Here is a 144,179-nt window from a genome sequence, read left to right as displayed (position 1 = left end):
ATAAGGGCGCGAAACAGACCGGATATTGACCTCGTAACCTGCAATATTCCGGGTCAGGTATGGGAGGTTCATTTTTCCAAACTGTATTCCTGCCATGACGATATGAATGGAAGAGGGTCTGTCCATTCCTCTCCTCATGTTGACTACTCCCTTTTCCCTGGCGATCCCGATTTTACACTGAAGGAAGTAGAATATGCTATTAACTCCATCACTCCACAAAAAGCTGCAGGACCAGATGGCATCCCTGGGGATCTGCTAAAAGCTGATGGTGCTAATTGGGGTAAATTAATCCACTCCCTCCTCCTTGCCATCTGTAGGGGTGCCCCCATTCCTGTCTCTTGGAAGGGAGCAGAGGTGGTTCCCATCCACAAGAAAGGCCCTAGGGATGATCCGTCCAATTATAGGCCGATTAGCTTACTGGATGTAAGCCAAAAAGTTGTCGGTAAAGTCATTCTACTCAGGATACTCAACTGGGTGGATGAAAACAAAATACTTACCGATTTTCAGGCCGGCTTTAGAGTAGGCACTGGAACGAAAGAGCAGGCCTTTAGGCTTATGATGATCCACTGGAAGGTGGTAGTGATAGGCAAGGGCAGTCTTTATCTCACATTTATCGATTTAAAGACTGCCTTTGACCTCGTCCCCAGGGACTCGCTATGGAGGGTTCTGGCCAACATGGGGCTCCCACAGTACTTATTGTCCCTATTAGTTAGGCTCCATCAAGACAGCTTTGCCCAAATCAGGTGGGGTTCCGGAGGGGAGAAAACAGGCTGTATTCCGGTCGAGAGAGGGGTCCGCCAGGGATGTGTTCTGGCTCCCACCCTTTTCTCCCTGTACATTAATGGGGTGGTGGAGCACTTACTTAAATCTCCATCTGACGAACCATCCCTGGGGGGGGTACGTATACCGACCCTCCTCTTCGCGGACGACACGCTCCTAATCTCCAAAACCCCTATGGGACTACAGAAACTCTTGGATAACTTCCAATCCTTTTGTACCGACCGAGGCTTGGTCATAAACACCAATAAAACAAAATACCTCGTCCTTAATCCCCCTAAACAGAAAGTGCGCCCCCCTACTTTAAACACCGAATCCCTGGAAAGGGTGAAAGAATTTGATTATTTAGGGATACGCATTTCTGACAAAATGGATTGGACTCCCCATCTAGATAAGATGCTGCTGAATCATAAAAGGATCACAGGTGCCCTATTAAGGGAGCAACGTTCCAGTTCGCTCAAACCAATAGGAACAGTCCTAGAGATCTATGCCGCCAAAGGTGTCAGCTCTGCGCTTTATGGAGCTGAACTTTGGGGCTTCGCATCTTCTCAAGCACTGCAAAAATCTGAGAATAAATTCTGTAGGCAAATAATGTCCCTCCCTCAAAGTACCCCCCTTTTGCCCTTATTTATGGACCTTGGCTGTACCCAGATCGGCGAAATTGCGAAATTTCGCCCTCTCCTATTATGGGCCCGCATTTGGCGGGTAGAGGAACTTAGTGCCTACGCCAGAAGTTTGGAAGAAATAATGGAGTCACCACACTGGGCCAGAGTCAAATGGTTAACTGATATGAAAAATCTATTGTCAAATTTGGGCCTATCAGACTCTTGGTCCAGCAGAACCTCTCCTCCAAAACAAGTTCTTAAAAACCTCTTTCGGGATTGGGCTTGCTCCCAAAGGCATTCTAGTCCATCCATTGGCAGACTCACAGAGGATTTTTTGATGTTTAAAGACTGTCCCAGGCGAGAACCCTATCTAGACACAATCGGGAAACCTTTTGCCCGGTCTTTGTATTTTAAATTCAGAACGGGTACTCTTCCACTGAACACTTTTACCAAAACATGGAAATCCTGTACAGACAAAACTGACCTGTGTCCATCATGTTCAGCCCACCCAGAGACATTAGCTCATTTTTTATTTGTCTGCAAGGAATATGCCAATCCAAGAAGGGTGTGGCTGAAGAACTTGTGTCGGCAACTTGGAACTAGGAGCCATGTTGAGGCAACCAGGATACTTGTTTCGGATAGTTATGTACCCTATGCTTGTGCCCTAGCAAAATTTCTATTTTGGGCTTGGGCTATTCGAGCCAGAAAGCTTAAATACTCTGTTTAATTTTTTCTTAAACAATATTTATTCTAGTAAATGCTGTACTTCTTGTTATCAACTGGACATGTATCATTAATTTTATTATTACTTTTAAACTGCTTTTATGATAATGACATTTTATCGAAATAAAGCTTTTTGACTTTGACTTATATATATGTATTAAAAAATAAAAATGCATGTTTATTTTTATTTTTAAATTACATTAATTATTTATTAATTTTAAGGTTATTTAAGTATTTTTAAGTACGTTTTACTTAACTATATTCATTATTTCATTAATTTTACATTACTTTAAAGACATTTAAAAAATTCTATATTTTAACAAACTATTGGCCAGATGTAGGTAGCCTAATACTGGTCGGTAACGGCCAAAATTACAGAATTTCGGCCGTTACCGACCGGTATTAGGCTTTTCAGATGTAAGTGGCATAATTGTAGGATTCAGTATTTTACCGAATCGGTAAATTAAGGAATCGGTAAATTACCAAATTCTTAATATACCGATTCAGTAAATTACCGAATCCGTAATGTAGGGAGCACTCAAATGAGTGCTTTTACCATTTTAGGATTCATTATTTACCACCAGGTACAAGTTGGTGGTAAATATAGGAAACTCTAAAAGAAGCAATTTTTTTCAATTTAAAACAGTGACATGTGGCAGACATACATGCCCTAAAGGCATGTATGTGTGCCACAGGTGCACCCATGCACTATTGAGGGGTGCAACAGGGTGTCAAAGTAACACCCTGCCACCCTTCAATGTGTTCCCCCTTTTACCGAATCGGTATTTACCGATTCTGTAATCCCCATTCATTCCTATGGGCCTCCAGGTCCATAGGAATGAATGGGAATTACCGAATCGGTAAATACTGATTCGGTAAATACCGAATCATACCAAATTTTTACCTACATTGCATTTACCGATTCTAAAATACTGAATCAGTAAAATTCGGTATTTTAGAACCGTTAAATGTAGTTTACCTACATATGGCGCTATATTATTTACAACAATATTTTGGATTCGATATTTTTGTACTTACCTGTTTGTAGATAGGAATTCGATTTTCTGGTCATCGATATTTTGTCATCGATATTTTTGTAGGTCGATATTTAGTGCCTCGATATTCTGTCAGTGACTCGGCTTGCCAGACTACTTGTCCTCTCTTGTTCTTATGGGCCTGGGTTGTTCTTCTGGATTCCAGGTTCCCTTGGCTTCTCTGAAGGGCTGCTTGTGCTCTGGTTGTCTCACACACAAACACACACACATGCACACACATTTCATACCTGTCATTATTAGGATCGCTTATTAACTATAATTGAGTGTGTAATTACTATCATAACTCCATGCACACTTTGATTTTGGGGTAGGTTATAAAGCGGTCCAATGCACACTCACATACACACACTCTTGGAGTTCCAGCATTGCTGCATGATCCCTCCTTTCCACGCCTGTCCAAGCAGAAGCTTCCAGGTCATTTCAACTCCACTGGGATGGCAGTGGATACAGCTACCTACTTGAGGGCGAGTAAACCCTCCCTATTCAAAGTACACCATAGATGAGGAATGAAACTCGAAATAATTTTTAGAGTTTACTATCTGGTCTACCTAATTTGGAATGATTTGGTCTGGGGCAACCAGCTTGTTCATGACCATGATTATGCTGGCATTTCTATCCCTCTGAGCCTTGACTTCAATCCCATTGATTTTTTGGCCACTGCCTGTACTTTTCCATACTAGGAGGTCTGGTAGCCAATAGTTTAACTCCCACCCCACCCGCTGATACTAGAGTGACCTCAGTGTACCCTGTAGAATCCCAAGGGACAACTTCCAACCCAATCCCTTCACTGGCAATGCCCATGGGAGGACCACCAGTAGGTGTTTTTTTTCGTATATTAACTCATTCCAATTGTGGGTGTACCAATCAGACATATACTTTTAAATGTCATAGCAATGTCTCTGAGGTCTGGTGAGCTAGCAGGCCTTGGTGCACTTCCAGAGTCGAAAAACCAGACGCATCTGTTTGAAAACTTGGGGATTTTCATGCAAAAAAAGTTTTTTTCCTAGCAAACACACAAAACACACCATATCTCACACTGCATGCCAGGGTTTGCCATTGGTAGTTAGGCTTTTATTTCTGTGTCGTGTGCAAAGTTCATTGCATTTTATAACTAGCAAATTTCAGCTAACTTTCAGGTTTGGGCTCGCTGAACAATAACTACCCTGTAACTGTGTTTTTCATCGAATTATTATGGGTGATTTTTGTTCTGACGGATTTTCCCTCTTGTATGCATTCTTTGCTGATCACAGCTATTGGCAGTATGCAGAGGTGGTTGTATGTAAGTTACCCTTTGGCAAGGTCCTGCTCCATGATGGCAGAACACCAGCAGTTGTTGGTCAGGCCGTGCAGCCACCTACCTGTGCACCCTACTAGTGCCTTCCTAATCTTGTCTCTTTGACAATTTTTTATTAAAATTGTGGCTTTTATGATTATCACAATTGTTAGCAAATACTTTTGAATAGAAAATGGCAGCCACATGATTGCCTTTTCATAACATCGTGAATTACATGTCGTTAAAAGCATTAGTTTTTCCTTGTTTTAATGCCATTTTCCACACCTCTAAGTGCTCCCAAGAATTCTCCTGGGGTTTTGCACTTCTTATACTTCTTATTCCCCTTGTTATAGGAAGTGATTTTGAAGGTAGTGGGAAACATGATTTGATCCACTTCGTTAGCCTTGAACTAAACATTTTGGGAATTGCATTTAAAAAACAGAAAAAGTGTACAAAAGTGTTAACCCTGTTGAAGCCATTCTGCATCTTTTTTAAATGGCAATATTTTATAGAACAGGTTTACACCAAATCACGAATAGCATGCTTTCAAAGTAAAGTTCAATTGTCGTGCCAATTTTGGAGTTCATTTTTTCAGTATCTTTTGATGTAGCTGAAAGAAACAAAATCAGACAGGAGCTAAAATGAAAAACAAATCTTTTTGTCTCCCCTTTAGAAATATTTCACCTTGATGAAACTTCATCAATATTGCCTTGCTAAAACTGAACTCGAAACACTAAGCAAGTGCCACATTTTCTGCAAATCTGTCCATATTGATAAAATATATGCTATAGATAAAACCATTGGGCATTTCCACGGTTCCTCACGGGTCTATTGATGACATCTCAGTCAGTAGTTCTGTGCCTTCTCCCTAGAGAATACACACTATTTTCCACTGATAACAGGAACATACCATCCACTTATGTAGAAAGCACTATCCATGCTCCTAACCAAGGCACATAACAACACAATATTCCCTGTCTCAAATAATCCATTCAAATAGCTTTTCTGCAAAGCTCCAGAGATACAAGTCATTTCCCTCATGCAAACAATGTTAATACACTTAACCTTTATCCTCCTTCACATAATTTACAGCTAACTTATTTTCGTAACTTAATTCAAATGTTTTCAAAGATGTTTCTGTGCCCTTCTGACCATAGTAAAGAAAGAATTCAATGTAATCAAATCCAGAGCTTTCAGCAGCTTATCTACAAATCATGATTGTTCCTTTGCTGAAGCCAGTGCACAAAGGGAGGCTTTTCTGGAGAACCACTTCCTGTTAAGTAATTTTAACATTCTGTCACATGTAAGCTACTGTGAAATAGACTGAAAAAAAGCGTATAAACACACAGTTTTATCATTCATTGTCCGTGGTGAAAATGAAAGGGCATTTGACTTCCATGTAAAATACATTCAGTAAAATGTTTACTCTTATTTGTATTTCTTCATACAGATTTATAACTATAATGCAACAATTACCAATCACTTTTCACTCCTCATTTATCGTTCATAAAGTCCATTTATTTTCACCCTTATTACCTATTGTATCATGGGATGTGCTGTACTTTTCTTGTAAAAAATCCAACACTTTTGGTTTTTGCATATGAAATGTGGATAGACTTTTTGAGCATATAGTGTTCCACTACAAAGCTCGTGTGCTTAGATAACCCTGAGTCTGCCAGCTTTGGTCTATATGAACTATGTGGCCTCTCTCGAGGGACACTAGATACATCAATTGCATTCTGTATGTCTCTTATCGATAAATACACACAAGCACACGCATATATCTATATATCTATCTACATATTACTCAGTGGCGGCCGTCATTGGTTAGTTATAGTTAGGTCTGCTTTTCCACAGACAGCAAGCTTTTTTATTGCCAATAACTTTGGTGCAGTTTGACAAATCTTCAGAAAAATTTCCAAAAAGGAGTTAATCTGCTACAGCTCCTTTCTGAAAAGTTGGGGACTGAAAAAAAAGAGCGTCCCAAAAGCAAATGTTCCCATACATTTTCCATAGACTTCTCTAGGCAGCTCTACTGCAAAAACTGCTGAATGGAATTGCACCTAATTTAGCAGGAAGCTAGATCTGGGTTTTCAGATTGTGCTTTGTGTGATTTGGTGTAAATCTGTTTAGTAGTTTTTTTTAGATATTAAGGTTTACAAATATTTGTATATCTGGACAGTTGGGTTCTAGGGACTCTTGTGTGATTTACTCAAACCCAGTTTAAAAAAAATATAGAGTACTCATTGGTCCAGGGTGCTTTTTCCCCAGGGCCAATTTGGAGTCAGAGGGAGGGGACCAAAATAATTTTCAAAAATTGTGATTTTTGGTGCAATCTCGTGCGACTCCTGCATGATTGAAGCAAAAAGAAAAAGAAAATACAGCCACCATTTTTTTAAATTAAATGTATGTGGCGTGAAAACCCACTTTAGGCAACCAGGGTATATTAATTGAGGGGAAGTGGGAAGGCAACACTCCTATCCGAGCCTTGTTAGACCCCGGGAACCACATCCCTGGGACCAAAATCATATGAAGGATGAGGGGGCAGTACGGCCCCCTCTCTGAGCCTTGAAAGACTCTCTTTAAAAATAAGGATACCATTAGAGGCCCAGGAGACCCCATCCCCCGAGGCAAAAGAAATGTTTGAAGAGAGGAACAGTACATGTCCCCCTCCCTTAAGCTTTACAGGTTATAGGGACAAAATACACTGGAGTTGGCTCACTTATTGTGTCCCATGGATCCTACACACCATTACCTATGCACTCAGCGGGACACACCCTCGACCCCCTCTTCACAACAGGAAACTCCATCACTTTCATCCACACCACCGAACTCCCGTGGACAGACCATTAATGCATCCACTTCACCTTCAGAACACCTACCATCTACAGACACCAGCACCGGATACCATGAAAAAACTGGACCGAAATCATAGACGACCAGCTCACCTCCTCACTAAGCAACTCATCCCCACCTCCACAGAAGACGACACCCCCAACACAGCTGCCCAACTCTACACAGATGGATCACCGACAGCTTCAACACTATATCCCCCTCAAGAAGAACAACAATGCACACAACAGGAAGGCCGATGGTTCACCCCCTAAATCCAAGAGTCCAGGCGCACCTGTTGCCACCTCAAGAAGACCTGGAGGTCCTCCAAATCCACAGATGCCCAGAACAACTTCAAGGCCGCCACCACCGCCCACAACCAGCTCATCAGAAACAGGAGGAAAGCGTCAAATAAATACATAATCTCCACACACACACACAACAGCAAAGATCCCCTTTGCTACTGCGGAACATCGGGTTGATCCTCTTCTCCATCTTCAAAGCTCATACAAATTTTCCAGACAGTTCCCACCAAACATGGAGGACGTCCCTGGCTTGAGCTTTGATGAAGACGCTATTGCCGAAGCATTGAGACAGGCTCCCCCACTCTTTGGGGCGGGTGGAGCTTCTTCCTCAAGCACAACTAATAATGACGATTGGACTAGCTTGACAGTATTAAAAAAGGAATGGCTAAGGATCACTGTTCATGGACTGATGATGACCGAATACCTAAGAGCAAACATCGCTCCACAGGGACTCATAGTCAACATCATGCCCAGACTCTTTTTAGAGGATGGGCAATTCAAGATCGATTGGTGCCATGTTTCATGGAAATGCACCAAGGACCTGCTTTTCCTGATAGTCAAAACTGCCAAGAGATTGGCAGATGCCTTACAGGTTAAAATCACAGCCATGGAGGTAGCTATCAGAGGTAGACTCACCAAAACACCTTTTACAACCAAATTAGCAGAAATAAATCAAGAAATTGAAGATAGTCAAGATTTTCTACTCAAGCAAAAAATGACAAAGCTTCAAAAAGAGGTGGATAGATTCGACAAAGAAAAAATCTACCCTTACCTTAAAAACGGATACTCCAACGAAAGATCAACCTACTCCTCTGACGAGAACTCAGATACTGGCAGCCGTAGGGGTTCATCTAGCAGTGACTCTAGCGGGGGTTTCCCCGCTAAGAATAACCGCAATCAACGACGTGGCAATTGGAATCAGGGCTACCAGAACGCACCACAGTTCCATGGTCCACCACAGATGTTGCCTCCTTGGCAATATCCCTTCTATCCCCAGGCACCACCACAATTCTATCCCATGAACCCTCCTTTTTTAGGCAGAGGTTGGGGCAGAGGAAGAGGGCGCAACAGAGGAGGTACGCAGAAAGGAGTACAGTGGCAGGACCAGCAAACCACGACCCCCTCAGTGGAGACAAGGAGCACGACCAGGGGAAGGAGAGTCTGATTGTTAATCTTTCCGAAAGGTCGCTCACCCCCATTGAAAGCAGGGTCCTGGAGAAGGGCCTAGGGTTTGTACCGACACCTATCCCCGATAGCTTTACGGAAATGTGTGAACTGCAACAAATGTTCAGAAAGATACGCTTACGAGCTTTTTTCCATGATAAACCAACCGCAGACAGCACTGATACTGGTTTAGGCAAACCATCTACTTTTACCCCCAACGATAGCATGGTTCCCCCTGAGGTCCTAGCCTTTGAAAAGGCTGTTCTCAAAGGTTTGGAAACCATGCCTGTAACTAGCAATTTCAACAATCTGAGTAAGATTGAAAGACAAGCAGTCCAGGATCTATCTAATGACACCTCCATCGTCATTAAACAGGCGGACAAGGGTGGGGCCACTGTGATCCAAAACAGTGGTGATTACGACACGGAGTGCAAACGTCAGTTGGCTAATACGACCCACTACAGACCTCTTAAAACAGACCCTACTAAAAGACTCGCCACATCGATCTCCAGCCTTGTCTTGGAAGGAGAAACTAACGGGTGGATCTCCAAGAACGAAGCAGAATTCTTAATAACCACCGACCCTGTGATTCCGTACTTCTACACCCTTCCCAAGATCCACAAAGGGCAGAGTCCAGTCCCTGGGAGACCTATTGTCTCGGGGATTGGCTCTCTTCTCGAACCACTGTCCAAGTTTTGTGACTCCTTTTTACAACCGGTGGTGAGAAAGATACCCTCGTTTCTCCAGGACACGAGGGATGTGCTCCGTCTAATGGACAACATTAATGGGAGGGAGGGTGTTGACCTCCTACTGACATTAGACGTCGAAGCACTGTACACCAGTATCCCCCAACAGGCTACGCTAGACGCAGTCGAGTCCACTTTACTACAGGAAGAATGGCACTCGCCCACACCTATCTCTTTCATATTGGCTTGTGCCACCATAGCCCTAACTGAGAACTTCTTTCAGTACGGTACCCAGCTTTATCACCAAGTCAGCGGGACCTCGATGGGTTCGACATTTGCTCCCAGCTTAGCATGCATCTATATGTCTACCTTCGAAGAGAACATCATCAACTCTCCTAACAATCCCTTCAAAGACAATCTGACTATGTGGCGAAGGTATATAGATGATATTTTCGTACTATGGAAAGGCAACCGTACCACGTGTGAATCTTTCTGCACATGGATCAACCTGCAGAATCCCTTCCTTAGATTTACAAGTACCATATCAGACACCACCATTCCCTTCCTTGACCTCAACATCAGTCTCGACCTTGATGGGTTGAAGACCACTCTGTATCGCAAAGGGACGGATAGGAATAGTCTCCTTCTCTATGGGAGCCATCATCCGAGAGCCTTAAGGGACAACCTGCCTTTCGGGCAGTTCTTGCGAGTACGCAGGAACTGTACTGAGAGGACTGACTTCAACCATGAAGAAAATATCCTACAACACAAACTACAGGATAGAGGGTATCCAGCACGGCTGATACATAACTCTCGCAAACGAGCCTTTAACAACCCTAGAGAGGCACTGTTGGAGTCTATTCCTAAAGAACCTGATAATGTGAACACTTGTGTGACTTGCTTCACTGGACACTCCAGCCATATCAAGAAAATTATCAATAGACATTGGCACATCCTTAACTCCAGTGATCTTGATATTCCACCACCTCGTTTTGCATTTAAACGAACGTCCAATCTTAAGGATTCTCTCATACACACACGCCCGATGAAACACAACAGCAAGAGTCAAAGCACTTTATGGGGTCAACCCCCAGTGACAGGGCACTTCCCTTGCGGTGGCTGCGTGGTTTGTCCACAAACACGACCCACCAAGGAGATCACGCTCACAGAGACTTTCAAGTGGCATTTACGCAAACACACCAATTGCAACAGTACCAGATGCATTTATCTCATCACTTGCCCCTGCAATAAACATTACCTGGGGATGACTATGAGACCAGTCAAACTCCGCATCATGGAACACAAGAGCAACATCAGGTGTCTTAAAACACATACCAGGCTCTATGAGCATTACACACAGCAAGGTCATCTGGCAGACAGCATACGATGGCTAGTCTTAGAGTCCCATCCTCACATCTCACAGCAAGCACTGTTTAAAATTGAACAAAGATGGGTACATCGCCTTCGACTTGATATTGTTGGCCTCAACGATTCTGTGCCATGGTCGGCACTGTCACGGTAATACCCATCCCTATGGCCCACATTATGAAACTCTTTCTGTGTCAATTCGCCGATACTTTTAAGCCCCACATAGCGGACTTTTTTGTTTCTACTCCTAATATGGCTGCCACTTTGGGCTTATATATCCATACCCTTGTTTGACAATATGAAACATGGTCTCCTCCAGACCTCCAATACTTTTTAGCCCTATATAGCGGACCGTTTTTTACCCCCAAGATGGCCGCCACTTTGGACGTGCATCGACTGTACCGCATCTGTTTCAGTGGTCGCAAGCCTTACACTTTGACGCATGCGTGACTTCCCGCTGAGGCCCCGCCCCATGTGGACTCGGCGAGATATGGGCTACTTATACTACACACGAACACCGGGTCGTTGACCAGCTGCTCTGTCCTGACCAGACGGTGGGGGTAGGTGATAGCGGCGCTGACCGCACGCCATCCGGGTAAGTTTGCTTCGACCCGCTCGAAACGGTCTCTGGTTAGGCCGTGGACGGTTGTGCGGATGTTTTGGGAGTGTAACCCACATGCCCATTTGCTCGACGCCTCCAATTGGACACGTGTGTGGCTTCGTTCCCGGTTGCCTCGATGGGTGTTTGGGCCGTTGTTTTGGTGCTGTCTGACTTCTGCCCCCCTTTGGGTGCGCGGGGTCGGTCTTCGCCGATTCGGGGTCCGGGCGCTCACCTTGACCCCGGGGATTACTCTAGCACACTTGACTCACTTGGGCTACTATTGGCGCCCCAGTGGTCGGTCCGGTATATTCCCTTCTCATTGGCATTTTCCTTTCTACGAGTCCTGACCCCCAGAATGCCACCATTCAATTACGGTAGGGCTCGGACTGCTACTTGACACCAACGCTCTCTCCCTCTTCTCCCAGGTTCCTGACCTACACGTGCAGGTCCCACTGGAGCAGACTGCGGGGCATCTTATGATCTCCCTTAGGGTAAGATCGGTAATGATGAGTTTCCCCCCCTTTCGTCACGTGTCCTCTGTTCCTTGGCTATTCTTTACCATTTTTAATCCCTGCATGTTAGACTATTGTTGTCTCCGTTAAGTAGGCACTTACAATTATCATTGCAGGTTTTAATTCTCAAGTTTGAGTTAAATTTTTATTTCCATTCACGAGTATGTCATTTAAGCTAGTTATGTGTGTGGCCTCGCAATATCACGAACATATAAAGCCTTCACTATGTGTTGTTGTGTATTTCCTTTAGGTCACCCGTACTCAGCAGGACTTCTTTGCCTGCTCCTTTATGACCTCATGGCATAAGGTTGTATGATCATTTATTTATTTCTTCACTGTGTAGTACGTCCCACTAAGGTCCTGATGAATTGCCCTCCGGGCATGAAACATGTTGACCATACCAGGGGGTTGTAGGTATCTTGCACAACACTACCTGTAGCAGTTATCTCCCCTCCCACCATTTTAACCAAGGGCGCCAGCCACGCCAATAAAGTTCTTTGTGGACTGACCCACCTTTTTTAATTTTCACCACACTTCTCACGACTACACCTTTTTCTTCCCCGCACACCCGCATGCACCATATGGCAGGGATTAAAGATCTCCGTTAAAGAGCCCCTTTATGGGGGCCCGCCGGACATTGCAGCGCCAGTCCAGCGAGGAGCAAACCCATATGATGAAGCATGACATCTAGCTTGCTAGGTGTGTGAGGGTTTTAGTCCCAACTAGGGTATTCCCCTCTTTGGCTTTTGTCTATCTTTCTCTATGCACGCTTCATGTTGACATACTCTAACTTTTCATCACCCCACCTGGGGAACTTTGTACATTACTTTGTGGATAATCTCCACACACACACACAACAGCAAAGAACTCTTCAACATCATCAAGGAGTTAGCCCAAACCACCAGCTAGTCGACTGACATTCCCCCCCTCACAAGACCTCTGCAACAAACTCAGCACGTTCTTCCACCACAAAATCAAGAACATCTACGACAACTTTGACGAAGACACCCAACACACGGAACCCCCCAACAGACACCCCCGTCACCCAAAAATCTACGATTGAAAGCTAGACAGCCCTCACCACCAAAAACACACTGAAGACAATGAAGTCAATCCACTCCGGGGCCCCCACGGACCCCTGACCCCACCACATCTTCAACAGAGCTGCCAACACCATTGCACCTATTATTTGCCACACCATCAACCGCTCCCTGATGAACGCCTCCTTTCCCGGGGACTGGAAATACGCCGAGATCAACCCCCTTCTGAAGAAGCTCTCGGCAGACTCCAACAAACTCAAAAACTACAGACCCATCTCCCTGCTCCCATTCCCAGCGAAAGTCATCGAGAAAGCCGTCAACAGCCAATTCACCACTTTCATCGTAGCCTCGACCCCTCACAGTCTGGCTTCCGAGCGAACCACAGCACCGAGACCGCCCTCATCGCTGCCACCGATGACATACGAACTCTGATGGACAACGGAGAAACAGCGGCCCTCATCCTCCTGGACCTCTCCGCGGCTTTCGACACTGTCTGCCACCGCACCCTAGTACAGCGCCTCGGCAACATCGGAATCCAGGACAAGGCACTGGAATGGATCACCTCCTTCCTCGACGGAAGAACACAGAGAGTCCGCCTACCACCGTACAAGTCAGAGGCCACCAAAGTCATCTGCGGCGTCCCTCAAGGATCCTCACTGAGCCCCACCCTCTTCAACGTCTACATGAGCCCCCTCGCGGCTATCGCACGCCAACACAACCTCAACATAATCTCCTACGCCGACGACACCCAGCTGATCCTCTCCCTGACCAACGACCCCACCACCGCCAGAGCCAACCTGCACGAAGGGATGAGAGATGTAGCCGAATGGATGACGACCAGCCGCCTGAAACTGAACTCGGACAAGACGGAGGTCCTCATCCTGGGCTCCTCGCCCTCCGCCTGGGACGACTCCTGGTGGCCCCCCGCCCTGGGCACCGCACCCAAACCGACGGACCACGCACGCAACCTGGGCTTCATCCTGGACTCCTCCCTCTCCATGACCAGACAACTAAACGCCGTCTCCTCGTCTTGCTTCAACATCCTGCGCATGCTATGTAAGATCTTCCGGTGGATCCCCACCGAGACGAGGAAGACGGTCACCCAGGCCCTCGTCACCAGCCGACTGGACTACGGCAACGCCCTCTACGCCGGAACCACCGCCAAGCTCCAGAAGAGACTCCAGCGGATCCAGAACGCCTCGGCCAGACTCATCCTCGACATCCCCCGACGCAGCCACATCTCCGGACACCTGAGAGATCTGCATTGGCTCCCGGTCAACAAGAGAATCACCTTCCGTCTCCTCACCCACGCGCACAAAGCCCTACACGACCAAGGCCCGAGCTACCTCAACAACCGGATCAACTTCTACACTCCCAAGCGCCTCCTCAGATCAACCAGCCACGCCCTCGCCGCCGTCCCCCGCATCCGAAGAGCGACAACAGGAGGAAGGTCCTTCTCCTACCTGGCCGCCAAGACCTGGAACTCACTCCCGACCGACCTGCGCCTGACCCAAGACCACCTCTCCTTCAGGAAGAAGCTCAAGACCTGGCTATTCGAGCAGTAACGGCACCCCCCCCCATCCCAGCGCCTTGAGACCCTACGGGTGAGTAGTGCGCTCTATAAATGACTTGATTGATTGATTGATTGATAACAACATCCTCGACTCATCACAATATGGATTCATAAAAAACTACAGCACAGAAACCGTCCTCCTCACTGCAACAGACGACACCCGCTCCCTACTGGACAAAGGAGAAATGGTAGCCCTCATCCTCCTCCACCTCTCAGTGGCCTTTGACACAGTATGCCACCGCACACTAATACACAGACTTGAAGACGCAGGTATCCGGGATAAGGTACTAGACTGGATCCACTCCTACCTCTCCAGTAGAACACAGTGAGTCAGACACCCCTTTCCTCGCAGACCCCACACCAACCACCTGAGGAGTCCCCCAGGTGTCCTCCCTCAGCCCTACGCTCTTCAACATTTACATGGCTCCTCTCACCCCCATCATCAGAAACTACGGACTCAACATTGTTTCATACCAGATGACTCCCAACTCACCTTCTCCTTTTCCAACAAAGCAAATGCAGCCAAACACAACTTCCAAAAAGGCATGGAAGCTGTCACCAAGTTGATGCGCAGAAGCTGCCTACAACTCAACACTGACAAAACAGAAGTACTCATCATGGGCCCACACCCCAATGCCTGGAACAGCACCTGCTGGTCCCCCGCCCTTGGGATCCCTCCCTTCCCCACGAACCACGCACGCAACCTTGGAATCATCCTAGACTCTGAGCTCGAAATGGACCGCCAGATCAACGCCATCACATCTTCATGCATCCACATCCTCTGCCTTCTACGGAAGACATTCAAATGGATCCCCCTCAAGCACATAAAAATTGTTACCCACGCCCTCATCACCAGCAGACTCGACTACGGTGACACACACCACACCGTTCCTTCTCCTTCCTTGCAGCCAGAGCATGGAACGTCCTACCGCTCCAGCTCAGCTCGTCATGAGCACAGCGCCACTGTGCCTGAGAACCGAAGGTGTTAAAAAACCTTAGAAATTCACGGAAAAAACAAAGGTTACATGGACGTTATAGTTACGCTGACTTTTCACCCGTACAAAACCATAGAAATTCAGCTGTTATAGTTAGCTGAGCTAACTATAACTCGTGCCCCCACTGCTTGTGACCTCACATATTACATCACTCATGACATGGTCAGTGACATTACTGATGTCATCACTGATAACATCTTAAATGACCTCACTGATGACATCAGTGATTACATCATCCTGTGACTGTGAGGTTTTTTTTTAAAGTTGCAAGTGTTTTTTATGATTGTCAAATATATATATGCCAAAGTGTATTCTTGAATCAGTGGATGTATGCGTGACTGTATGGAAGACTCACTTGGTGTGTGAATGACTGTATACGTGAGTGATTAGGTGTCTCAGTGAATGTATGGGTGAGTGGTTATGTCAGTGTGTGTATCTGTCTGTCAATTGATGTCTAAGTGGGTATACGGCTGTGTTAGTGGGTACATGAATGGCTATATGGGTGATTGATTGGTCGTTTGACTACGTCTATGGTTGTCTGGGTGTCTGTGTTTGTGGGTAATGAGGTGTGTGACTGCCTGTATAGATCAGTGAGTGAGTGAGTCAGTGGCTGCTTGGGGTACTGTTGTGTGTGTGAGAAGTTGTATGGGTGAGTGAGTGTCTGAATGACTATACCGGTAATTGAGTGCATGTGTCAGTATGGGTGAGTAACTGAGTATGTGAGAGGCAGAATGCATGAGTAACAGGGTATATGAGTGACTGTATGTGTGAGTGTGTGAGTGAGCGAATGTGAGAGTGGCTATTTGGATGAGTGCATGCTTCTGCCAGTGACTGTATAGCTGAGTGAGCATGTGTTACTATTTGTATGAGTAAGTGGATGGGTGGGTGAGTAAGTAGCTTTATGATTGACTATATGGATGAGTGTCTAGGTGTGTGAGTAGCTCTATGGGTGACTCACTTGGTATGTGAGCACCTGTGTGGCTGTATGAGTGGTTATGTCAATGGCAGTATGAGTGAGTAAGTGGATGTGTGTGTAGACCAATTAATCAGTGAGTGAGTGTGAGTGTGAGTACTGGTATGGCTCTGTGAATGGGTTTGTGAATAGTTTTGTGGGAGTGGCACTGGATGTATAAAACATTACTGTTCATCAGTGATGTCATTTGAAATGTCATCAGTGATGTCAACAGTGATGTCACTGACCATGTCATGAAGAATGTATTATGTGGGGTCATAAGCAGCTCATTGCGGGGAGTGAGTTATAGTTAGCTCAGCTAACTATAACGACTGAATTTCTCAGGTTTTGTACAAGTAAAATGTCAGCCTAGCTATAACGTCCCTGTAACCGTCGTTTTTTTTTCTGTGAATTTCCTATAATATTTATTTTATTTTTATTTGTTTATTAGATTTTGAATAAACAGATTACAATACACAGTGATGCATCGATCAATGTACCAATCCCCAACGCACCTAATACCCCTCTGCCCCGCCCCCTAATGAGATTGCATAATTCAATAGAAGAGACATGAGCAGCACAAGAGAAATAGAGTGTTACACAATAAACCACGGCAATGAACACAGTTGTGGTAACAATAATTTGTCTGTCTTCGTACAGAGCAGTCCGTAAGTAATCACAGCATCACAGATCAGGGTGGCTTAACTGATATATAGTGAGTGGGGCCCAAAAATCTTTAGACCGGGAAGCCTCAGGTATTTCTTCAGTGTAGGCCTCCAACTGATCCCTGCAGTAGAGTAAATCATTAATCCATTTCTTAACAGTGGGAATAAATTTGGCACCCCAATTCAATGCCACAGCCCATTTGGCCAGCAGGCTCGGGACTGCAACAGTTCGCCAGTTGCAGCGCTTGAGACTCCCAACGCAGCCTAGAAGACACACATCCGGAGTCCAACGCACAGGCTCCATAACAACATCCGCTAATACCTTCACCACCTTAGTCCAAAAGTCAAATACACAGCAAACGTCCACGCCAAGTGCAGAAAATCAGTGTCTGCCTGTCCGTACCTCCACAATTAGCATTCTCATGCAGTCCAAACTTACTTAATTGCAATGGGGTATAATACAATTGGTGCAAAAACTTAAAGTCAATCATACGGAGGTTACAGTTTGATGTGAGGCGCCCAGTTAGTATGCAGCAGGTTTGCCACTGCTCAATCGTTTATGCGGATCCCAGCACCGCACTCCATTTCAGAAAAGAGGGGTGGTCCCTGGCTCATTTTCCCTTTGCAAAGCATTATATAGCCTGGTAATTAGGCCCTTTGTCTCTGCCACAGCCAGCACTGCCTGCTGTCCTCGCTTTGGCCAGGGCTCTGCCGGAAAAGCCGGGTATATATCCCTAACCGCTTGCCGCACCCGGACATATACATACCCTAACATAAAGCTGCAACGTCGATCCCCTTGAACGTTCTGTAGAGTACGAAACTGCCTTTGTTTATACAAGTCACCGAAAGAAGTAATGCCGGCAACAGCCAGCTCCCGTAACGCAATTTTCTCCTGTGCCACCGAAATATGTGGATACGCAGCCAGAGGCAGGGACGGGGCATACAGATAGGGAAGCTGGGACCTCTTAGCTAAGGCCCTTCAGCCCCATGCTGTGCAAAGAGCAGGGTTTATTTCGGTTCTAGGTTCCCAAGGCTTTTTAAATGCCGATTCCTAACTAATACATCTCTGAAACCTGTTTTTTTTCAGTGAATTTCTAAGGTTTTTTTTAAGTAGTAGTCTCATTTGCAGAGTGGTGGCAAAAGGGCGTGGCCTCCAACCACCTCTCAGCAATCTAGCTGTGTGGGGCTCACTGGAGGTAACAGGTGGGCTTGTTGGCTCCTAAGGACCCTCAGCTATGAAGAGGACTTTATCCCCTAACCAAGAGCGAAAAAGAAGGGGCATTTTCAGAGTAGTGGAGCATTTTCAATGCTGTCTCTTTTATGAAGCGGCCAGAGTTTGCTATGGCTTACCACAGCAAACTGCAGTGTCCCAGGATGGGCACCCCTAGAGATTGCTGGAACCTGCACTGGGGGTGGTGGTCCACAGGGCCATTTACAGATCCAAGAGGGAGCTGTGCAGCCCCTCCAACAATATTTAAGCCCTGGAGAGATGGTGGTCCCCCACACATCTTTTGAATTTATCCTCGGGAGGTGGAGGTCTCTGGGACTCCGTTGGGGGACTGGAGCCCCCAGGCATCTTTTAAATTTAGCCCCAGGGAGGTGGCTGTCCCTGGGGCAGTGGGTCTCTCTGTGGCTCTCCCCATTTAATATACATAGCCCCGGGGAGGTGGTGGTCCCCGTGGCTGCATGAGGGCAGAAGCCCCCATCCATTCTTTTTTGATAATATAGCCAGGGGTGAAGGATCCCAGAGCTGCGATGGGGCCTCGTAAGCCTCCCGAATTGAATTGAAAAGCGCTGAGGACGTGGCAGTCCCTGGGGATGCAGGAGCCTGCACGGACCCCGCATGTATTTTGATCATTACATCTGAGACCTGGCCCACCTGGAGACCTAATTAAACGTTTTATTTTTATTTTTGGCCGGATTCACGGATCCTACACAAATCCAGCCGAAAATGTAAAAAATATTATTTTTTTGGGCCATGTGGGGTCAGGGACCATCTAACGAGGCCTAGGGGGTCAAGGCGTTTCTACCATGCCCCCTTTTCTTGATTTGTAATGGTTTTTTGACCTTTTTTCTTGTGACTCGGTTCAACAGAGTCACAAGATGGCTGTCAACACTTCCTGGTAGGAAGTGTTGGCAGCCAATCAGATTGCTGGTACGAGATCGGGAGGGTTCACTGATCCTCCGCATCCCTATTTGTATATCTGAGAGATGTTTATATTTCTCAGGAACTACTGAACAGATTTACACCATGTAACAAGAAGAGTGACCTCTGGACCATGAGCTACGTTTCTGCTAAATTTGGTGCAATTCGGTTCAGCAGTTCGGGCTGTAGCTGCGCCAACAGTTTCCTACGGAAATTAACATGAAGAAAAGTGTTTTGGGACCCCCTTTTTCTCAGCCCCGCTTGACGGTTACCCAGACGACAGCAGTTAAAGTGAGTGGGCCATTAGTTGTGAAACTTTCGCAGTGATTCGTCAAATGGCGTCAAAGACATTGGCTAAAGAAGAAACACTTTTTGAATAGAAACAAGGTCCTAACTATGACTACCTACTGGCAACTGCAAGTAGGTAATATATTCACTGAAGAAAACAAAGGTTCCAGGGACTTTATAGTTAGGTCATAGAATTAACAAACCTTAGCAATTCACTGGAATTACAAAGCTTTACAGGGATGTTATAGTTAGCCCTCGATTTTATGGTTACCATATTATGACCCATCGATATTATGGGTTCAGTAATGACTACTATAATCATAGTCATGAAATGCTTGAAAACCAATGACTTGTCTAGTCTCTTGTCAATAGACTTTCTTACCATGCTTCACTTTCAGAAAGGCGCAATGTTTGTCTAACAAAATAAATCATGTACAGTGGAAAGGACACACTCAAGTAAAAATGGAAAACTGGTTGCTGGCTTTAACTTGCCACTCTGCAAAGGGTGGCATTTGTTGTTGCATTTATTTGGTATAAATTACATCTTCTCTCAAAGTACCTTCTGTAAAAAGTTTATAACATTTGTTCCCCTTGTTTACTTCCTGTTGTAGCATTACATAAATCTCTTTATTATGAACTATTGAACATATGTTGTTAAAATAAAAAGGTGAAGTAAAAAAGAAAAATCAATGGAGGGGCATCTCAAGGTAAATATTTTCTAAAAAACAAATTGGGCTGGCAGTAAAATACACCATGGGCCCATTTATCTATACAGTGAAGAAAGGGGTGATAAAATATACTCTACACTTTTCAGAGCACTGGCCATTTCATTGTCACACATTCCCCATCACAATGAGAGGAAGAAACAGTATCCGCAACCCTTCTGAATAAGTTATGTGTGCTTGTATGTAAACTTCCAGGGCGGTCCTGCATGCAGAGCCTTGTCAGCAGTCACATTTTTTCTAGTTTCGAGTCTGGGTCAGGGCACTGGGCATAGAAAAATACGAGCTATCATGACAGCTGGCTTGGAGTGAAAGAGCTAGGGGTGAAATTTCAGGCAGTTTACAGTACCAAAACATTACTGCTCATCAGTTTCTATCCTAACTTGTAACTGTTTATCAATGCACACTTTTATTATGTATTTGAACTGGGAACATTTGGGGTGAGAAATATTTTTGTTAGTAAGCTATGCCCAAACCACTGGCATATATTTCAGACTCAGGTAGTTGGTTTGTGTCTGCAATACCATTAAACTACCAAGAGAACCCTTTAACCGCTAGATGCAGCCACTCTTGTGCCTATTATGGTAAGCCATAAATATCATTTAATTGGTTGCTAAGCAGTCAAGTCGGAAATTAATGTTTTGCAAATCCATACTCTCTGTTATTCCTCGGAGACATTATAAAATCTGTTTTAGCTTCTTAAAGAAATGGTATCTATGAAAAACAGAAATATTACCTATGGTACACCTGAGCACTATTTACTCGTGTTTATTGTTATATTCCATCTGCCGAGTTGCCATTCACTAAAGCACTTCATCCGTAGAGAGAGGTTAGAAAAGTTTAGCCAGAAGAAAGCATTGTAATGGAGTTAAAGCTGCAAGGGGCCATTTTGACATCAAGACACAGCTACATGGGTCTGCTTTGGGCATTCACAACTACCCTTGTAGATGGGAGGGGTCCTATTTACAAATTTATGTTTCTGTGACAGGCTTCCTGTTTTGGTCAGCTGACACATTCCAGGCTATATCACCGGCTGGAAAGTGTCATCAGCTAACTGAATATTGCAGCACAGATACTCTTAACAACTTATTTTTCATTTGGGGTGCTGTAAAAGTAATTTGCATTGTCTTAATGTGCATTCTTGCATGTTGTGTTTGAAGTAGTCGCTGCCCTGTGTCCAGCCGGAACGTCTCGGAGGGGGCCCCCGTGTATTGTGATGCAGCTTGGTTATACTCTAGTACATTGTCCTCTCCTGTTTTTGAAGCCTCCACCCACTTGCCCTCCCTACATTTAGCCGATCAAATGATGCTGGTGAGTCATTACATCCTTGCTGCCTTAGTTCAGACATATGCGTGGCAGCTGCTCTGGTAATGGAGATAATGTGACACAATGTTCTGCATGTGGCGGTGTTACCTGTGTTTTGTGTGCGGGGCAGCTGCATGAGAGGTGAAGAAATCACTCTTGGCAGAGGTAGCACTGCTGGGTCCTCTAGTGTGCCTGGTAATGATGTGTAGTTGTCACTTGCATCATTGCATAGAGTGGTGGAAGTACCCACAGGACTGGCCACTGGCTGCTTCTCTTTTCAATTATTATTGGCATATGAATATAGTTCAGTGGAAACTTAGAATTTAGACCAGCACAGATGCGATCACTATCCCAATAATGATATCAGAAAGGCATTGGAATGACAAAACTGCACGCTGACCTCTAAGATAATTCCCTTATTGGTGCAGCTAAGGTGCCTTGGGTGATTGTAGTGTGCAATCTTGTGTTTCATGAGGTGGTTTTTATTCAGTGAAAAATGATGTCTTTAAAAGGAGGAGCTGCTATGCTTAGCTGCAGTATTAAATCACAGGAGAGCAAGCTGAATAGTTATTTGTTTACATAATTAACAAATAGTGCTGCCACATCACAGTCTTGCAAGTTACATCCCCTCAGTTTCCACAATCACTCTCGCCCTCTCCCGTGGAACTGCCCACAGAGTGTTCCTGTAATTTCAGCCACTCATCATGCTTCTTTGTAATCAAGTGCATTGATCTGCATAGAAAGAGATCCACAGAAAAGGGACTTTAGAGTAACTTACCAATCGGCCTGCCCCGGGGAGATGGCGGTCCCCAGGGCCAAGATTGACCAAATATGCCCACAGGAACTGGCACACCCAGGGGCTGAAATACAAAAAAGCACACGAGTCCATGCTTTTTGTTCAATTGTGTTAATCCACTCACGATTTTGCAGCAAAATTGAAAAAGAAATTATTAACTACTGATGGGGTCCCTCTGAGACCCCACTACCACACCTAGAGGGTCAGGGTATTCATACCCTGCCCCCTTTTTTATCTTAAATGTTTTTTGTGAGAGTTGGTTGAAGCCAAAACGTGCTGGTTAAAGTATTGACAGAGAATCAGATGTCAGTACAGAAACTGTTGGATCCATGAGGGATCTGTATCGCTAGATATACACATTTGGATTTTAGTTAAAATCTCTAAAACTACTGCATGGATTTATACAAAATCTCAAAAAGAGTGCTTTCGGGACCAACAGTTAGCTTTCTGCCAAATTAGATGTAATTCCGTTTAGCGGTTTGGGCTGCAGTCGTGTTCAAAATCTCTATGGGATTTAACATGGGGAAAATGCATTTTGGGATCCCTCCTTTGTCTCGGCCCCCCCTTGATGGATCACCGCAAAACTTCCAAAACAGTAGCTGAAGTGAGCATTGTATTAGCTTTGAAAATGTAGTGAAGATATTGGCAATAAGCGCTCTCCATGTGGAACTAGGACATAACAATAACTACCTATTTGGTGGTAATATCTAGGTAGTAGGTTTTTTCAGTGAATTTCTAAGGTTTTTTAAATGCTCATTTTTAACTATAACGTGTGTGAAACCTATGGTTTTTTTCAGTGAATTTCTAAGGTTTTTTAAATGCTAATTTTTAATTATAACACGGACGAAACCTATGCGTTTTTCAGTGAGTTTGAAAGGTTTTGTTAATGATAATTCTTAAATGTATTAATTATTTTAAAAAAATCAGTTTTTATTAAATGTCCTCATTTTTATAATAAATATTTACATATTATTTTATTTTATTTATATTTCATATTGTAATGTAAAATAATAACAAAACTAAAGAAAAAAATGTTATTATATATTTTTTTACAAATATAAAAAATTAATTTTATATATATATATATTTTTTGATAGTCGCACCGTACGCATACAGTAAACGCACCATCATTTGTACTGTAAATTATACACGCACACAACACAAGTACGTTTTGACGTTACGCGGCGCATCAGCGCTTCCGTGTGACGTCATCTACGTTTGTATGACCCCCCCATACGCGCACCTCCGAAAGTTTTATAATGTTAAAAACAATATATTTATGTATTTCTTGTAAATTGTAAAGGTAGACATTATCTGGGATAATGAAGAAAATGTTTGTTTTTTACTTTTAAGAACCGTATATTACTTTTTAAATTACAAACATCGCGATCGTACGTCCAGCGTACGCGCACCGTTAGAGCATCGTAAGCGCAACGTAAGCGCTCCGTAAGCGCACCGTAAGAGTACGTACAGTCATGTGACATTAAAAGAAGAGATTTCATTGGTTCATAATAATTCCAACTCCAAATATTGAAAGACCCCTCCCATTATGTTCATTCTACTTGGACTTTCAGACAAGCAGGATCTTTTCTTTCAAGGTGAAGTTCTGTGCAACTCTACTTTATTAATATGGCTGCTCGGTCTCCATCACCATCAGACCACTCTTCTGATGAGAACACTGATCTACCTGAGCCTCCTCAGAGGAAGAAGAAGGAGGCTTTCATCTGGAAATGTTTTACTTTTCCAGATGATCAGAAGAAAGTGAATGCTCCAAAGGTCACTTGCAATATATGCCAAGTGACACTGTCTCACGGTGACCTGACCAAAAAATACTCATTTGGGACTGCGAGCATGGACAGGCATATAAAGAATTTACACCCAAATAACTACGCGAGGGAGGCAACACGCAGCCGACAGGATGTTCCACCACCTGCAGTGGCGAGCACCTCCACTGCAACACCATCTGGAAGCACTCCAGCACATGTAATTGTTCCCCAGTTTGCAAATATAAAGTTCCTGTGCAAATATTGCAGCAAACTATTATGTTATGGGGAACAGTCAGTGGACCTGATTGAAAGGAGGCAGGAGCACCACCAATGCCCCAAAAAGTGATTTTGTTTTCAATTTCTAATACAGGTCCACAGTTTTTTGTTTGGAAAAGTTCAATTTTTCTAGTTTTTGTTTAAAAAAAAAAAAAAAAAAAACATTGTTGAAAAAACTACAAGAAAAATACAACACAACAAAGAAAAAACCCAGTTCTTTTTAGAACTACCTCTACTGGTCAAAAAAAAGAACTATATTTCTATGTTTGTCTGTAAAAGTTTGTCAGAAAGAATGTGTAGTTCATTAATGAATGAATGAATATGAAAGTGCAAAACTATAAGGATGTGCTACAGCATAAATCTATACGGTGTTTACCTATAGTATACTGTAGTACCTCCGAAGCACTTGAATGTAACATAAGCATATAAATATGTTACAAGTCTATGCTTCAGTTTGCACTATTGGTGAAACTGCGTGGATGAATTTGTATGTATTAAGGGCGGTTTTACAACCCCCTTGTGCCTCTTTTACACAACCGTTGCATCACATTTGTAATGCAACGGTGGTGAAAAAGATGTACCATGATGTATGCTATTTACAATCTGACGTAATTGGAAGGTGCGTCACATTGTAAAGCTGTGCGCCAAAAGGAGGCTTTCCTGCGTATATGGGGGATGTTCTGGTGCAGGATGGCCTCCTAAATGTGACTAAGTGAAATTTATAAGATTTCATTCAGTCACTTTTGGGCTTATACTGCGTCAAAACCCTGCACCTGTTTGAAGCAGGTGTAAGGATTGACACAGTATTATGAGCATAGGGCCCAAATAGCATTGCTGCAGCTGCATTTTGCTTGAAATGCAAATCAAGCAATGCGCCATCTTCACAGCACAGATACATCACATATCTGCGCCACTTTTGTCTCATAGTGCACCACATTGTAAATATGGTGCATCCACGGTGGTGATGTCACAGTGCGCAATAACTGTCATATCTCTGGGGATCTACCAGTTATTCTACATCTACTAATTACTGTTTTAATGTAGTGAATGCCTTACTACACACTCTTCAATGAATCACTAGAAAAGTATACCAAGAGGAACAGAGTGTTTACTGGAAGTGAAAAGATAGAAATTGCAAAATTCAACATAAAAAAGGCAAATTTGTAGGTGCATACAACAATGTATGCACAGTCTGTAGGGGTTTGAAGCACTCTATGCCCTTGGGCCTACTTTGCACCATGAATAATTGACTTCTCACATAGGCCTCATTTATGAGATTTTGCCGTAGTAAAGTGCAGCAGGCTTTCCTGCTATGCTTCCCTATGGCAAAAGAAAAAAACAGGAAAGTGCCATATCTATGAGATGCAGCATATTTCTATCCTTTACCCTTGCTCTAGTCCACAATGATCTGCCTGCACCAATGAACAAACCTTTGCACAATGGAGCAAAGGTGTCTGTGTTGCAAGAATGAATATTTTTTAAGAGATAAGAAAACCTTTCTGTACAAAAATAATCTCAAGATACTTTTCCTTTTTCTACGTGTGTTGCAGAAAACAGCACACATAGAGAAAAAAAAATGGGAAAATAGAACTATTTTTCCCCATTGCACCTTCTTTATGCCTCTCCTGGGGAGGCATAAGTTTTTCACAGTGCCTCAGATTTACAATTTCTTGTAAATGTAGAGCAGTGTCAAAAGGCCATGGGTGTTGCTGGAAACACCCCAAGCAACACCCATTGCACACCCCTTTAACACAGAATACTACATTAAAAGGTCTGATATTTATCAAGCAACAGTACACCAAAAAAAGTGCATTAGTCCTTCCTGATAAATATTACGCTGACAGTAGTGCCACAGAACATCACAAAAAGTGATTAGAAACCTTCCTCAGAAAATCATAAGTAAAATCATAAGTATATCTATAGAAGTTTATCGTACTCTATACTGTACTCTGTACAGTATGCGTACACTAGGCATACCTTCCCGAGCACAAGCTGCATGCTGATTGAATGTCAACTGTCTGGTTGAATATATAGCATCTTCACTTTTAGAATATAGCCTTATAGCTCACCATAAAGGGCTATACCCGCTATTAAAGGCTCTCTCTAGCATTAAAGGCCTGAGTTGAAGGTGAGGGCCTTTAACAAGGGAGAGGGCCTTTAATAGCCGGTATAGCCCAGCTGCAAAGGGCTATAAGGGTATTAGAACATTCTACCATTAGTAGGCAGAATGTTGTAAGAAAAAATAACAAAGCCTTCAGGGAGTGCGAGTCGATTGGAATCCCCTCAGGCTCCCTGAAGCCTTTATTCACAGCCAGAGCAGGGAGCAAAGTAACATTGGAATGTTGGAGCTCCAGGCTTATACCAGTCATTATAAGCCAAGAGCACTCCATTATTATCAGTGGAGCTCCCAACATTCCAATGTTCTAATAGTTTATAGATAAGCACATAGTGCTGTATGGCTTAATACAATACTGAAACAGTAGAGTGAGAGTGATTGATGAAAGTGTAATAATACAGACTGGAGAATTCAATATAGAAAACACTAGTTTGTAGGTACATAGAAGACTGTAAGGATAGTCTATGGAGGTTTAAAGCAGTCCACAGCCTAAGACGTACTGTCCTCCATGAATATTTGGATATTGACTAGATGATCACAGTTCTGCAAGCACACTGCCTACTGAATTTTAAGTAACTTCATTTTTAGCACAGTGCATACTGAAGGATATTCTGTTGAATAGCTCTGTACAATACGGAATCACCAATCACGGAGACTTTGCTGTAAGTCAAAGGATATACACCTGGAAATAAAAATTATAATACACAAGTTTGCTGGTGCATAGAACAGTGCATACATAATCTATAAAGGTTTGAAGAGGTCCATGTCCTAAGACCCAGTTTGTACCATGAGAACTTGGATACTAGCTGAATGATTACAATTCTGCAAGAAGAGTCTCTCAAACCATTTTTATTTTTTATTCATAAATTTATTTTTGTAACATTTCATAATTTAAAAGAATTTACAGCATGATTTCGTCTGAAATTTCGTTTTCTTCATCATGAATTTCTAAAGTCATATCATTGAAGACAATAAGTGTTGGCGTGGCGCACTGCGTAATGTCGCTATGAGGTTCAATTGCTAGCTAAGAGGCAAAGTTTATTTGTTTGAAGGTGCTCCTGTAGGTGGCGTAACTGTCCAAGTACATCGTAGAACTATTGATGGGTTGAGTGCGTTACTACAAGTGTAAACGCATCCCTACAATTAGGCACACTTGGGTGGTTTGTTGTAGTATACAACAGACTCCAGTAAATTCAAATGAAAGGTATCTTTTTATTGTCAAAAGACCTTTAGTTGGTATGATTCTTTACAGTTCATGAATCATAGTTCATAGTATCAACAATTTTCGTTAGTGTTTTTTTCGTTAATGTTTTTTTCGTTGTCACAAAAAGGGTTAACCAAAAGGATGCTCCGATGCATTTCGGGCCGGGGAGGCCCTTTGTGGAGGAGCGCTGTAATAAACACAGAATAACGCACTTATCAATGTATATGCAGTGATACATTAAAATAATCATGAAAAACTTCAAGTGCATACAATAGTAGTGAACTTTAACCTCAGGTGAAAAGCTAATTGGTCTGGTGGCGGCTGGTGGAAGCATGCATCTTAATAAAAGTGGTGCATTTACAAACAGGGAAAGTTGAAAGAGATGTGCGCGGTGTGGTATTCATAAAAAGAATGGGTGGCGTGAAGGTAAACATTGGTGTAGTACTTCAATGGAAGCTGTCGTGAATTAAAGCGATCGTGAATTAAACAGACGTTGGTGCTTTTGAAAACACTATGGAGTTGAGATAATCGTGTGGCTATGGGAAACGGTGAGAGACGGTGACAGAAAGGTGACGTGCGGCTCGTTGAAAACAAGACTTACGTAAAGGACATTAGTTCAGCTTCTCGGAGCCTGTGGGGAATAAAGCAAGAGATATAGTGGGTGCTCTAAAATCCAAATGGGCGAGCGGTCTCTGTATGGGTAAAAGGAGGCTGGGTACTTACTTGGGAATGTGACACGCATCAGGCTATCAGAAGGATCCTGTTGCATGGGGTTCTTCGAAGCGGAGTTCGCGGACTCCGCAGTGAAAAAGCGGATTTCTAAAATGGGCTCTGAGGTCACCTGATGGGTTACCAAAAGGTTAAAAATAAAAGAGGGACTGGTGGTGCCGGGAGTAAAAGGATCGGCCATATTGGAAGGTGGTGGTGAATGGAGAAGAAGTGTCTGGGGACTAGGGTGAGTGAAGTTAACAAACGTGTAATCATGCATAAGTGATACAGGACAAATAACAATGTTTATCAAATGTACCCGGTGGGTACTATAGGTAACAGCTTAATTCTAAACGGTCATTAAGGCCGTATGGCTTCATCGATTGAAGTCGATAAATCTATGAAGTTTCTCTCTGTAGGAGTGTCCTGTTAATGTCTCTTCCTTCCACTTTGGGGACCATTTCAAGTACCAAAAATTTAAGTTGTGCCACGTTGTCATTAGCTTCGGTGAAATGGGTGGCAACATTAGATTTGGCATTCTTAGTTCTGATGTTCGATTTGTGGTCGTTCAACCGGACTTTTATCTTTCTGGTGGTTTTTCCAATGTATATCATGCCACATGGGCATTTCAACAAGTAAATTAGATTGCATGAGTCACATGTAGCATCCACATTCAGTTTAATTTCAAATCCTCTCATGGGGTGGCGAATGAGGTTCCCTTTGATGATATTATTGCAGTTGTTGCAGTGATGGCACGGACGTGTGCCAGTGTGTGTTTGATGTTCACTGGTGGTTCTTGATAAGACCTCTAGTCTGGTTCTAAAGATAAGATCCGCCAGTGTTTCAAAATGATTTTCTTGAACATTTTGCTCGATGTGGAGTATCTACAGACTATTACAGTTCTTTTGCTGTCGTCTTTAGTTAGACCCTTGAGGGCTTCTGATCGAGGAACGGTAGATACTCTCTCGATGGCTTCATTGACGTTTTCCTTGGGGTATCCTCTACATAAAAATCTTTTTGCCATTGATTGCATTTGACGGGCACTGGTTTCTGGGTCGGATACGATCCGTTTAATCCTCAACATTTGACTGTAAGGTAGATGTCGTTTTAAAGAGTTTTGGTGGAAGCTGGTGTGGTGCAAAATGTTATTCCGGTCAGTTGCTTTCCGGAAAAGGTCTGTCTGTAGTCCGTTTTTGTCAATTTGATGAGAACGTCAAGAAAGGTAATTTCCTGATTGTCAATGTTCCAAGTAAGCTCAATCCGGTTATCTTTGGAATTGAGATCTGTTAGAGCCTTTTCCAAATTTTCTCGAGAGTCCTTCCAGATGATAAATAAATCATCTATGTATCGAGCATAGAGTTTGAGATTGTCGGTCCAGTTGCTGTTGGTGTAGATGTAGTTGGACTCGAATTCACCCATATAAATGTTCAAATAGGTCGGTGCTGCGCAGTTGCCCATAGCCATTCCGGACATTTGTAAATACCATTGTTGATCATGGGTAAAGTAGCTGTGATAGAGGGTGAAAATCATGAGTTCTAAAATGAATGTTTGGAGTGTATCGGCAATGTTGCTGTGTAGCAAGGCTTTCTCTACTGCCTCAATTCCTCCTCCGTGGGGAATCGAGGTATAAAGGCTTAAAGACGTCTGCAGTGCACAGTATGATCTGTTCGTCTTGATTGATGGTGATTTGAGAAAGTTTATTGAGGAATTCTGTTGAATCTTTGATGTAGCTTTTGAGGTTAGTGACCACTGGTTGTAAGTATCGATCAATAAATTTCCCAATGGGTTCATGCAATGACCCTCTGGTGGAGACAATAGGTCGGAAAGGTGGATCCCTTAAGTTTTTGTGAATCTTGGATAGCATGGTAATCGTGGGACTTCTAGGATGTTCCACTATGAGGAATCTATTTGTTCTTTCATCGATGATTCCGTCATTCAGAGCTTTATTGATCAATTCCATCAGTTCGACTTTGTATTGACTAGTGGGATTCCCACTTAGTGGCATATAGGTGTCTGAATCCAAGATGTGCTCCATGATTCTTGTATAGACCTCATATCGGAAATCGCTCTCACCCCCACGGTTGATTGCCCCCCACAGCCTACCCCAGCTAAGAAGCCATTTGATACCGTTTGTCATAAGCAACTTCTGTCGCGGTTGAGGGATTTCGGCATACAGGGCACAGCGCATGCCTGGCTTGCTTCCTTTTTGCAAGGGAGGACGCAGAGAGTACAGCTAGGTGGCTTGGTCTCCACTACAACCCCGATTACCTGTGGAGTGCCGCAGGGGTCCGCCCTTTCACCCCTTTTATTTAACATTTATTTACAGCCTCTGATTTCACTGCTCAATCAGATGGACTGCCAGGTTTATAACTACGCTGACGACACTCAAATTGTTATCCAAATGGAAGACGAGCCAGAGGCGTTTGCGAGATTACAAAATATCCTTAGACACACAGCTAATTGGATGTCTAAGAATTCGCTAAAAATCAACCCTGATAAGACCGAGGTGCTGCCAATCACTATTGCTGGCAACCCTTGGAATGATGGCTTCTGGCCAAGAGAATTAGGGACTCCCACGAAACCAGCGGCGGTAGTAAAAAGCCTGGGCATCCATGTGGATGGCAAGCTATCCATGCAGAGACAAGTTACGGTGGTGGTGGGAACTTGTGTTGGCCTTCTCCGACAGCTAAGAAAAATTTCCTCACTATTGTCCTTCTCAACCTTGAAGCGCGCGGTCTCAGCTATGATCTTAGCGAGGCTAGATTATGGCAACTCGCTATATATTGGCCTGCCTCAAAAACTTCTGGATAAGTTACAAGTTGTAATGAATGACGCTGCAAGGCTCATTTTCAAGAAACCGAGGAACACGCATGCATCTCCTCTTATGCGGGAGCTGCACTGGCTGCCAGTGAAGCAGAGGGTTCTGTTTAAAGGACTCTGTATTGCACACAAGTCCCTATACGGAAAGGCACCAGGATATCTGAAGGCCCGCCTGACTTCCTATAGGCCGGGCAGGAGGTTAAGATCGTCGGAAGCTACTCTCCTCACCCAATCACGTTTTAGGCTGGCCACTGTTGGCGGCCGCGCTATCTCTAGTACCCTTCCAACAGCCTGGAACAAGCTACCGGTGGAATTACGGAAATAAACTAATCTGCTGTGCTTCCGGAAGAAATTAAAAACTGTGCTCTTCCAACAAGCCTGGATGGGGCTGTAAACTTTCGGATGGCCCTGTTGAATGTCTGCTGTGCGTATCTGACAAAGCGCTTAGAGACCCCCGGGTTATAACGCGCTATATTAAATCGAAATAAATAAATAAATAAATAAATAAATATTATATAGACTGGTGTTGAGGATCACCAAGGCGCCACCCTTGTCGGCTTTCAAACATTTAATCGATGTGTTGTTCGCAATTTTCCGGAGGTTGTCCCTGTCTTAGGTACACTCAGTATAAATTTTTTTTAATTTCTTCAAATGTGTTTCAAAGATACAAACCGTCTTTACAAACTTTTGTACAGCATAGACGTTCTGTTACTTCACCTCTGTAGAAGTACATTCCATCGATTATTTTTGACCGTTAGTTATACTTACCTTCAAAATAACAAATAAAAAAAAATATATATTACAAATTTAGCATCTGTAGAAGACAAAAAAAATAGAGTTACAATTTATCTTTTACAACACAAAATCATTTCTAAAGCATTTAATTTGCCTTTTTTGCTGTTCTCAGAATATATTGAATTTCACTAGAAACAGTGAGTTCAATAGTATTGATCACTTAACAGCGGGCAAAAAAAAGACAATCAAGAAGATTATTTTAAAAACAAACAAATAACAATCTCAATACGAAACAAAAAAATAGAAATAAAACATATCTTAAATGTTTTTTCTAACACCAATTTCTTACTTAACTATGAGGTATGTCAAACAATCCTTAAATAACAAAACACCATCATTAATTTTATTCCAGTATAAATAATGTTACTTACAAATATCTGTTGACAAAATTTGGAACAAAAAGTTATTAAAGGTTACACATACTTTTCCGCATGGCCAAATAGTATGTGTGAAATTTTTAGTTTAAAAGTTGTTCAATACTAATTTTGAGCATCTGCCTTCCAGCCTTCTGATCCAAAACCACTGATATCATTTGCACCGTCCCCCAGTGTTGATCTCTCAGCCCAACTCTATTCAACATCTTCATGACCACCCTCACACAAATAGCCCGCCATCTCAACCACAACATCATCTCTTACATCGACGACACCCAGCTCATCCTCTTGCTCACCAAGGAGCCACATACCATAAAAAACAACCTTCACAACGTAATTAAGGACATCACCAAGTGGATAAAGAGCAGCTCTCTAAATCTGAACTCGCACAACATGAAGATATTCATCCTCAGACCCACCCCTCAGCTTCAGATGACTCCTGCTGGCCAACTACATTGTAAACAATACCAACACCTACTGTCCAAATACACAACCTACAATTCATCCTCAACTCCTCCCTGTGCATGTGTAAACAAGTCTACAGCTTTCGTCATACTGCTATAACACCCTCCACATTCTGCACATCATTTACAAGTACATCCTAAAGAAAACAAGAAGAAATAGACTACTCTGTGGCAACACACTCTACACAAGAATTCCAGCCAAACAACTATAATGACTACAACCAATCCAAACTACCTCCACCTGATTGATTTTCAAAGTCCCCTGCTACAGCCACATCACCCACAACATGATACAGCTACACTGCCTCAACATCAACAAGAGGATTTCCTTCTAGCTCTTCACCCTCAGTTACAAAATACTGTACAACACCAGACTAATCTACCTTTACAGCAGAAATCCTGAAAGGTCAAATTTTGATCTTAAAATGTTGGCTTTAAAAATATTAGGTGAGAATTTGGTAACTATTTAGGCAGACGTTGCTTAATAACTAATTGACTATCATTACAATTACAACCTTTTAGACATTTAAAATAAACAGTGTAATTTCCACATGTTTTAGAAGGTCCATCATGAAAAATAATTGCAACAGCTACAAAAGTTCTTCCTGATATTGAAACTTGACCAGCTACAACATTTTTAATTAAAGTTTCCAATTTTCTTCCATCAGCTCTACAACGTTGCAGCATTAAAATAACATACTGTCCGTATCTTTGTACAAATAATGTTGATGACATTTCTGATTTACATTGGCTACACTCCATGTTTTGAGTAGCTCATCTAACTAGATTGTTAAAAGACACCGATTCACAGTCTGGTAAAGTCAAATATATGAATCTTTCAGTGTCTATATTAGTGCTACATGTAAACAAACAATTTTGAAAATCATGTTGCCATTCATAAGAAAGGCCAAAAATATGTTCAATACCACAACATCATCTCTTACATCAACGACACCCAGCTCATCCTCTTGCTCACCAAGGAGTCACATACCATAAAAAGCAACCTTCACAACGTAATTAAGGACATCACCAAGTGGATAAAGAGCAGCTCTCTAAATCTAAACTCGCACAACATGAAGATATTCATCCTCAGACCCACCCCCTCAGCTTCAGATGAATCCTGCTGGCCAACTACATTGTAAACAGTACCAACACCTACTGTCCATATACACAACCTACAATTCATCCTCAACTCCTCCCTGTGCATGTGTAAACAAGTCTACTGCTTTCGTCATACTGCTATAACACCCTCCACATTCTGCACATCATTTACAAGTACATCCTAAAGAAAACAAGAAGAAATAGACTACCTTGTGGCAACACACTCTACACAAGAATTCCAGCCAAACAACTATAACGAATACAACCAATCCAAACTACATCCACCTGACTGATCTTCAAATTCCCCTGCCACAGCCACATCACCCACAACATGATACAGCTACACTGCCTCAACATCAACAAGAGGATTTCCTTCAAGCTCTTCACCCTCAGTTACAAAATACTCTACAACACCAGACTAATCTACCTTTACAGCAGTAATCCTGAAAGGCCAAATTTTGATCTTAACATTTTGGCTTTAAAAATATTAGGTGAGAATTTGGTAATTATTTAGGCAGACGTTGCTTAAAAACTAATTGACTATCATTACAATTACAACCTTTCAGACATTTTAAATAAACAGTGTAATGTCCACATGTTGTAGAAGGTCCATCATGAAAAATAATTGCAACAGCTACAAAAGTTCTTCCTGATATTGAAACTTGACCAGCTACAACATTTTTAATTAAAGTTTCCAATTTTCTTCCATCAGCTCTACAACGTTGCAGCATTAAAATAACATACTGTCCGTATCTTTGTCCAAATAATGTTGAAGACATTTCTGATTTACATTGGCTACACTCCATGTTTTGAGTAGCTCATCTAACTAGATTGTTAAAAGACACTGATTCACAGTCTGGTAAAGTCAAATATATGAATCTTTCAGTGTCTATATTAGTGCTGCATGTAAACAAACAATTTTGAAAATCATGTTGCCATTCATAAGAAAGGCCAAAAATATGTTCAATACCTATACCTTCATATTTCAGTACATTAAGCATAAACATTCAACATTCCTGACAATTTTGCTGAATACTCTGTGTAAATTGAGTAGAACCAGAACATATGTCCAAAACATTTCGAATATCAGAAACACTTGTATTTTACTTTTCTCACTACTACATTTCTCATAAACAGAATACAACAATGAACAGAATCTTTCATCCCAATTTTCAACAATTTGCTGTTGCAAACTTTCAAGAAATAAAACAACATTACCAAATACATTAGCATATCAGTTGACACCACAACTATTTTCAAACCGATAACCAACATTCTCTTCAACACGGTCCTTTTTCTTTTTGCTTGCAGACACAGCTTCATCTTGTTTTTTTTCTTTCTCTACAGTTTCACTGCAGATATTCTCAAATCTTCTTTTTCTACCTACCACACGCTTTTCAAATACTGGATATTGACCTAAATTGGGAGCATATTCTCTTCTTAATCTATTATACTCTCTGACACAATTTGCATCTGCACTAACCTTTGTCTCATCAAAATCAATCAAGTACAATCCAAATAAAGTTCTGACTCAGGGCAAAGCAACATATGCCGTACCCTCTTTAAACACAGTACTTCCAATATTTACTAAAGCACTATCTACACTTAAACCTTGAGATTTATGAACGGTCACCGCATATGCCAAACAAATAGGAAACAGTTTTCTACGTACATACAAATCTTTTACAAGCAAGAACCGAGATGAACAACGACTAAATTGTTGTATTTCTGCAATTTCATCAAATTTGATCTTCAAGAATTCAATCCCATCTCTATTTACATGATTAACAAAATCAACAATTTTACTCATTGCTCCATTTACTAAACCTTTTTCCACATTCAAATTACGGCGTAAAATTACTCTACAGTTTACACATGCATACAAATTATTTTCTAAACCAGCAGTTTTACTTATCAACTTCTCTAAAGAATCCAATTTCTTCTTCAACTTTTCAGTCAAAATAATAGTGATTCCTTCATGTTCAATTTTGTCAATAGCTCCCAATTATATAATTTCTTCATTTTCCAACTTTAACATTTCTTCATTGAATACAGAACATTCACGCAGTTTTCCTCCAAATAATACGTCATACTCTATTTTAAGAATTTGCTGCATTCTCAAGTGCACACAGGAAAGCATTAAGTTTAATACCATGCTCACCTCATCAATAATGAGAAGTTTCATTTTCTTCAAAACTCTTGAAACTTCAAAACAAGCTTCTCCAGATAGCTTGTGGTATTCTAATTTATATTCATGCTCCACTGGTAGCATTAATAAACAATGTAAAGTAATTCCTTTAATATTGTGTGCTGCCAACCCAGTTGGAGCAGTGACAACACAAGACAAATGCAAGTCAGTTGTTTTCTGTAGATAAGTTGAAATTACTTTAATTAAAAAACTTTTTCCTGTCCCAGCTTGTCCACTCACGTACAATCGGATAGGTTGAAATGATGAGCAAGAGCACTCTTTCTTTTCATGAAGTAATCCATGGTTAATCTGCTATCTCACTTGCTCATATATTTGTTTCTGCTCAATATTTAATTGTTCTTCTAAATTCCCTAAGATTCTTACATCTTCTTGAGCTTGATACATTACTGTTTCCACCTCTTCCATAGCAGTTGCTGCTTCATTTTGAACAATTGGTTCTCCTAGTGGGTCCTGACTCAACAAAGCAGAAGTTTGACTGTCTTGAGAACTATCTCTACCAATCTCAGCTGCACTTGTAGCTTCTTGCTCGATTTCATCGTTCAACATTTTCACATAATTTTGCAAAAACAGGACATTCTATGGTATCTTTAGTTGAATTGAAGTAATCTTCATAGCTCTCTAAATCTCCAAGTAATTCTAATTCTGAACGCCATGGCTTGAAAAGTTGCAAAAGAGCTAAATAGTAAAATTCCCTTTTATCAGGTGTTTCGCAACTCAATTTACGGTGATTAATCAAATGTCCTCTTCTTTGTTTCACCAGACATCCTTCAGAACCAAATACGGCATATATACCATTATTGATATTTTCTGTACTATTCCATTTAAAAATATAGTTTTGCAGCACTTCATAGAGACAAATGTTCTCAAGATGATGACTTCTGTTTGGATAATATGTATCCAACATATTTGTTTTCACAATATCTGTACTTTCTGGCTCCTTTTCAGCTAAATATTCAATTTCTTGTACAGGTTTAAGTACTCTGATTCGTGTTGCAGCAAGACCTAGACTCACCCAAATGTTTCTTCTAGATTTGGAATATAGACTTGCAGATGATAATTGATCCGAGCATTCATACGCTCCAATTTCTCGATGAGATAACATCTTTAAACTGTAAGTATATAATTTCTTACTTAAACTCTTCTCGTGGGAAATCTCTTCCCACATTTCCTTCAATTCTGTCTTTTCTGATTTTGTTATGTACGATGTTACATATCGAGCAACAGCAATGGAATTGTCTGAAACATATTGAATATCCATGTTAGCATTCCACATGGACAAAATGACTGGGTTATAGTCATTTATGTATTTTGACTCTTCATTTCTTCTTACATTGTAGGTATTTTTAGGAGACTTTCTTGTTATAGTACGTCGCAAAGATGACAGAAAACTGTTCACTCTTCCTTTCGATATTACTGGACGTGGAAATCCAAAACGACATTTGGTGTAGAATTTGTCCTTAGATTTGTACTTTTGACGACAGTATTTCCCACAACGATGGCTTTGGAATCGTAAGACCTGTTGTCTTAAGTCCTTATACTGTGTGCTTATGGGTATATCACATGTAGCGTATTCTTCAATAAAAGACATCACAGTATCATCTGACTCTGTTCCAAATTTGGGAGCATCTTTGATCCATATTAGCATGTATATGTGAGGAGCACCTCTTGCTTGATACTCCTTTCTCCAAAAGAAGTCCACAACCTCTCCAAGAGGAGGATTTTTTTATTGGTGATAAAAGACATCATCGCTTCAAATCTATGATTGAAATATCTGCATACATTAACTGGATCCAAAGAGCACAATTCTCCAGGTGTCTTGTATTCAATATTTAGTATATTTGGATTTGCCTCTCGAATAAATTGAAGTAAATCATCCCAACATATTCAGCACAGCTTAGAGTAAGGAACCATGTAGGAGTTCCTAAATTCCTTAGCATACATTTAAGTTCTCCGTGACAACGGTACCAGTACTCATTAGTACCACACAGACATGCCATGAGATTAATTAGCTGAGATTCCAAAACATTATCTTTCTGGTGTACTTTATCCATGAATTCCTTTGCTGAAACATTTTGCAGATGTACACCTGTTTTCAATATATGATTTACTGCATAAGAAAGTCCAGACAAATCACTCTCAAACAAAAGATGGAACACATACGGAATACATTGTCGAAATCTTGGATCTTCTGCATACAATCTTAATGTCCGTTATTCAGATGCAGAAATCTGCACAGGTTGGTCATCATATCGTCCTCCTTTTCCCGTGGAAAACAAATGAGGGAAACAACGAGCTTCCAAGCTTTTTTCCCATACACTAACGAGACTTCCCTTTGCTTCTTTCATTTGGAATAACTCATAGTATTCCCTATCACTTCTTTGGAATGCAGTGGATGAACACTGTAATGTCTCCACTTTTTCAATTTGTCCAGATGGCAAGTCATTATCTTCTTCAACAGTTATTTCTTCTTCACTCCTTAACACATCTTTATAATATTGATTATTTTTTATTAGATACAACGTTGCCTTTTTCACTTTCCTAACATCCACTAATTCCTGCCAGATTTTCTTACTGTTAGTAGGAATGCCATTAAAAAAAATAACTAAAGGTTCATCTCCTACATTCTCTACACCAACTGTTTCAATATTTTTCTTTAAATCTAATGGCAAATACCCAACTTTTCCCTTTTATCCTCTCTGTAAATTTGAAGGAGGCAATTTCCCTGTCTTAGGCTCCATACGAACAATAGCCTGAAAAGGATGCACACATTGTTTTTTTTTGTATTTTTTTTATTGAGCAAAATCAGTAGAAATCAAAAAAACTTTCATTACAAAAGAGTGACAGCATAAGATAACAATAATGCATCAGATAATTCAATACAGAAAATATAAAAAAGGCAAGAAAGAAAGCATTGTTAGCCAATAAGAATACAAACAAAAAAAATAAAAAATAGGTTTCAAAAAAGAAAAACTATATAAAAAGAAATTAAGTCAAATCAATTTAAGTCAAATCAGGCGGGACATCTTACATTAGAGTACCAATCTGAAATAGGAGCCCAGATCTGGGCACCCAGAGCTCTGGATTTTCTTCCTCTCGTACTATATATAGCTACCTCCTGCTTGTATGTGGCAAGGAATCAACTAAGCCACATCTGAAAAGTTTTGGCTCAGGATCTTTCCATCGGGCAGCAAGTATAATACGAAGGACGGCGGTGCCTAAAAATACAATCCTACGTTCCTCTGTATTATAACCTAAAGATTCATCATGACCCAAAAGATATAAAGTAGCTGAAGTTCTAAGACTCCGACCAAAAACCTGAGCCCAAAATCCTCCAATCATAGTTTGTAAAATATCAAGTTTGGGGCAATCAGCAAACATGTGAATTAAATTTGCTTGAGCCTGTCCACATTTTGGACAGCAATCATCTGTCCGCAAACCCCACGTGAAGAGCTTGAACGGGGTATAATAAAGATTATAGATAGTTTTATAATATTGAGCTTTAAGATTTGGGGCTAAAAATAATGTTGCTGAGAGTGCTAGGGAATAATCAATATCCACATCTGGATTTCCGAGTTTTAGTGCCCTAGCTCGCTCGACACGATCTATGTCGTCAACAGAAAATTCAGAAAGTGTGTCATATAGAGTTCCTATCCTAGTGGACCATTTCCCAATAATAGAAAAAAAATGAAAACTATCTAGATTAATGTTAAGTGTAGAGTTACGAATACTAGTAAAGACTTGAAAATATTTTAAATAATCTGTAGATGGAATAGCGAATCTCCGCTGAAGCCCTTCAAGGGATGGGGAGATATCTTGTCCAAAAAAATCACCTAGTGTGTAAATGCCAAGATTCTCCCATTTCCGAGAGATGTTATCCTTTAAACAAGCCGGTAGAATCGTGCTATGCCATAGAGACGTGTATTTAGTGACTTTAGGAATACCTAGATGTTTAGAGGCAAGTTTCCATATTTTCCATGAATCACTAATCACCTTGAATTTAATCTTTTTGTAATATGATGCCTCAACTTGTCTCAAGAATAACCCTTGGCATCTATCACCTAATCCAAGTTCAAAAATAGAAGGGATATGTGAATCTATATTGGTCGGAGTGGTAGGTTTAATATTAAAAAGCGGGCCCATTTGCTGAAGCAATGTTGACCAAAGATAGAGTGTCACATTTGGAATACCAAGGCCTCCTCTATGTTGAGGAAGAGTCAGTAATGGTAAAGCTCTCCTAATTTTCCCAAAATTGCATAGGAATTTGGATATAATGGAATCTAGTATTTTAATAGTACCACCATCAACCATCAGCGGAATGGCCCGAAACAGATAAAGTATTCTCGGGAATATGTTCATTTTAATATAATTCGCCCTCCCTATTATAGAGAGGTGTAGGTTATCTACCCTCCTGAGGTTGGTTTTTACTTTTTTGATCAAGGGATCAAAGTTAAGCCGATTGATATCCTTCACCTCAGGAGATATATTTACACCGAGATAGATTGCATTTTTAACTTTATAAGGGCTATCATATGAGGTGTTGTTTGTACACAAAACCATAGTTTTATCCCTGTTTAGGGAATAGCCGGAATAGGATCCAAACAGCTGAGTAATTTGTTCTATTTCAACAACTGTGTCGGCCAGATTGGTTGTAAGCACGGCGACATCGTCGGCATATGCCAGAATTTTAGTTGAGTAGGGGCCCACATTAACTGGCTGGATTACAGGGGAGGTAAGTAGCTTTAAAATTAAAGGATTAATAACTAAAGCAAATAATATCGGGGAGCATGGGCACCCCTGCCTAGTGCCTCTTTGTATTTCTATAAACTCCGACTCAAAGCCGCCGATGGAAAGTTTGGCCCTTGGATCAATGTATAAAGCTTTTATGGCTTTGATAAAGCCAAGTCCAAAGTTATTAAATTCCATGATGTCCCATAAGAACTGCCAAGATACACGGTCAAACGCCTTCTCGGCATCGAGTAGGATCATCGACATCTCCCCCCCCCCCGTGGCACCCATGATGTCAAATAGGGAAATGGCCCTGCGGGTATGATCAGTCATACCCCTCCCGGGTATAAAGCCTTGCTGCCACGGGGATACAAGATGTTCGACGACCCCACTCAGCCAATTTGCAAGAATCTTAGCATATAGCTTTGAGTCGGAGTTTATAAGAGAAATAGGCCTATATGAAGATGGAAGCTGAGGGGGTTTCCCCTTTTTAGAGAATATCACTATATTGGTATTTTTCCAAGAATCTGGTGATATTGAATGATATTGTACCCCCAAAAACAAATCTAATAAATAGGGTAATATCTGCTTACCTGGTACCTTATATAGATCTAACGGAATTTTGTCAGGACCAGCGGCCTTACCGTTAGCAAGATCCGAAAGTGCCATCTCTAGCTCCGTAATTGTAATTTCCCTTTCGAGGTCTTCCTTAACTGCTTGATCGACTTTCCTTGATAAAGCTTTTGATAGTATTTTTGAAACACACCGACGATGTCCTGGGTGGAAGAGTATTGTCGTCCCTCATATTCAATACACTTTATTTTATTGTATGTTTGCTTTTGTCGAGTTCTAAGGGCAAACTGTCTCCCTACATTTTCTCCTGATTCGTAGATTTTATTTTTATTAGCTTGATATGTTTCAGCAGCTTTTTGAATTAACGAGCTATTAATTTCTGTTTTTAAAGTCAATAACTTTTGCAGTGTATCAGAAGTTAAAATTCCTTGCTGAATCTGACTAGCATGCAGCGTTTCAAGATTAGAGAGTTCCAAATTAAGTTGGATATTAATACTATCCTGAGTCTTTTTGCATTTAGCTACAAACGAAATAGTCTCCCCCCTCATCGCTGCCTTAAAACAGTCCCAGACAATGAACCTAGGTGCACTAAATTGATTACAGTCAAAAAAGGCTTGGGCTCACGATGTTATGTGATTTATATATTCTGGGTTAGCAAGCAGCTTGCGATCAAATGACCATTGGATATTAGGTCTTTTAAAACTATCCATATCAAAGACAAGAGTGAGCGCGTTGTGGTCAGAAATAGTTTTGGGGGATTTAAATATATCTAATAGGGCCGAATTCTGCAACGATGTCATGATATAATCTAATCGGACATACTTGTTATGGGGATAGGAAAAATAAGTAAAACCATTATCATTCTGCCTCAGCATATCCCAGACGTCAAGTAGATCATGACTGTCCATCAGATGGCGTACTGCCCTATAAACTTTGGGTTTACGACCGTTATAATTCTGGGGCAATTGGTTATTTACTGAATTCCCTCGATTGAGATTAAAATCCCCGCAAAGAATAAGCGGACCAGACCAGGAGGCCAATTCTAATTCAAGGTCACCAAACATTTGTGGATCGTCCAAATTGGCGCCATAGAGTGAGCAGATGGTGATGCCTAACTCCTGTTGAACTACAACCCATCTGCCGTGTTTATCAACCAGTCGGCGTCTGGGGTCCCCCAAGCCAGGTTTTACCAAAATAGCAACCCCCCGTGTTTTAGATGTTTGAGATGTTGATGCAATCACTTTATACCCAGGAATCTTTAATAAATCTTTATCACTCTCGGCTATATGAGTCTCCTGGATACATAGGATATCGACAGGGTCCTGACGTAGTGACTGAAAAAGTTGGGCCCTTTTTTCCCATCATTAAGGCCGGCAACATTCCAACAACGCAGTTTTAATCTCCCCATTTAAGGTTATCCTCAAACATACCAACGCCTTCTAAACAGTATAACATGCAACAGCATATATCAGTCTCAATATTAATATTCCAATCAAAATGCACACATTGAATAAGAATAGACTCATAGGTATTTAAATTCACCAGTTCAGAAGGAATTTTTATCAACTCAAAATTATTATGCACAGCTCTAGCAGGCATTTTATTTTCGTCTAATTTGTTATAACAATATTTACAAATACACTGACAAAACCCAAATCAAAAGTATTCTCTACCAACAAATAAGTTACAAATTCCATCCACTCCTTATTATTTTCCTTTTCACATTTTAAATACAAATCAACATTCCTAGTCTGATTTTTATAATGAGTACGTCGACAACAAATACAAGAATAATTTGGTGTTTCACCTGAAATCACCTTGAACTTTGTAATTTCTTGCTCAAATTTTTCTGTACTGCAATGTTGTCCATTCTCTTCTACAATTCCTTCTACTAACGTATCAATTTCTGCACTATATTCTTCTGCACCAAAGTAACTAACCAGAATTTCATCACAAACGTTCTTTACATCTGACACAGATCCATGCAAAAGAGCACTGTTTAACTTCTTTAACATTAGAGCTGGACTTTTTGCATAATACAACGTTCTGACTAATTTCCTCATTTCAGTATGATGTACTGCCAACATCCTGAAATGGTAAAAAATACTTCGACATACTTTTTTAGAAAGACAAGCCAAAGAATGTCCTTGCAAACCAGTATTTTCTCTCACTCTGCAAGGGTTTAATCCTTGCAACATCTTAATCTTTTGTTTAACACTTTTCTTAGTATAGTTACGTAAGAAATTGCGTAAAAAATCAATAGATTTCTGCCGTACACTACAAATCCTACTGCAATTCCAAGTGTACACTGGACCTTTAGGCCTTCTCCCTAATACCTCATCAGCTAACACCTCTTCTGCATTTCCAGGAACAATTTTCTCTTTCTCAATAGGACAACCATGTTTAACCTCATAAGCATGACCTATAGTGTCAACTGCATGCAACAAGTCATTACTCTGAAGATAACTCTCCTCATTAAAAAAAGGCTCAGAACTTGAACTATGTTTCCATTCACCCAAAAAACTTCAGAAAATTACTTCTGTTAATTACTCTTCTCCACTTACTTTTGCTCTTCATTAAATGGATTGGCTTATCTAATGATCGAATTCTATTGATTACTAAAACAAACAGTTTTTTTTTAATTCAAAAGCTTTCTCAACTACATTTTCAATACATTTTCTTTTCTTATAAAATGTGGTTTTCTTCTTACAATTCTTTATTAACTCACTTAAATTTAACAAAAATCTATTATAAAACATCTTCCTTCTTATGTCGTTAAATTGATTGATCCTCCTTTTACTATATACATTTTTTTCTGAAGTTGTTCCATGACTCTTGTTTTTTCCCTTAGTTGCAGAAACAGTCACAGTATTGTTTACTTTGCGCACACTACTGTTAGCAGTTGTCAATCTTCGCAGAAAAGTTTTAGTTTTCTTACCAGAACTTTTTTTCTTTTTGTTACTACATTGATCTTCAGGTAAATGTTGTAGATTAGTCCTCTTTAAATAAACTGCTTTCTTTCGTCCTTTCTTCTTCTCTGTTTTAGAAGGCATGATGATTTTTTTTCAGTGATCACCAAAAGAATCTATTAAAAAAAATATATATCACTTTAGAAAAATAAATTATATCAAATACACTATTCTATTACTTATAAGAAGACAGGAGAGATTATGACAACAAACATAAGAATATAAAAATAGAAGGACTTATAACAAGAGAAAGAGGACTACAAGACAATATGAAATATAAATAGAAATGAGGATATAAGCAGACAATGGAGTATAAGGGGATAAATAGAGTATGAAAAGACTGGAAAATATGAAGAGATAATAAGGAATATGAGGAGAAGGTAGCAGTATGAGGAGAGAAGGGAGAGTATAAGAAGAAAGATACAGAGTATGAGAAGACAGGGGACAATATAAAAAGAGGTTAGACAAGAGAGTATAAAAAGAAGTGTAACTATTAATAGACAGACGAGACAATGAGGATAGAGAGACACTAACAGGCCCATTACGATGGCGGGCAGATTGCCCCCGCCAGGCTGGCAATATCCACCGCCAGCCTGGTTAGGCTAATCCACCCGTAATCCTGTCCAGAATGACTCCCAACCAGAATGACCCCCCGCCATAACTGAGAGCTCCACAGCAGTGGGAAAGACCGTCCACCGCTTTTCTGCCCCGGTCACTTTACGGCCGGGACGGAAAGGGTTTAACATGGTAGTGGTGTCTAATACACACCGCCAGCCATATCATAATGGGCCTCTAGAGATGCCTTTCCGAAGCAGCAATACTGTCACGGAAATGCATGCGTTCTTTACTGTGTGGGCCCCTTGTACGCCCCCAGAGTAAAAGTGTAATTGACAGTGCATATGAAAGGAACCTGTGGTATCTCCCAACATTCACATACTCAAAGCGGAGATGATGCAGACAGAGGTAGTGATGTTACAGAAGGAGGGGAGATGGTGCAGACCCAGGGGGAGATAATGCAGACAGAGAGACAGATGGTGCAGGCAGAGGATAGATGGTGCAGGGTTGCAGGCAGAAAGAGAGATGATGCAGGCAGAGGGGAGATGGAGCAGAGACAGGATGAGATGGTTCAGGCAGAGAGACAGATGGTGCAGGCAGAGAGAGAGATGATGCACACAGGAGGTGAGATGGTGCAGCAGAGAGGAAATGGTGCAAACAGAGGGAGAAATGTTACATGCAGAGGGGAGATGGAGCACACAGAGGAGGAGATGGTGCAGACAGAGAGGGAGATGCTACAGGCAGAGAGGGAAAGGATTTAACATGGTAGCTTTGTCTAATACACAGCACCAGACTTAAGATAATAGGCCTCTGCAGATGCATTTCAGTACCAGCAATACCGCCACAGAAAGATATGCGGTCTTTAGTATACAGGCCCCTTGCACATCCCCAAAGTAAAAATGTAATTGGGAGTGCACATGACAGGTACCTGTGGTATCTCCCAGCATTCACAAACACAAAGCAGAAATGATACAGACAGAGGTAGAGATGTTACAGGAGGACGGAAGAGGGTGCAGACAGAGGGGGAGATGATGCATGCAGAGAAAGACATGGTGCAGGCAAAGGGTGAGATGGTGCAGGCAGAGAAGGAGATGATGCAGGTAGAGGGTGAGAGAGTACAGGTTGAGGGGGAGATGATGCAGGCACAGGGAGAGATGGTACAGGCAGAGAGAGAGATGGTGCAGGGGGACGGGAGATGGTGTGGACAAAGAGAGAGAGTACAGACGGAGGAGAGAACGTGTAGGCCTAGGGAGGTATAATGAGAGAGGGAGGATTAAAAGATCAGACAACGAAATACAAAAACATGGCATACTATTAAGAGACAGAGGAGACAATAAGCACAGAAACACACTAAGAGTACAGAAGAGACTGTGAGAACAAGCAGCACTAAAACGAAAGACAAGTGAAAATAAAGAAAGAGGGAAAATATCACAAAAGAGGAGACAGTATAAGCAGAGAGAGGTAGACTGTCAGCGGAAACTGTGAAGATTATGGAAAAAGCTGCAACTATAATTCCTTAATTTACACAGATGCTCAGAGTGATTCTAGACAAATTATTTAAAACCATACATTTTAGCAAAACACATTTCCCACACTAAAACGTTTAAGTAACTAAACACATTACATGTATATAACCACTACATTTCAGTGGACAATCCTGATTCAATTTCCAACTCATTTCAAATTTGCTGCATTATGTTTTTTACCAGCATTACACCAAAAAGTGACACACAATAGTACAAGAAACAGGCCCAAAGAGCTTGTCAGTGGCATCACTAGAGGGGTGCAGAGGGTGTAGACCGCACCGGGTGATACCCTCACATGGGGTGACACCATCTGCTTACGCTATGTATGTAACACAGCTCTGCAGTCTCGCCTCTGCTCTGTGTCTATTTAAACTTATTTCAACAGCGCACGCACGAATTCAAAGCACATTTCATATATGACTTTAAGAAAAGCTGAGAACTGTGAGGGACTAACTATGGGGTAGGAGGGGGAGAACATGATGTGAAAACAGTTAAAACAGCAGCAGGCGTAAGAAGGAGTACAGACGGAGGGGAAGGGATGGTGCAGACAGAGAGGGAGATGGTGCAGGCAGAGAGTGAGATGGTGCACGCAGAACATAGATGGTGTAGGGCTGTAGGCAGAAGGAGAGATGGTGCAGGCAGAGGGGAGATGGTGCAGAGACAGGGTGAGATGGTTCAGTCAGAGAGACAGATGGTGCAGGCAGAGAGAGAGATGATGCACACAGGGGGTGAGATGGTGCACCAGAGAGGAAATGGTGCAAACAGAGGGAGAAATGTTACATGTAGAGGGGAGATGGAGCACACAGAGGGGGAGATGGTGCAGGCAGAGGGTGAGATGCTACACACAGAGAGGGAAAGGATTTAACAATGGTAGCGGTGTCTAATACGCACCACCAGCTATATCATAATAGGCCTCTGCAGATACCTTTCAGTAGCAGCAATACCGGCACAGAAAGGTATGCGGTCTTTAGTTTATGGGCTCCTTGCACGTCCCCAGAGTAAAAGTGTAATTAGGAGTGCACATGACAGGTACCTGTGGTATCTCCCAGCATTCACATACACAAAGCAGAAATGATGCAGATAGAGGTAGTGATGTTACAGGAGGAGGGGAGATGGTGCAGACAGAGGGGGAGATGATGCAGGCAGAGAGAGAGATGGTACACACAGAGGGTGAAATTATGCAGCAGAGAGGAAATGGAGCAAACAGGGTGAGAAATGTTACATGCAGAGGGGAGATGGAGCAGACAAAGGAAGAGATGGTGCAGACCGATAGGAAGGTGGTACAGACAGAGAATGAGATGCTACAGGCAGAGAGGGAGATGGTGCACGTGGAGGGAGAGATAGTGCAGACATACAGAGACATATTGCAGGCAGAGGGATAGATGGTGCAGGCAGAGGGAGAGATGGTGCATGCAGAGGGGAGATAGTGTGGACAAAAGGAGAGATTATGCAGGCAGAGAGGAGATGGTGCATGCAGAAACTGTGAAGATTATGGAAAAAGGTGCAACTATAAATCCTTAATTTACACAGAGGCTCAGTGTGATTCTAGACAAATTATTTAAAACCATACATTTTACCAAAACACATTTCCCACACTAAAATGTTTAACTGACTGAAAACATTCTATGTATATAACCACTACATTTTAGTTGACAATTCTGACACATTTTCCAAATACATTTCCAATTTAATGCATTATTTTTTTACCAACTTTACACCCAAAAGTGATACACAATAAAACAAGAAACACGCCCAAGGGGCTTGTTAAATCTGCCTAAGACTGTATGCAGCAGTCTATGTATTCTGACTGAGGAATTCTTAACAGGGAGGTATGATGAGAGACGGTGGATTAAAAGCTCGGAGGAGCCAGTATAAAAAGAAGGGAGACTATTAAGAAACAAAGGAGACAATAAGGACAGAGAGACACTAAAACTACACAAGGTACTATGAGAACAAACAGCACTATAAGTACAGACAAGCGAAAAAAAAGAAAGAGAGAAAATATCACAAGAGAGCAGACAGTATAAGCAGAGAGAGGTAGACTGTGAGGAAAAACGGCTGAGATTATTGAAAAAGGTGCAACTATAAATCATTTTTTTACACAGATGCTCAGTGTGTTTCTAGTCAAATTATTTAAAACCATAAATTTTACCAAAACACATTTACCAAACTAAAACATTTAACTGACTGCACACATTCTACATTTTTTAGTACTGCACTTTATTGCAAAAACCTGACTCACTAACCACATTTTATCACAATACTTCTCTAAATGCAGTCCAACCCAAAATACAATTCTACAAACTTTTCAAGATTAAACACATTACTTTTACTAAAAATAAAATGCACCACATACATTCCCATACAACTTTTAGACTTGCCTCTCAAACTGATTGGTAGATTAAGAAGAATGCCACTCACACAGCAGATAGCCTTCTACAGAATCTCTCTGCTCCAGTGCTTGCAGCAGAACCAAAGACCTGGCACATTTTCCCTCTCAATTTACACATATATACACATTACTAACAAATCAAATTCCTTCACACAATAATTGAAAACCAAAGACATATTTCTATTGGTTCAACAATTCAAACCTTGCCAACTGACATAACTTTCCACCCTACCCCCAACTGTAAACTGTCACCAGAAGTCAAAAGTTCACCACTCTATAAAACACTGCTTCTTAACATATTTAGACGATACATAAGTACTTACTAATAAGTACCAATAAAAAAAGCTCTAATTAGAACCAACCATCACATAAACACATAAACTTCAAACATATCTCTAAAATATATTTTTTCAAAAAAGTTTTTTTCATGCTAGGGTAAGCTTATGGGACGACTTACGTAATTCGCACAGTACGCGCACGGTAAATCTATCGTAAAAAAAAATAACGTCTATTACAAATTTTTTATAATACCCGGGGACCCCATCCCCCGGGGCTAATAAAAAATGTTGGGGACCGTGGGGGGAGCCCAAATGCCCCCACGGTCCCAACCGGCTCCCCACGTCCTTTGGGAGCCAGCATTGCTTTTTGCCGTTTGCTGTGGTAGGGTGGGAGGCGCGAGGCTCTGCCCTACCACAGCAAACAGCAGTGTCCCGGGATTGGGCACCCCGGGACACTGAATGAGCCGGCCCTGGGGGGGTGGCGGTCCCCAGGGCCATTGAGGGCTCCAGGAGGGGGGCCGCGCGTCCCCCTCCCAACATCAACAAAGCCCCGGGGGGTGGTAGTCCCCAGGGCTGGGGGGGTCCGTCACGGACCCCCTATAATAAATATTACAGCCTCAGGGAGGTGGCGGTCCCCAGGGAGAGTGGGGGGCAAAGGGCCCCCCCCCCACATGATTTTTTTTGTTTTTTTAAGAGGAAGCCCCGGGGGTGGAGGTCCACGGGGCTGCGGGGGGGCAAACAGCCCCCCACACCCCCCACAAACATATACAATAAGCCCCGGGGGATGAAGTACCCAGGGATTATAAAAAATTAGTAATAGAGGCTATTTTCTTTTTACGATAGATTTACCGTACGCGTGCAGTGCGAATTACGTAAGTCGTCCCGAAAGCGTACAAAACTAAAAAAAAATGTTTAAAAACTGAACATTGGGGATCATTGTAAAACCCCCTAACTAACCCAAGGGAGTCAGAAACTCCTATAGCAAACAGCAAACATTTCCTGTCAATCCACACATTCAATCCACACACATATACAAATAAATTACAAATCACATTTATTCACACATTAAATTAAAATGAAACACACTTTTAAATTGCTTGAACTTTTGAACCCTTTCAAACTGACAACACTTTCAACCCTAGCCCCATTCCACATTCGGCCAGTTACCATAGAAACACTTCAAGGAACACCTAAGAGACAACACAGGTGAAAGGTTCATCATACATTGTTGCAAATCAAAACAGCATGTGTGCTTGACTTGTCTATATACCAGCTTATCCTAAGTAATATTCTTTTCTATCACTTTTTCTTAACCAATAAATAACAGGCTTTTAAAAAACAGAAAAGTACACCCTACTTTTGTAGCTAGTAACATTTCAAACAACCAATCACTTCTTTGCTTTTTGTACAAAACTCCACTTATCCACCATTTTAGAAAAAAAAAAACGTCAAACTGCCCTTTCATTTGCTTTGACTGGGGTAGGACTGGAAATGTTTACGAAGAACACCTTTACAGAACTGATGTCACTTTTCCCCCAAACTGCCTTTGTCTATTCTAATATATGTCAAAGGCAGAAATGGAACTGGTCCAATCAATTTTGTCCCCAAATTGAGAAAGCTAGGAAGCATTTGAACAAATCTGTTTCTGCGTTTCTCAGAGACTATAGAATGGGGTCCATTTACCATAACAATCTGTGCTTCAATATGCATGACATCTATATGAGAGATGGTGTATATTTTACAGATGAGGGGAACAGAGTCTTCCTCTTGAATCTTAGACTCTGCTTATGTACTTACTTGTAGGTACTAAAATCTCCCAATAAACACAAGGGCTCTTTTTAGAGCCACCAAACATCTAAACACATACACTTCATAACTATCTAAAAATATTTTACTTTTTCTTGCTTAGGTAAGCTTACAGAACGACTTACGAACTTCGCACCGTACGAGTACGGTAAATCTATCATAAAATAAATATAGCCTCTATTACAAAATTTGTATAATCCCCGGGGACCCCATCCCACGGGGCTAATAAAAAACATTGGGGACAGTGGGGGGCCCCCAAATGCCCCCACCGTCCCAGCCGGCGCCCAACGTCCTTTGGGAGCCGGCATACTTTTTGTCAGAGAGACCAGCTAACATGCTGGTCTCTCTAATGAAAAGCAGTTTGCTGTGGTAGAATGGGAGCCGCGAGGCTCCGCCCTACCACAGCAAACAGCAGTGTCCTGGGATTGGGCACCCCGGGACACTGCAGGAGCCGGCCGTGGGGGTTGCGGTCCCCAGGGCCATCGAGGGTTCCAGGAGGGGGGCCGCACGGCCCCGCTTCCAACATCAACAAAGCCCCGGGGGGTGGTGGTCCCTGGGGCTGGGGGGTCCGTCACTGACCCCCCTATTTTACATATAAGTTCCCCGGGGAGGTGGCGGTCCCCGGGGCGTGTGGGGGACTCTATGCCTCCCCGCAATCACAATTACTTTGCCCAGGGGGTGGCGGACATTTTGTCCCTGGGATTTGGTCCCCCCACGGTCTAATTTATAAAAAAACTGACCATGGTTTTCTTTTTTCCCCACGGAGTTTGCGTACAGTACGCGGACCCCGCGATTACAAAAAATAAATAAAAACTTTGGGGGCCTTGGGGGTCCTTGTGGGACCCCCTGAGCAGGCCTAGGGGGTCAGGGGGTCTCTACCCTGCCCCCTTTGCGTGCTTTACGCATTTGTTTTCAGCTTTCTTGTGCCTCGGTTCTACCGAGGCACAAGATGGCTGCCACCACTTCCTGGTTTGGAGTGTTGACAGACAGTTGACATCCAATTATGTTATGTGGTTTTTTATTAGGCGCGCAAATGCTCCAGCTAAGGAGCGTCTTGGCGCCAGACAAGGCAGCTACACAACACAACTAAATAAAACAGCACAGAACACACTAACTAAGGGAATAGAAATGTTTTTAAGGCGCGACGAAAAGAGAGCAAATCGCTCATGGCGCGAATTGCCGGGGGTAAGGAGTTCCACAGAGCAGCGGCCCGCACTCGAAATGAGCGACCACCGGCCCTGCTTCGCTTAAAGCGCGGTACCACTGCCAAATCGAGATCTGACGATCTTAAGGGTCGTGCTGGAATATAGTTGGCCATGAGGGTCGTGAGGATCATTGCCGGGGACCCCTTCAAGATCTTATGGGCGACGCAGAGGACCTTAAACTGAATCCGCTGCGCCACCGGGAGCCAGTGCAGAGCTCGAATGGTGCTGGAGGTGGGACAGAATCTTGGAAGGCCCACCACCGCTCTCGCTGCTGCATTCTGGATCCGCTGCAGGCGCCCTATCTCCGCTACATTCAGACCGGCCAGCAGAGAACTAGCATAATCCAATCTAGAGATAACGGTAGCTTGGATCATGAGTTGCCGGGTTGGGGCATCGAAGAACTTTAGCACAGGACGGAGCCCACGCAAGATGCCGAAGCAGCAAGCCGCCGTGCGTTTAGTGTGGCATGCAAACGTAAGGGAAGGGTCCAACCAGACCCCGAGGTTTTTAAGCTCGGCGACTGGGATGGGAGCGGAACCCAACTCCTCCGGCCACCAACTCTCTCCCCACAGTTCCGGTCGCCTACCAAATACCATCACCTCGGTCTTACTAGCGTTTAGCTGGAGACAATTGAGCGTCATCCAGCTAGCGACCGCCCTCAGTCCTTGTTGAAACCTAGGAGCGTCGACCTCCGCATCCCCGCTGATCGTGACCGCTAGCTGGGTGTCATCGGCATATGACACCATGGTCATACCCCATAGTTTGACAACCTCAGCTAGCGGCCTAACGTACAGATTGAACAGCGTAGGACTCAGCGAGGAGCCTTGGGGGACGCCCAGGTTCAACGGGTGGAATTTTGACTGAAAAGGTGGGACGGTCACGCTAAAGGCCCGGTTTGATAAGAACGACCGGAACCAGTCGAGCGCAATGCCGGAGACACCAGCATCCTCTAAACGCTGCAGAAGGATAGGGTGCGAGACGGTGTCAAAGGCAGCGCTTAGATCTAATAGCACCAGCGCTGCCGTTTGTCCCGCGTCAAGCGCGGAGCGGAGGTGCTCCACCATATAAAGCAGAGCCGTCTCCGTGCTGTGACCTGCCCTAAACCCATTCTGCGTAGCGTCGAGTATGTCAGCTCGACGGAGATGTTCCGAGAGAGCGGCATTTACATGTGCCTCCATCACCTTAGCCGGCCACGGCAGGAGTGAAATAGGCCGATAGCTCTCCGGCTTGCTTCCATCCAGGCTAGGTTTCTTCAGGATCGGACGAACCATGGCTCGCTTCCACTTAAGTGGAACGATGCCAGATGTTAAAGACGCATTGACCAAGGAACAAAGCGGAGAGATGTCATGTGCCGCCAGGTCCTTGAACACTTCGGGGCAAAGTGGATCCTCAGGGGACCCAGATTTCACTTTGCGAGCCAAAGTGCCTAGGCTATCTGGATTTAACAAAGGTAGAGAACACAGCCCCTCAGATGATGGAGGCTTAGATGATGTCATCACTGAGGGAACGACCACGGGGAAGCCACGGTAAATCGCATTCACCTTTTCCAGAAAAAACTCTGCCAACTTTTCACAGTGCTCCAGAGAGCTCTGATGTGATGTTATAACCTTTTTGGCAGTGAGGTCTTTCAATACCTTAAAGATAGCCTTTGCTGGGTTCGAACTATTCCTGAATTGTGTCGCATAAAAAGCGGCACGGGTTCTACACACCGCCCGATGGTACACCTTCACTGTAGCCTGATATAAGACTTTCTTAGAGCTGGAGTAGGCTTTGCGCCAGGCCCGCTCTGCGCGCCTGCAAGACACCTTCAGGGCTCGCAGAGAGTCGTCGTACCAAGGGCTGGCCTTGCCAGGACCAGTTCTACGGGTCACCAAGGGGATGAGGGTGTCCAAGGCCCTGGAGACCCAATCGGTGAACCCGTCGTACCTCTGATCCGGAGAACCTGAGACGTCAAGCGGGTCAGCTGATAAGAGATGAAAGAACTCATCTAGCTTAAGTTTGTTCCAGCGTCTTCTTGGAACAGAACACACCATTGGCTTAGATGGACTAGCCACGATGGGGCAGTGGAACTGTATCAAATAATGATCAGTCCACGCCAGAGGTGTGTAGCTGGTGACACAGACTTCCGTCAGATTGGTAAAAAACGGGTCAAGGGTGTGACCCCCTGAGTGTGTGGGCTGCGTCACCAACTGAGTAAGCTGTAACGCCTCAAGGTCGGCCAGGAAACTGGCGACTGAGGGGCTGCTGGAGTTGTTAAAGTGCAGATTTAAATCTCCAATGATGGTAAAATTGGAGCACCCCGTAGCCAGATTACTAACAGCCTCGGGTAACGCTGCTCTGAAGGTTACTTCACTCCCCGGGGGCCGATAAATTACCAGTCCCGACAAGGTGAAGTTAGAAGAAATAGCAACCTTAAACAGAGCGCTTTCGCACCCCGAGATCTTTTGCCCATGCCATGTGGTAGGGTAACAGGACTTGACGGCAAGAGCAATACCCCCACCTCTTGAGGTCCTGTTCAAGGTGAATACCGAGTATTCCGGCGGGAAGGCCAGATTGACAATGGCCGTGTCAGCATCCTGCAGCCAAGTCTCTGTCACACAAAATAGGTCAGGCAACTCCCTGCCTAGCAGATCATTGATGTCAAGATGGTGCTTGACAAGCGACCTAGCATTGAGATTCCAAATGCTAATACCTGCAGATCGTGCTTGGGAAGTTACGCGTACTGTAAGCGCACTGTATCATCAGTGATGTCATTTGAGATGTCATCAGTGATGTCATCAGTGATGTCACTGACCATGTCATGAATGATGTAATATGTGACATCATCAGCAGTGGATTGCGGGTGCGCAATATATAGTTAGCGCAACTAACTATATATGGAATTTCAATGGTTTTGTGTGAGTAAAAAAAGGTTTTTTAAATGCTAATTCCTAACTATATATGGTCTATAACCTATGGTTTTTTCAGTGAATTTTCGTGGTTTTGTAAATGCTAATTCCTAACTATATATGGTCTCTAACCTATGGTTTTTTCAGTGAATTTCAATGGTTTTTTAATAGCAAATATCAAAAGCTGTCGAATGTCAAGTACGTGGTAAGTAAAAATATTTTCGTGTTTATGCACACTGATCTGCTTTGAATGCTGCCCCCCCTCATTTCTATTAGGAGATAGTGAAGGGTAGTTAACGCAGGCCTTTGCCCCCGTTGTAATCCGTCGTGCCTGCTTCTCTCTCCATTTGATTGATTGTTATCCAAGCATTTACTGTTTTAGAATTGGTTCTCTTTGGTTCATTCTCTATTTACAAACAAGCACAGAGTCGCAATACTCTGTTTAGTCTTTGCAGATAGTGAAAAATCGTGTAAAAAAACAAAAGGGATCGAGGCCACTAATGGGATCTCTTTTTGACCTCGCTAAAATAGAAACATTAGAAACAACCCCTCATGAGAAATACGAAACTAGTGAGATGAACTGAGCTCCACACCATGATGGCTGCAAGACAGCTCGGCTCCGCCACCCACCCCGCCCAAAATAACGATAAACTCTATGCAAATATTACAAATATATACAACACACCAGCAAAGTAACAGGGTAAAACATTTTATTAAATAACTATTTACATAACTATTTTATACTTTTTGTTGCCCGATCCGGCTAGCTCAATCGATCGAGCATGAAACTCATGCACTCTGATAGTTCAAAGTTTTGAGGAGTGCTTGTTAGACTGTCTGAAGCTTATTTGCACCTGCTACGGCTTCACTATTCTCAATGTAAGTGGGGGCTGTTTGAGGACGTGACTGCATTTGAAAACAATGTGATGCGGTGCCTCCCTGAACTGCTTGACGGAGGCCCCCGAGGGACGGTGTGATGGCGCGGACTCGGAGGGGGTGCTTGGCTCCGGCCCCCTCCCCAAGTCGTGTTGCCCTGGTGTGGCCTGAGATCGCCCCCGACATAGGTGGCCGGCTCCCGGGGTCAAGCGGAACTTTTTGCCTTTTGGTGACTCTTCCATTCTGGACCTTGTCCCACAATCCGTTTGACCTGAAGACACGCTGTAGTGGGGCGCCCCTTTACCGTTTCAGTTGCCATTCCGCCCGCTTTTGCTACACTGTGCCTCTTCCGCTATTCAGCTGTTTACCGCTCGCTCTTGCGATTACAGCGTTTCGCTCACCATGTAGTTGAGTTGCTCCCGCTCTTGCGGTGCAGCGATAGGCGGCTGCCACAGGACTCTCAAAATGGCGGCCGGCTCTTCAGATTTGGGCGTGGTCCACTAAAATGGCCCTGCGACACCTTGGAACTCGGACGCTTGTCTGCTAGGGCTTGGGCTCCATTCTCGAAAGCGTCCCCTCAGCCTTGAAGATTCTACAAAAGTCTTGGGGGCCCCCGACTCCCGCAGGCTTCTGGTGGGGAGCGGCTGCCATGATTGCTCGTGGAATGGCCACGACGGAGCTACGAGATGGTGGTGCTCTCATGCTGACGCCAGCTTCAGTCTGAAACATCCAGAAACACTGTAGACTACCAATTCGATCAGTTCCGGTAGCGCCCCAACGTGACCCGGTAGAGAAGAACTTGCCCTCCCCTCTTTGACTGATGGTTCTTGTTGCCTGTCCCTTCTGTTGTCATTTAACAGAACTATTTAGCCTGCTGAAAGGGGTTGTGTTCCGACCGCTGGTTGGTGGAGACATTTTGACTATATTCTGGACCTGCGTTGTCGCGTAATGCGTCATATGACGCGCCGCGTCAGCGCATCCGGAAGTGCTCCAGTGCGCGAAGCGCAGCTTCCCGGAAGCGATCCGGGGCGCGGCGCGCAGCGCGTAACGTAAGCATAACAGGTCATGTGACTTGTTAATAAAACTTTTCATTGGTTCATTTTACTTTTCTCATTCTAATGATGAAAGGCTTGGTCATATGACCTAAAAATTACACTTTTTTTTTACTTTCAAACATTATTTTTTCTTAAACATGTATGTTATAATGTTCCAAGCTAATGTACTTTCCCGGAAAAACAACTGTCCTGCAAGTAAAATATATTCCTTTTTCGAGAAAAAGGGCGTTTCTTCGTCCCATGACGGAGCCGTTGAGCAAAAGAGGCTCGGCCTGCTGTCTTAGTCGCCGATACGCCTGAATATCAGATTCTTATCGATCACTTTATGTTGCAGGAGTAGAAAACACAACAGCCCTTGACCATTTATCTTTACTGCGTTCCTGCGTATTATACCTTTTACCCTTCATGTAATTGGACTGCTTTATTTCACTTGCCTTTTACTGATTCGAAAACAGTGACTATTATTAAAAACTTTACCAATGTAAATACTACTACCAAGTTTTCTTTTAAAAACCTTTATTGTGAAAATGTCAGTATACAAATACGGGCCTATAACCACGTGGGCCGGCCACGGAGCAAACTGTAATCGTATATGATGAGGAGACATTTACACTGTGGAGGAACGTAACGGGCGGGCCATTAGGTTGCAAGAACTAAGGTGTCTAACAGTTGCGGAATCGGTGGACGTACATTTTATAATTAAAATACGACAGGGCCAGTTACAATAAAATTATCTAGATATACATTTGCGGGCAAGTACCATGGGTGACGTTAATTCGAACTTTCAATAGTACAGTAATCAATAACACATCAGAACTTAATATCAATAGGGATGTCGAAATATTCAATCAATTCTCGTCCCCGCCCGCCATGTGCTTCAAAACTGCATACGTATCTCGTGATATCAAGGTTGTGCAACCAGTACACAACAAGGAGTTACGAGTCCCATTTATTCCGGCGCCATTTTTGACGAGGACGGGCAGGTCCAGGATATAGTCAAAATGTCTCCACCAACCATCGACTATGATGATGTTCATATGCTGTATTTATTAGAGTAACACTCATCTGTCCACATGAAATTAATTTGCCACAATCTAAACATGTCATTTTAATCTTTCCAAAGTTCTTCTGAATATTTGGGACCGTTTCCCTTGCCTCTGATGCTGTCAGTGCCACTTCTTTGGTGAATGTACTGGCAGGTCGGGGGTTGTCCTCCAAATCTCTCTTTTGTCCAGCACTATAATTAATCGGTGCCACCTCTCCATATGACGATGCATGGTATAATTACCAGAACTATATTTTTTTTCGGTTCCTCTGGAGAGTACATCGTGGCAGATGAGGCAGGTAACGTACCGGGCATTTACCTTTTTTGCATGTAGAGGAAAGGAAAAAAAATTTGAGCGTCCGAGTTCTAAGGTGTCCCAGGGCCATTTTAGTGGACCAGGCCCAAATCCAAAGAACAGGCCGCCATTTTGAGAGTCCTGTTGCAGCCGCCTGTCGCTGTAGCAGCAAGAGCGGGAGAAACTCAGCTAGACGGCGCTCCACTGCAGATGAAGTGCCTCAACCTGGAGAGGCGGGAGAGGCTCGTTTGCGCCGCCTCCCCCCCCCCTTCGGGCACCCCACGCCGTCTTTCTGCGCAGCATTGTAGGATGGCCACACCAGTGCGGCAACTTGCTAGACACCACCTCGGTGCCATCCGGATCTCGGCGCCCCACTGCAGATGAAGTGCCTCCACATGAAGAAGCGGGAGAGGCTCATTTGCGCCACCTCCCCCCCCCTCCCTTCGGGCACCCCACGCCGACTTTCGGCGCAGCATTGTAGGATGGCCACACCAGTGCGGCAACTTGCTGGACACCACCTCGGTGCCAACCGAATCTCAGCGCCTTGTGGTGTCTTCCATTCCGAAAATATTGTTGGCAGCATTTTGAAAGGAAAGATAAACAGCCGTTTGTGGCCCTCACTACACCGTTCTCCTAGTGAGTCTCACATTGTTACATTTAGGAAAAATGTTGAAGAGTAGTATGTTGAAAATCTGAAGCCATTGTTCTACAAACTCTCAACCAGCCTTGGATGGAACAAATCCTGAAGAATGTACAAACTGAAAACCAGTTTTTGTCTGTATAGCATCAGCTGCAACGCTTGAGTCAGCTTTGTGTGAAGCCGCCATTTTGATTCATTCAATAGCGTCCCCCTGCACACATTCAGGTACCTGGTCGTGTCTTCAGGTCAAACGGATTGTGGGACAAGATGCACAAAGGAAAAGGAAAACAGTTCCGCCGGACCCCGGGAGGCGGCCGCCTATGTCATGGGCGATCTTAGGCCACACCAGGGCAATAGTGAAGCTGCAGCAGGTGCAAATAAGCTTCAGACAGTGTTACAAGCGCTGCTCAGAACTCTCAACTATGACACCACCTCGGTGCCATCCGGATCTTGGCGCCTTGTGCTGGTTCCGGCCTATTCACACATCGGTCCGCTACTACAGCCACCTCACAGGCCAACGGGGCACCCCACGCCGACTTTCGGCGCAGCATTGTAGGATGGCCACACCAGTGCGGCAACTTGCTGGACACCACCTCGGTGCCATCCAGATCTCGGCGCGTTGTGCTGCCTTCGGCCTATTCGCCGCAAGTGCGCACGCAACTCAGCTGCATAGCGAGTGAAACACCAAGGGGCGCCCCACTGCAGCCGAGGAACCTCCATCTTGGGGGCGACGCACAGCATCACATTGCTTTCCAATGCAGTCAGATCCTCAAACAGCCCCCACTGACTGACGCGAACTCACAGGCCAACGGTGCGCCCCACGCTGACTTTCGGCGCACCATTGTAGGATGGCCACACCAGTGCGGCAACTTGCTGGACACCACCTCGGTGCCATCCAGATCTCGGCGCGTTGTGCTGCCTTCGGCCTATTTGCCGCAAGTACGCACGCAACTCAGCTGCATAGCGAGTGAAACACCAAGGGGCGCCCCACTGCAGCCGAGGAACCTCCATCTTGGGGGCGACGCACAGCATCACATTGCTTTCCAATGCAGTCAGATCCTCAAACAGCCCCCACTGACTGACGCGAACTCACAGGCCAACGGGGCGCCCCACGCCGACTTTCGGCGCAGCATTGTAGGATGGCCACACCAGTGCGGCAACTTGCTGGACACCACCTCGGTGCCATCCAGATCTCGGCGCGTTGTGCTGCCTTCGGCCTATTCGCCGCAAGTGCGCACGCAACTCAGCTGCATAGCGAGTGAAACACCAAGGAGCGCCCCACTGCAGCCGAGGAACCTCCATCTTGGGGGCGACGCACAGCATCACATTGCTTTCCAATGCAGTCTGATCCTCAAACAGCCCCCACTGACTGACGCGAACTCACAGGCCAACGGGGCGCCCCACGCCGACTTTCGGCGTAGCATTGTAGGATGGCCACACCAGTGCGGCAACTTGCTGGACACCACCTCGGTGCCATCCGGATCTTGGCGCGTTGTGCTGCCTTCGGCCTATTCGCACATCGGTCCGCTACTGACGCCGCCTCAAGTGCCAACGGATTTTCTACGCTTTTTATAGCCCTATGCCGCATAACAGGTCATGTGACTTGTTTATAAAACTTTTCATTGGTTCATTTTACTTTTGGTTTCCTAATGATGGAAGGCTTGATCATATGACCTAAAAATAACACTTCTCATTGGATTAAAACATTTTTTTTTCCCAAACGATGAAAGCCCCACCTTGTTTCTGGATGTTTCAGACTGAAGCTGGCGTCAGCATGAGAGCACCACCATCTCGTAGCTCCGTCGTGGCCATTCCACGAGCAATCATGGCAGCCGCTCCCCACCGGAAGCCTGCAGGAGTCGGTGGCCCCCAAGACTTTTGTAGAATCTTCAAGGCTGAGGGGACGCTTTCGAGAATGGGGTCCAAGACCTAGCAGACAAGCGTCCGAGTTCCAAGGTGTCCCAGGGCCATTTCAGTGGACCAGGCCCAAAAAGGAAAGAGCCTGCCGCCATTTTGAGAGTCCTGTGGCAGCCGCCTATCGCTGCACCGCAAGAGTGGGCGCAACTCAGCTGAATGGCGGATTTTGGCACAGTGTACCAAAAGCGGGCGGAATGGCAACTGAAACGGTAAAGGGGCGCCCCACTACAGCAGACGAGCCTCCACCTGGGGAGGCCCGTTCACGCCGCCTCACCCCCCCCCCCCGGGGCGCCCCACGCCGTTATTCGGAGCAGCATTGTAGGATACCAAAACCAGTGCGGCAACTTACTGGACATCACCTGGGTGCCATCCACATCTCAGCGCGTTCTGCTGCCTTGGGACTATTCGCACAACAGACCGCTACTGACGAGGCCTCCCCCCGCACCCCCCGGGACGCCCCATGCCGTTTTTCGGAGCTGCATTGTAGGATACCAAAAACCAGTGCGGCACCCAGGTAACATCACCTGGGTGCCGTCCAGAACTCAGCACGTTGTGCTGCCTTGGGACTATTCGCACAAAACACAGCTACTGACCATTGTTGCTTCTTTTTTCAAAAAAATGTTTAAATGTATTTACTGTTTTTGTTGCGTTGTATATATTTATAAGTTATTAAAGTTTTATAATCCTACTACTTTGTTGGAGTGCTATATATTTTTAATGTGACACATAATTGTAAAAACTTTGATGTACAAAGAGGCATCCCTGGAATCTTCCGCTTCAGGCTCGGTCCCCTCCCCAATCACAATACAGGATGGTTTTCAGATAGTAGGAACGCGTGTGGTGTGACAGATCTCATCGGGTGGGGGCCTTGATCTACTGTAACTCCTTTGAAGAGGGGTGATTCTTTACAGCTGGGGCCATAAACTACATCTACAAGGCTAGGTGATAGCCTGGTACCGGCCTGGACAATCGGACACAGAGGAAGAGGAGTGTCAGAGGGTGCGGTAGTGAATAGGGGAAAAGGGAGGTGTCGGGCGGGCACAGGGTGTGATTCTCAAGGAAGAGCAGCGCAGATGGGGGGAGGTTTATTGCCCATGCATAAGACAGAGAGCGGGGGTGACCAGTGCCTGGGGGAGATGCTTGCGAGGGTGGGGAGCCATGCTAAGGATCGACAGCGTGCAGAGAGTGGGTCTGGTCAAGGCATCTAAAATGGCTGCCGTGCACGACAAAAGTGTGGCATTTGAAAAAAGGCAAGATGGCGCAGACAATGTTTTTCAACACTTCCTGATTTCCTTCGAATCGAACGTTAACAGACGTTATCTCTCCCACACTACCGGTCCCCCTGTGCTTAAACGCCGAGATAGTAGGGACTGCATCCCGTGGAGATAGGCCGAGACGTCACTCAGCAAAAAAAAAAAAGTCTATAAACATACAATAAGTTAAAAGTCAATCATTCTTGTTTCCTTGTAGTACGCTCCCCAGTCCGCTTTCCGTTACGCGTACCGGGCGCACCCCACGAAAAAAAAACAATTTTTTTTTTTTTTTTTTGCCCCGCGGGGCCCTTTTAAAGCCTCCACATCAAACCTAGGGGGTCAGGGAGGATCTACTATGCCCCCTTATGGTCATTTGCCCCTTCGCTTTGGCCTCCTCTTGTCTCTCGATCCTACCGAGAGACAAGATGGCGGCCGCTCCGGACTGTTTAGAATGTTGACAGACACCGGAGAAAAACAAAAAAATAATTATTTATTTTTTTGCCCCGCGGGGCCCTTTTAAAGCCTCCACATCAAACCTAGGGGGTCAGGGAGGATCTACCATGCCCCCTTATGGTCATTTCCCCCTTTGTTTTGGCCTCCTCTTGTCTCTCGATCCTACCGAAAGACAAGATGGCGGCCGCTCCGGACTGTTTAGAATGTTGACAGACACCGGAGAGCCAATCAGCTTTGCTTCGCGAAGTTCCGTTACGCGTCAAGTACGCGAACCGGAGCGTTACCCGGGACGCTGTCACAGATACATATCTTTTTTTGAACGTTAATTTCTCAAAATCCACTGGAGCACATATATTGAGACCTAGCAAAGGCACATCGGGCTAACAGTCCCTACAATTTTGCCAAGTTTTGTGCAAATCCATTCAGCCGTTCGGGCTAAAAGTGAGGCCAACCGCCCTATGGAAATTAACATGGGAAAAACGCGTTTTGGGACCCCCCTTTTTTCTCGGCCCCCCCTTGACGAACCCCCCCCCCAAATTTTCAGGGGCTGCTCAGAAACAGAATGTTCCATTTTCCTGAAAATTTCAGCCAATTCCGTCCACAAACGCCAAAGTTATTAGACATAGAATTTTCAAAAATCCCATAGAGAAAAAATCCTAACTATATATACCTACTGGCGACCGCCAGTAGGTAATATATATATATATATATATATATATATATATATATATATATATATATATATATATGAATAAATTGCATTTGAATCAACATGGTGAGTTGCTGTGCACTTTGTCAATGTCCATGATGAAGGGGCGTGTCCGCCCCGAAACGCGTAGGACTTCTGTTTAACTACTTGGAGGGAGGCTGTTAGGTCGTTTGGGGCAGAAGAAGGCTGGAGAGTCTAGATGTGCTGTGGGCAGCCCTCCTGAAGCGTTTTGATTTTGAAAATTTTTCCCGTTTGCCATGACCGCAGGGGGGGGGTCCGCCTCGTCAGACGCCTTGAGTGAGAAACATGGCGAGGACTGGAGCGAGGATACTTTTCCTTGCTTGTTCAGCACGACCATGTCATGTCATGAATGATGTAATATGTGACATGATCAGCAGTGGATTGCGGGTGCGCGATATATAGTTAGTACAACTAACTATATATGGAATTTCATTGGTTTTGTGTGAGTAAAATAAGGTTTTTTAAATGCTAATTCCTAACTATATATGGTGTATAACCTATGGTTTTTTCAGTGAATTTTCAAGGTTTTGTAAATGCTAATTCCTAACTATATATGGTCTATAACCTATGGTTTTTTCAGTGAATTTCATTGGTTTTTTAAAAGCTAATATCTATAGCTGTAAAATGTATTCTTCTTTAAATCCAAAAATATATTTTATATGTTTATTAATAATTTTTTTTAAATATTTTTTTTGTTTCGCTCCCGGTCCGCGAACCGGGAAGCTTTCCGTTAGCTCAAATTGATGCTGCGACCCGGTCCGCGAACCGGTAAGAAATCAACATAGTGACGGTATCGCGTTGCCGCGTAATGCGTCTTATGACGTACTGCGTTAGCGCACCCGGAAGTGCCCCGGGGCGCGGACCGAGGCGCGAAACGCAGCTCTCCGGAAGCGATCCGCGGCGCGTCGCGAAAGCGCGATGTATCGCGTTGCCGCGTAATGCGTCTTGTGACGTACCGCGTTAGCGCACCCGGAAGTGTCCCGGGGCGCGGACCGAGGCGCGAAGCTCAGCGACCCGGAAGCTAACCGGGGCGCGTTCCGCAGCACGTAACATCAGCGTGAGAGGTCATGTGACTTGTTAATAAAACTTTTCATTGGTTCATTTCACTTTTGGTTTCATAATGATGTAAGGCTAGGTCAGGTGACCTAAAAATAACACTTTTCATTGGTTGAGAAGTATTGTTTTTCCCAAATGATGAAAACCCCTCCTTCTTTCCTCACTCTGACTTTCATCATTGTGAGAGGAAGACCTTTATTACTATATCAGAAATGGCTTCAGTAGTTGCTTCAGCTGGTGGACCCCCACCACCACCTCCACCTCCTCATGGGAAGAGAGGACCACCTCCCCAGGTGATGACCAACACTGAGGAGGAAGAGGAAGAAATGGATGAAGAGGAGGGAGAAGAACCACAGTTCTTAGAAGAAGTGCCCCGGGTTTCCCATAAGAAAGCCAGTTTCATCTGGCAGTTTTATTCGATCCCTCGTGGCCAAAAAAAAGTGAATGCGAGGTATGTCACCTGCCTCATCTGTAAAGAAAAATTATCCAGAGGGACGGATAAGAAATATAGTTATGGCAACCATACTATGCACAGGCACATGACAAGGAAGCATCCACTGAATTATAGCCGGGCGGAAATACGGGATTTGCAGGAAAATCCAAGATCAACTCCTGTGGCCAGATCAAGAATATCCATTTCATTGACACCAGCAGAGGCACGGGAAACTGTGCCAAACATACAAGAACATTTTGGCCACATGATCCACACTTGTATGCACTGTCGTGCGTTGTTAGCATGTGGCAATATGAGCATAAATGCTATCAACCTGGCGTATGAACACCATAATTGCCCTAACCGCCCCCAGTAATTTTTTTTTTGCTCCTGTTGAGCCCTTTTCAATGCCTGTTTTTTGTTGTTTCCCCCCCCCCAAAAAAACAAAAAAAAATATAAAATCGTTCAAAAAAAAAAAAAAAAAATGTTCAAAAAATAAAAAAAAATATAAAACAACAAAAATATTAAAAAAAAAGTTCTTTTCAGAACTACCTTCCCTTTCAAAAAAAATTGCTAGAATGTTTAGCACTCTGGCAAGCTCTATTTCTTTTGGTTCGCTTCCCGGTTAGCTTCCCGGTACGCGGACCGGGAGCTAACCAAAAAAATTTTTTTTTTTAAAAAAGAGTAAGTATAAGGAAAGTAAACAGAGAGTGATGTTAAAAGAAAGACAGCTATAGGGAGTAAAGAAGAGATACTGTTTAATAGATCTATTTACCGAAGAAAAGACGGAAGAGGGTATAATTGTGAAAAACAAAATAGATAACGAAGTGAAAGAAAAAAAAAGAGAGTATAACATTAACAAAGAAGAGTTTCTTGGAGAATGTGAGTGAATGTTCAAAATAAGATTAAAACATGAGGAATAACAGAGAGAAAAAATAGAAAACAGAAAACAAAAAATAACAGAAAAAGATTAATTGAAATAGCAAAGAAATGTAAGTAACATAGAGCCATATCATCAACATAGGCAATAAAAGTTTTGCAGCTTTTATTGGCAGAAATGTGTCGCTAAAGCTGCTTTTGCGGCAGAAAACTGCCGCTAAAACCACTTTTGCACCAGTTTTCTGCCAATAAAAAGAGCAATAATTTTATTGGCTGTGTTCATAATATGCCCCTTAGTGTGCTTCAACTACACAGAGAAAGCATTATGAACAAATAGTGATAGAGTGATCAGTCAAAGACACTAAGAGTAATAGAGACGGAGTGAGTGAACAAGAGTGAGGAACTATGAGAAGAGAGGGACTGAGAAAAAGAGTGGAAGGAGTTGAGTAAGTAGGTAATAGAGAAAGGAATGAGGGAAGTAGCAAAGGCAGGAAACTGAGGGTTAAAGAAATGAAGCAGTGGAACTAATAGAAGTTAAATGTGATAGAAATGTAACGAAAAGAGTACAAAACATTTACCTTATAATTGTCGTTAAATTACTCACTTTTTGTTTTTATACTTTCAATCTGTGAAAGAGAGAACAAACATTTGAAAAATATTAAAACATGTATTTAAAAATTACAAAAGACAAGGGAAAAGATTGAAGGACAAACAGTTTTTCAACAACTTTGACACTTACAGAAGCTTCTGCTTCTCCAGGCCCCCTACACAGTCCTAAAGATATACATTTTAAACTAACAGTATCTTGATGCAGATGAAGTGAGGCCTATCTTAAAATATGGTGCATCTTTTGTATTGCTGTTGTCTCAGAAAAGTCTCGCAAGACACTAAAATTTTAAATAATTGCTTCAGGATGCCAATAAGATGTCTCCTATCCAGAGGTTTGTTTGAGGTGAGGCCTACTCAGGGTTGCAGATGAAATTTCGAGTTGTTGAAGAGAATAGAGGACATAATATATGTGAAGGTCTACCAATGAAGTGAGTCATGTCCACTGCACTCTTGAACAAAGTCCAAACCTCCTATGTTTCCCTGGACAGACCTAAACTTGATCTACACAATGTGCTTCGTAATGATAGGAAACACAGGTGATGTAAATGAAATACGTGCAATTTATTTTGCTCATTTCACAATCACATCACTTGTGTTTCCTTTGCTTAGGTATCTCATTGTGCAGATGTAGTCTAGCATATGAAAGAATATGCAGAAGCGCAGCACTGCATGCAACAACTTTGACACTTACAGAAGCCTCACCTTCTCCATGCCTCCTACACAGTTCTACATATACATCATAAATGCAAACAGTACTGAATTAATTATACATGTTAAATGGTTTATTTTTGCTGTTCTCAGAATGTATCAAAATTCACTAAAAACAGTGACTTGAAGGTATTCATCATATAACAGCGGGGAAAAAAAAACACAATCAAAATGATTGTGTTTAAAAAACCCATACAACATAACAAATCAGAATTCAGAACTCCTTAAAGTTAACTTACTTTCCATGACGTCAAAGGATGTCCTATGAACAGCTTACACTCTGTTGTGCTGTTATTACTTTCAGCCCGCCACTTTCTGAAAGAAAATCTCCATAGTTTTTAAAAACATGTTACATGCAATAAATGACTTCTTGCTCTCTACCACAAGTTTCCACAAGGCCAAATCTTGTCAGAGCCATTTATAACTCTTGGATTTCTTGTAAGCCAATCCCGTCATTTGGCATTTCTGCAACTTTCAGAATTAAAATGTTGAAGATCATTTTCACAATCCAGGAATAGTAATATCTTCCTCTTCTTGCTCAGTCATGTTCTACATTTCCTATGACACTGATACTGCTTACTATGAAGCAGACTTACACTAACTCTATGACTAGTACAATTATTTAATTCTCTACATCACTTTCAATCACAAAGCAATGTAAAACAGTAGACAGCATTGCAGACTTACATTCCCTCTACTCTATGTTTTGATTGGCTGCTTCAATTAGCTTATAAAAAGAAATAGTTTTTCTGAACTCATTCAAAGTGCACTTATTTCTCCATGACGTCCAGTCTTATGGTTAGAAGTTATGTCTCTGAACTACACTTATCCTCAAGGCCAAATTGTGTAGGAGCCATTAGAACTTCTTGAAATTCCACAGAGCACATCCCGAGATTATTTCCCTAAAATTTTGGTTTTAAAAACACCAGGTAAGAGTTTTTAAGGTCATACGGCAATTTTTTTTTTAAAATTAAAACAGAATCGTTGCAGAATGACCAGCCATTTCTAGACTTTAAATAAGCTGTGTAATGTCCTGATGTTATTGAAGGGCCGTCATGATATATAATTGCTGCAGTTACAAAAGTCCTTCCTGATATTGACAACTGCGAAGCTACAAAATTTTTAATTAAAGTTGTCAATTTTGTTCCATCAGGCCTACATCGTTGGAACATTAAAATGACATACTGGCCATATGTTCGTATAAATAATTTGGACATCATTTCAGATTTACATTGGCTACACTCCATGTTGTGATCAGCTGCTTTTACTAGCTTATTAAAGGAGACTGATTTACTGTCTTGCAAAGTTAAATATATAAATCTTTCTGAGTCTACACTAGTAGTACTTGATACCATACAGTTCTCGCAGTCATGCTGCCATTGATAAGAAAGCCCAAACAGCTGATCTACATCTACACCTTCAGCATGCAATACATCAAGCATATACATTAAAAACTCCTGACAATCTTGCTGAATATTTTGAGAGAATTGTGTTTGGCCTGAACATCTGTCTAACAGATTTCGAATTTCAGACACACTTTCTATGTTTGTTCTATCAGTGCTACATTTCTCTAACACAGAATTTAACAAACTGCAAAATCTTTGATCAGAATTGACCACAATCTCTTCTTTTACATTTTCTAGAGAAAACAAAACATTAACCACTACATTAGCATAGCAGTTGATACCAGAACTGTTTTCAAATTGAAAACCAACAACATCTTCAACAGAATCCTTTTTGTTTCTGCTTGTAATTTTAGGTTCATCGACTTTTCGTCTTTTTGCTACAACCTCCCCAGTATTGGTCACATTTCTTCGTTTCCGGCCTACCACACGTTTCTCAAACAAAGGATACTGAGGCAAATGTGGCGCATACTCTCTTCTTAACCTATTGTATTCCTTAACACAATCTAGATCCGCACAAATGTTTGTGACATCACACTCAATCAAGTACAATCCCGATAAAGTTCTAACTCGTGACAATGCCACATATGCCATACCCTCCTTGAACACAGAACTGCCAATATTCACCAATGCACAGTCTACACTTAAACCTTGCGATTTATGGATTGTCACCGCATATGCCAAGCAAACAGGAAACTGCTTACGGCGAACATATAAGTCTTTTACAAGCAAAAATCTAGCAGAGCAACGACCAATTAGCTGTACTTCCTCAATGCCATCAAATTTAATTTTTAAAAATTCAATTCCATCTCTATTTCTGTATTTTACAAAATCAACAACATTACCCATTGATCCATTTACCAGACCTCTTTCAACATGTAAATTCCTTCTTAAAATTATACGGCAGTTCAAGCACACATTCAGAGTCTTTTCAAAACCTGCAGTTTTAGATATACTCTTCTCTAATGAATCCAATTTTGTTTTCAGATTCTCAGACAAAATAATTGTTGATCCCATATGCTCTACTCTGTCAATAGCTTCCAGTTTCACAATCTCTTGCTTTTCTAAATGCAACATTTTGTTGTTGAATTTGGCACATTCTGCAAGAGTTGGCATCAAACATATTCCAGATTTCTTATCAGTAATTTTCTGAAAAATATTCTCAGGCACAACATCTTGTTCTGGATATAAATTTGACAGTAATCGTGCATGTAAAGCTTCTTTCCCATGCTCGGTCACTTTTCCAATTCTAACATCTTGTAGAATAGTCTTGTAAACTTCATCCTTCGCCTGACGCATATTTTCATGCAGTTCAGCATAATTGAAGTTTAACCATATATTGACGTTGCCAATGCTGCCTAGGCACTTCCTGGTATCTTCATGCGTGAGCATTTTGAACACAGGTTGCCCTTTCACTGGTGTCAGCTGCAAAAGATCTCCGAAAACAATGATGTGTTTGCCACCAAATAACACATCATACTCTGTTTTGAGAACTTCTTGCATTCTCAAATGCACAAAGGCAAGCATGACATTGGAAACCATGCTTACTTCGTCAATGATAAGAAGTTTCATTTTCCTCAAGATTCTTGAAACTTCAAAACAAGCATCTCCAGATAGCTTGTGATATTGTAATTTGTTGTCATGCTCCACTGGCAGCATCAGTAAACGATGTAAAGTAATCCCTTTAATGTTATGTGCTGCCAGTCCAGTTGGAGCGGTGACAACACAAGACAGCGATGACTCTGTCCTTTCCTGCAAATAGCATGAAATTGCTTTAATGAGGAAACTTTTTCCAGTTCCCGCTTCTCCACTCACGTACAGTCGGACAGGCTTCAACGACGTACATGAGCACTCTTTCTTGTCATGACTTAATCCATGATCAATTTGCATGGTAACTTCGTCATATATTTTCCTCTGCTCAACGTTGAGTTGTCTTTCCAACTCTTCTAAGTTAACCGCATCCTCCTGAGCATGTGCCATGGCTCTTTCCACTTCATTCATGGCAGTGGCAGCTTCATTTTTGATAACAGGTCCTCCTAGTGGATCCTGACTCAATGAAGCAGAACTCTGACTGTCCTGAGAACTGTCTCTGGCAATCTCGGCTGCAATCGTTGCTTCCTGCTCAATTTCCGCATTCAACATTTCTACATATTTGGGAAAAGCAGGACATTCTATGGTCTCCTTGGCGGCATTGAAAGAGTCTTCGTAACAGAGGAAATCTCCAAGCAGTTCCTCTTCTGCACGCCAAGGCTTGAAAAGTTGCAAAAGTGCTAAATAGAAAAACTCCTTTTTTTCAGGAGATTCGCCACTCAATTTTCGATGGTTTACCAAGTGGCATTTTCTTTGCTTGACCAGACATCCCTCACTTCCTATTACAGCATACACTCCTTTCTCAGTATCTTCTTTGATGTTCCTCTTGAATATGTAATTTTGAAGAACCTCATACAGACAAACATTGTCGAGGTGACTGCTTCTATTTGGATAATATGTATCCAACATGTTGGTCTTCAAAATGTCGGTACTGTTTGGCTCCTTTTCCGCCAAATACTCAATTTCCCGCACAGGTTTCAGAACTCGATTACGCGTTGCAGCAAGACCAAGACTCGCCCAAATGATACTCCTGGACTTGGCATAGAGACTTGCTGAAGACAACCGGTCAGAGCATTCGTAAGCTCCAATTTCTCGATGCGACAACATCTTCAGACTGAAACTGTACAACTTCTTGCTGAGGCTCTTTTCATGGGAAATGTCCTCCCACATATCCTTCAATTCTGTCTTCTCTTTTTTGGTGATGTAAGACGTCACATACCGAGCCACAGCCATACAGTTATCAGCCACAAACTGTATATCCATGTTAGCATTCCACATGGACAAAATCACCGGGTTGTAGTCGTTGATGTACTTGGACTCTTCGTTCCTCTTCAAATTGTATGTGTTTTTAGGTGATTTCTTCATGACATTATGTCGCAGCGAAGACATCAAACTGTTTACTCTTCCTTTAGAAATCACCGGTCGTGGAAAGCCGAAACAACATTTGGTGTAGAACTTGTCCTTGTTTCGGAATTTACGACGGCAGTACTTTCCACATCGATGGCTTTGGAAACGCAGAACTTTTTCTCTTAGGCTTTTCTTCTCCTTTGCGTTTGGAACAGCACACGTAGAATACTGTTGGATGAAACTCATCACTGAGTCTTCTGGATCCGTTCCAAATTTAGGTGCATCCTTGATCCACAGCAACATATGTATATGAGGAGCACCTCTTGCTTGGTACTCCTTTCTCCAGAAGAAATCCAACACCTCTCCAAGAGGTGGATTCTTCTTATTCATGATGAAAGACATCATAGCTTCAAATCTATGATTGAAGTACCTACATACATTGACTGGATCCAAAGAGCACAGTTCTCCGGGTGTCTTGAATTCGATGTTATCTACGTTAGCATTTGCCTCTCGTAGAAATTCAAGTAAGTCTTCCCAGCCATACTCGGCACAGCTCAGAGTGAGGAACCATGTGGGAGTACCTAAGTTCCTCAGCATACATTTTAAATCACCATGACGACGGTACCAGTACTCATTAGTACCACGCTGACACGCCATGAGATTAATCAGGTGAGAATCCAAAATACTGTCTTGGACATTGACTTTATCCATAAAGTCACTTGCCGAGATGTTTTGCATGTGTATACCACTTTTCAAGATGTGGTTCACTGCATATGACAGTCCAGACAGATCGCTTTCAAACAGGAGATGAAACAAATAAGGAATGCTTTGTCGAAACCTAGCATCTCCTGCATACAATCGCAAAGTCCGTTATTCAGAAGCAGGAATTTGATGAGGTCGCTCATCATATCTTCCTCCCTGACCTGTTGGAAAAAGCTGTGGGAAACACCGAGCTTCCAAACTTTCCTCCCAAACACTAATGGGACTCCCTTTGGCTTGTTTCATTTGAAACAACTCAATAGCATTCCCCATGACTTCCTTGGAATGCAAAGGATGAACACTATAATGTTCATATATTTCTTCACTAGTAGAGGGTTCTACTTTCTCAATTTGACCAGCACACAAATCACTATCCTCTTCCTCACTTACTTCCTCTTCTGCAACATATACATTCTTATAGTACTTATTATTTTTTTTCAAATACAATGTTGCCTTTTTGACTTTCCTAACATCCACTAAATCTTGCCATATTTTCTTATTCTTTGTCGGAACCCCATTAACTAAGATAACCAGAGGTTCCTCTTCCACTTTTTCTACTCCAATTGTGTTAATGTTTTTCTTCAAATCTAGAGGCAAATAAACAACTCTTCCTCTAGCAGTAACATTTTTGATTGGCCTTTCCTTTCCGTTTGAATTGCTTCTCTTTTTCTGGACTGAAACATTTTCTGTAGTAATATTTTTTTTACTACACATATTTCTTATGAATGTTTTTGTACTCTTACCCGGTGCTTTCTTCGTGACTTGACAAATCTTTTTGTTAGAGGACTGCTGCTTCTTTTGATTCACCTGCTGTCTTTGACGTTTTGCAGCCTTTCTCTCTCTTTCTTTCGTTGGCATGGTGAAATGTTGAAATGATCTGCAGTTGAATCTGTGGTAAAATATATTAAAAAATGTTATTAACCACTATTACCAAACAGTAAATCAATAACAGTGATCAAAAACTTAACACACTACTTGACATTTTAAATAGAAGATTTTTTAGTCCTTGGCAAATTTACAATACAGAAATAGCAGAAAAGAAATGGAATTTATGTTCATGTTACCTGTGCTATTTTATATGTGAATCTGATCTAATTTTATGAGCATATTTTAATATTTTATTGAAGACACTACACATAACCTGTTTTTGAAGGTGTCTTTATTTTTAAATTAAACGGTTTACACTTTTACTTTTTAGTTATTATAAATTTTAAAAATAAATGTTTATAGTTCCATAGGCTCAATCAGGTCAGCTTCCCACCCTATGTCATATAATTCGGACAAATCTGCATCCTCATCACGCTCTTCTTCATCCTCAGGATTTAAATCATCCAAGGGATCAACATCCACTGATGTTTCAATTACAAGTTCAATGATGAGGTCAAAATCAACTGATTGCAGATTGTCGCTCATGTTGATGTTGTCTTTATCATTATCATTAAATTCTTTATTTCGGCTAATATGCCATAAAAGATAGTGCATACATTACATTGCATTTCATTAATAGTTAAAAACATATTATCACTTGAATACATAAAACACAAAATATAAAATACAATACAAGTTGGATGGTAATTTGAGCAGAAACATGCATTCATAAGGGGATAAAAATGGGCCATACAGTTACAATTGTTGCCCTACTTTTTTCCTTTGATAAAAGATAGAGAGCAAAAATCTACTAACACTGAATGTTATTTGTTGAGATGTATTTGTTAGTAGGATTCTTAGAGCCTGAGAGCATGACCTCAAGCCCAAAAGTAAGCATATTGGTTTAATCCACCTCCTTCTAGCTTGAGCATATAAGGGGCAGAAAAAAAAAAGGATATGCTGTTCATTTTCGGTCTGGTTTTGGTCACACATTGGGCAGAGTTCGTCCATTTCTGGGGATGCTATGTCGCGATTTCTAGCCCAACGTGCCAGAGTAGTTTTGATCAATAGATTACCATAACGAAACTTTAAAAATAAAGTTTTGGCAAGTGGCGGCTCAATCTCATCCATAAACATCTCATAAAGCGGTTCATCCTTAAAGTTTAGGAACTTTGCAACCAGTGTACCACTGGTTGCCATATTTACAGTCCTACTTAACATAAAACTCCAAAAGGCTCTTTTAAGGATTAATTTGGGATTAGCAGGTAATTGCTCAGGATTCTCCCAAAAATGTTTCAATCCTATATTATTCAACCATATCTTGATGTGCCTTAGCCATGGAGTGGTACTCTGGCTGTCGAGAATCATAATTTCTTTTAACCCATCTCGGTAATCTTGGAGTTCGGGTACCTGCCATAGTCTCACCCACAGCATTAGAGGTCGAATCAAAACTTGGTGATCAGTCCTTTTGAGGTTTAAATCGAGCTCCAGGGGAACTAACGGGGTGCCTCTAGGGACCCTTACCAAACTACGCATAAAATTGTTATCTAAGATACTAAAGGATTCCCTGGACCCGGGACCCCATATTTCAGCACCATAAAGTACAGATGCTTGAACCTTAAATTTAAATAATTCCATCACTGGGGATACCGCTTTACTAGTGCTCTTACTTTGCTCCCTAAGTATTGGTTTGACATTTTGCTTGTAGGTTAATTTACTTTTGTCAATTTGGGCTTTCCAAGTAAAGTTTGAATCCAAAGTCACCCCTAAATAAGAGAAATGTGGCACTGATTCAAGCGTGACTCCTTTGAGTGTTAGACAGCCCTTATCTGGTTTAATAGGATTTAGGGCCATACATTTGGTCTTCTTGCCATTGATCTCCAATCCCTTTTGGCTGCAATATTCATCAAAGGTATTTAATAATGTCTGCAACCCGTTTTTTGTTTGGGAGATTAGGATGGTATCATCGGCAAATAGCAGGGATGTCACCTTTTCACCATTCAATTTTGGAGAATCATTTTTACATCTCTCTAAGGAAGAGGGGATGTCGTTTACAAAAATGGAAAATAGCGTCGGGGCCAGAACGCAACCCTGGCGTACTCCTCTTTCAATGGGTATTTTTTGAGTCAATTCGCCATTTGGTCCCCATCTGACTCTCGCGAAGTTCCCATTATGTAACTCTTTTATCAGGGCGACAAGATTTGATGGCAAGCCTGCTGCACTCAAGGTAGCCCATAGGAGACTGCGCGGCACCAAATCGAATGCAGCCCTTAAATCTACAAAGGCTACATATAAATGGCACCTCTTGATCACTACGTACTTCCAGTAGAGGCAGCAAAATCAAAAAATTTGGTCTATTGTACTGACCTTGGATCTAAAACCGGCTTGGAATTTGGTTAAAAAGGATTTTTCATCTAGCCAATTACTCACTCGTATTAAAATGTGTCGTGAGTATATTTTCTGTAAAATGTCCATTAGACTTATTGGCCGATAATTACATGGGTCCATCCTATCTCCTTTTTTAAAAATTAAAACAATTTCTGCTCCCTTCCAACTTTCTGGAAATTCTAAAGTGAAAGAGAATGTATTGCACAAGTAATTAATATAAGGTGCCCACACTTCAAGGTTGTGCTTGTACAAATCCCCAGGGATTTTATCCAAACCTGGAGCTTTCCCGGGTTTAATTTGAGATATTGCCAGCTCTGTTTCTCCTATAGTGAAAACCAGATGTTCAGTTGGGGATACAGGATTTTCTACACTAATGTTCATGTGTGGATCATCGTATTTTTTATATAAGTTCGTAAAATGTGTGACCCATGTTAGCTCATCCAAGAAAACATCTTTGGTTACCCTACCTACGTGATTCCCATTAGCAACCAGCCTCCAAAAGGCCACATAATCACGTGACTTGGCGGCTAGCAGCAATTCAGCCCATTTATCTTCCTCCCAAGCTATCTTTGCAGCCCTTTGGACAGACTTGTAAGCGCTCCTTGCTTTTTGTACGTCTATTGGGGATTTGGTCTTAATTGCCAATAGTAATTCCTTCTTTGACTCTCTACAGAGTCTGTCATACCATGGCTTACTATGGGACAGATTCTGAGTCTTTTGCTTGTTTTTTTTAGGCATCTTAGTAACTAATAACTTCAGATCAGCAAAAAAATGTTGGTGGATTTGGAGAAATGAAGTGATACCATCATTATCGCCTGTTCTTTCCAAGTATGGACCAAAGGTAACTGCCAAGAGCGAATATATTTCACTTAAAATATCACTGTGATCCAATATAAATGGCCATTTTAGGGACCTTCTATTATTACTGATATGGATCTCCGGATTAGCAGCTTCATCTTCCTCAGATGTTGAATGTTGGACCATGTCATTCAACAGATGGGCATCCAGCGTCAGGTTTAAGGGAAAATGATCACTTTCATACCGTTCCATTACTTTGAGGTCTATTAGATGAGGCCAAAGGGGAGTAGAGGCGATCACAAAATCAAGATTGCTTTTATAATTATTCCTAGTGAATGTTGGTTTTTTTAGGCTGTCGGAGGGTAACCGTCCGTTACATGCCCTAAGGGAGTGTTCCGTACATAGATTAATAAGTTGTAAGCCCAAAGTTGTACATTTAACCTGTTTTACATTCTCCAGGATGGGGATTTTGTTTGCTTGGTCTTCATCATCAAAGATTTCACTAAGGCCCAAGACTGGCTCAAAATTACAATTTAAATCGCCAGCCAAGATGACGAAGTCCTCCCTAGGATCCAATCTACTCAAAAAACAATCTAAATTGGCAATGGTCGGTGATTCTTTTGAGGAGGATGAAGGCCTATTATAGACATTTATAAGAAATACATTCTTCCCATTGCAAGCTGTAATCTTTAAGGCCAGTATATCTACAGAGTTAGTGGTTATCTCCTCAATATTTGCCCTTATATTTATTTTCACCCATATCAAGAGTCCCCCTGACGGCCTACCACTTCTAGAGGGTATCGCACCAATCCCAAAAGTCTTGTAACCTACCCTATGCGGTGTCTCTACAGCCCAAGTTTCCTGAAGGAGGCAGAAGTCACAGGACTCTATAAAGGTGGCCCACTCCGGATCCCTTAAGTTTTTATCAACTCCGGCTATATTCCAGCAGATCATTTTTATCGGAATTTCACGGGTGACTAGTCCTTCAGGAAAAGTCCTAGGCGTCACTGCCTGAGGATTTGGGATGACAACGTGTGGTAGAGTAACATTTCCATTTTCAGTTTCGCCCATACAGAAGGGAGCAGTATTAACCAATACATCATTCACATCATCAAAAGACACAGTATTAGCCAATGCATTCTGAGTGATAATACTCACATCGTTACCATTCAGTATATCTAACCCCGCACCCCCCAGCATCTCATGGCATCAATCACAGTCGTCAAAACCGCTAAAGATGTCATATCTATTGGAGGTTTCTAGCGGAGTAAATGGTTTCAGATTATCCATTCTGCCCCTCTGGATGTTTTTAGCCGGTACATAGTTCCATCCCATTAAATCTGGTACTATCATGGGGCATGGTATGTAGTGCATATTGTTTACATTCTGCAGAGGGGGGGCATATGACGAATGACAATTACTCCCAGCATTTTGTACAATGGAATGGTTATTTGGTTGTATTATGGGTAGATGGTGTGGTTGCTGGTACTGCGGCAAGGAAACCTGTGATGGAAAAACCACTGATCTAGGGTAAAAATATGTTAGTGGTTTAGGGATTATTAAGTTGTTTATATTTCCAGCTTGCCAGTTCAATATGAACTGGACAGCGTTTGGATCCCTAAAATTCACCACCACAACGTCACCGTCGATGTCTTTGGGTCTACCCCCCAGCCATTGAAGGCGACGTACATGCACGATTTCTCCATTAACATGCTTTGCAATAGGCCTATACAAGCTGAGCCAATGCATGATCTTATTTTTTAATTGGGCAAAGCCTTCCCTCTTGTTGGGTCCAAGCACGGGCACCCCTGTTAAAACCACCACGTAGGGCACTGCCTCTGGTGGAAGTTCGGGCAGAGGTGTCCTTCTGGCTTTCCCCCAAGCATGGCTCGTGTCTTCCGCCTCCCTTGTTGGTTTCACCAAAGGTGGATTGGATATGAAACCAGTGTTATTTTTATTTGTAACATTTAATGATGGTATTGGAACAAGGTTTTTTAGGTGAGGAAGATTAGGGGGTGGGTGAATTTGTACAGTCGTCGTCTGCATATTCCCCATGGATTTAGAAGTAGATGCAGTAGGGGGTGGGATATTAATAAGAGTAGTGGTAGTTTTTGGTGCTTGAGCTTTGGCTGATGTATTTTGTGGGGCATTTGCTGTAGTTGTTTTAATCGCATTACCCAAACCGATGTTGATTACATCATCCTTTTTACCCAAAACACGCTCAATGTTACACAATCTGCATTCCACCTCCATCAACCTCTCCAGTATGCTAGCTGAGTAAGACAAACTCTCTATGTCAAGTAGGGACACTGGGTCCCTGCTCTCAATAGGTACATTAGTAGCCGAGGGTATGTCCATAGAATCTTCATTAGCTGATGGAATAGTTGGTATGGCAGAAGAATTTATTAGAGCAGTACCCCCCTCACAGCCTGTATGTGGCGTGTTGAGTTCTTTAACAGCATTACTTATTTTCTTGCCAAAATCGCGACAACTTAGCTTTGGTTGGAGCGGATCTCCCCTTTTCCGCTGTTTTTTATTCGGTGGAGGACCATAGGTTTTTTGAGCAGAAATCAATTTTTTGACCTTAGTGCAAGTTATTTTAGCAACAGGCGAAGCTTCTCCTTTTAATGAACTTTGGTTATCAGGAAGTAAAGATGACACACCCACATCTGGGGCGGGTAAAGAGCTTTGTGTAAGCACAATTACATTAGCTACCAAGGGCTGACTATCCAATAAAGAGGCTGAGTCATTTACAGTCAAATCAATATCAGTGTCATTTAAACCATTAGCAGGAAGCGAGGGCAAATGAACCAAGCCATGTTTTATGTTTTCCACAGAGCGGCGTCGGTCGGCCCTCCTCTCAGCCAAGATGGACTCCCTAGCAATGTCGGGGGATGATTTTGAGAAATAGTTATCTAGAGTACCATTTGACAACACTCCCTGTTTGTCAAATACAGGCGGGTCTAAATTTGACGAAGCCATTTGCATAGGCTGCGGAGAGGGACCAAGGTAATCAAAGATTAAAAAGCGTGGTGACAACAAAAAAGTACCTTATAGGCCACAATTTATGGCCAGTCCGGTCTCCTCGGTTCTCTGAGGGTCTCAGAGGGTCCGCCCTTAGCCCGGGCTATGTCCCGGGATGAGTCCCGCACACGCGTCCCGCACACGCGTGGTGGAACCAGGTCTTGTACAGGCTGTGGAAGAGGGGGCGGAGACACGGGAAGAGGCGGCAGGTGTGCTCGATGTAGCACGCACAGCCTGTTGGGCCTCGCAGTCCCGTCCTCCTGGTCACCAAGCACTCTTCTCCCTTGGGCAGGATCCCAGCAGCACTCCACGGAGCAAAACGGCAGCACAGAGTCCAAGTCTCCTATGCGAGCGGCTCCCGCGGAGCGGGGGCCGCGAGGAGTTTTAGAAGCACAGCAGGGCTGGAGGCGGAGACACGGGAAGAGGCGGCAGGTGTGCTCGATGTAGCACGCACAGCCTGTTGGGCCTCGCAGTCCCGTCCTCCTGGTCACCAAGCACTCTTCTCCCTTGGGCAGGATCCCAGCAGCACTCCACGGAGCAAAATGGCAGCACAGAGTCCAAGTCTCCTATGCGAGCGGCACCCGCGGAGCGGGGGCCGCGAGGAGTTTTAGAAGCACAGCAGGGCTGGAGGCGGAGACACGGGAAGAGGCGGCAGGTGTGCTCGATGTAGCACGCACAGCCTGTTGGGCCTCGCAGTCCCGTCCTCCTGGTCACCAAGCACTCTTCTCCCTTGGGCAGGATCCCAGCAGCACTCCACGGAGCAAAACGGCAGCACAGAGTCCAAGTCTCCTATGCGAGCGGCTTTATCTTTAAAGAAAGATAACAACAATGAGATGTTGCAGAGTAAGAGACAAATCTCAGAGATTATAATAGTAAAATTGTTTAACAAGAGTAACATTTAGCAGCTATTATTTAGCCATGTCCAGCGATGCTGAGCAGGTGAAGCCTATGTCTAATTTTTCAGTGAACATGACTCATCTCTTCTTAACCTTGGATAAGCCTCACCAACTCTGTGTCCCCTGCACATACTTAAATGTAAAGGGGCAGATTTATGTTAAATGGCACATCCCCAGGCATGCACCAGTTAACGTGCACCGCTGCTCTGCCACCAATGGTGTGCCGTATTTACAATCAGATAGGAGAAAGCTGCGTCAAAACCCTGCGCCTGCTTTAAGCAGGCATAGGTCTTGACGCAACATTGTGGAGATGGGGCACCCCTGAGCCTTGCTTGAGCTGCATCGCACTTGCGATACAACTCCAGCAATCACTACCTTTACAGCACAGATACGTCACGCATCTGTGCCATTTTTGCCCCATGATGCCCCGCATTGTAAATGCAGCACACCATGGGTGGCGGAACAGCGGCGCAGGATGACTGGCACATCCCTGATGATGCGCCAGTCATCATAAATCTATCCCTAAGCTTCTTATCTTGTTACAGATGAACCGCCATATGTACCATCAAACTATTTTGCATTTCCTAAATAGCGAATTTTAAGGAATAAATAGCAATTCTTTACCATTCCTAATTTGCAATGAGCAAATTGCTAATTGCAAATTACCCATTCATTTCCATGGGCTAGGAGGCTCATAGGAATGTGGTGGTAGTTTCCAAATCCTTAATGTCATTTTTTACATATTTTTTGTTTGATACATTGCATTTAAGTAATCGCAAAATTTGCAAATCCTTCAGTGCAATCGCAAAATAAGGAATAGCAAATGTTGCTATTCCTTATTTTGCATCAAACTTGTTTGATACATACCATTTGTCTAATTAGCATTCGCAAAGGCCGAAATTCGCAGAATTTTGATCTTTGCGAATGCTAATTAGCTTGATACATATGGCCCCAAGTGAGGCCTGTCTTGCAACATGGTGCATCTTTTGCATCACTGCTGCATCGGTTTCATGTGGCACGTTTTTTTTACACCATGACACATCTGCCTAAATGCATCAATTTGTAATTTTGTCGCCTCATAGCAAATCTTTTGCACCGCCGCTGCATCATAAAAGTGACGCACAGTGGCGCAAAAGAGGCATACACCTATCATAAATCTGTCCCTAGCATTTTAAATGATTAATCCAGGATGACGATAAGGTGTGGCCTATCCAGAGGTTTGTTTATGGTGAGGCCTACTCACAATTGCAGATTAAAGTTACGCTTGATAAAGAATACAGAGGAGATAATACATGTAAAGGCCTATCAATGAAGTAAGTAATGTCCACTTTATTGCGCCAGTCATCATAAATGTATCCCTAAGCTTCTTATCTTGTTACAGATGAACCACCATATGTACCATCAAACTATTTTACATTTCCTAAATAGCGAATTTTAAGGAATAAATAGCAATTCTTTACCATTCCTAATTTGCAATGAGCAAATTGCTAATTGCAAATTACCCATTCATTTCCATGGGCTAGGAGGCTCATAGGAATGAAGGTGCAATTTGCGATTAGCAATTAGCTCATCGCAAATTAGGAATTTCTTCAAGGGTGCAGGGGTATCTCAAGAACACCCTGCTGCACCCCTGAAAAAGAAATTTGGGGGCATATGGCGCACATAAATTTTAACAACATTCCTTTACCTCAAAAACGATTTTCAATTCATAATTTGAAAACACTGCCCACAGGGAAATTACTTAAAATGTCCTTAAGACACATGAAAGTGTTTTTTGATTGCCTTTGCGCCACAGAGAAAGGTCTTACATTAAAATGGGAAAAATAACATCAGGGACAGTCAATTGCCTTATAAAGAAGCATACACCATTATGTCCTTGTCATAAATTTAAAAACAATTCCTTTTCCCCAAAAACGATTTTCAAATCATAATTTCAAAACACTGCATGGGAAAATTACTTAAAATGTCCTTAAGACACATAAAAGCGTTTTTTGATTGCCTTTGCAGCATGTTTGTATCACTTTTAACATGGCTATGTAACACAAACATTCAAAATCTAAATTTTCCATGCACAGGTGGGAGCATATTTACAAGCAATTTGCGCCACATAATTCACTATTCTCTATCTAAATTAAAGAAATATTTTCTCACCTTAGCAAATACTTTGAGTTTGAAAACAGTCTCAGAAACACACCAATTTGTCTTCAGCAGAGCAAAAGGTATGCACTCCAGAGTCTGCAGCTATCAAAAGCACAGAAATGCTGTAATTCTTCACACATATCTCTCATGTCACCCAATCAAAACTCTTCCCTCACTTTTTTCAAATGAAAACCCTTCCCCCCTCTGCCATTTCATGCCTTTTCTGCATGGCAACCACCTCTTGGAAGACTTCTGGTGTTTGCAAGTTCACACAACAATGTTGCAATTGAACTCTGAACTCTCAGTGCACCTGCATATCCAGTGCATTCTTTCATTTAATGATTTTTTATTGGCCATTCAAAATACATCTTTCAAATAACTCATCCATGCACCCTAACTTTCTGTTTTCAGCAATCAAAATCCACCAATCACTGTTACTGCTTCATGAACACAGAAACTCCACAGTTTTTTTCATTTTAAACTCTCATTTTTTCAACTGCCATTTCATTGCCACACTTCATCTGACTGCAGGAGAACCTTCTCTCACCATGTTTTCTGTCTGGATTGTTGGACATAGTTATATCCACTGGGCTCACAGGTATGCTGAGAACAGAAAATTACCTAACCTCAATTTACAAGATGTGGAAATTAAGTGGTTTGGCCACAGAGGATTAAAATGTCACCAATTGATACCATTGGTGAAAACCTTTATGCATTTGCCCAAACCTGACCTGTTAATTGTGCACTGTGGAGGTAATGATTTGGGCACTTTGACTGGGGTAGGTCTGGAAATGCTTTTAAAGGACACCTTTGAGCAATTAATGGCACTTTTTCCTCAGACTGCCTTGGTATATTCAAATATATGCCAAAGACAGAAATGGAGGTGGTCAAACCAATTTTGTCCACAAATTGAGAAGTCGAGGAAGCATGTAAACAAATCTGTTTCAGCTTACATGAGAGACCATGGAATGGGCTCCCTGTACAACAATAACTTGCGTTACTACATGCAAGATATCTACAGAGGAGATGGAGTTCACTTCTCAGATGAGGGCAACAGAATTTTCACTCTGAATTTAAGACTGTGCATTGGTACCTAAATGTACCATAAACCCAAAAGCTCTTCTCAGAGCTACCCTACATCTGATCACTCACAATTATTATTTTACTGTAACATTTTTCACTAATTTTCAACAAAGTACGCTCCCTGGGGCGCTACCCGGTACGCAAACCGGGAGCTAACCTCGCGAATTTTTTTTAAAAAATGGTTTTTTTTCGCACATATAAGCCTCCTCAGCCACCCTCACAAAACCTAGGGGGTCAAGATAAGTCTACCGTGCCCCCTTCTACCCATTCTGAACATTATTTGCCCTCCATTTTATATCTTAATTCGACCGAAACACAAAATGGTGGACTCCCGTAACGCTTAAGGTACGCGAACCGGGGCGCTCAACGGTTCGCGTACCGGGTCGCTCCCTGGGAAGCGCACCATCAAAAAAGGTGGGAAAGTAGTTTACAGAAAAGCCACTGGAGACAATTTCACCAAATATAGATTAGCTCATACTACATACCAATCCCTACCATTTTCACAAATTTGATTGGAATTCCATTTAGCCATTTAGCCTGTAGACCTCTCTAAATACCCTGAGGTAAATTACTTCTCAAAACACATCTGAAGTGTTGGAATTGACAACCAATTAAAATGTTACTTTCATTTTCTACTTTTTTTTACCTGACATTTGATTGGTTATGTACCTGAATATATATAAAAGAAGAGAATGAAACACAGCCATTTTGACTACTACTTCCTGGTGTACATTTCAATTGGATTTTCACTAATCACTTCAACTTCTTTCTAAAGGTAAGTTGTTATTTTAAAAACTGAACTATATTGTGCACTATAAGTTAATATGGTAAACTTTTTCTGATAGTTATATACTATCCCTCTGTAGTAGTTATAGATTTAGATAGACTTCTCTGTTATAGTTATGGATGGAGTTAGGCTTCTCTTTTATAATTATGAATTTACTTACGTTAAATCACATACACTTTTTTATATTCCTACTTCCACTCTGATACTATACACTGCCCAAAGATAAATTCTCTGTTAAAAAATGCCTATCGAAAATTAATCCCAACAGTGCCCTATCTCTACTAATATATATTTTTTTAATCCAAATTTCAGGCAACATGGAAGGCGAACAGAAAGTTTCATTTCAAATTGTCCTGCAAGAGAGCAGCCAAGAATTAATTGATCCAAATTATATAGAATTTATGGATGAAACTTGGGACCAAGAACTACTGCAATGTGTGCAAGCAGTGGATGACCTCCTTCAAAATGAGGACATTTTACACCCTCATAGATTACTAGCTATGTTCAATGAAAATGACGACATTTCAGACAGTGAAATGTTAGAAATGTTATTAAATTTTGAAACACAATCACAATAATAAATAATTGCTTAAAAAATAAAAAAAAAAAAAAAATAATCAACAAAACCAACAATCAATTAACATACAGTATTTGAAAAGTCTATCATTCATTTTTCATTACAGTACGCTGCCCAGAACGCTTCCCGGTTCGCGGACCGGGCGCTACCCACGCAAAAAAAACAAAAAAATTTTGGGGGTTTTTTTGCCCCGCGGGGCCCTTTTAAAACCTCCACATTAAACCTAGGGGGTCAGGGAGGATCTAGTATGCCCCCTTATGGTTATTTCCCCCTTTGTTTTGGCCTCCTCTTGTCTCTCAATCCTACCGAGAGACAAGATGGCGGCCGCTCCGGACTGTTTAGAATGTTGACAGACACCGGAGAGCCAATCAGCTTCGCTACGCGAAGTTCCGGTACGCTTAAGGTCCGCGGACCGGAGCGCTGCCCAGAGCGCGCTTACAGATATATATCTTTTTTTAAACGTTAATTTCTCAAAATCCACTGGAGCACATATATTGAGACCTACAAAAGGCACATCGGGCTACCAGTCCCTACAATTTTGCCAAGTTTCATGCAAATCCATTCCGCCGTTCGGGCTAAAAGTGAGGCCAACCGCCCTATGGAAAACTCAATGTTAAAAACACGTTTTGGGACCCCCCTTTTTTCTCGACCCCCCCTGGACGAACCCCCCCCAAATTTCCAGGGGCTGCTCAGAAACAAAATGTTCCATTTTCCAGAAAATTTCAGCCAATTCCGTCCACAAACGCCAAAGTTATTAGACATAGAATTTTCAAAAATCCCATAGAGAAAAAATCCTAACTATATATACCTACTGGCGACCGCCAGTAGGTAATATATATATATATATATATATATATATATATATATATATATATATATATATATATATATATATATATATATATATATATTTATATATTACCTACTATATATATTACCTACTGGCAGTCGCCAGTAGTTAGTTATAGTTAGGACCCATTTTCCATAGGAAATCTGCAACATTCTATTTGGAATAACTTTGGTGCCGGTTGATGAGTCTTCACGACATTTTCAAAACTAATGTCCAGCTCCGGTCCGCTCCTATCCTGAAAGTCTCGGGGTGATTCGGTAAGCGGGGGCCGAGAAAAAAGTGGGTCCCAAAAAGTGTTTTCCCCATGCAATTTTCCATAGGGACCTTTAGCCGCAGCTACAGCCCGAACTGCTGAAGGGAATTATACCAAATTTAGCAGAGAGGTAGTACTTAGTTTAGACTCATGCCTTTCGCTTAAATGGTGTAAATCCGTTCAGTAGTTCCTGAGAAAATGACATTTAAAAGTATATATATATCTTTGGCTACGGTGGATCCGCGCACCCTGAGGGCACCCTGTTGGCAGCCATTATGTGCCTCAGTAGAAGCAAGGCTGAAGAATTCTGTGGAACAAGTGTGCAAAACGTATATAGGGGGCAGGGTAGAAATATCCTGACCCTCTAGACCTGTTTAGGGGGTCCGACAAGGAGCCCCAGGGCCCAAAATTCTTCTTTTTTTTTTTAAACCGGCAAGTGCATGCAGGGTGCGCGGATCCTGCCGTAAACAAATAAATATATATATATAATGGGGCTTCTTTTATAATTAGCCCCCGGGGGGCCAAATCCCGGGGGGAAATTTAAAAAATGTATGGGGGGCCCCCCTCCTGGAGCCTTGTTGTTGCCCTGGGGACCGCCAACCCCCCAGGGCCGGCTCATGCAGTGTCTCTGGGTGCCCACCCCGGGACACCGCTGTTTGCTATGGAAGGGCAGGAGTCTCGCGGCTCCCGCCCTCCCATAGCAAACTTGGTTATGGATTTTGAAAGAGAGAGCAGCGGAACCTGCTCTCTCTTTCAAAAACTAAACCAGATTGCTTTTCCACATGGGGAGCTGCATGTTAGAAGCTCCCCGTATGGAAAAGCAATGCCACCCCCCAAAATATGCGGGGAGCCGGCAGGGCCATGGGGGCATTCTGGCTCCCCACAGTCCCCAACATTTTATATAAGCCCCGGGGGATGGGGTCCCCAGGGATATTAGAAATTAATGATAGGGGCTATTTTTTTTACGGTAAAGTTAGGAGTCGCGTACCCAGCGCGTTGCTCAATGCGGCCTCCTGGTGTGCACGCATTGGATGCACGACTCATAAGCTGTAGGGTGCGTGACTCCAACGCGTTTGGTGCATGACTTCTACGCGTTCGGTGCACAACTCTGATGCGTTTGGTGCGCGACTCCAAGCAAAAAAACAAATGGCATTTTTCAGATATACATCAAGCTTATGTGTTTAGTTCTTAGGTGGCTCTAAAAAAAGTCCTTGTGTTTATTGAGAGATTTTGGTACCTACAAGTAAGTACCTATGAGGAGTCTAAAGTTCATGGGGAAGACTCTGTTACCCTCATCTGTAAAATGTACACCATCTCTCCTATAGATGCCACCCATATTGAAACGCAGATTGCTTTGGTAGATGGAAACCATTCTATAATCTCGGAGAAAAGCAGAAACAGATTTATTGAAATGTTTCCTAGATTTCCCAATCTGTGGACAAAATTGATTGGACCTGTTCCATTTCTGCCTTTGGCATATGTTAGAATAGACAAAGGCAGGTTGGGGGAAAAGTGACATCAATTCTGTAAAGGTGTCCTTAATAAGCATTTCCAGACATACCCCAGTGAAAATGCCCAGGTCATTGCCACCACAGTGCACAATTATGAGGTCAGGGTGTTGGAGATGCAAAAAGAATTTAACCAATGGCATCAATTGGAGCCACTTTAACCCTCTCTGTCCAATCCATTTAATGTCTATATTTGGTGAAGCTAAGTCTTTGTCCATGTTTCTGTTTTCTGCATACCTTTGGCTCCAGAAAATATAGCTGTGTCCCACAATCCACACTCTAAACATCTTGAAGGGAGGTCTGGATGCAATCAGATGGTCCCTGTATGTGAAATGGCAGTTTGAGAAGTGAGATTTTTCTAAAATGGTGGATAAGTGGGCGTAGTTCGCGAAGTAGCGCTACGCGAAGCTACGCGAAGTGCACTTCGCACTACGCGAACTTCACGTAGCACTACGCGAGCTGCGTAGTAGCATGTTCGCACTGTGCAAGATGCGTTTTCAATGATTGCACAGTGTGGACAAGCATCCGGCACTGTGCAAGCCTTGAAAACGGCATCTTGCACAGTGCGAGCTGTAGTTTTCTGCTGCTCGAGGAGATTATTACTCGAGCGGCAGCTTTCTCAACGCGAACAGGTAGTTTCTCATTGAGAGCGGTCGCGAGCATGCGCAACCACTCACAATGAGAAACCTGACCTCCTCGCGTTGAGAATCTTGCCGGGATGTCATTTTGCTTGCTCGCGGTCGCAAACATGACGTTCAGGACCGCGAACAAGCAAAAAATGAGCGCTGCACTATGCTACGCTGCATTACGCATGTTCGCACTGTGCTACGTCCTGCTCGCGTAGTGCGAAGTTGCAAAAACTTCGCAAACTCCGCGAGCGGACGTAGTGCTTCGCCCAGGGTTAGATAAGATGCAGTTTTGAAAAAAGCAAAGAAATGATTGTGTGTTTGAGATCATTTTAGTCTCAAAAGTAGGGTGCATGTTTCTGTTTTTTGAAAGCATGCTTTTTATTGGTTTAGAAAAAGTATTTGAAAGGAACATTACATAGGATATGCTGATATATTGAATAGTCAAGCACACTTGCTGTTTGGAGTAGCAACATTGTGTACTGAATTTCTGACCTATGAGTTCTGTTAAGTGTTCCATGAACTGTTTCTATGGTAACATGCAGTGAGCAGATTGGGGGTAGGGTTCACATTTATGTCACTTGGAAAGGGCTGAAATGTGTAACCAATAGAAATGTGTGTTAGCTTTTGAATTATTGTGGGAAGCAATGTGATGTGCTTTTTACATGTATATGTGTGGAGAATGAGAAGGAAAGCATGCCATTCTTTTGGTTTTGCTGACAGGTGCACATAACAGAGATTCTGTAGAAGAGAATCTGGTGTGTGACTGACATACTTCTTAATCTACAAATCAATTTCAAAGGTAACTTTTTCTTTTCTGAGAGGTTGTATTTGGTATATTTCTTTTTAATAAGATTAATATGTTTCTCTTGGTAAAGTGCACGGAGTAGTGTTGCTTGTCTGGATTCAGTTTGTGAGACTGTGTATTAAAATATGTGGAATGTGTGCAGCCATGTTTTCTGTTACAGACTACTAAATGTTTTTTGGTAAAGTGCAAGGGGTACTGTTATTTGCCTAGAATCACACTGTAAGTCAGTGTGCATTTGGAAAAATTGTGAGAGAAGCATTTGGTTGTTTTATGTTTCTGCAGACACATAAGTGCTTAAAAACTTTTCTTGATGTTAAGTTTTGATAGAATTAGAAAATAGACATTGCTTATGTATTTGAAAAATTAGTTAGGCTTTAACATTGAAATGCAGTAATGAAATATGCAAAATGTGTGTTGACACTTTCGTTTTTGTAGATCAGTAAATGTGTTTTGATAAAGTCCAAGATGTAGTCTTGGTTGTCTTGAATCACACTGTGACTCTGTGTAAGTTTAGGAACTGTTGAGAGAAGCCTGTGCGTATTTCATGTGCTTGCAGTACTAGTACTGGTTAAAAACATATGCTGTAGCAAGTTTTGGTAGAATTTGCAAGCAGTCATTGCTTATGTATTTTAAAATGTGTCAGGCCTGTACTCTCAAAAGTAGTAATGAAATATGTGAAATGTGTGCAGTCATCTTAACTCTTCTAGACAAGTGAATAGTGTTGCTTCTGTAGAATCACACTGTGAGTGTGTGTTCATTTGTAAAGCATTGTGAGCGAAATCATTTGGTATGTGTGGTTGTAGTAATCTTTTCAGTAAAGTGCAAAGGATACTGTTATTTGTCTAGAATGACACTGTGAGTCAGTATGCATTTGGGAAAATTGAGAGAGAATCATTTGGTTTCTTGATGTGTTTGCAGACACATAAGTACATGTACTCATGCAGTGAGCCAGACTTTAGGGCACACAGTGCTTCAAATTGCTATGCACTATGCATGTACTGGTCTAAGCACCTTCACACTTTTGTTTCAGGCCTACAACCCCCCAGTTAATACCCATACACTCCAGGAAACACACTGTGACTGCTCTTGCAAACCCATAGTGACTCTTTCAGTAGCATGTAGTAATCCTTTCAGTAAAGTGCAAGGGATACTGTTATTTGTCTAGAATCACACTGTGAGTCAGTATGCATTTGGGAAAATTGAGAGAGAAGCATTTGGTTGCTTGATGTGTTTTATAGACACATAAGCATATGTACTCATGCAGTGAGCTAGGCTTTAGGGCACGTAGTGCTTAAAACTCCTATGGACTATGCATGTAGTGATCTAACCACCTTCACACTTGTGTTTCAGGCCTACAATTCCCCAGTTAGTATCCATACAGTCCAGGAAACACCCTGCGACTACTCTTGCAAACCCATAGTGACTCTTTCAGTAGCATGTAGTAATCCTTTCAGTAAAGTGCAAGGGGTACTGTCATTTGTCTAGAATCACATTTTGAGTCAGTGTGCATTTGGGAAAATTGAGAGAGAATTGTTTGCTTGCTTGTTGTATTTGTAGACACATAAGTACATGTACTCATGCAGTGAGCCAGGCTTTAGGGCACGCAGTGCTTCAAACTCCATGGACTATGCATGTAGTGATCTAACCACCTTTTTTACTTGTGTTTCAGGCCTATAATTCCCAAGTTAGTGGATACAAGATTTGTTGTTTTTCCGTCTGGTGCGTACATCAGTATTCGAAAGATTATGAGGGCCCTGGGGGGCCGATATTTAAAACAAATTTATGCCAGAAACCTTTGCAGGAGTGTACTCAACAACTTCCCAAAGTTTCATGGTAATCGGATGAATGGTGTAGTAATGCCAAACAGACAGACAGACAGACATACATTCATTTTTATATATATAGATTAATATATATTTATTTATGAATATTTTTTTACAGATACTGTTTATCATCATTAAAATAAAGTTATCATGCCGGACAAAGTAAGAAAAAGAAAAGGACAGAAAAGGAATAGTTACTTGAAGAAAACTCAACCACAAGTATTGGATGACCAACAAAATGTAGCTAAAAAGAGAAAAATTTCTGGTAAGACCACAAAGGACTTTATTAAAAATATTACTGGACTCAGAAAAAATATTAAAAATGTTGAAAGCACTGAAAATGTTCCAAGCACAAAAAAAGTGCAAAAAATAGGAAAGGTATTATTCATGCAAAGGATAAAACTTATAGCAAAAGAAGAGAAAATCAATATAAAGAAATCCCTAAAAAATATTTTATAATAGAGTAGTACATAATTTTCTGAAAGATATGAAGAAATATAAAAGAGAGCACTGTTTTATAAAAATAAGAAGCATATTGGATCTATTGTTGAAAAGGCTTTTGAAGTAAAGAGGAAATTATTTATTTTAGTTTTAAACTGAATTCGATCACTAGATAAACGATTCTATTTAATGAAGGCCAAAAGTAAGAGGAAAAGAGTAATTAACTGAACTATTTTTTGTGATGTTTTTTCAGGGGAATGGAAACACATTTCAAGTTCTGTGCCTTTCTTTAATGAAGAGAGTTATTTTCAGACCAATGATTTGTTGCATGCAGTTGACACCAATAGTCGAGCATATGAGATTAGAAATGGGTGTCCAATTGAGAAAGAGAAAATGGTTCCCAGAATTGTAGAAGTAGTGATAGCTGATGAAGTTCTAGGCAGATTTCCTAAAGCTCCAGTGTTTACTTGAGATTGCAGTAGTATTTGTAGTGTACGACAAGAATCTATTGATCTTTTACGCAATATCTTACGAACATATACTAAAAAAGTGTTAAACAAAAGAATAAAAATACTGGTTTGCAAGGTCATTCTCTTGCTTGTCTTTCTAGGAAAGTTTGTCAAAGTGTTTTTCACCATTTCAGGATGTTGGCAATACATTTTACTCAAATGCGGAAGTTAGTCAGAAGATTGTATTATGCAAAAAGTCTAGCACTAAAGTTAAATGAGTTGAGCTGTGCTCTTTTGCGTGGGTCAGTTTCAGATGTGAAGAAGATTTGTGATGACATTGAGTTTTGTTACTTTGGTCCTCAACAAGAGAGTGCAGAAACTGAGAAATTAATAGAAGAAAATGTTGAAGAGAATATTGAATTTAGTTTTAGTTGTACAAAAAAATTTGAAGGTGAAATTACAAAGTTTAGGGTGATTTCAGGTGAAAGGCCAAATTTGTCGTTTATTTGTTGTCAGCGAACTCACTATAAAAATCAGACTAGGAGTGTTGATCTAAAAAGTTGATTTAAAAAGTGAAAAAGAAAATAATGGTAAGTGGAAGGAATTTTCAACTTATTTGTTGGTAGAGAATTGTTTTGATTTGAGTTCTGATCAGAATATTTGTACATATTGTTATAACAAATTAGATGAGAATAAAATGCCCGCTAGAGCTGTGCATAATAATTTAGAGTTAGTTGCTATTCCTCCAGAACTGATAGATTTAAATACCTATGAGTCTATTCTCATTCAATGTGTGCACCCGTTTCAGGCTATTGTTCGTATGGAGCCTAAAACAGGTAAATTGCCTCCTTCAGATTTACAAAGAGGATTAAAAGGAAGAGTTGTGTATTTATCGTTAGATTTAAATAAAAATATTGAAATTATTGGTGTAGAAAGTGTAGAAAGTGAACCACTAGCTATTCTTGTTAATGGTGTGCCGACTAAGGATAATAAAATGTGGCAGGAGTTAGTGGATGTTAGGAAAGTACAAAAGGCAACTTTGTATTTGATAAAAAACAATACGTACTATAAAATATTTGATATGGGAGAAGAAGAAATACTTTTAGCAGAAGATACTGAAACGACAAGTGGACAAATTGAAACAGTGGACATGTTAAGATGTGAAGAATTCTATGAACATTACAGTGTGCATCCACTTCATTCAAAAGAAGTGAAGGGAAACACTATTGAGTTGTTCCTAATGAAAAAAGCAAAAGGAAATCCTATGAGTGTATGGGAAGAGAGCTTGGAAGCTCGTTGTTTTCTGCAGTTGTTTCCAACAGGAAAAGGTGGACGATATGATGAACGTCCTGTGCAGATTCCTGCATCTGAATATCGTACAAGAATATAAGAAGATGATGCAAGATTTTGACAATGTATCCCTTATATATTTCATCTTTTGTTTGAAAGTGACTTGTCTGGACTTTCATATGCAGTCAATCACTTTTTAAAAACTGGAATGCATCTGCAAAATGTATCAGCAAAGGATTTTATGGATAAAGTGCACCAGAGAGATGATCATTTAGAATCTCAGCTGATTAATATGATGGCATGTCAGCGTGGGACTAATAAATATTGGTACCGTCGTCATGGAGAACTGAAATGTATGCTACGGAACTTAGGGACTCCTACATGGTTCCTTACCCTAAGCTGTCCTGAGTACGCTTGGAATGATTTACTTGAATTTCTTTGGAGGCAAATTCCAATATAAAAAATAATAAATACAAGACACCCGAGGAATTGTGCTGTTTGGATCCTGTTAATGTATGCACGTATTTAAATCATAGATTTGAAGCTATGATGTCTTTTAGCTGCAATAAAATTAATTCTCCTCTTGGAGAGGTGGTGGATTTTTTTGGGAGAAAGGAGTATCAAGCAAGAGGTGCTCCTCATATACATATGCTGTTATGGATCAAGGACGCCCCCAAATTTGGAACAGATGCGGATGATACTGTTTTGTCTTTTATTGAAGAATATGCCACATGTGCGGTACCCAAAAGCACAGAAGAAAACAACTTAAGAGAACAAGTCTTACGATTCCAAAGCCACCGACCCCAAGACCACCCTCAGAGGCACTCTCGTCTACAGACCCCCGGGACCACGCACACAATTCAGCGTAGCCATCGCAGACTTCATCAGCCAGCACGCCCTTACCTCCTCAGACTACATCCTCCTAGGAGACCTCAACTTCCACCTGGAGAACAACAATGACAGAAACACCGTCGCCCTCCTGGACAACCTCGCCAACCTCGGACTCAAGCAACTGGTGAACACTTCCACCCACAACGCTGGTCACACGCTAGACCCCATCTTCTCCTCCAGCAAGCACATCTCCTTCAGCCACTCCACCGGACTACACTGGACAGATCACAGCTGCGTCCACTTCAACTTCAGGAGAACCACGACCCACCACCACCCGCAACTGGTTCCCCCCAGAAGCAGGAGCAAGATCTCCGCCGACCAACTCACCACCTCCCTCAGCAAGAACGCTCCCACCAACACGAGGGACCCCAATGAAGCAGCCCGCAACCTCACACAGTGGCTCACCAACTGCGCCGATGACCTCGCACCTGTGAAGAACCCCCCCCAGCAGACCCGGCAGCAAGAAAACCTCATGGTTCACCAACGACCTCAAAAACTCCAAGAAAACCTGCCGCACCCTCGAGAAAGCCTGGGGCCACGACTAGACAACGGAGAACATGACAGCCCTCAAGTACGCCACCCGCAAACACCACCAGCTGATCCGCACCACCAAAAGGACAACATTCAAAGAACGTCTGGACAACAACAGCAAGGAACTCTTCAACACCGTCAAAGAGCTCTCAAACCCCAGCGCCTGAAACAACGACATCAAACCCTCGCAAGACCTCTGCGACTCACTCGCCTCGTTCTTGCACCGCAAGATCGCTGACATACACAACAGCTTCGGCGCACAGACCACGCACCCAACCACCGAACCAGCGCCCCCCACCACCACCCTCTGCAACTGGACCCCGGTCAGCACCAAAGACATCACGCGCACGATGAACACCATCCACTCCGGCTCCCCCACCGACCCCGGTCCACGCCACATCTTCAACAAAGCCGACTCCATCATCGCACCCCAACTCCGGGACATCATTAACAGCTCCTTCGCATCCGCCACCTTCCCGGAGAGCTGGAAACATGCCGAGCTCAGCGCTCTCTTGAAGAAACCCACCGCGGACCCCACGGACCTCAGGAACTTCCGCCCCATCTCACTCCTCCCTTTCCCTGCCAAAGTCATCGAGAAGACCATCAACAAACAACTCTCCGCCTTCCTCGAGACAAACGGATCCCTCGACCCCTCGCAGTCCGGTTTCTGAGCAAACCACAGCACCCAGACCGCCCTCATCACAGCTACTGACGACATCAGGTCTCTGCTCGATAACGGGGAAACAGCGGCACTCATCCTCCTAGTCCTCTCAGCAGCCTTCGACACCGTATGTCATCGCACCCTGATACAACGCCTCAGCAACACCGGAATCCAAGGAAGGGCCTTGGAGTGGATCATCCCGTTCCTCGCCGGAAGAACCCAAAGAGTCCGCCTCCCCCGTGCCGTTCCGCGGCCACCGAAGTCATCTGCGGTGTTCCGCAAGGATCCTCGCTCAGCCCCTCCCTCTTCAACGTCTACATGTGCCCCCTCGCAGCCATCGCACGCCAACACAACCAAAACATCATCTCCTACGCTGACGATACCCAGCTGATCCTCTCCCTCACCAACGACCCCACCACCGCCAGAGCCAGCCTCCAGGAAGAAATGAAAAACGTCACAGAATGGATGAAGCTCAGCCGTCTGAAACTGAACTCTGACTAAACGGAAGTCCTCATCCTGGGACCTTCTCCCTCTGCCTGGGACGACTCCTGGTGGCCACCTGCCCTGGGCACCGCCCCCAAGCCAACAGACCATGCTCGCAACCTGTGCTTCATCCTAGACTCCTCCCTCACGATGTCCAAGCAAGTCAACGCCGTCTCGTCGTCCTGCTTTAACACCCTGCGCATGCTCCGAAAGATCTTCCGGTGGATCCCCACCGAAACCAGGAAGACGATCACCCAGGCCCTCGTCACCAGCCGACTGGACTACGGGAACACCCTCTACCCAGGAACCACAGCCAAACTACAGAAAAGACTCCAGCCCATACAGAACGCCTCTGCACGACTCATCCTGGACATCCCCCGTCACAGCCACATATCTGCCCATCTGAAAGACCTGCACTGGCTCCCCGTCAACAAGAGGATCACGTTCAAACTCCTCACCCACGCACACAACGTTCTCCACGACATGGGCCCCAAGTACCTCAACAGCCGCCTCGCATTCTACACATCCACCTGCCAGCTCCGATCCGCCAGCCTCGCCCTCGCCACTGTCCCACGTATTCGCAGATCCACCGCCAGAGGAAGATCCTTCTCCTACCTTACAGCCAAGACATGGAACTCCCTCCCCATCCACCTACGGCTGACCCAGGATCACCTCTCCTTCAGGAAACAACTCAAGACCTGGCTGTTCGAGCAGTAGCGGCTCCCCCTCCCCCCAGCGCCTTGAGACCCTAGCGGGTGAGTAGCGCGCTCTACAAATTTCATGATTGATTGATTGATGTGGAAAATACTGTCGACTGAAGTACAAGTCTAAGGATAAGTTCTACATCAAATGTCGTTTTGCATTTCCACGTCCTGTAATATCCAAAGGAAGAGTGAACAGTTTTATGTCATCTTTGCGACATACCATCACAGGAAAGTCTCCAAAAAATACCTACAACTCAATAAGAAACGAAGAGTCAAAATACATAAATGACTACAATCCAGTTATTCTGTCCATGTGGAATGTTAACATGGATATTCAAAACGTTGCGGACAATTCCATTGCTGTTGCTCGATATGTAACTTCCTACATTACAAAATCAGAAAAGACAGAATTGAAAGAAATGTGGGAAGGGATTTCTCACGAGAAGACTCAAAGTAAAAAATTATACAGTTTCAGTTTAAAGATGTTATCGTATTGAGAAATTGAAGCATATGAATGCACAGATCGGTTATCATCTGCAAGTCTTTACTCCAAATCTAGAAGAATAATTTGGGTGAGCATTGGTCTTGCAGCAATGCGAAATTTGGTACTGAAAACTGTTAAAGAAATTGAATATTTAGCAGAAAAAGATCTAGAAAGTACAGATATTTTAAAAACGACTATGTTGGACATATATTACCCAAACAGAAGTCATCATCTTGAGAACATGTGTCTCTATGAAGTGCTGCAAAACTACACATTTAAACGGAATATTACAGAGAACATCAATGATGGAAAATATGGAGTCCTTGGTTCTGAAGGATGTCTACTGAAACACATGAAAGGAAATGTGATTAATCACAGGAAGCTGAGTTGCAACACTGCTGAAAAAAGGAAATTTTACTATATAGCCCTTTTGCAACTGTTCAAACCGTGGCGTTCAGAACTGGAATTACTTGGAGATTTCCAGAGCTATGAAGATTCCTTCAATGCTTGTAAACATAGCATAGAATGCAGTGCTTTTGCAAATTATGTGAAAATGCTGAATGATGAAATTGATCAAGAAGCTACATGTGCAGCTGAGATTGCTAGAGACAGTTCTCAAGACAGTCAAAGTTCTGCTGCGCTGAGCCAGGATCCACTAGGACAACCAATTGTTGAAAATGAAGCAGCCATCACTATGAGGTGGAAACAGCAATGCATCAAGCTCAAGAAGATGTAACGGACTTAGCAAACTTGGAAGAACAATTAAATGTTGAACAGAAAGAAATATATCAGCAAGTGAGACAACAAATTGACCATGGATTTCTTCATGAAACGAAAGAGTGCACATTTACATCATTTCAACCCTTCCGAATGTATGTGAGTGGACAAGATGCAATATGAAAAAGTTTCTTAATGAAAGTAATCACCAGTTATCTACAGACAACAACTGAGTCACATTTGTCTTGTGTTGTAACTGCTCCAACTGGGTTGGCAGCACACAACATAAAAGGAATTTTATTACATTGTTTACTAATGCTACCTGTGGAGCATGGAAACACATTGGAATATCACAAGCTATCTGGAGAAGCTTGTTGTGAAGTTTCAAGAGTGCTGAAGAAAATGAAACTTCTGATTATTGATGAGGTAAGCATGGTCTCAAACTTAATGCTTGCATTTATGCATTTAAGAATGCAGCAAATTCTTACGTGTTATTTGGAGGAAAACATGTCATAGTTTTCGGAGATCTACTGCAACTTACTTCAGTAAAAGGACAACCAGTATTTAAAACACTTGCACATGAAGACACCAGAAGTTCTCTGGGTAGTGTTGGAAACGTGAACATTTGGTCATATTTTGAATACAAAGAACTCATTACAAATATGCGACAGGCAAATGATGTTGATTACGGAACTATTCTTCAAGATATAAGAATTGGACTTCTGACAGAACATGGCAAACAAGCTTTGAAGAGTCGAATACTTTCTAATTTGTTTCCAAATGAAGATGTAGTTCCCGAGAAAATATACCTGAAAATTGCAGAAAGCAAATCTGTAATCTGCTTATTGCCAACATTGCGCTAGTCTTGTATACTCAGCGAACAACTTTTGAAACTGGAAAATGAAGAATTAATAAAAAATGGAAGCCATCGATAAAATTGAGCATGAAGGAATCACTATTATTTTGACAGAAAAATTGAAGACAAAATTGGATTCTTTAGAAAAATCGATATCGAAAACTGCTGGTTGAGAAAAGAATCTATATGCATGTAGGAACTGTTGAGTCATTTTAAGGCGTAATTTGGATGTAGAGAAATGTTTACTTAATGGAGCAATGGGCAAGGTTGTGTATTTTGTTAATTATCCAAATAAAGATGGTATAGATTTTTTAAAAATTAAATTTGATCAGATTGAAGAAGTTAAACAAATTGGTCGTTGTTCAGTTCATTTTTTGCTTGTTAAAGATTTATATGTCCGAAGAAAACAGTTTCCACTTTCTCTGGCATATGCAGTGACATTCATAAATCTCAGGGTTTAAGTGCTGACATTGCTTTGATGAACATTGGAAATACTGTGTTTAAAGAGGGTATGGCATATGTTGCTTTGTCTTGAGCCAGAACATTATCTGGTTTATTTTTTATTGATTTTGATGACACAAAGGTTACTGCAGATGCAAACTGTAACAAAGAGTATAATAGGTTAAGATGAACATATGCTCCTAATTTAGGCCAATATCCTATATTTGAAAAGCGTGTAGTCGGTAGAAATAGAAGGTATGAGAATATCTGTAGTAAAGGTATGGAGAAGGAAAAAAACAAGAGAATGTTGTGTTTGCAAGCAAAAGGAAAAAAGACACTGTTGAGGAGATTGTTGGTTATCAGTTTGAAAATAGTTCAGGTGTCAACTGCTATGCTAATGTAGCGGTCAATGTTGTTTTCTTTCTTGAAGGTTTGCAACAGCAAATTGGAGAATTGGGAAAAAAGATGCTGTTCTTTGTTGCATTCCATTTCTGAAAAATTGAGAACTGATACAAGTGAAATACAAAGTGATTGTGATGTTTGTAATATTTTGGATGTATGGTCTGGTTCTACACAATTTACGCAAAATATCCAACGAGAGGCTCAGGAATCTCTAATGTATATGCTTACTGTATTGGAAAATGAAGGTGTAGACATTGAGAATATTTTGGGCCTTTGTTGTAAATGGGAACATCATTTCTATATTTGACATTACCGAACTGTAAATCAGTGTCTTTCAATAAATTAGTTAAAGCTGCAAATCAAAACATGGAGTGTAGCCAATGCAAATCAGAAATGTTATCAACATTATTTATACAAAGATATCGACAATATATATTTTTAATGATGCAACGTTGTACAACTGATGGGAGAAAATTGTACATTTGTATAAAACATTTTGTAGCAAGTCAACTATCAATATCAGGAAGGACTTTTGTAGCAGTAGCAATAATTTTCCATGATGGTCCTTCCACAACATCTGGACATTGCACTGCCTATCTAAAATGTGACAAAGGGTGGACACTTTGGACACGATTAGGATCGTGGTGAATCCGCATCCTCCGGGTCGCCTTCCGACCGCGGCGGAAAAGCTCTAATATGGTGGCGGTGTTTATCAGACACCGCCAGCCATATAAGGATGCCGGTGGAGACATGCTTTTCCATGGTGGGTTTTCTGCCGTAGAAAAGCATGTGAAGTTTGAGTATGGGGTGGCGGGTGCACATGGGGGGTACCTATGATACCCCCCTGCCTTTGCATGCACGAAGCGGCAGGCACCACGCGGTGCCTGCCGCTTCGTGCATGCAAAGGAAAACATGCACATTTAATCTTGTGGCGGGTACTGCTTGAAGCAGCATCCACCGCAATGTTAAATATAGGGGATGTGACCGCCAGGGTGGCGGTCACATCCTAATTCCGAGGGAGGGAACGCCGCAGCCCCTGCGGACGGTCCCTCCACCTCGGGGTTGGCGGACGGACGCTGGTCCGTCCGCCATTCTAATCGGGCCCTATGTAATGATGCTCAGTTGGTTTTCAAACAACGTTTGCCTAGCGAAATACCAAATTCCTACCTAATATTTTTAAAGCCAAAGTTTTAGGAAGATAATTCAGCCTCTGAGGAATTTATGTTTATGATTTAATAGGATTACCATTAGACAATTTACATAAAAAGGAGTGCAAAAATACCATTTGGCCTAATGGAAAGGTATATGTTTGAATTATGGATTTTTTCTTGCACATTGTCTCGGTTATACTTTGAAGAGACAACATTTACAGTGTTTATAAATGGAAGTTATAAAATGTTCTTAGCAGTAAGGATTTTATATATGTGTGATTTGTATTATCCGGTATATTTTTGAGGATGGAATCTTGTTTTTTTAAAACAATCTTATTGATTGTTTTTTTTTTTGCCCGCTGTTGTGTGATGAGTATGATTGAAATCCCTGTTTCTAGTGAAATTCAATATATTCTGACAACAGCAAAAAAGGCAAAGAAATAACTTCGTAAAATGTTTAAATTATGCTGTGATGTTAAAAATATATTAATACATGTTATAACTATTTTTTCTTTTCTTTCACAGATCCTAATTCTAAAATAAGCAGTTTACCACAATTTACAATATAAAAAACAACTGAATAAAATGTGTAGCGTTATTTAGATGTATTACTGTTGAGGTAAGTTTAAGTAAGTCTTAAAATGCACAATGGCATGTGTCTGCACACAGTTGAAAAAAGGGAAGATGGATGGAGTAGATTTGTGCCAGAGAATTCCATTGCAGACAGGTATCAAATAGGACATAGCTTCAGAGCACCTGTCTGCAAGACACATGGTATAGTATACAATAGAGAGATATGTTGGTCTTGTAGGGCCTGGTAATTTCAGAATTAAAAGAAATAAAACTCTTTAACTTAAAGCACATCACTGAGTGTTTTTGCACATGTCACATTAGGCTCCATCCCTTCCCTTCTGTAATTTATAGACATGTCCTATAAGTTTCCTAAAACATAAGTCCTATTAAATATATCTTGCTCTCTGTTAGCAGTACAGAAATGTACTCCTATAATAAGAATTGGCCTAGCCATTAACTCTCTTCCATATTCACAAGGAGAGGAAAAGGAACTCTGTATACCTTTTGTTTTCCATGTAAATACAATCTCATCATACACACCACTTTGCGTTGAAAAGACGTTCTACAGGTGTTGCTGTGTGTGTTTGCACAGAACACTCATAGAACAAGACACATCTCCAGTTTTATCAAAAATCATAAATCTGGACGTGTATGAATGCTGCACCATCCTCCAATTGGTGTAGCAAGGCACAACAAGAAGAATTGTTTTCATTGCTCCTCATTTTTTCTCTTTCAATATATGCTACAATTCACAGCATATATTGAAAGAGAAAAATGTCTTTACTGATTGTTTTTGTGCAGGAAGGTGTCCCTTCCTGCACAAAAACATTCTCCTCATGACACAGACATCCATGCACCATGGTGGAAGGGAGCCTGTGTCACCACATGGCTGTCTTTAAGCAGCTGTGCAGAGGGAAGCACAGACATGCAACATATTTATGTACATATGTTACATCCCTGTGCTTCGGAAGTACCACAGCACGCTGTAGCTAAACACTTTACAGTGTCATGCTGCAACACTTCCTTATAGTTCTGCACTTATCCATTCACCATACACCACAAATGCTTTCTTTCAGTCAATTATCTACTAGACATGCATTCATGTAAACTTTCACACACTAGCATACAAGTTTATTTCTTTTTTTAACCAGAGTAGTTTGTTCTGAAAAGAACTTTTTTTTTTCTTTTCGTTGCTTTATATTTTTTTTATTTTTTGAGCGATTTTGTATTTTTTCTAAAAGAGGGAAAAATGTCAACAGGACAAACAGATCTAAAAACTAGGAGCAGAAAAAAAAGAAAACTAGCAACGGTGGTTGTCGATGGCACAACAAACAAGGTCCTCTGACTCTTCCCCATATGAAATTAGACGATTGCATTGGACGCAATGCATCCCCACTCTGCCAAATTGGGGATGAATATCTGGAGTAGATGTTGAAGTAGATGGTGTTGCCCCAGATGTGCTAGCAACAGCCGGTGGTGCAGGAGCATTTTCCCTTAATCTTCTCTTGAGAAGTTGACTGGATGCCGTGTCTGAAGATGCTTCCTCATACTTGCCGTTCCACAAGAGTATTTCTTAGTTGGGTCTCCCCTGGAGAGGACCGCCTTGCAGATTTTGCAGGTAACCTTGGTTGCGTTGACCTTTTTCTGCCCCGATGGAAAAGTAAAAAACTTTCAAAGAATTGAAGTGTACTTCTCTGGAGGGGGAGGTTCAGGAACAAATTCTTCATTCTCAGAATGTTCAGATTCTGATGATGGTTGATTTGTAGCCATTTCTCCAAGTTTGAGGACAAACAGCTGTGCAAAAACCAAAAAGAGCAGTTCTTGTTAGCACAGGTCCTCTCCTAAGAAGGTCTAACAAGAGTGATTGAAATGGGTGGGATCCTTCAATACTTAGAATAGGAAGTGTAATGAACCAATCAAATCTCTTTTTCTCTGGTCACATGGGGACCGCAGAGGGTGCGCACACGCAGCTCGCACTCAATTCGCACCCAGCGCAACTTCGCGAAATTGCATTAAAAAGTAATGTAACTGTATTGAAAGTTAAAGAATATTATTTTTATGATTAGCTCAGATAATGTCTTGTCTTAATATTTATATCAAATATATATATAAGTTTTTGAACATTAAAACATTTCGCAGGAGTCGCTCACCCACCGCGTCCGATACGCATATGACGTCATGCGCAACCGTGCGACTGTCGCGTCGAGTAATACGTCCGCATGGGAAAGTCATACTCATTGCACACTGTACGCGGATCCTACACATCAATTCTAAAATGGTGGACATGTTCCGCGCGGTGAACGAGAAGGGTGCTCTTTGGGTGGGCAACTTTAAAAAAAAGAAAGAAAACAATAAAAAATATATATAACTGTATTTAAAAGAATATAAAATAATAAATATATATATGTTTTTATATATTTTTTTAAATATTTGTAAAAAATATGTGTAGTGTAATTTAAAAAAAATATATATATATCTAAAAATAAGTAGATTAAAAAAATGTAGTTAAGGAATATAAAAAAAATAGAACAACAATATATATTTAAAAATTATCCTTTAAAAAACCTTTGAAATTCACTGAAAAAAACATAGGTTTCAGACATGTTATAGTTAGGAATTATCATTTAAATAACCTTTGAAATTCACTGAAAAAACCATAGGTTTCAGACATGTTATAGTTAGGAATAAGCATTTAAAAAACCTTAGAAATTCACTGAAAAAAACCATAGGTTTTAGGGGTGTTATAGTTAGCTAGACATTTCATTCATACAGAACCATTGAAATTCATCAGTTATAGTTAGTTGAACTAACTATAACTCTAGTGCCCGCAATCCACTGCTGATGATGTCACATATTACATCATTCATGACATGGTCAGTGACATCACTGATGTCATCACTGATGACATCTCAAATGACATCACTGATGACATCACTGATGACATCATCCACGTGACAATCAGATACACCTCCTCATACACTAGCATAATCTTTCGACACTGACTGTAAAATACAGAGTACCATATCTGAATGCATTGACACACCAATACAAGTTTCTAAAAACCAACTAAGTGATTCCTAGATTTACACACACATCTAATAACTTACCTAATAGATTCACTCATACATGCTGTCAATGATCAATAGAAAACTATCAAATATACTTATACACCTATATCAACATTGCACACCAGCACACATCCTATTAATTTATGCAGTCATCCTACTCATTTATGCAAACAATGAATCATACTTACATTTACTCAGCTACACACGTATACAAACACCACTTAATTTACTCATACTTAGTGTGTTATAAAACTACTATTACAAGTATGCAGTTATCCACACAGTCACTCATACAATCACTAAGTCTTATGTATACTTATTTATATAGAACAACTGTCACATATACTGCCTTTTATTTTTCTAATTTGTTGGACATGTACCATTGAGACATATATTCGCTCATCACCACACCCATAAAGATATTCACTCACCCAAACAACTATAACATGTTGTCATAACCTCATATATTTTGAATCAACTATTCACACATCTTTCGGCAGTCACACACCGCCCTCTGAACCACACACACATTCACTCTCCCATACAAATACTAAGTTAACTATTCAATAACTTATATAGACTTTCACATAGCTTGTAACCAACTGGTGCAGCAGTTTACACAACAACTGACAAAGTGATACAGATATTCACACAGTTTAGTCCCTATCCAATATATTTAGTGAGACACTATAAATTAGTCAAGTAAACAGTCAATGACACTGCTACTAAATCCTCCATCCAGATATTTATATTTATATATCCACTCATTCTTCAATGCAGATTGCTCTATATATAATACATATTTAAATAACGAACCAAACCGCATTCACTGGATGATGTCATCAGTGATGTAATTTGAGATGTCATCAGTGATGTCTTCAGTGATGTCACTGAACATGTCATGAATGATGTAATATGTGACATCATCAGCAGTGGATTGCGGGCGCGCGAGTTATAGTTAGTACAACTAACTATAACGGAGAAATTTCAATGGTTTTGTACGAGTGAATTGTCCAGCTAACTATAACACTCCTAAAACCTATGTTTTTTTCAGTGAATATATATATATATATATATATATATATATATATATATATATATATATATATATATATCATATATATATATATATATATATATATATATATATATATATATATATATATATTACCTACTGGCGGTCGCCAGTAGGTATATATAGTTAGGATTTTTTCTCTATGGGTTTTTTGAAAATTCTATGTCTAATAACTTTGCCGTTTGTGGACGGAATTGGCTGAAATTTTCAGGAAAATGGCACATTTTGTTTCTGAGCAGCCTTTGAAAATTTGGGGGGGGTTCGTCAAGGGGGGGCCGAGAAAAAAGGGGGGTCCCAAAACGCGTTTTTCCCATGTTAATTTCCATAGGGCGGTTGGCCTCACTTTTAGCCCGAACGGCTGAATGGATTTGCACGAAACTTGGCAAAATTGTAGGGACTGGTAGCCCGATGTGCCTTTTGTAGGTCTCAATATATGTGCTCCAGTGGATTTTGAGAAATTAACGTTTAAAAAAAGATATATATCTGTAAGCGCGGACCAGGCAGCGGTCTGGTTCGCGGACTTTTCGCGCAACGGAGCTTTGTGAAGCGAAGCTGATTGGTTCTCCGGCGTCTGTCAACATTCCAAACAGTCCGTAGCGGCCGCCATCTTGTCTCTCGGTAGGATCGAGAGACAAGAGGAGGCGAAAGCGAAGGGGCAAATGACCATAAGGGGGAATAGTAGATCCTCGCTGACCCCCTAGGTTTGATGTGGAGGTTTTAAAAGGGCCCCGCGGGGCAAAAAAAAAAATAATAATAATAATCGAACGGCTGAATGGATTTGCACGAAACTTGGCAAAATTGTAGGGACTGGTAGCCCGATGTGCCTTTGCTAGGTCTCAATATATGTGCTCCAGTGGATTTTGAGAAATTAACGTTCAAAAAAAGATATATATCTGTAACAGCGCTCCGCTTCGCGTACTTTTCGCGTTACGGAGGTTTGCGAAGCTGATTGGTTTTTCGGCGTCTGTAAACATTCCAAACAGTCCGTAGCGGCCGCCATCTTGTCTCTCGGTAGGATCGAGAGACAAGAGGAGGCCAAAGCGAAGGGGCAAATGACCATAAGGGGGCATAGTAGATCGTCCCTGACCCCCTAGGTTTGATGTGGAGGCTTTGAAAGGTTCTCGCAGGGCAAAAAAATATATACCGTTTTTTTAGTTTTTTTGCGTGGAGTGCGCTCGGTTCGCGAACCGGGAAGCGTTCTGGGGAGCGTACTTTCTTGAAAATTAGTGAAAAAAGTTAGAGTACAATAATAATTGTGAGTGATCAGATGTAGGGTAGCTCTGAGAAGAGCTTTTGGGTTTATGGTACATTTAGGTACTTATAAGTAGGTACCAATGCACATTCTTAAATTCAGAGTGAAAACTCTGTTGCCCTCATCTGAGAAGTGAACTCCATCTCCTCTGTAGATATCTTGCATGTAGTAACGCAAGTTATTGTTGTACAGGGAGCCCATTCCATGGTCTCTCATGTAAGCTGAAACAGATTTGTTTACATGCTTCCTCGATTTCTCAATTTGTGGACAAAATTGGTTCGACCACCTCCATTTCTGTCTTTGGCATATATTTGAATATACCAAGGCAGTCTGAGGAAAAAGTGCCATCAATTGCTCAAAGGTGTCCTTTAAAAGCATTTCCAGACCTACCCCAGTCAAAGTGCCCAAATCATTACCTCCACAGTGCACAATTAACAGGTCAGGTTTTGGCAAATGCATAAAGGTTTTCACCAATGGTATCAATTGGTGACATTTTAATCCTCTGTGGCCAAACCACTTAATTTCCACATCTTGTAAATTGAGGTTAGGTAAATTCCTGTTTTCAGCGTACCTTTGAGCCCAATAGATGTAGCTATGTCCAACAATCCAGACAGAAAACATGGCGAGAGAAGGTTCTCCTGCAGTCAGATGAAGTGTGGCAATGAAATGGCAGTTGAAAAAATGAGAGTGTAAAATGAAAAAAACTGAGGAGTTTCTGTGTTAATGAAGCAGTAAGAGTGATTGGTGGATTTTGATTGCTGAAAACAGAAAGTTAGTGTGCATGGATGAGTTCGTTGAAAGATGTATTTTGAGTGGCGAAGAAAAAATCATTAAATGAAAGAATGCTTTGGATATGCAGGTGCACTGAGAGTTCAGAGTTCAATTGCAACATTGTTGTGTGAGAGGTCTTGCAAGAGGTGGTTGCTATGCAGAAAAAGCAGAGAGGGGGCAGAGGGGGGAAGGGTTTTGCTTTGAAAAAAAGTGAGGGAAGAGTTTTGATTGGGTGACATGAGAGATCTGTGTGAGGAATTACAGCATTTCTGTGCTTTTGATAGCTGCAGACTCTGGAGTGCATACCTTTTGCTCTGCTGAAGACAAATTGGTGTGTTTCTGAGACTGTTTTGAAACTCAAAGTATTTGCTAAGGTGAGAAAAAATTTCTTTAATTTAGATAGAAAATAGTGTGCTTTAAGGAGAAAATTATGAAGAAAGTTGTGTTTTTCAAATGTTGCTTTGTCTCAAGTGTTTCACAAATAGATTTTGTTTCTTTGAGAAATTGTAATTGGAGAAAATGTGAAGTATTAGTACTGACAGGGTTTTTATGTGCATAGGAGCTGTGGAGTGTTTTCAAATTATGACTTGTAAATCGTTTTTGAGAAAAAGCAATGGTTTTAATATTGATGAGAAGGACATAATGGTGTCTGCTTCTTTATAAGGTAATTGAGAGTCTCTGATGTTATTTTTCCCATTTCAATGTAAGAAGTTTGTCTGTGGAGCAAATTGCTTGTAAATATGCTCCCACCTGTGCATGGCAAATTTAGATTTTGAATGTTTCCGTTACATAGGCATGTTAAAGGTGACTGAAACATGCTGCAAAGGCAATCAAAAAATGCTTTTATGTGTCTTAAGGACATTTTAAGTCATTTCCCCATGTGCAGTGTTTTCAAATTATGAGTTGAAAATCGTTTTTGAGGTAAAGGAATGTTTTCAAAATTTATGTGCGCCATATGACCCCAAATTTTTTTTTCAGGGGTGCAGCAGGGTGTTCTTGAGATACCCCTGCACCGTCGGAAAAATTCATAATTTGCGATGAGGTAATTGCTAATCGCAAATTGCACCTTCATTCCTATGGGCCTCCTGCTGCATGGAAATGAATGGGTAATCTTGCTGAAATGCAAAGTCGAATCTGTATTTAAAAGGGTCTGCACCTCTGTACGGGTGTTCGCTATGTGAAGCACGAAAGTTTCACGGGCCGAACTCAAGGCCACCTCTCTCTGAGACAAAAGAGCTCTTATTCTTGCCATGCTGTTGAAATGTGCTCCCAAGGTTGGTATTTGTGGCCAGATTGAAAACTCCCTATGTTCATGTGTGGGAGGAAATAGAACATTTCTGCAGCAAATAACCCGTTCATTTACTGTTACGATAAAATGAATACTTTTAATTAACCCAGAACAATCTTCATTATTGAGCATCAAATAACTACCATTTTCCAAGAACTTGAACGTGGGGATGATAGCAGGAACTGGCGTGCCTTGCAACACGCAAGCCATATTTGGTCGGTGTTTGTTGCATGAACCGTGTAACTGTCTGTGCCTACACATTAGTGAATGATCTGGCGTCTCAGTGCATTCCTCTCCATTCAGATAAAGTTCTTGATCATCTTTGAAAATCTGTATGTGTATGGAAGCGACCAGACTTGATGAAGAAAACCACTACCTAAAGGTTAATAACGACCTATTGGTATATATTTCATACAATTTGAAAACTTATATAAAGCAAAAGGCAGCGTTATTAAACCGTGGATAAGGCACGTTGCCAAAGCAGTCAACCTTTTGGATTTATACTGGAAATGTTAAAGGAAGAATTACGGAGTAGGGCCTGTAAATCTTTAATAGACAACGAGTAAAATTACTCCAACCATCGTATTCCTCTAACTCCGGGATAGTAGGGGTGTTTAATTTTTTAGAAGTAGCCAATCCAAAGCATTTGGTCTGGGAAATTGTTTCATTCACAAACAACATATGTTTTGGGATGAGACATGCACGGTGGAAAGCCTCAGTGCCTTGTACCTGCCAGGTTCGTGAACCCCAAACTGATGTAGATCCTGGATATTTTTACTCTGTATTACGTTAGCATGGTCTCATTACTGGTTTAAACGCCATTTTTCCTTTTTTGTAACTTCTGCACACGACACTTAGTTGTTGCTTTAGCTTTCAGCCTACCTGCGTCAAGATCTATGCCTGCTTCAAGCAGGCGCAGGGTTTTGATGTAGCTTTGTCCTATCTGATTGTAAATGCGGCACACTGTGGGTGGCAGAGCAGCGGTGCACGTTAACTGGTGCATCCCTGGGGATGTGCTAGTTAATATAAATCTGTCCCTTTACATTTAATTATGTGCAGGGGACACAGAGTAGGTGAGGTTTATCCAAGGTTAAGAAGAGATGAGTCCTGTTCAGTGAAAAATTGGAGATAGGCTTCAGTATATTATATACTTAAGTAGTGTGTTAAGTTTTTGATGACTGTTATTAATTTACTGTTGGGTAATAGTGGTTAATAACATTTTTTATTATATTTTACCACAGATTCAACTGCACATTATTTCAAGATTTTAGGATGCCTAGCAAAGAAAGAGTAAGAAAGGCTGGAAAACGTCAAAGACAGCAGGAGCATGGAATATTGCAGCAGTCCTCTAACAAAAAGATTTGTCAAGTCACCAAGAAAGCACCGGGTAAGAGTCGAAAAACAGTCATAAGAAATATGTGTAGTAAAAAAAATATTACTACAGAAAATGTTTCACTCCAGAAAAGGAGACCGAATTCAAATGGTAAGGAAAGGCCAATGAGAAATGTTACTGCTAGAGTAAGAGATAACTCTATGCATGAAAGTAGAAGGAAACAACAGTTTAGGGATATTCGTAAACGAATGTTCCGCAACAGGATAATTGGGAATTTGTTAAAAAATATTAAGAAAGGTCAGCAGAAAGTGGTTTTTTATAAGAGAAAAAAAATAGTTGAGAAAGTTATTGATCAGGCATTTGAATTTAAACGTAAGTTATTTATTTTGACAATCAATAGAATTAGGAAGCTAAACAAGGTAATTTATGATTTCAAAAGAAATAGTAGATGGAAGAGAATAGTTAATCGTAGTAATTTTTGTGAAGTTTTTTCTGGAGAATGGATGCATAGTTCAAGCTCTGAGGCATTTTTTAATGAGGAGAGTTATTTCCAGGATAATGATTTGGTGCATGCAGTTGACACCAGTGGTCGAGCTTATGAAGTGAAAGATGGTTGTCCAGTTGAAAAAGAAAAACTTGTGAGAACAGAGATAGAAGAGGTGTTAGGTAATGAGGTTTTAGGGAGACGTCCTAAGGGTCCTGTGTACACCTGGAAGTGTAGTAGTATTTGCAGTGTACGACAGGATTCCATCAATTTGCTTTGTGATTTTATACGGTCATTTAGTAAGAAAAGTTTGAAGCAGAAAATGAAGTTGTTGCAAGAATTAGATCCTTGCAGAGTGAGAGAAGTGATAGGTTTGCATGGTCATTCACTGGCTTGTCTTTCCAGGAGAGTATGCCAGAGTGTTTTTCATCATTTCAGGATGCTAGCGGTGCATCATAATAAAGTGAGGAAATTAGTTAGAATGTTGTATTATGCTAAGAGTCCAGCAATTATGCTAAAACAATTATGCGCTGCTCTTTTGTATGGTTCTGAAATAGATGTGAAGAATATATGTGAAGAAATTGAGTTTTGTTACTTTGGAAGTAAAGAGGAGAATGTTGAAATTGACCAAGAAGAAGAGAGTAATGTGGAAGATAGTGTACAGGTTTCCAGTACAGATAATTTCCAGAGGGAAATTGCGACGTTTGAGGTGAAATCAAGTGAGAGGCCAAATTTCACTTGTGTGTGTTGTCGACGCACTTATTATAAGAATCAGACTAAGTTAGTGGATTTATATGGAAAAAGTGAAAGGGAAAATAATAGTGAATGGAAGGATTTTACAACATACTTGATGGTAGAAAATTGTTTTGATTTGGGATTGGATCAACGTGTGTGTACTTATTGTTGTAACAAATTAAATCAAAACCAGATGCCTGCTAGAGCAGTTCATAATAATCTGGAATTGGTTGAAATTCCTTCTGAATTGAAGGATTTAAATACTTATGAATCTATTTTGATTCAAAGTATCCATCCCTTTCAGGCTATTGTAAGAATGGAGCCAAAGACAGGGAAATTGCCTCCATCAGATTTACAGAGAGGATTAAAGGGAAGAGTTGTTTATTTGCCTCTAGATTTGAAGAAAAACATTAACACAATTGGAGTAGAAAAAGTGGAAGAGGAACCTCTGGTTATCTTAGTTAATGGGGTTCCGACAAAGAATAAGAAAATATGGCAAGATTTAGTAGATGTTAGGAAAGTCAAAAGGGCAACATTGTATTTGAAAAAATATAATAAATACTATAAAAATGTATATGTTGCAGAAGAGGAACTAAGTGAGGAAGAGGATAGCGATTTGTGTGCTGGTCAAATTGAGAAAGTAGAACCCTGTACTAGTGAAGAAATATATGAACATTATAGTGTTCATCCTTTGCATTCCAAGGAAGTCATGGGGAATGCTATTGAGTTGTTTCAAATGAAACAAGCGAAAGGGAGTCCCATTAGTGTTTGGGAGGAAAGTTTGGAAGCTCGGTGTTTCCCACAGCTTTTTCCAACAGGTCAGGGAGGAAGATATGATGAGCGACCTCATCAAATTCCTGCTTCTGAATACCGGACTTTGCGATTGTATGCAGGAGATCCTAGGTTTCGACAATGCATTCCTTATTTGTTTCATCTCCTGTTTGAAAGCGATCTGTCTGGACTGTCATATGCAGTGAACCACATCTTGAAAAGTGGTATACACATGCAAAACATCTCGGCAAGTGACTTTATGGATAAAGTCAATGTCCAAGACAGTATTTTGGATTCTCACCTGATTAATCTCATGGCGTGTCAGCGTGGTACTAATGAGTACTGGTACCGTCGTCATGGTGATTTAAAATGTATGCTGAGGAACTTAGGAACTCCCACATGGTTCCTCACTTTGAGCTGTGCTTAGTATGGCTGGGAAGACTTACTTGAATTTCTACGAGAGGCAATTGCTAACGTAGAAAACATCGAATTCAAGACACCCGGAGAACTGTGCTCTTTGGATCCAGTCAATGTATGTAGGTACTTCAATCATAGATTTGAAGGTATGATGTCTTTCATCATGAATAAGAAGAATCCACCTCTTGGAGAGGTGTTGGATTTCTTCTGGAGGAAGGAGTACCAAGCAAGAGGTGCTCCTCATATACATATGTTGCTGTGGATCAAGGATGCACCTAAATTTGGAACGGATGCAGACGACTCAGTGATGAGTTTCATAGAACAGTATTCTACGTGTGCTGTTCCAAACGCAAAGGAGAAAAAAAGCCTAAGAGAAAAAGTTCTACGTTTCCAAAGCCATCGATGTGGAAAGTACTGTCGTCGTAAATTCCGGAACAAAGACAAGTTCTACACCAAATGTCGTTTCGGCTTTCCACGATCGGTGATTTCTAAAGGAAGAGTGAACAGTTTGATGTCTTCGCTGCGACATAATGTGATGAAGAAATCACCTAAAAACACATACAATTTGAAGAGGAACGAAGAGTCTAAGTACATCAACGACTACAACCCGGTGATTTTGTCCATGTGGAATGCTAACATGGATATACAGTTTGTGGCTGATAACTGTATGGCTGTGGCTAGGTATGTGACATCTTACATCACCAAAAAAGAGAAGACAGAATTGAAGGATATGTGGGAGGACATTTCCCATGAAAAGAGCCTCAGCAAGAAGTTGTACAGTTTCAGTCTGAAGATGTTGTCGCATCGAGAAATCGGAGCTTACGAATGTTCTGACCGGTTGTCTTCAGCAAGTCTCTATGCCAAGTCCAGGAGTATCGTTTGGGCGAGTGTTGGTCTTGCTGCAACGCGTAATCGAGTTCTGAAACCTGTGCGGGAAATTGAGTATTTGGCGGAAAAGGAGCCAAACAGTACCGACATTTTGAAGAGCAACATGTTGGATACATATTATCCAAATCGAAGCAGTCACCTCGAGAATGTTTGTCTGTATGAGGTTCTGCAAAATTACATATTCAAGAGGAACATCAAAGAAGATACTGAGAAAGGAGTGTATGCTGTAATAGGAAGTGAGGGATGTCTGGTCAAGCAAAGAAAATGCCACTTGATAAACCATCGAAAATTGAGTGGCGAATCTCCTGAAAAAAAGGAGTTTTTCTATTTAGCACTTTTGCAACTTTTTAAGCCTTGGCGTGCAGAAGAGGAACTGCTTGGAGATTTCCTCTGTTACGAAGACTCTTTCAATGCTGCCAAGGAGACCATAGAATGTCCTGCTTTTCCCAAATATGTAGAAATGTTGAATGTGGAAATTGAGCAGGAAGCAACGATTGCAGCCGAGATTGCCAGAGACAGTTCTCAGGACAGTCAGAGTTCTGCTTCATTGAGTCAGGATCCACTAGGAGGACCTCTTATCGAAAATGAAGCTGCCACTGCTATGAATGAAGTGGAAAGAGCCATGCTCAGGAGGATGCGGTTAACTTAGAAGAGTTGGAAAGACAACTCAACGTTGAGCAGAGGAAAATATATGACGAACTTACCATGCAAATTGATCATGGATTAAGTCATGATAAGAAAGAGTGCTCATGTACGTCGTTGAAGCCTGTCCGACTGTACGTGAGTGGAGAAGCGGGAACTGGAAAAAGTTTCCTTATTAAAGCAATTTCATGTTATTTGCAGGAAAGGACAGAGTCATCGCTGTCTTGTGTTGTCACCGCTCCAACTGGACTGGCAGCACATAACATTAAAGGGATTACTTTACATCGTTTACTGATGCTGCCAGTGGAGCATGACAACAAATTAGAATATCACAAGCTATCTGGAGATGCTTGTTTTGAAGTTTCAAGAGTCTTGAGGAAAATGAAACTTCTTATCATTGACGAAGTAAGCATGGTTTCCAATGTTATGCTTGCCTTTGTGCATTTGAGAATGCAAGAAGTTCTCAAAACAGAGTATGATGTGTTATTTGGTGGCAAACACATCATTGTTTTTGGAGATCTTCTGCAGCTGACACCAGTGAAAGGGCAACCTGTGTTCAAAATGCTCACGCATGAAGATACCAGGAAGTGCTTAGGGAGTATTGGCAACGTCAATATATGGTTAAACTTCAATTATGCTGAACTGCATGAAAATATGCGTCAGGCAAAGGATGAAGTTTACAAGACTATTCTACAAGATGTTAGAATTGGAAAAGTGACCGAGCATGGGAAAGAAGCTTTACATGCACGATTACTGACAAATTTATATCCAGACGAAGATGTTGTGCCTGAGAATATTTTTCAGAAAGTTACTGAGAAAAAATCTGGAATATGTTTGATGCCAACTCTTGCAGAATGTGCCAAATTCAACAACAAAATGTTGCATTTAGAAAAGCAAGAGATTGTGAAATTGGAAGCTATTGACAGAGTAGAGCATATGGGATCAACAATTATTTTGTCTGAGAATCTGAAAACAAAATTGGATTCATTAGAGAAGAGTATATCTAAAACTGCGGGTTTTGAAAAGACTCTGAATGTGTGCTTGAACTGCCGTATAATTTTAAGAAGGAATTTACATGTTGAAAGAGGTCTGGTAAATGGATCAATGGGTAATGTTGTTGATTTTGTGAAATACAGAAATAGAGATGGAATTGAATTTTTAAAAATTAAATTTGATGGCATTGAGGAAGTACAGCTAATTGCTCGTTGTTCTGCTAGATTTTTGCTTGTAAAAGACTTATATGTTCGTCGTAAGCAGTTTCCTGTTTGCTTGGCATATGCGGTGACAATCCATAAATCGCAAGGTTTAAGTGTAGACTGTGCATTGGTGAATATTGGCAGTTCTGTGTTCAAGGAGGGTATGGCATATGTGGCATTGTCACGAGTTAGGACTTTATCGGGATTGTACTTGATTGAGTGTGATGTCACAAACATTTGTGCGGATCTAGATTGTGTTAAGGAATACAATAGGTTGAGAAGAGAGTATGCGCCACATTTGCCTCAGTATCCTTTGTTTGAGAAACGTGTGGTAGGCCGGAAACGAAGAAATGTGACCAATACTGGGGAGGTTGTAGCAAAAAGACGAAAAGTTGATGAACCTGAAATTATAAGCAGAAACAAAAAGGATTCTGTTGAAGATGTTGTTGGTTTTCAATTTGAAAACAGTTCTGGTGTCAACTGCTATGCTAATGTAGTGGTTAATGTTGTCTTTTCTCTAGAAACTTTAAAAGAACAGATTGTGGTCAATTCGGATCAAAGATTTTGCAGTTTGTTAAATTCTGTGTTAGAGAAATGTAGCACTGATAGAACAAACATAGAAAGTGTGTCTGAAATTCGAAATCTGTTAGACAGATGTTCAGGCCAAACACAATTCTCTCAAAATAGTCAGCAAGATTGTCAGGAGTTTTTAATGTATATGCTTGATGTATTGCATGATGAAGGTGTAGATGTAGATCACCTGTTTGGGCTTTCTTATCAATGGCAGCATGACTGCGAGAACTGTAGGGTATCAGCTACTACTAGTGTAGACTCAGAAAGATTTATATATTTAACTTTGCCAGACAGTAAATCAGTCTCTTTTAATAAGCTAGTAAAAGCCGCTGATCACAACATGGAGTGTAGCCAATGTAAATCTGAAATGATGTCCACTTTATTTATACGAACATATGGCCAGTATGTCATTTTAATGTTCCAACGATGTAGGCCTGATGGAACAAAATTGACAACTTTAATTAAAAATTTTGTGGCTTCACAGTTGTCAATATCAGGAAGGACTTTTGTAACTGTAGCAATTATATATCATGATGGTCCTTCAATAACATCAGGACATTATACAGCTTATTTAAAGTGTAGAAATGGCTGGTCATTCTGCAATGATTCTGTTTTAATTTTCAAAAAAAAATTGCCATATGACCTTAAAAACTCTTACCTGGTGTTTTTAAAACCAAAATTTTAGGGAAAGAATCTCGGGATGTGCTCTGAGGAATTTCAAGAAGTTCTCATGGCTCCTACACTATTTGGCCTTGAGGATAAGTGTAGTACAGAGACATAACTTTTTACCATAACACTGGACGTTATTGAGAAATACGTGCACTGTGAATGAGTTCAGAAAAACTATTTCTTTTTATAAGCTAATTGAAGCAGCGAATCAAAACATGGAGTAGAGGGAATGTAAGTCTGCAATGCTGTCTACTGTTTTACATTGCTTTGTGATTAAAAGTGATGTAGAGAATTAAATAATTGTACTAGTCATAAAGGTAGTGTAAGTCTGCTTCATAGTAAGCAGTATCAGTGTGATAGGAAATGTAGAACATGATTGAGCAAGAAGGGGAAGATATTACTAGTCCAGGATTGTGTAAATGATCTTCAACATTTTAATTCTGAAAGTTGCGGAAATGCGAAAAGACGGGATTGGCTTACAAGAAATCCAAGAGTTATACATGGCTCTGACACGATTTGGCCTTGTGGAATCGTGTGGTAGAGAGCGAGAAGTCATTTATTGTATGTAACATGTTTTTGAAAACGATGGAGGTTTTCTTTCAGAAAGTGGCGGGTTGAAAGTAATAACAGCACAACAGAGTGTAAGCTGTTCATAGGACATCCTTGGCCGTCATGGAAAGTAAGTTAACTTTAAGGAGTTCTGAATTCTGATTTGTAATGTATGGGTTTTTTAAACACAATCATTTTGATTGTGTTTTTTTTTCCCCGCTGTTATATGATGAATACCTTCAAGTCACTGTTTTAGTGAAATTTGATACATTCTGAGAACAGCAAAAATAAACCATTTAACATGTATAATTAATTCTGTTCTGTTTGCATTTATGATGTACATGTAGAACTGTGTAGGAGGCATGGAGAAGGTGAGGCTTCTGTCAGTGTCAAAGTTGTTGCATACAGTGCTCATATTCTACGTAGTCTTTTATATTTCATTACTTTCACTGTTTCTGACAGATCTAAAAAAATTTTTTTTAAAAGAACAGTAAGTATAAGGGAAGGAAACAGACAGTTATGTTAAAAGAAACACAGCTATAGGGAATAAACTAGGGATACTGTTACCCGCAATCCTCTGCTGATGATGTCACTGAGCATGTCATGAATGATGTAATATGTGACATCATCAGCAGTGGATTACGGGTAATAGTATCTCTAGTTTACTCCCCTATAGCTGTCTTTCTTTTAACATAACTGTCTGTTTCCTTCCCTTATACTTACTGTTCTTTTTTATAAAAAAAAAATTTTGGTTCGCTTCCGGTTCGCGTACCGGGGAGCGAACTGGGAAGCGAACTAAGAGAAATAGAGGTTGGCACAGTTGCAAATATTGTACCAATTTTTTTATAACGGGGAGGTAGTTCTGAAAAGAACTTTTTTTTAAATTGTTTTTGTTGTTTTATATTTTTTTTATTATTTTTCTGAACATTTTTTTACTTTTTTTGAATTTTTCTGAACAGTTTTATATTTTTTTGTTTTTTTTTCGGAGGGGGCAACGAAAACGATTCATTGTAAAGGGCTCAACAGGAGGAAGAAAACAAAAAAAAGAATTTATTGTTTGGGGAGTTTCGGACAAACATGAGCATGATTGTTAATAGCTCTGTTGATCAGAGTGATGCTACTTTCTGCGTAGCAAATGATTCCACTGCAATGTACGCAGACTTGTTTTACTTCACGAAATCTCGTTTGTATATTTGGCACCATCTCCCTGCCCTCTGGTCCCGTTACTTCCGGTACAACAGATCTTCTGGCCATAATAGGGAGATTATCTAGGTCGTCCTGTTCCTCTTCTTCCTCTTTTTGCTGAATTATAACTTTAGCAGGTGGTCCACTCTTCCTTGGATGTGGTGGAGGTGGTGGGGAAGCACCAGCTGAAGCTAGTAAAGAAGCCATTGCTCACTGGTAACAAAGGGTCTTTCTCTCACAATGATGAAAGTCAGAGTGAGGAAAGAAGGAGGGATTTTCACCATTTGGGAAAAAAAATAGTTCTCAACCAATGAAAAGTGTTCATTTTAGATCATATGACCTAGTCTTACATCATTAGGAAACCGAAAGTGAAATGAACCAATGAAAAGTGTTATTACCAAGTCACATGACCTGCTGTGTTTACGTTACGCGCTTTGCAGGGCCTCCCGGTTTGCTTCCAGAAACCTGTGCTTTGCGACTCGGTAAGCGTACGAGTTCGCTAACGTAGCACGTCATATGACGTATCACGCGACAACGCGAAACGTCATGCGGACGGGAGGCGGCACGATGTTGTTTTCTAACGCGGCAGTTGCGGTAAAGAAACGTTTACCGGCTCGCGGTCTATTTCGCGGCATCAAGGTCAGCTAACGGGAAGCTTCCCGATTCGCGAAGCGGGAACGAAGAAAAAAAAATATTTTAAAAAAAAAATTATTCATAAACATATAAAATATATTTTTGGATTTAAAGAAGAATACATTTTACAGCTACAGATATTAGCTGTTAAAAAACCAATGAAATTCACAGAAAAAACCATAGGTTATAGACCATATATAGTTAGGAATTAGCATTTACAAAACCTTGAAAATTCACTGAAAAAACCATAGGTTATAGACCATATATAGTTAGGAATTAGCATTTAAAAAACCTTATTTTACTCACACAAAACCATTGAAATTCCATATATAGTTAGTTGCACTAACTATATATCGCGCACCCGTAATCCACTGCTGATGATGTCACATATTACATCATTCATGACATGGTCAGTGACATCACTGATGACATCACTGATGACATCTCAAATGACATCACTGATGATATCTCATTTGACATCAATGGTCACATCAATGATGATATCATTAATGTGACAATACAATGCATCTCCTCACACTTTAATATAACCTCTGTTACACCCAGTGTTAAATACAGAGTATAATTTTTGAAACCATTGACACACCAATACTAGTTACTACATACCCACTCACTGATTCCTACGTCTACACACACATTCACTCATTCACCCATACAATCATTCATACATACAATCACTCATCTTTACAACACTATCATATGCACTCATACACCTATACAGACACTCACACTCTGCCACTCATCCATGGAGTTACTCACACACCTAGTCAGTCCTGTAAAGAATCAATCACAGTTCCATTTTCTAATCTACACAGTTAAACATAGAGTACCTTACATTTTAAAACATATACTAACACATACTTACTCTCTTATAGAATCACTGATACAAGTACACATTGATCTGCACAGAGTCACACACCTCCCAGCCAGTCATACACACACTCAGTCTCCCATACAAATACTTGTGCAACCAATCAATAACCCATATAGCTACTTATATAGCTACTGATCAACACATGCAGCAGCTTGCACAACAACAGACATGCTGATGCACACTTTCAGACAGTTTAGTCACTAACCCGTGCATTTAGTAAGACGCATTTAATCACTCACTCATACAGTCAATCACGCACCTACTAAAACCTTCATTCAGACACTTATACATCCACTCATTCTTCAATATGTAAAACATATTTAAACTTTACAGAAACACATAATCACTGGATGTTGTCATCAGTGATGTCATTTGAGATGTCATCAGTGATGTCATCAGTGATGTCACTGACCATGTCATGAATGATGTAATATGTGACATCATCAGCAGTGGATTACGGGTGCGCGATATATAGTTAGTGCAACTAACTATATATGGAATTTCAATGGTTTTGTGTGAGTAAAATAAGGTTTTTTAAATGCTAATTCCTAACTATATATGGTCTATAACCTATGGTTTTTTCAGTGAATTTTCAAGGTTTTGTAAATGCTAATTCCTAACTATATATGGTCTATAACCTATGGTTTTTTCTGTGAATATATATATATATATATATATATATATATTCACCCAAAATGTCTCTCCAGTTGAGTACGCCACTCCGTACTCAGGTAGGTTTCACTAAACCATTTATTTTGAAAGGCTGCGCATTACGCCTGTAATCAATTCCCCGACGCGTTTCAGAGTTAGTAAACTCTTTCTTCAGGGGGCAAACAACAAGTCACGGTATTGCAGTTTTGCTCTCGCAACTACAATACGGTATCACATAAACAGTACAATGACTGGTGAGTATTCAAGGAAACAGAAGCAGATTCTTTAGTGTGTTCTTAGTCACAGCAAGAAGATGGTTTATTCTCTCCAGACTTGAGGAATGTCATACAAAGCCGACACGTGTTTCGTCGTGTACAGTTGAGTCAACACGACTCTTCAGGGCTGGTGATACAAGAATAACATATGCAAATTCAGTAATGCGTCTTATCGTTGTGACATACTGCAAATGGTGACAAGAAGTGCAACCAACATGCAGTTGTGGCGTGCGTCTGAGTTCGCACATGGTGGTCGTGTATGGTGATGACGCTGAAAATCTGGGAAGTGTGCCATCCCAAGGATGTGGGTGGTTACCCTTGGGTGGCGGTGCACAGACTACGATCCTGAGCTTCAATTCTTCTTGGGCGACTAATCAGCCGTCCTGGGGACCCTTCTTTTACAAAGACTAACTGAATCTTTGCTGTATGATCAGCTAGGAACTCACAGTGTTAAACACAGACACCGCTAGATATGCTCACAATGCTCTAGGAAGATAATTAGTTTACCGACTGTCTGTACTGTGTTGACACATGATTTCATGAGATACTGTACCATGTAATGTTTTGACCCATACTATGATCTAATGATGTTAAATAACCATACTATGTAAGAACCTAGACCATAAATGTTTTTTGAATCATAAAAAAATGAAAAGCTCACTAATAAGTGGTGATAGTGGGGCACCTTCACTCTAGGGGCCATCAGAACTTTCATTCAGCTCACCTCACAGCACAACTAGCCACTGAGCATGCGTCAACATAATTGCTGATATTACTCAATTTTCGATCATCACCTCGTTTAGGTACTGCGATCGGAATCTTTACGCCCATATAGTCATTTTTGACGCGCCCCCCCACTATAGACCTTTTACTGTTTACTGTTTCGCTTTCACCACTTTATCCTTGGTGAGAAGAACTATTTCTCCGCCAATATACATCTCCTTGCACTTTTTTCCTTTCGAAGATGGCGTCGATTTCTAGTCCTCCAACACCCCGACATCTTCTACATCCACGAGTCCTAACTAGCAACCCCTGCGACCAGTTTACCCATACTTTCCAGACATTCATTTTGTGCTGGTTCATATACTGTGGGTTCCTTTCTTTAAACTATTTTCTTCTCGTCCTGATGAGACGATAATATCTCAGAACTGGATATATCGCCATACACTTTTTCCTTTCAAAGATGGCGCACCTTTTTCTCGCCACCGATCACTTTGACACCTTTGATGTCTATTATTCTTACAAAGCGACCCCTCCCATTTGGTCCCGCGTCCGTACCCGTGAGACGACGCCCGGGAACCACAGGAGGAGGGATACCGTAATACGGGTAAGCGAGAATGAAAGACACTGTACAAGTCATTTTCCTTCCTTTAGAAATGTACGTTTTAAAGCCCACAGAACTGGGCTTTCTTAGAGCTAACACGTGCGCTTACTTTTCCTTTATCCCTTACAGCGCACCGCCACTTAAGAAACGCACCCGTTTCTAGCGAGCCTTTTATCAGATGGATCCCCTCCCGGTTACCGCCTGACACACACCAGTAGTCAGGTATTCCGTTAGTTTAAGCCTCTTTAGGCTCATCGTCAACACGAGATGTAATGTCTTTTAAAGCACTTTGTCACACCGCGCTTTAGCCGTTTGAACCAATGTGACTTTTTTTTCCTTTCTTTTTGTTGCCTTGTCTCAAATAGAGTATCTAAATTCAAAGATATCTCGCAATCAAGAAGGCAGATTACTAAGACATAAGTGCCTTTTACGTGATCATTTTTATGGAACATATCGTTTCTAATTAGTCACATATGGATTAACCAGTGGTAAGAATACCGCATCCGCTGTCCGCCATCTATTATACTGAATAGATGCCATCCCCCTTTGGAATGCTTTCCTAATGATCCTTTTTGTGTTTTCTCCTTTAGTCTCTCTCTCATATAACCATACAGCACATGAATATAAGTCCAGACCTAATGTCAATTATTACGATTGAATCGAGCCCTAAGGTAATTAATCCATCATGTAGAGAGAGATTTCTTTGCGCCGTAACTTAATTTTTGTTTGCTTTTATATATTACTGATAACACCCTTTCCAAACCACATCACGTTACTGTTATAGTCCATCACCAACATCCCCACACAATAGTTCACTATTATAATTTTCTATTGGATGCTTCACCACCGCACGAACCTTCGGAGTGCAAGATCACCGTGTATGTGTTAAGTGTGACCACACACCCAAGCGTTATGTCACAGGACCTCACGTCTGTGCACCGCCACCCAAGGGTAACCACCCACATCCTTGGGATGGCACACTTCCCAGATTTTCAGCGTCATCACCATACACGACCACCATGTGCGAACTCAGACGCACGCCACAACTGCATGTTGGTTGCACTTCTTGTCACCATTTGCAGTATGTCACAACGATAAGACGCATTACTGAATTTGCATATGTTATTCTTGTATCACCAGCCCTGAAGAGTCGTGTTGACTCAACTGTACACGACGAAACACGTGTCGGCTTTGTATGACATTCCTCAAGTCTGGAGAGAATAAACCATCTTCTTGCTGTGACTAAGAACACACTAAAGAATCTGCTTCTGTTTCCTTGAATACTCACCAGTCATTGTACTGTTTATGTGATACCGTATTGTAGTTGCGAGAGCAAAACTGTATATACCTGTTTAGTCCTTTGACTTTTTTAGACGGTTAAGGGTGTTTTTCCGCCTGCTCTTCACGCACTACACACTAACCTGTCACTCCACACTCTGTAACGTATTAACTGAGGCAGTGCGCCCGAGAGATCTGAAATTCTAAAAACCCCTTTCAAGTTTTTCTCAAGTTGGCAGATTGGGTGCCTCCACGTTACATTTTGCACTACCAGACCCTAATTGTGTTCGCATATCTGTCCACCACACCATGGACAGAGACAAAGCAGCGGCAGATCTTTTTGAGAACCTGGCCAGAGGCATGCCCACACACCAGGCATCAGCCACGGCAGGTCCTGCACGTATAGAGGGTTTAAGAGACAAGTTCTTTAAACTTGAAAAACTAAAGAAACAGGAAAACTCCCGTTGGTGGGATGGAGCAACCCTGAAACACTATTTGAAACTCAAACTAGTTCCCAGAGGACTACGGTCCAATATCTTCCCGACCTATGATGACCTAGACCGGGATCTCATGATCAAATGGGAAGACTCATTGAATCAGAATTCTATTACATTAATGGATATTCTCATTGAGAGTGCTGATCGGAAGACCGCCTTACTACAATCAGAAATCTCTGTTGTAGAACAAGAGATTAAAGACTTGAATAAACCTGAGGCCACCGTGAAGAATTACACCCTACTGGATGAGATTCTTCTTAAACATCAATCCGAAATCCAGAGCAGAAAGGCACGTCAAATCAAAAGGGATGAGGCAGACTACAAAAATGGCAGAATCTACACTTTTGATCGCAAATATGATTCCCTGATTCCTAAACCGAAGGCAGGCTCACAGACTGGCAGATCTACCACCACCAATTCCCTCCAATTCCAGCACCACCTCTCTGAGTTCTACTGGACTCAGCGACATAGAGAACGAGATTCTAGCCAACGCAGAACCTAATAATTCAACCTTTTTTTTAGAGATGCAACGAGTAAGGAGAGGCAACAGGACACAGCCACCAAGGGCCGCTGTAGACCCAAACCCCACAGGGGGAAACGCAGGGACAAGCGAGGAATATCGCAGGAAACTAAGGTCAGGAACACAGAGGAACTAACTACACCAGTTGACACAGTACAAGTCATTAACCTTTCCTCACTTCCATTGACACCAGACATGATATCCTTACTCAGTAGAGGCTTGAACTTTAATCCTTATGCCACCGGGGACATATGTCAAACCAAAATTGATGTTTTTAAGTTCATACGTAATCTTAAACTTAAGAAACATTTTGCTGGATCACAAGATATGCAGAAACAGCCTAGACACATTCCTAATGTTTTTGACAATGTACCTTTGACCATTAAAGATGTGCAATCCACACACCTGCTTCTTTCTTTGACAGACAGGGAAGACAGTCCACTTGAAATGGAAAGGCTCCTTGAGGAGCTTGATGTCGAAACCGATTACAGTATAACGAGTGGCCTAAAGAGTAGATCCAAATGGACTCCCACACTGGCGGGGGGTAATAATATTGACAAATTCCACAGACACGTACTTGAGGATCTCAACAGCACCAACATCAGAAACCTGAACACCAAATTCAAATATAGAGACAACCTGACCAAGGGGGAACGGTTAGCACTCTCTACTCTTAGCGACAACCCCAACATTATCATCAGGGAAGCGGACAAAGGGGGTAACGTGGTGGTCATGGATCTGACTGACTACAACAGTGAGGTCCTTGGCCAACTAAGTGACGACTCTTGCTATGAGCCAGTCAACCATAACCCGATGGGTCCACTAACAATACTACTTAATGGACACCTACTGAACTGGAAACAATCTGGTCTTCTGGATGACAATGAATACATGTACCTCAAAGTCTTCAGACCTACGTATCCTTGGCTATATACTTTACCCAAAGTCCACAAGAATTTACCGTTTCCACCAGGCAGACCGATAGTATCGGGGATTGGGGGCCCCACCGAAAGAATCGCAGAATATGTGGATCTTTTCTTGGGACCTCTAGTCAAGAACCTTCCGTCTTTTATACAAGACTCGAAACACATATTAAACATCATGTCAGACATAGAGTGGCAAAAAGATACCAGACTGGTAACCTTGGATGTGGTGTCCCTGTACACCAGCATCAATCCTGAACTAGGCATCAATGCTATTACCAAACTTCTTTCTAACAGACCGGCTTCACTATGGGCACATACCAACATGCTGCTACACATGATGAAGATTATCTTAGAGAACAACTTTTTCATTTTTGATCGGAATTGGTACAGACAGAAGAAGGGAGTAGCCATGGGCTCGAAATTTTCACCCTCCTTCGCCAATCTCTTTATGGGGGCCTTGGAAGCTGACTTAATCTGGGGCACCAAAGGTAAACCATATATCGACTCCATAGTCTATTGGGGGCGATACATTGACGACTGTTTTCTCTTGTGGTCAGGATCTGAGGAACTTCTTCTTTCCTTCTTTGAGTATCTGAATAACAATTTGTGGGAAATCAGCTTCACTATGCGCCACAGCCTTACCAATATGGAATTCTTAGATCTAGAATTGTATGTGAAGGATAACCAATTGCATTCTAAACTATTCAGGAAACCCACCTCCTGTAACTCTTTACTCCATGCTTCCAGCTTTCACCCTGAGCACCAGTTAAGATCCATCCCATATGGAGAATTCTTAAGAGCAAAACGTAACTGTAGTGAAGCAACTGAATTCGACAACTGCATTACAAACATGAAAAACAGGTTTTACGTGAGAGGTTACTCGAGTTCATCCCTCCAAAAAGCAGAACGAAAAACCAGAGTCATCCCTAGACCAGACTGTCTGAAGACACGTACGGAGGTTGAGTCCTCCAGTCAACAAATCAGACTCATCACAGAATTCAATGCACTCAACTACTACATCAAAAAGAGTTTCAATAAACATTGGAAAATCCTAACAGATGATCCTGTACTTAAAGAATTTCTTCCAAGCAGACCATCCATCACATACAGAAAGGGCTTCACCCTGAGAAACAAATTGAGCCCAACAGTTCCCCACAACACAACAGTGCGGGACTGGTTGTCCACACGAGGTCTTGGCTTCCACAAATGTGGGTTTTGCTCCATGTGCATCTGGGGTAAACATGGCACCAAAACGTTTACAGGCCCTGATGGAGCTATCTACAAAATCAAACATAACATCACTTGTCTGACCAAATTCGTAGTATACATTATAGAATGCCATTGTGGCAAGTTCTATGTAGGCAGCACCATCAGGACTTTCAAGGAAAGAATTTCGGAACACATAGGAGCTATTCAGAAGAGAGACCCCAAATACCCGGTAGCATTACATGTAGCGGAATGTCAACCTCTGGAAGATGATATCAAAGTACGTGTTTTCGGGATAGACATGATTCCCCTCGATATCAGAGGGGGCAACCGCGAACTGAAGCTCAGACGCAGGGAGGCCACATGGATCATGCGTTTACAATGCGTGGAACATGGGCTCAACTACGATCCTGAGCTTCAATTCTTCTTGGGCGACTAATCAGCCGTCCTGGGGACCCTTCTTTTACAAAGACTAACTGAATCTTTGCTGTATGATCAGCTAGGAACTCACAGTGTTAAACACAGACACCGCTAGATATGCTCACAATGCTCTAGGAAGATAATTAGTTTACCGACTGTCTGTACTGTGTTGACACATGATTTCATGAGATACTGTACCATGTAATGTTTCGACCCATACTATGATCTAATGATGTTAAATAACCATACTATGTAAGAACCTAGACCATAAATGTTTTTTGAATCATAAAAAAATGAAAAGCTCACTAATAAGTGGTGATAGTGGGGCACCTTCACTCTAGGGGCCATCAGAACTTTCATTCAGCTCACCTCACAGCACAACTAGCCACTGAGCATGCGTCAACATAATTGCTGATATTACTCAATTTTCGATCATCACCTCGTTTAGGTACTGCGATCGGAATCTTTACGCCCATATAGTCATTTTTGACGCGCCCCCCACTATAGACCTTTTACTGTTTACTGTTTCGCTTTCACCACTTTATCCTTGGTGAGAAGAACTATTTCTCAGCCAATATACATCTCCTTGCACTTTTTTCCTTTCGAAGATGGCGTCGATTTCTAGTCCTCCAACACCCCGACATCTTCTACATCCACGAGTCCTAACTAGCAACCCCTGCGACCAGTTTACCCATACTTTCCAGACATTCATTTTGTGCTGGTTCATATACTGTGGGTTCCTTTCTTTAAACTATTTTCTTCTCGTCCTGATGAGACGATAATATCTCAGAACTGGATATATCGCCATACACTTTTTCCTTTCAAAGATGGCGCACCTTTTTCTCGCCACCGATCACTTTGACATCTTTGATGTCTATTATTCTTACAAAGCGACCCCTCCCATTTGGTCCCGCGTCCGTACCCGTGAGACGACGCCCGGGAACCACAGGAGGAGGGATACCGTAATACGGGTAAGCGAGAATGAAAGACACTGTACAAGTCATTTTCCTTCCTTTAGAAATGTACGTTTTAAAGCCCACAGAACTGGGCTTTCTTAGAGCTAACACATGCGCTTACTTTTCCTTTATCCCTTACAGCGCACCGCCACTTAAGAAACGCACCCGTTTCTAGCGAGCCTTTTATCAGATGGATCCCCTCCCGGTTACCGCCTGACACACACCAGTAGTCAGGTATTCCGTTAGTTTAAGCCTCTTTAGGCTCATCGTCAACACGAGATGTAATGTCTTTTAAAGCACTTTGTCACACCGCGCTTTAGCCGTTTGAACCAATGTGACTTTTTTTTCCTTTCTTTTTGTTGCCTTGTCTCAAATAGAGTATCTAAATTCGAAGATATCTCGCAATCAAGAAGGCAGATTACTAAGACATAAGTGCCTTTTACATGATCATTTTTATGGAACATATCGTTTCTAATTAGTCACATATGGATTAACCAGTGGTAAGAATACCGCATCCGCTGTCCGCCATCTATTATACTGAATAGATGCCATCCCCCTTTGGAATGCTTTCCTAATGATCCTTTTTGTGTTTTCTCCTTTAGTCTCTCTCTCATATAACCATACAGCACATGAATATAAGTCCAGACCTAATGTCAATTATTACTATTGAATCGAGCCCTAAGGTAATTAATCCATCATGTAGAGAGAGATTTCTTTGCGCCGTAACTTAATTTTTGTTTGCTTTTATATATTACTGATAACACCCTTTCCAAACCACATCACGTTACCGTTATAGTCCATCACCAACATCCCCACACAATAGTTCACTATTATAATTTTCTATTGGATGCTTCACCACCGCACGAACCTTCGGAGTGCAAGATCACCGTGTATGTGTTAAGTGTGACCACACACCCAAGCGTTATGTCACAGGATCTCACGTCTGTGCACCGCCACCCAAGGGTAACCACCCACATCCTTGGGATGGCACACTTCCCAGATTTTCAGCGTCATCACCATACACGACCACCATGTGCGAACTCAGACGCACGCCACAACTGCATGTTGGTTGCACTTCTTGTCACCATTTGCAGTATGTCACAACGATAAGACGCATTACTGAATTTGCATATGTTATTCTTGTATCACCAGCCCTGAAGAGTCGTGTCGACTCAACTGTACACGACGAAACACGTGTCGGCTTTGTATGACATTCCTCAAGTCTGGAGAGAATAAACCATCTTCTTGCTGTGACTAAGAACACACTAAAGAATCTGCTTCTGTTTCCTTGAATACTCACCAGTCATTGTACTGTTTATGTGATACCGTATTGTAGTTGCGAGAGCAAAACTGTATATACCTGTTTAGTCCTTTGACTTTTTTAGACGGTTAAGGGTGTTTTTCCGCCTGCTCTTCACGCACTACACACTAACCTGTCACTCCACACTCTGTAACGTATTAACTGAGGCAGTGCGCCCGAGAGATCTGAAATTCTAAAAACCCCTTTCAAGTTTTTAACAAGTCACGGTATTGCCACACCTCTTAAATCCCCATGATGCACGTCATCTCCAGTGATGCATGCTGGTAGATGTGGCCAATTTTTCCCCACTTTTAGGGTCCACTCATGGATATAAATTCCTGCTTTCTCTAACCATTTCTGCGGTATTTTTTCCATATCATCAGGAAACATAGCATTAATGACTAAATAAATGCTCCAATCCCATTCCTTATGCCAGATAATAATGTCTCTATTAGATATACTTTACCAATCCCCCCTCCCACCTGTCGTTCGTGTAAAAAAATCTCTAATTTGGAGATATTTTATAAAATCGCGCCAATCCAACACAAATTTATTTTTTAGTTCTTCAAAGAAGTAGATCCCTACAGAGGAGAAGAGACAGCCTACCTGTGTAATTCCTGCCTCATGCCATTTAAGCACATAGTTATCATTAAAAATTACTGGGAGGTCAGGATTATTTTTTACAGGTGTATAAAACCAGAATCTTCCTATCCCAAACATTTTCCTGATATTTTACCATACTTTAAGCCCATTGAGTAATGTTTTAAATTTGACTTTTTTGAAGTGGCTGTCATGTAAGTGTCTCCACCAGTATCCACCAGTATCCACTGCTTTCCCTTCCTAGCACCAATTGGAAGGTGGATGGCGTAAGGGATGCCCCTTCTCCCTCTTCCCAGTTATTCTCCAACAGTTCCTTGCTGTATAAAAGAACAGTTGCCCAATAGTATGTCTGCAAATTTGGAGACCTAACCCACCACGTTCTTTCTGGAGGGTAAGGAGCTTTTGGGCTCGCCGTGGTTGTAATATGCCCAGAGGAAGCTGGAGAATAACCCATCTATTGACTTAAACCAGGTTGCCAAAAATTCTAAGCAGATTGTTTTAAATAAAAATAGAATTTGGGGGAAGAAGACCATTTTAATCGTGTTTACTCTGCCTATAATAGAAAGATGTGAATTATCTAGGCGTTTAAGGTCTTTCTGGATTGCAGCAGTCATCGGTTTCATATTAGCATTGACTAGATTATCAAGATCAAATGTTATACAAACCCCAAGATAGGTTGCTTGGTCCACCACCAGTACATCTCTCATCGCGCATTTTTTATTTGTTATGTTATGTTATGTTATGTTAAAAGCATTTATTCAGCGCACGGACACCAGGCGGTTTCATGGTGCTAGAAACAACAGGGAAAAGGAAGGGTGCAGCATTACACAAAGGCCTGCCGGAAGAGATGAGTTTTAAGTGAGCGCCTAAAGAGAGCGTAACTGGGAGAGAGTCTGAGTTCGCTCGGGAATGAATTCCATAATCTGGGGGCCAAAAACGCAAAGCGGAGGCCACCATGCTTTTTACGCTTGACTGCTGGAATGGTGAGCAGGTTATGATGGGATGAGCGCATCTCACGGGAAGGGGTATACCGGCGGATTCTAGAGGCTACAAAAGCAGGACCTTGATCATATAGCACCTTAAAAGTGGTGCAGCCAAGTTTAAAGATACACCGCATGGCAACCGGCAGCCAATGAAGTTTCTTCAGTAGCGGGGAGACATGTGAATGTTTAGGCTGGTGAAAGATTAACCTGGCTGCCTGATTTTGCACAAGTTGCAAACGGTGCAGCTGGTAGGTGGGAATGCCAGCATAAAGAGCATTGGCGTAATCAATGCGAGATGTAATCAAGGCTATGATGACCAATGTGAGAGCCTCCGTGGACAGAAACCTACAGATTTTACGGATCCTGCGAAGATGGAAAAAGCAGGCCGAGGTGACAGCACTGATCTGTGGTTTCATTGAGAGGTCTTTGCAGATGATAACGCCCAGACTTTTCACAGAGTCAGCAGGAAAATGTAAATGTACATGTATTTATATAGCGCAAATCACCGACACGGTATCTAAGCGCTTGCTTAGGGAACCCGTACTGGTATTCCCCTGTGAGATACCCCGGCAGGGTATCCACAAGGTGAAAGCCAGGCATCCCGCTGCGAGGGGCCATAGTGGAGATTAAGCAAGCTATTGCCCAGAGTCGCAGAGTGTGACCCCGTGAGTCGAGTAGGGACCGGAGCGAGAATTATCGAGTCCGTGGTATTTTAGAGCCCGAGACCCGCCGAGGCGGGGAATCGAACCCTGGTCCATGGCCGATCTCAGCTTCCGGGTCTGCCGCCTCTAACCACTGAGCCACACTTCTCCACAGAAGGGGAAGGGTGCCCAAAGAGGAAGGCCAGAAGCTAGCATTCTAGGGGTTGGCAAGTCCTCTGGTTAATACAAGTTCCGTTTTATCGGGATTTAACTTCAGCTGGCTATGGTACATCCACTCGCTAATGGAAAGCATGGTAGATTGACAATTAGCGCAGGATGTAGTGGTGGAATCAAAATTGAAAACCAGCTGGAGTTCATCCGTGTAATTAAAGATGGTAACTGGGCTATTACGGAGGGAAGCAATCAGAGGCTGCATGTAGATGTTGAACAAGAGGGGCGATAAGGCAGAGCCCTGAGGGACTCCGCAAGTCAGACTGGATTGTGGTGCCACAAAGGTAGACAGATGAACCGCCTGCGTGCGCTGATGTAAGAATGATCTAATCCATTCAAGGGCCCGACCCTGGACACCGGCATTGTTGACACGGTCGATCAGCAGGTCGTGATCGACCGTGTAAAAGAGCGCAGACAAATCTAACAACACGAGTGCCTGAGAGATGTTATTATCAGCACCCTTTCTGAGCTCATCCATCACCGCCAGAATAACCGATTCGGTGGAGTGGGCTGGCCTAAAGCCCGCCTGCTGAGAGTCAAGAAATTGGGAGTTCTCGATAAAAGAACTAAGACAGTTAGTGACATGAGTCTCTAAGATCTTGCCTAGATAAGGAAGCAGGGAGATAGGGCGAAAGTTGGCCAGAACCAGAGGATCAGCATTAGGCTTTTTCAGGATAGGGACCACAGCTGCATGTTTAAAGGAGTCGGGGACAATTCCTATAGCTAAAGGTTCATTAAGAAGTGTAAGTGGAGGGTCAGGGCAAGCGAGAAAGGCTGCTTTAAGAATCTGCGGGGGCAGCAGTCATTTGGCGAGCCCGAGCTCACTTTGTTTAGTAAAGCCACAAAATCAGTCTTAGTGATTGGGGGAAAGACATTCGGTGAGAACGAGTTCTGGCAGAGAAAGACCCGGGCAGAGGAGGAGGAAGGGATAGGGATGTTATTTTTTATAGTGATAATTTTGTGAATAAAATAGGAATTAAGAGAATCGCAAAGCGATTGCGAGGGGACAACTTGAAGAGTCACCCTGTCAGGTTGTGTGAGCTCATTCACAATGGAGAAAATATCTTTTACCTTAGATGCAGAATTTAAAATTTTTTGAGAAAAGTATAACTTTTTTACCTGGAGAATGGAATTTTTGTATAATTTTAACAACACAACATATTAAGATTTTTTTGGGATGAATAGGTGCGGCACCAACGGTGCTCAGCTTGGCGGAGGGCTAATTTATCCTTCTTTAGTTGTTCGGTGAACCAACGTTGGGTGTCATGGGGACGTTTGGACTTAATTTTTATCAGGGGTGCAACCTTATCGCTGGCTGCTTTGAGCCAGGAGTCAAGGCAAGAGGCATGGGTGGTAATAGAGGCCGGGTTGCTGGGGGCAGAGGCAGCCAGTAGGGAGTGAAATTCTTCCAAATTAGCCCGTTTCCAATTACGGGCAGTGATGTTAGTGACGGGGGTCAAAGAAACAAAGGGAGCGTAAGCCAATGCAAAAGAAATAAAAAAAATGATCGGACCAGGAACAGGGAAAAATGGAAGGAGGGGAAATATTAATATTGGAAGTCCAAACTTGGTCAAGAGTATGACCCTTTATGTGTGTGGATACATGAATATGCTGGGAGAAATTCAAACCCAGCAGAAGATCGAAGAATTCTATCGAGAGATTACTCTTGCGAGTGTCCGAGGGCCAATAGTTGAAATCCCCAATAATGATGACCCTAGCGTGGTTAATTACCAGCTGAGAGATTAATTCCCCAAATAACTGAGGAAAAAGAGGCATAAGTTCAGGTGGGCGATAGAAAAGTGCACAGACAAGGGAAGACCTAGCAGAGGAGAATTTCAAAATGAGGCTATCAACCCTGGGGAGAGAAACCTCTTCTAGGATCACGAACTTGTGTCGGTGGTGGATCATAGCTGCAACACCACCACCCGGTCTACCTTGAGGCCGGTTTGTGTGCAGTATATATTAGCCAGAGGGAATAGCAGCCAGAATATCAGGGCTGGAGTCATCTGACAACCAGGTTTCTGATAGAAGGAGGATATCGATAGAGTTTGCGTGCAACAACTGAAAGTTCTCGAGTTGGTGTTTGACCAACGAACGAGTGTTCAGGTAAGTGATCGTAAGGGTGTCAGTATTCAGAGATGGGAGATCAAGGGGCGGCTGAAGGAGCGCTGTAGACTGAGGTGGAACACACACAGCATCAGGATCAAGAGAGGCGTCGCAAGGGAGGAAAATACCACAAGCCATAGCTACCTTCTTAGCCTTGAGGTTCAAAGGCCCAGCGCGTTGTAACTTAAGCAGGTCAGTGGAGTAATAGGAGAGCAAACGAGCATTATCACTGGCCCCGGGTCCCGGCTGGGCACGGACGGGCGCAGACGGGCTTGCCTTAGGCGCGCCTTTGGCACGCCATCGGTGCGCCCGCTGGGCCCGCCCGCTGCACCTATGCTTGGTCTTCATATTAAAAAGGCTAGGAGAGAACAACTAGCATGCTAACCTGCGTGAATAGTGTAGAAGGCAGGAAGTAGTGTGGGTCATTTTGCTCGTAGGAAGACCCTCCGCTCGATCGGCACACAGCCGCGGCGGAACGGGGTCAAGAGCAAGAAGAAGAGCAGGTAACTTTAGGACAAACTGAGTTTTCCCCTGGTTAAGTGTGTATCCAGACAATTCTCCAAATTGCTTTGCCTCATTCTCTATTGCAGACATGTCTAAATTTGGATTGATTGTGACAATAGCGATGTCATCCGCATAGGCTAATGTTTTGGTAGGAAAATTATTAGAAATTACCGGCTTAATTGCGCTATCCTTCTCTAATCACCTTAAGAAAGAATCAATATAAATTGCAAAGAGCAATGGGGAACACGGGCAGCCTTGTCATGTCCCCCGTGATATTACTAGTTTTTCTGTTAGGTTGCCATTTACCATTACTATGGCCTTAGGACTTACATACAATTTTTGAACAGCCTGAATATAGCCTCCTTGGATCCCAATTCTGGACATTGCTGCCCAGAGGAAGTGCCAGGAGACCCTATTGAACGCTTTTTCCGCATTCAGCAAAACCAGCGCCATAGGGTCCCCTGCCACCTCCCTTCCATCAAACAGAGTAATTACTCAGTGAATATGATTGATGGTCGATCTACCAGGAATAAAGCTGTGCTGGCTTGGAGAGATTACTTTTTGGATCAATGGGGCGATTCGATTTGCCAGGACTTTCGCATACATTTTAGAGTCTGAATTAATAAGGGTAATGGGGTGGTATGACCCAAGCTGTTCAAGGGGGTTATTTTATTGGGGAAGATGATTATCTTTGCCCGGGACCAAGAGTTCAGTGGGCGCCCACCCTTAAAAATATGCTTGATAAGATCGATCAGGACATTTTTGATCTGCCTTAAGAATACAGCATAGAATTCTGATGGGATGCAATCTAGCCCCGTAGCTTTCCCTCCGGGTAGATTTTTAACTACGCTTAATATTTCTTCCTTCGAGGGTGGTTCTCTAAGCTATTTGCATCCTCTATATTGAACTTAACAAGCCTGGAATTATCCAGGTAGTCCTCAATTCTTGCTTGATCAGTCCCCACAGTTTCCGAATAAAGTTCTTGATAGAACCGACAAAAAGCGTCGCTTATGAGTTTGGGATCCTCGACCCGGGACCCTTGAGATCCCTGAATTTCACGAATTAAGTTTGATGTGACCTGTTGCCTCATACAAACAGCTAGCTGGTGTCCAATTTGCTCATTGACTTCATAAACCCTCTCTTTTTGGGCTAGTGCTTTATTTAATGCTTTTTCAGTAAAAACATTCAAAATTTGAGCGTTCGCGATTACCACTTGATTCTGCAGTTTCGGTTTCTTCCTTTCTATTCAGGTTGCTGTCACTTGTACCACTTATAAGCTCTTCCTCTGCCTTTCTAAGATTATCTTGTAGCCCCTGCATAGCTGCCCTGCATTGTTTAATAGTTTTAAGAGAGTATTGCATAGTCTCCCCCGTATCCCTGCTTTCAGAGTGTCCCAGATGACATCAATTGAGGCGCTTCCCTTATTATCAGACATGAAATTTGGGATCCACTCCCTCATATAATTACAACACTTCTCATCTAAAAGCAGAGCTTTCTCAAAGGTCCATAAATTAAGTGTATTATTTCTAGTGTCTACTTCAAGAGAGCAGATGAGAGGATTATGATCCAAGAGGATCCGGGGTAATTTCGTTACCTGGCATTTTGATTTAATTGAATTAGAGAATAAAAAGTAATCGAGTCTCGCATGGGTGAGGTGTGGGTTGGAAAAATATGTAAACCCTGGGTCATCAGTGTTTGAGATCTGCCAACCATCAACTAGGCCATGGCACAAGCACAATGGTTTCAAAGCCTTAAAAACCTTAGGTTTACGCCCTATGTAGTGCCACCCCTCATTTAGGGATCAATTGCTGGGCAGATTGATATTAATATCCCTGCAGACCATCAAAGGCAAGGACCAGTGCATTAGTTTGTTTGAAATCTCTTCAATAACTAAGGCCTCATCATGGTTGCTTCCATATATAGCACATAAGGACTGCTTCTGCCCACTCCCATACTGACATTCTGTCATTGCCCAGAGACCAAATTTATAAACTTTAGATTGATTAAAGGTGAACCCCTTACCCCTAGCTGAAACTGCAACCCCCTTTACCCTAGCTCCTTGTGATGTGGCACATATCAGCCGATATCCCAAAGAATTAAGGATATGCATTTGTGACCCTTCGATATGTGTTTCTTGCAAACACGCGATATTTGTCCCCCATGTTTGAAGTACTACCATGACCATTTGTCTTTTCTTAGCATCGTTTAGGCCGCAAATATTCATGTATAATATTCTTAAAAGACCCATCTTATTATATTAATGCATTCCATGCTTATGATCACTATCCACTATCCCTTCTTTCACCTTCTCCTCCACCTTCTATCCATCTCTTTTTTGGTTGCACCCTTCCTGTCTGCCCCATCCCTCCATCCCCCCCACCCCCCTCACTTTTGGAGGATACCTGGCCGAGCCAGGGGTGTGACATCCGACGTACAGAGCCCTGCGAGCCCGCTGGGTCTCCCCCAACACCTGTCTTTTTCAAGAGACTCGTGAGATATTATGTTATGCTAAAATAGCCCATCTCTTCAGAAAGCAATTATTTCCCCGAGGAGAGTGAAAAGAGAGAACCCCCCCCCCCAAAACCCCCTCCACCTCACTATAACACAAAATGAAAGAAAAAGCCCCCCAAAATCCAATACATCAGGCAAGCCCTCCGCCACCCTTAGCAAAAACCAAGCAAGAAATCCTCGGTAAGATAGCAACAACAATACTTCGAGTCCAAAGTCTCAGAGCCAATCTTGCTAAAGACAGCGCACTTAAGCTAAAAAAGCGCTTGTGTTCCTAAGACATATTACTAAGCATGGGCGGATTTTGCGGATTCGCAATCCGCGAATTTGCAGATTTGCGTATTCGCGGATTGCGAAAATACGCGAAATCCGAGAATTCTCGCGGATTTGCGTATTTTTTGGGGGTGTGTGTGTTCGCACGGGTTTCTGCAAGTTCGCGAGGGTTTTGTACAATTTCGCAAATTGCGAACTTACTTGTCGGGTCGCCAGTTTTGCGAACTTGTTGTTTCTACGTGCCCAGCCTGTTTGCTAAGATTTCTTCATCACTGCCACCCTCTGTCACCACTGGCACTCTCTTTGGTCACCAATGCCACCCTCTGGCTCACCCATGTCACCCTCTGTGTCATCACATCACCCTCTAGTTCACCAGTGTACATTATTGGGGCAAAGCAAAGCACTGCCATCCTCTGTCAACACTGGCAACCTGGTTCACCCATGCCACCCTCTGGCTGGCACACCCATGCCACCCTCAGTGTCATCACAACACCCTCTGATTGACCACTGAGTGAACAAACACCTGCTAAGTGCTTTAAGTTTTGCAAACAACAACACCTGCCCTGCCCCAACTGACATTAATGAAGGCTGGCACCTGCTTGTCTGCTCCCTTTCCTTTTTGTTGCAAATGCAATGTAAATAATTTTTTTTAACAGGATGCAATGGCATACTTGTAACTATTCTGTGACTGTCAGAGCAGGGTCACACAATAGTTGCAAGTAGGCAACCGGATTCTGGAGGGCCCCTTCAGGAAGCACTACAGCCTGGTAAATGGTTACAAATGATGAGCTCGAACTTTTGCACCTGCTCGTTCGTTTTGCTTTTGCAAAACTCGTTTTTCAGTAATTTCGCCCTATTCGCGGGGCGCGTCGTAGTGCGAACTGGCCGGTGGAGGCCGCGAACTCGTGCGAGTTACCTCAAGGTTGAGTATGGGCGCCGCCATTTTGTTTGCGTGACGTATTTCCGTTTCCGCCCGCTATGTGTAATCTCGCGCGACTCGCGCCTTGCGAATACAAGTTCGCACGAGTTTGCGAGAGAAATCGCGTGCGAACTTACTTACGCGCACGTGATCGGGCCGCCATCTTGTTTTTCATTCATTCCTATGTGTCTGGGTATGGTGTTTCTATCCTCTGTATATCTCTGCCATCCTTTGCTTGTTTTAATATTTTGTTGATCTATTTAACTTATTTTCTATCCCTCTATTTTTCTAGATCTATATTTTTGTGTTTTAGGCTACTTTTGTTTACTTTTGAACTACTTTTTTAAACTTTTATTTCCTTCTTCCCTACTCTTATTCTTTTTCATTTTTTCTCTTCTTTACTGCTAACACCTGCCCAGAACATGGTCAAGACAGCTGTCAAGCTGCCCAAGACGGGCACCGCAGCCCGTGCCCGGCTCCCGTGTGGTCGCTTGAGGGCGGAAATGGTGGTGCCCCGGGAGATCTTCAGCCCTGAGGAGGTGGGCGCACTTGTTTTTTATGTGCAGCGCCGTCTCCCCAGGACCATCGCGGCAGGCGGCAGGATCGCTGCTGGTGACACCAACAGCCAGGAGCGACGGAAGCGGTGGGGGCAGGTGTGCCGGGCCCTTTTTAAGATCACGGGGGTCCAGCGCACCTACAATCAAGTCACCCACCGCTGGACCGACATCCTGGACCGAGAGCGTGACCTGCTAGACGTGCTGGGAGTGGAGGTCCCCGGGCTTGGTGAGTAGTAGTAGCAATTTTTTCATTACTCACTACTCTGTTTTTTCTCCTGCTCTATGTGGCTGTGTTATATTGCAAATGTTTGCTTTAACTTTTTTACAAAGAGCAATAATGCTGCTGGTGATTACATTGATAGGAGAGGTAAATTACTATTTCAAAATCTTCTGTGCATTTCAGGTGCACTGTTCTCCTTCTCTGTGCCGGTGCCACTGCTTATTTGTTTTCTATTTTGTGTTCATTTAATTGGGCTGAGTAATGTATGAGTGTATTTTAGAGAACTGCGTAATGCTAGACACAAAGGGGCAGATTTACAAGCCCCTTGTTCCACGTTTACACTGCCTTACCTGACGCACAGCGACGTAAACGTGGCGCATCCCTGCGAGTCATGTACAACGTGATGCATCTAAGGAGATGCGCCACGTGAAGGCCTGGGCCTGCGCCACAATGGGTGCGTTCCCACGCAGGGGGGGGGGTGGGGGGGGGTGCCGGTCAGGCAGATGTGTGCCTCGCAAAAGTGCCTGCGTGAAATCTACAAGATTTAACGCAGGCACTTCCGCGACGCTGCTATGTCAATTCTTTATGCCTGCTTGCTTGAAGCAGGCGTAAGGACTGATGCGGTATGTTGAGTATTATTGGGCAGCCCTGAGCACTGCTATAGTTGCATCGCGCCCGCGACGCGACTCTAGAGATGCGCCCCTATTTCGTCACGAGATGCGTCACGCATCTGCCTACCCTTGCGCCAGGGTTTGCCGCATTGTAATAGCGGCGCATCTGCCGTGACGCAAGGTTAGTTTTGCGTTACGCATTTGTTCTGGTGCACATCTGGAGGTGTCCAGCTCAGAACTCGTAAGTATGCCCCTAAGTGTCAGATTAGCAATTACCTGCGCATCCCTGCAAAGTGTACGGCACGCCAGCACCACCCATGGTGCGCCGTATTTACAATGCGGCACACCATGGTCCCAAAACGTCACCGAAGCGTTACGCATCGGTGCCGTAAAGGCGGCTCATTGATGGAGTTGCGTTGCAACGATGGCGCAGCTCCAGCAATGCTGCGTCAAGCCGTTAGTCTGCTTCATGCAGGCGCAGGGTTTCAGTGACGCATCATTGTCCTAAATGACTGATTGAAATTTTATATATTCCCCATAACCACTTTTAGCATGCGTTCCTGCGCAGGAACGCCCTCCCTTGCGATGGAATGCTCCCTAATGGCGCAGGGTTTTAGAATGGGATGCATCTCCCATATGCGTCACGTTGTTAATATACGCCACACCATGGCGCCTCTCTTGTTGTGGCGCTGCGTCACAAAATTGACGCAAGAATGGAGCAAAAGAGCTGCAAGGGGCTTGTAAATCTGCCCCTAGAGTAGAGGCTCAGGTGCAGTCCTTCCTTTGTAGCCCTCTTTTTGGATGAAATAGTAGGTTCTTGTTCTTTCTAAATGTTTGATTTGGTTGACAAGGACATCGGCAAGCAGCAATCATCAATGTTTTCTGTTATTTCTTTCATGTTGTACGTCAGGTCCGCCCAGGGGCAAGCGGACCGAAAAATCTGATGCAGCAGTGGCTCCAAAGGAGGAGGATGCAGGCCAGGGCGGCGAGTGCTCCTTTGCTGGCCCCAGTAAGTTTTCATTTAAATATAGAGGACCTATTGTTGTCCAAGCATTCCTAATTTAATTGTTTCGAAATAGTGTTTAGATAGGAGCAAAATCAATAATCCTACTGTTGCAGGGACAATTCTCCACAAACCGAACTATGGACACCAAAGACCAGAGTAATAATATTTCAGAGTGGCGTGTTTGGCACACTGTATAAATAAACCTGGTAGTGTCAGCAGCACAGATTCCTCCTTGCAAAAATTGCAAAACTTTTCGCTCAGTCACTCTAGTCTGGACTCTCTGGAGGACTAAAAACCACAGAGTCAATTCAAGTTTAAAAGCTTTATTAAAAGTTTAAGTAAACACATATATTAAAATAAAGTTAGTTGGAAATGGAAAAGTGCTTGGTGCTGAGTTGATGAGTACTGGATTGGTACACATTTCTTGTGGTCGAGCCGAGCTTTCACCTGGTTTCAAGTTGATGTTCCTCTTGTCCTTAGAAGTCCAGTTTCTGTCTGTTCAGAGAAAAATAGTGTGTGTTAAAATTAAGAAAGCATTCAACAATCGTGACAAAAAAATGAAGCAAGACAACAGCTTTCCCTGGAAGGAGGGACATTTTTACTTTAGACTAGAGTAGACAGTCAATTAATTTTTCTGTTGTTTTCACATTTTTTCATTCATAGACCAAATACTAGTGGAGTGGTGTAATCTAACATTCTTAAATCTACTTTGTAGGTGGAACATCTGGTGGCGGGGCCAGCTCGGATGTGGTGGTCATCATTGACTCGGAGTCCGAGGGTCAATCTGGGGAGGAGGCGGCGCTAGAGGAGTCGGACCAAGAGCAAGAAGTACAGACTGTGAGGAAGGAGACGGTGGCGGTGGCGAGTACAGGTAAGCTGGATCATGGAGGTACTATCTGACTCTTAGATAGGATATGATGTGTATTCAGTGGTGGCCCAGTGACAAATTACAATATGGTAATTACAGCAGGCTGGGACCGACAGACAGATAGAGGCAGAGACAGAGAGAGAGGAAGACAGAAGGAGAGAGAGAGAGGGAGGGAGCCAGAGGGAGGGTGAGGGAGGGAGACAGAGAGAGAGAGACAGCGAGGTAGAGGGAGACAAAGGGAGACAGAAAGAGGGAGACAGAGAGAGAGAGAGAGAGAGAGAGAGAGAGGGAGGGAAACAGACATATCGCCTGGGCCTGGTGCAGATGATACGGTTGCTGGTGTGGTTAACGGCTCAGAGGAAAAATCACTCACTTCTGCCAGATCTCTTTCATATGAAAGAGCACCAAACCAAGGATACAAGTGAGTTGTGGGAAGGGAAATGGTGATTCAAGCGCCCCTCCCTGCGGACGCCCATGATACTGGCCTGAATAGTTTTGTACTGCCCTGGCTAGTTGCTAGTTGTACTGTGACACAACTTCCTGCTGAATCATTTTGTGTTAATCATATTCTTAAAGAGCATTGGTTACAGATTATGTCTTTCTTTCTTCATATAGTTGGCAATACTAAAACCTCCAAACCAACGAGGAGTATGCTGGCTGTACTGGCCCGGCAACGGAGGCTGGAAGCAACTGTTGCCGAATATCGGCGACTGGTGGAACTGGAGGGGGATGACACGCACTCCAGTGCATCAAACCTAACATCATCTACATCCTCCTCTGTTACCCCACGTTCTGCCGGTAAGCACAGTGCTCCAGCGAACCGGAGCCGTGCCGGAAGACGCCACCGCCGAGCAGCAAAAGCTGCACCTCGCAGCACTGTTAAAGGTCGCTTGCGCCGTGCACTCCGCAGAGTGTCCGACCTAGAGGCGGAGGTCCAGAAATGGCACAAATATCAGAATGTGGTGGAGGGCCTCCGCCTAGATCAAGCCATCCTCCAAGAAAAGTATGATGCCCTGGCCCTAAAGCATGATGCCCTGGAGGCCAAACTTAACAGCTTGCATCCCTAGAGTGTCCCTTGCCCCTTTTTTTGATACTTTTGGGGGGTGGGAATTGGGAGTTGGGTTTTTTGGGGACTTTTGAGGACTATTTATTTGTTGGGGTTACGGAGGGTCTTGCGGGAGATTATTTTGTTAGGGATATAAATATACTTTTTCAAACTTTATCTGAGCATACCTGTTTTTTTACTACTTTTGAGCTGGGTGGGTGGTGGTTTTGCAGTAATTTCATTTAACTGAACACTGTCATCGTGTTGGTTCACGTGCAATAGGCCAAATGTTTTCCAAAGTAAATGCCTGTCACAGAGTTTGATAATTCTTGAGCCCTAGGACTTTGCTGCTAGTACCACTGTCACTCTCTCGCCTCTCCGAATACTCCATTATACTACCTCCCATCCAAACGCTTATCTTACCTGTAATTTGTGTTTGAGGGCTGGCTCCACCTGGAATTCACAGAGTCCCATTCCTAAAGCGTTCTGCAGCAGGGCCACAACTGGAGTTTCCCGGCGTGGATTTTCTGCAAATCAAAAGCAATCAACATTAGAAATGTGGCAGCGGTGCTCACACAACCCTAAAACCTAGAAGCCCCACAGACAGCACCCCTGAGACAGGCAAGCGAGCAATAATAACGCCTACACGTTCACGTGCAATAGGCCAAATGTTTTCCAAAGTAAATGCCTGTCACAGAGTTTGATAATTCTTGAGCCCTAGGACTTTGCTGCTAGTACCACTGTCACTCTCTCGCCTCTCCGAATACTCCATTATACTACCTCCCATCCAAACGCTTATCTTACCTGTAATTTGTGTTTGAGGGCTGGCTCCACCTGGATTTCACAGAGTCCCACTCCTAAAGCGTTCTGCAGCAGGGCCACAACTGGAGTTTCCCGGCGTGGATTTTCTGCAAATCAAAAGCAATCAACATTAGAAATGTGGCAGCGGTGCTCACACAACCCTAAAACCTAGAAGCCCCACAGACAGCACCCCTGAGACAGGCAAGCGAGCAATAATAACGCCTACACGTTCACGTGCAATAGGCCAAATGTTTTCCAAAGTAAATGCCTGTCACAGAGTTTGATAATTCTTGAGCCCTAGGACTTTGCTGCTAGTACCACTGTCACTCTCTCGCCTCTCCGAATACTCCATTATACTACCTCCCATCCAAACGCTTATCTTACCTGTAATTTGTGTTTGAGGGCTGGCTCCACCTGGAATTCACAGAGTCCCACTCCTAAAGCGTTCTGCAGCAGGGCCACAACTGGAGTTTCCCGGCGTGGATTTTCTGCAAATCAAAAGCAATCAACATTAGAAATGTGGCAGCGGTGCTCACACAACCCTAAAACCTAGAAGCCCCACAGACAGCACCCCTGAGACAGGCAAGCGAGCAATAATAACGCCTACACGTTCACGTGCAATAGGCCAAATGTTTTCCAAAGTAAATGCCTGTCACAGAGTTTGATAATTCTTGAGCCCTAGGACTTTGCTGCTAGTACCACTGTCACTCTCTCGCCTCTCCGAATACTCCATTATACTACCTCCCATCCAAACGCTTATCTTACCTGTAATTTGTGTTTGAGGGCTGGCTCCACCTGGAATTCACAGAGTCCGACTCCTAAAGCGTTCTGCAGCAGGGCCACAACTGGAGTTTCCCGGCGTGGATTTTCTGCAAATCAAAAGCAATCAACATTAGAAATGTGGCAGCGGTGCTCACACAACCCTAAAACCTAGAAGCCCCACAGACAGCACCCCTGAGACAGGCAAGCGAGCAATAATAACGCCTACACGTTCACGTGCAATAGGCCAAATGTTTTCCAAAGTAAATGCCTGTCACAGAGTTTGATAATTCTTGAGCCCTAGGACTTTGCTGCTAGTACCACTGTCACTCTCTCGCCTCTCCGAATACTCCATTATACTACCTCCCATCCAAACGCTTATCTTACCTGTAATTTGTGTTTGAGGGCTGGCTCCACCTGGAATTCACAGAGTCCCACTCCTAAAGCGTTCTGCAGCAGGGCCACAACTGGAGTTTCCCGGCGTGGATTTTCTGCAAATCAAAAGCAATCAACATTAGAAATGTGGCAGCGGTGCTCACACAACCCTAAAACCTAGAAGCCCCACAGACAGCACCCCTGAGACAGGCAAGCGAGCAATAATAACGCCTACACGTTCACGTGCAATAGGCCAAATGTTTTCCAAAGTAAATGCCTGTCACAGAGTTTGATAATTCTTGAGCCCTAGGACTTTGCTGCTAGTACCACTGTCACTCTCTCGCCTCTCCGAATACTCCATTATACTACCTCCCATCCAAACGCTTATCTTACCTGTAATTTGTGTTTGAGGGCTGGCTCCACCTGGAATTCACAGAGTCCCACTCCTAAAGCGTTCTGCAGCAGGGCCACAACTGGAGTTTCCCGGCGTGGATTTTCTGCAAATCAAAAGCAATCAACATTAGAAATGTGGCAGCGGTGCTCACACAACCCTAAAACCTAGAAGCCCCACAGACAGCACCCCTGAGACAGGCAAGCGAGCAATAATAACGCCTACACGTTCACGTGCAATAGGCCAAATGTTTTCCTAAGTAAATGCCTGTCACAGAGTTTGATAATTCTTGAGCCCTAGGACTTTGCTGCTAGTACCACTGTCA

Source organism: Lissotriton helveticus, chromosome 1_1 (assembly GCF_964261635.1).
Source record: "Lissotriton helveticus chromosome 1_1, aLisHel1.1, whole genome shotgun sequence".
Classification (NCBI taxonomy): Eukaryota; Metazoa; Chordata; class Amphibia; order Caudata; family Salamandridae; genus Lissotriton; species Lissotriton helveticus.
Note: the sequence above shows the minus strand (reverse complement) of the source record.